This window comes from Marmota monax, unplaced genomic scaffold, assembly GCF_021218885.2.
Source record: "Marmota monax isolate L192 unplaced genomic scaffold, Marmota_monax_Labrador192_F-V1.1 WCK01_AAM20220418_F8-fsc00005, whole genome shotgun sequence".
Classification (NCBI taxonomy): Eukaryota; Metazoa; Chordata; class Mammalia; order Rodentia; family Sciuridae; genus Marmota; species Marmota monax.
In genome coordinates this window covers 32323646-32442693 of record NW_026692254.1, presented here as the reverse complement: position 1 = coordinate 32442693, position 119048 = coordinate 32323646, and the positions used below count along the sequence as shown (strand labels likewise).

The 119048-nt window shown below is 40.6% G+C and overlaps 1 protein-coding gene and 2 non-coding genes across 4 annotated transcripts; 2 read left to right on the top strand and 1 right to left on the bottom strand.

The window, feature by feature from the left end:
- Positions 1-25797: 25797 nt before the first annotated feature.
- LOC124089518 (U6 spliceosomal RNA) lies at positions 25798-25904 on the top strand. The gene has a single exon (XR_006850762.1). It is a non-coding gene; the product is annotated as a U6 spliceosomal RNA (small nuclear RNA).
- An 8516-nt stretch (positions 25905-34420) lies between these two features.
- LOC124089505 (small nucleolar RNA U3) lies at positions 34421-34627 on the bottom strand. The gene has a single exon (XR_006850760.1). It is a non-coding gene; the product is annotated as a small nucleolar RNA U3 (small nucleolar RNA).
- A 27564-nt stretch (positions 34628-62191) lies between these two features.
- Positions 62192-116540, top strand: Abhd17c (abhydrolase domain containing 17C, depalmitoylase). 2 transcript variants are annotated; one of them, XM_046438544.2, is made up of 3 exons: positions 62212-62890; positions 109765-109944; positions 115076-116540. In XM_046438544.2, the coding sequence occupies exons 1-3, from the start codon at positions 62307-62309 to the stop codon at positions 115293-115295; spliced, it is 984 nt and encodes a 327-aa protein (XP_046294500.1). In that variant the 5' UTR covers positions 62212-62306; the 3' UTR covers positions 115296-116540. The 2 variants fall into 2 exon arrangements, with proteins under 2 accessions (XP_046294503.1, XP_046294500.1); XM_046438547.2 differs by lacking the exon at positions 109765-109944 and having other exon boundaries at positions 62192-62890.
- The last annotated feature ends 2508 nt before the right edge of the window (positions 116541-119048 follow it).

The following is a 119048-nucleotide window of genomic DNA, read 5'->3' as shown; positions in this document are numbered from 1 at the left end:
TAACTTTATTGACCTCCCTAAAGACCTCCCTCTAATACAGTCACATGATAGGTTATGCTTCAAATATAAATTTGGGGGGCCAGAACCAGTGATGCATACCTTTAATGCCAGCAACTAGGGAGCTTAGGCAGAAGGGTGGCAAGCTTAAGACCAGGCACAGCAACATAGTGAGACCTTATATAAAAAAAAATAAATAAAAGAACAATCAAACAAATATGAATTTGGGAGTACACAATTCAGTCCATAGCCCTCTCTAAACACTATTCACAGGCCTATGTTTGCACCAGGCTTTCATCTGAGTTGTCCTCTCCTCTCCAGTCCTCAATTTCTAGGTGCCAAAATCCAGGCTAGTTTTTATGTCCCCTGACCTTCCTGCCCCAGGGGCTGTCTCCATTAGTTTATCCTCCATTGCACTGGGAACCTCTCAGAACCTACGTTTCTGCCATTATTACTAGAATTTGTGAACTTAGGTTTGTTCTCTTCCTAGAGTGGGAGCTACCAGGAGGAAAAAAAAAAAAAAAAACACATGTCTTACCACATTTTAAGTATCACAGAAAGTGGTTCAATTAATATTTGCTGAATTTTAAAAAGATGGAGTCCTGCTACCAAGGAATATGAATATCCTACCACCAAGGATATTCATTCAAAGGAATGGAAGTGTGGTTATTCCATTAGACATTTTTAAACAAATCTTTTCAAGATACTTTGAGTCAGTGGATCTCTGTTAGAATGTCTTTGATCCACATATCAGTTTCCTAATGCCAACTATAACATATTGCTACATAATTGCTTACAACAACACATGTTTATTCTTTTCCAGTTCTAGAGGCCCAGTCTCACTGGGGCAAGTTGGGGACAAGTCCCCTGGAAGCTCTGAGGGAGAGAAGCGGTTTCTTATCTTTTTCAGCTTTTGCAGGCCTTCTCCATTCCTTGGTTCATGACCCCTTCCTCAAATAACTTCAACCTCTGTTTCCATTGCAACCTCTTCTACCACCAACTCTACTCCTCTTGCCTTCTTCTAAGGAAGACTATTGCAATTCAACTGGACCCACCCTGATAATCCAGGATAATCTCCTACCTCAAGATCATTAGCTAAATCACATTTGCAAAGTCTCTTTTGCCATTAATATGATATATTCATAGATTCCAGGGGTTAGGATGTGGACATCCTTGGACATCATTGCTCAGTGCCTCATTCTGACGGCACTGCTGTAGTTATCAAAATCTCAGTTACATTATGGTAGGTTCTGTTCTCAGGTATTTCTCACAATAGACTGCTAGAGGACACAGTTCTCAGACTGAGTCAGGAGCTTAAACTTGAGCCTCCAGTGTGTTTTCTGCTACACATTTTTGAACTTCAGTGTTTCCATACATAAATGGTAATAAAATGCTGTTCCAAAGATTCAGGAAACTGATGTCTGTAGGAAATACACCTGAGATTTTGCTTCCTGTCATTCACTTGTCCCCTTCCTTCCATCAATGCTGGTATTTAAATCACATCCTCCTCTCTTTTAACCTACAGCATATACAAGTACAGGATTTGATCATGATTAAGTAGGCTTCATGGTGGAAGCAATTTCTCCTCCCCCGCCAGACTTAAATGAGGATCTCTTGAAATAAAATTGAGTTTGATGTGCAGAGCAATCAAAACATGCCTCATTTTCCTTCAATGTCAAGGTAGGTGGAAACTCCTAGTACCTGTGTATGCACACACACACAAACACACACTCACCTTTATTACCAGTACCACTATAGGATACTGGGGTTAAGCTTCCTGTACAACTTCTTACTAAGTCAGCAAACAGTGGTGACCCCCAATGGGGGCAAGATCCTAGGAAGATACAAAGGGCTGCAGAGGGAGAGAACTGGTTCTTGCTGTACTGATTCCCATCCGGCCTAGTTACTGTGCCTTACAAATTATGTATTTAAAAATGCAAATCAGATTGACCAATATCTTTTAAAATATGGCTCCCCTAGAGCAGAGTCTAGGCTCTTTGGATGGTGCCCCAACTGTCTCTCCAGCTGCTTCCTTCCTTATCCCTGAAGTTCATCCAGCCACTCCCATAGGCTCCACAGCCTCTGGCCTCAACGTGCTTGGAGAATGCAGTAGTTTTGCATCTCCTGCCTACTGTCTTAACTAATGATTCTATAAAAACCAGCTGGGGCACAATACCTCCAAAAACCTCCTCTGACAAATAGCCTGGGTCACATTTCTCCTCCATGCTCCCTAACACCTGGTCCATATATAGTGTAGTTTCTACTTTCCACTGACACAGACATTGAGTATTTCTCACCAAAGGATCCCAGAGTAAAGGTGTCCAGCTTAACCCTGTATGTACAAAGTCTCATACAGCACTTGGCACCCAGTGGGATAATTAGATTAAAGTGAATTGAAAGAATTTTCATTCCCACAGACGCTAAGCCAACCTGCCTTGCACTTGCTTAAAGGTGAACTCTGCTGCTGATATCTGAAAAGCATCTGATAGAACCTGGCTTTAGGACACCTTTACACTGTTGGTGGGACTATAAATTAGTACAACCACTATGGAAATCAGTATGAAGGCTCCTCAAAAGACTAGGCTGGAACCACCATATGACCCAGCTATACCACTCCTCAGTATTTACCCTGAAGAATTAAAGTCATCTTTCTACAGTGAAACATGCATATCTATGTTTATAGCAGCACAATTCACAATAGTCAAACTATGGAATCAACTTAGGTATCCATCAAGGAATGAATGGGTAAAGAAAATGTGGTATATATATACACAATGGAGTTTTATTCAGCCTGTAAATTATTTCCTGTAAACTATGTCATTTACAGGAAAATGGATGGTACTTGAGACTATCATGTTAAGCAAAATAAGTCAAAGTTAGAAGATTAAAGGTCATACTTTTCTCTCACATGTGGGAGCTAGAGAGGAAAAAATCAAAAACAAAGGTGGGGATGGATATTCTAAAAATCAAAGGGAGAGATCAGTAGAAGAAAGGAACCAAGGGTTGGGAGATGGGCAGGGAGAAAGGAAGTGCTGGGAAATGATACTGGTCAAATTATATTGTTATATTGTGTGCATGTACAAATATGTGACAACATTTCCCATCAATATGTGCAACTATAATGCACCAATAAAACAACGTGGGGGGGGGGGGTGAAGAACCTGATATAAAAAATATCCCTTCAGAGCAGCTAAACTGTTAAGCCAGCAAGTTCAGAACTTCAGAAACCACCAGAAAAGGGCAAATGTGACGGAAGCTGGTGCTTGTTACTCACCACCAACATTTGTTTTTCAGCCAAAAGGGTTTCTTGATTAATGATTTTGTAAAACATTTGGGAAAAATATAAAAACAAATTAACGTGACGTTCTCTGATTCACAAATCCCTGCCAGCCATCATCTGAACCATATTGCCATTTTGGCCTCTTTGCCAACCCTCTTGAATTATGGGGAGAAATTTAACAACCCCATGTGAGCAACAGCTCGGATGAAGTACACACTGAGGTCACCGGTTTCAGAATGGCACACACATGGGTCAGTCACCATCTGCTTGAATGTTGGTACATAATATAAGAGACATACCTTATTGTTATTATTATTTTCTTAATTTCCTGTATTCCCTGACTCAAATAGTTTTGAAACTGAGGAAGAAAAAAAGAAAGTTTTCTGATGTTTTGGATTCAATCAATGTACATGGCAATCTGCCACTGAAGATTTCTTGTAATTAAATGTTCAACAGTAATAGCTACCGCTTGCTGGCACTAGCTATTATTTCACCCTTCATTGTATCTTGGAGAGAACTATAGTCCCCATTTATAGATATAGAAGTGGAAGTTTCTCCTAACTAACTTTGCTAAATGGCTGGTAAGTGACAGAGCCATGATTTGAACTTGGCTCAGTTTTTACTTCAAAGCCCATGTTCTTAGTTTGTGCTCCGTGTCTACATCCTGTCACTCCGTCCCTTGATTCATGAGTTTTCTGACCCATACAATCCCAGCACCCTGATGTCCTCTGATATAAACACATTTCCCACTATCCATTGCATTTCTATTTTTTTTTTGAGGGGGGGGTGGGGGACCAGGAATTGGACTCAGGGGTACTCGACCACTGAGCCACATCCCCAGCCTTATTTTTGTATTTTATTTTGAGACAGGGTCTCACTGAGTTGCTTAGTGCCTCACCGTTGCTGAGTCTGGCTTTGAACTCACGATTCTCCTGACTCAAACTTCCAAGCTGCTGGGATTACAGGCGTGCGCCACTGCACCCAGCTCATAGCATTTTTATTAAAGCAGAGTGTTCCTTGCTCCCCAGGGCAATTTGTTCCAGCTCTGCTCAGCCCAAATTGTGGATAAGGTCTTCCTCATGTTAGCTCAAAACTGCTATTGCTCTGCCCTCTGGTACTAGCTCTGGTCCTGGGATCTTACAGAACCATTTTTCCACGGACAAACCTTGCAATGTCTGAAGACACTGTCTCCACCCTTGGGCTGAAGCATTCAGTACTGGGCCTGGGCCTGGAAAAAAATTTATTGCAGAAACTGAATTTAGAGAGGAGGTCTGATTCTGAGTATATTGAGTGTGTTGATGCTTCTCCACAGAAGATCTTTCTTGTATCTAAATCCAAATTCTCCCTCAGTCACGTTTTTCTCAAATGGAGCTGAACTTGGACTTTTTTCTCCTCTTGGGACTAGGGGAGAAAGAGCTACTCTTATTAAAGTGGTCTGGGAATGCACTAGTTGTCAGGAAGTGTCCTAATAGGATGAGAAACTGCAACTCAGGTTCTGTAGGGACAGTGGCTGGCATACCCATCTCAACTGCTTGCACTGAGAGTGTTCATGGGGGAAACACGTGACCAGATCTCATCAGAAATTCCCAGATGATTGGATATGGCCATTCCCAACAGAATTTTTTTAATGGATGTTGCAAATAGAACTTCATATCATTTTAATTTGTCACAAAATAGTGGGGTTTTTTCCAAATATTTAAAATCTATCTTAGCTTCATAGCCATGCAGAAGCAGAGAATGGGTCAGTATGGCCCCAGCCATAATTTTTAGACAGTTGGTATAGAATGCCTACTGATCCCAGGCATTAGCTGGGGTGAGATACTCTGGTCTATACAATCACTCAAGATCTTGATCCAAGTGGCAATTACATCCTTGATGACTCTTCTGGAAATAATGTGCATCCTGGCACTTTCTTCCCCTTTGGCCCATTTCTTTGCTCGTGGCTACGCCAAACCCGGCGTCAATAGCCCCGTCACATCCGTCTGTGTCTTAACTTCAAGATGTCATTCCTTAGAAGGCTTGGGCTGCACAAGAGGAATATTTGACAACTGCCATGAGCTTTGACTCACTACTGCAAAAGGGCAGAGGCCTGAAAATTAATTTACTCAAAAAAGAAATAGAATTGAAAGGAAACCAGAAGGGTTAAGGAAAACAACAACTTAACAGGAAATGAGGCATTGAGGAAACTGGAATGAACAAGAGTTGGGATGGGTCATTGAATTGGACCAGTCAAGGGAATAGTGGTTCTTCCTTGAGGTAAAAACTGGCATTTTCCAATCTTAAACACATTTTTTAACTTCAGTTCCTAAGTACCTTTTTCAGTTCTAAGTGCTATGATGAAAGAGAGAGTCTTAGGGCTACTTTTAACTATTTTGCATTATCTACAGCAAGTTGTTTTCTTAATCTGGAAGTGGGAATTTTGAGTTCTGCTAAATATTGTTTTCTTTTAAATCCTATGTTTATCTTAGGAAAGTCCCAGGGCTCTTGTTCCCGTTTGCACGTTGGCTTATTCACCAGAGCTTCTTGAGTGAACTCCGTTCTTCCTCATTTTATGTGCAGGCTGGGAAAAGAAAGATCACATGGCAGGAGTATACACAGCAGAGACCTGAGTCAGAGGGCCTAATAAGCAGGTCAACAGACTCTCCATCACTGACCCATACCAGTAATGGGCATAAACCTCCTTGGCGTCCACAAAGCTCTGAGTGCTCTGCAGTACACAGGTGGGGTGAAAGGTGAAGAGCAGACCCAAGTGCCAAGTCCTACCGCTAAATGATCCAGGGTCTTATGTCACTCATGTTCTGCGTGGTCTGAAAAAGGAATGAAACAAGTTTCCAAGCTGTCAGCAAAATCATGATCTGAACCACACATTAGCTCCATTGAAAACACGAATTAGTTCACAAATTATGGAAAATGTTGAAGGATTCACAGAATATATATCTGTTTGTTACATAAAAAAAATACTCAAAATTTGGCTTTAAAAATAATATTTTTATGATTACAAAAAATAATATAATATAATATACATAAAATAAATTTAAGAAAAACAAATAGATTATAATGGGTTAAAAATATCATTACTGGGGCTGGGGATGTGGCTCAAGCAGTAGCGCGCTCATCTGGCATGCGTGCGGCCCAGGTTTGATCCTCAGCACCACATACAAACAAAGATGTTGTGTCCGCCAAAAACTAAAAAATAAATATTAAAATTCTCTCTCTCTCTCTCTCTAAAAAAAAAAAATATCCGTTACTGGCATTACTGGGGCTGGGGTTGTGGCTCAGCGTTAGAGCTCTTGTCTCTCACATGTGAGACCCTAGGTTTGATCCTCAGCACCACATAAAAATAAAAAAACAAAATAAAAATATTGTGCCCATGTATAACTAAAAAAATATTTTTAAAAAATCCATTACGAAAAAAATTTAAACACAGAATTGCCATATGATTCAGAAATTCTACTTCTGAGTATTTGCCCCTAAGAATTAAAAGCACAGGCTCAAACAGATATCTATACACCCATTTCATAGCAGCACTATTCTCATTAACAAAATGGTTGAAACAAGCTGTCAACCTAGAATGGATAACAACATATGGTATATAATGTTATTTGGGCTTTAAAAGAAGTGAAACTTTGACACATGCTATAACATCAATGAACCTTGAGGTGTTATGCTAAGTGAAAGAATCCAGACACAAAGAAAAGCACATATTGTGTGATTTCATATTTATGAGGGATCAGAGACAGTGGTATAAGGATGGTGATAGTAGCCAGGGCCTGGGGTTGGGATGGTAGCAAGTTACTGTTTAGTTAGTATGGAGTTTTAGTTAGTATAGTAGTTGGAAAATGAAGACATTCTAGAGATGGGTAGTGGAGATGTTTGCCCAGCCATATCAATGCACTTAATGACATTGAATTGTACACTTAAAATGACAAGTTTCATATTATGTATATTTTACTAAAATAAAACATACCCATTAACAAAAGAAGTAAAAAACATCCTCAAAACTACAAAATATTGTTAAGAGAAATTATAGAATATTAAAAAAAATCAAAAGACCTCCATGTTTATGAATTGGGAGACTTAATCTTGGTAAGATTGCAATTCTCCCCATATTGATCTACAGATTCAAAAAAATTTTCTATCAAAATCCCTTGCAGCTTCTTTTGCAGAAATTGACAAGCAGATTCTAAAATTTGTATGAAAATTCAAGAACTTGAGATAGTCAGAATATCTTTACAAAGGGCAATATTGGAGGGATCATGCTACTACTTAGATAAGCTTCAAAACTACAGTAAGCAAAGTGTGGTTCAGGCATAGGACAGACATACAGATGAATGGAATAGATCTGAGAGACCAGAGATAAACTCTCATGTTTATGATCAATTGGGTTTACCCAATAACATCAAGATAATTCATGAAGGGCTGGGGTTGTGGCTCAGCGGTAGAGTGCTTGCCTGACATGTGTGAGGCACTGGGTTCAATTCTCAGCACCATATAAAAATGAATAAATAAAATAATGGTATTGTGTCCATCAACAACTAAAAAATTTTTCAAAATAAATAAAAAACATAATTCATGGAGAAAAGAACAGTCTTGTCAACAAATGGTAAAAGGATGGCTGCATATCCACATGCAAAAGAAAAAACTGGTCCCCTACTTCACACCATATCCAAAAAAAATGCATCTAAGGCCTAAATGTAAAAAAGCTAAAGCTAAACCCTTATTCACTATTGGTGGAGTTTTAAAATGGTGCAGACACTTAGGAAAACAGTCTGGCAGTTTCTCAAATGATACAGAGATATCACAAGATTCAGAAACTCCATTCCTAGGAATACACATAGAGAAATGCAAATATGTATCCTTACAGAAAAAAAGTGGTAAAAGAATATTCATAGCAGCATTGTTCATGATAAATGGATATCATGAATAGATAAATCAAATGTGATCTATCTATACAATGTAATATTCATTCATAAATAGAATGAAGTACTGATACATACATACATAGTTTATCTTAAAATGATGAAGATTTTCTAGTATTAATTAAGGTAATGAGTTCACAACTCTATGGATGTGCTGAAACTACTGAATTTTATACATAAAATGAGTGAATTTTATGGTATTTGATTTTCATCTCAGAAAAGTTCTTTTTTGGGGAGGAGGGAGCAGTAGTGGGGATTGGACTCAGGGGCACTCAACCACTGAGCCACATCCCCAGTCCTATTTTGTATTTTATTTAGAGACAGGGTCCCTGAGTTGCTTAGTGACTAGCAGTTGCTGAGTCTGGTTTTAAACTTGCAATCCTCCTGACTCAGCCTCCCGAGTGACTGGGATTACAGGCATGCAACACCTTGCCCGGCTCAGAGAAGTTCTTACCAGAAGTTTTATTTGTTCCCACCATTTGGTTATTGTGAATAATGCTATTTTTTTTTATTTTAAACATCAGAAATTTATTGGTTGCTCAAAACATTACATTGATCTTGACATATCATATATCATACATTTGTTTCAAATGGGGTATGAATTCTTATTAGTCCCCCGTGTACAGATTGCAGGATCACATTGATTATACAGCCACGTCTATACATACTGCCAAACAAGTGTCTGTTGTATTCTGCTGTAATGCTGCTATTAACAGGGGTGTACAAATGTATGTTTGAGTCCCTCCTTTTATTTCTTTTGGTATACACTTAGAGGTAAAATTCTGAATCATATAGCAAGTCTATGTTTAATATTTTTTTATTAATGAGCAATTTTAAATTTATTATTTTCTATTTGCTTTTCTGCATCCATATTATTGTCAGTACTTTGGTTTATGTCTTTATAGCCTTTTATGCATTTTTTTAGAGAGAGAGAGAGAATTTAATATTTATTTTTTAGTTTTTGGTGGACACAACAGCTTTATTTTATTTTTATGTGGTGCTGAGGATGGAACCCAGCGCCCTGAGCATGCCAGGTGAGCGCGCTACCGCTTGAGCCACATCCCCAGCCCTGTTTATGCATTTTTAAATAAATTAGGATTTCAGTGTTTCATAGTCTGCATTTTTATTCATTTGTAAATTTTATTCATTTATATATTTCCATGTTATTAGTCTATAGCACTATTTTAAATCATTTTATAGTACTTCACTTTATGAATGAACTGTCATTTATTTAATCCATAGTCTATAGTGGAACTTCTATTTCCAACTACTTTTAAATAACATTATGATGAAATTCCTTTCAGATGAATTTCTTAGCCACCCATAATTATTTCTTGGGACGGATTCTAGAATCAGGTCAAGTTATATGTGTATTTAATGATTTTTTTGAATGTTTTATCAAATTGCTCTTCAAAAAGGTTATGCTTAGCATATGAAAAGAGGACCAACACTATTAGCCATTAGGGAAAAGCAAAAATCATGAGATGCTACTTCATACCCACTAGGTTGGCTATGACCAAAAAGATGGGCAACGACAAATGTTGAAAAGGTGTAGAAATGAAACCATTATACATTGCTGGTGGAGATGTAAAGTGGTACAACCACTTTGGAAAAGTTTGACAGTTCTTCAAAAGTTTGAACACAGAGGTACCATATTACTTGGTAATTCTATCCTTCGGTATATACCCAAGAGAATTAAAAACATAGGTTCACACAAAAACTAGTGTATGAATGTTTGTAGAAGCATTATACATAATAGCCAAAAAGTGGAAACAACCCAGATGTCCATCAACTAATGGATGGATAAACAAAATGTAGTATACACATATAACAGAATATTAATTAGCCATGAAAAAGAATGAAATTCTGATACATACTACAACATGAATGAACCTTGGAAACATTATTCTAAGTGAAAGAAGTTAAATACAAATGATCACATCTTAGATGGTTCCATTTATATACAATGTCCCAAGCAGAAAAATTCATAGATATATAAAGTCTGAAACTATCCCTCTCTATACCCAAAGGACTTACAAACAGCATACTACAGGTACACAGCCACATCAATATTTATAGCAGCACAATTCACAATAGCTAAACTGTGGAACCAACCTAGATGCCCTTCAATAGACGAATGGATTAAAAAAATGTGGCAGTTATATACAATGGAGTATTACTCTGCATTAAAAAATGACAAAATCATAGAATTTGCAGGGAAATGGATGGCATTAGAACAGATTATGCTAAGTGAAGCTAGCCAATCCCTAAAAAACAAATGCCAACTGTTTTCTTTGATATAAGGAGAGTAACTAAGAACAGAGTTGGGAGGAAGAGCATGAGAAGAAGATTAACATTAAACAGGGGTGAGAGGTGGGAGGGAAAAGGAAAGAGAAGGGAAATTGCATGGAAATGGAAGGAGACCCTCATGGTTATACAAAATTACATACAAGAGGAAGTGAGGGGAAAGGGGAAAAAAAAACAAGGGGGAGAAATGAATTACAGTAGATGGGGTAGAGAGAGAAGATGGGAGGGGAGGGGAGGGCGATAGTAGAGGATAGGAAAGGCAGCAGAATACAACAGACACTAGTATAGCTATATGTAAAACAGTGGATGTGTAACCGATGTGATGCTGCAATCTGTATACGGGGTAAAAATGGGAGTTCATAACCCACTTGAATCAAAGTGTGAAATATGATTTGTCAAGAACTATGTAATGTTTTGAACAACCAACAATAAAAATTAAAGAAAAAAAATGTGGCATACATATACAATGGAATATTACTCAACAATAAAAAAGAATTAAATCATGGCATTTGCAGGTAAATGGATGGAGTTAGAGAAGATAATGTTAAGTGAAGTTAGCCAATCCCAAAAAAACAAATGCTGAATGTTTTCTCTGATATAATGAGGCTGATTCTTAGTGGAGTAGGGAGGGGGAGCATGGGAGGAATAGATGAACTCTAGATAGGGCAAAGAGGTGGGAAGGGAAGGGAGAGGGCATGGGGTTAGAAATGATGGTGGAATGTGAAGGACATTATTATCCAAAGTACATGTATGAAGACACGAATTGGTGTGAATTATACTTTGTATATAATCAGAGATATGAAAAATTGTGCTGTACATGTGTAATATGAATTGTAATGCATTCTGCTGTCATATATAAATAAAAAAATAATTTAAAAAATAAAATAAAGTCTGATAGTGGCTTCCAGGGCCTGGGGAGAGGGAGAAATGGGAAGTAACTACTATAAGAGACTGAAGTGTTTTGGTGGGGTTCTTTTTTTTTTTTTTGTCTTTTTTGGAACTGAGGGTCAAACCCAGGGCTGTGCGAATGCAAGACAGATGCTTTGCCACTGAGCTACATCCCAGCCCTAGATTGTAGTGTTTTAGAAGGTGATAAAAACATTTTGGAATAAGATTGTGATGGTAGCTGTACCAGCTTGTGTATATACTACACTATTAAATTATATGCTTTGAAAATATGAATTTTTGTGTGTGTGCTGGGTATTGAACCCAGGGCCTGGTGCATGCAAGGTGAGCACTCTACCAACTGAGCTATATCCCCAGCCCCTGAAAGGATGAAGTTTTTGAAGTGTTAATTTTATCTTAAGGGGAAAAAGTTGTAGTTCTTTTCACTCCCAGCGGCAGAACATGAAGTTGGCTAGCTTCTTCCCTCCTTTTCTTCTAGCCCGTGTATTTTTAATATTTCTTAATTAAAGCAAAAACAAACAAAAAACCCACAACTCTTCCTGATGTTTCAACTTGCATTTCTTTGAAAATCAATAAATTGAACCGCTTTTTATGTTTATTGGCCATTTGTATTTTGTGTTTGTGAATTATCTGTTTACAGCTTTTGCCATTTGTATTTTGAGGATTCATTCTTTCTCTCACTAGTTCATAAACATTTTTTACACATTAAGGATTTCAATCTGTAATCCTTTGTATTAACATTGCAAACATTTTTCCAGTGCTTAGTTTGCCTTTTCATTTTATTTATTCATTCATTCCTTCAACCAGTATTTATTGATACCTCCCTTGTGTCACTATGCGAACCTTTTGACAAAAGTAAATAATACTTAGCCTTTTGACAAAAGTAAATAATACTTAGTAAATAAGAGAGTTCATCAGGTTGAAGATAGGCAAAATGAGGTAGGGTGTAATCTTTAAGGAGCTCTACCCAACTCTGAGATACCACGATGTATCCCATTCACTCAGTGGACAAGAATATATTGCAATTCTGCTCTGGGTAGGCCCTGGATATGGGTCCTGTGGGCAGAGAAGAGTACAAGATCCCTGTCTTCAAGAAGGTCATGTATGATCAGGTCTTTACAGATGACACTCCACATCGTTTTGCCTATTTTTAACATGATAAACTCTCCTATTCCTCTTCTTATCTAGTAGTAAAAATTATGACAAGTCTCCTTGTGCCTCTTAATAGACCAAACACAAAATCCTTCTGTGATGGTTAACTTAGAGTGTCTCTTTGATTGGGCTATAGGATACCCATATAGCTGGTTAGCTATTATTCCTGGCTGACTCTGGTGGGTGGGAGGAATTTACAGAAGAGATTAGCATTTGGATTGGTGGCCTAAGTAAGGCAGATTGCTCTCCCTGGTATGGGTGGGCATCAGCCAATCTGTTGACAGAACAAAAAAGCAGAAGACAATTGGATTTGCTTTCTGCCTAACAGCTTAAGCTGGAGTGTGATCTTCTCTAGCCTTCAGTACTCCTCATTCTCAGGACTGCAGGCTCAGATTGGAATCAATTCCATCAGCTCTCAAACACCACTAGGTTTCCACTATCTCCGGCGTTCATAAAGCAGATTGTAGGAATCCTCAGCCTTCATAATGCAATAATGAGCCAATATCTTACAGTAAATAAGTACATATTTACATATAGGAGATATATCTTCTATTGGTTATGTTTTTCTAGAAAACTCTACCACAGCCTCTGACTTTTGCTGACCTTAGGAAATGAAGGTCTGAAGAAGCTCTCTCCCTTTGTCTACACCCAGTCCTCATTCCTCCAGATTCTTTGGTGTTGTGGTTTAAATAAGAGGTAACCCAGCTGGGCACTGTGACTCACACCTATAATACCAGCGGCTTGGGGGCCGAGACAGGAGGATCCCCAGTTCAAAGCCAGCCTCAGCACCAGCGAGGTGCAAAGCAACTTAGTGAGACTTTGTCTCTAAATAAAATACAAAATAGGGCTGGGGATATGGCTCAGTGGTGAATGTCCCTGAGTTCAATCTCTGGGACCACCCTGGAAAATTCTTGTGTTAGGCAATGCAGGGATATTCAAAGGCAGAATTATTAGTTTTTTTTTTTAGGGGGGGGCGATGTCACCAGGGATTGAACTCAGGGGCACTCCACCACTGAGCCACATCTCCAGCCCTATTTTGAATTTTATTTAGAGACAGGGTCTCACTGAGTTGCTTAGCACCTCCATGTTCCTGAGGCTTGCTTTGAACTCACAATCCTCCTATCTCAGCCTCCCAAACTGCTGGGATTACAAGGTGCGCCACTGCACCTGGATGAAATTATTAGATTTTGAGAGCTATTATATCATCATCAGTGGATTAATTCATTTGATGGACTAGTAGGTGGTGGTAAATGTAGGCAGATGGGACATGTTTGAAGGAGGTAGGTCACAGGGGGAGTCCCCTTGGGTATTATATTTTGTCCCTGGCTCCTCTCCTCATGTACATTTTCTCTCTCTATCTCCCTTCCTGCCTGCCATAAACTAAGCAGCTTTCCTTCTCCATGCTCTTCTGCCATGATGCTCTGCCTAATCTTAGACCCAGAGTAATGAAGATGTCCAACCATAAACTGAACCTCTGAAACCATGAGCCCAAAATAACCTTTTTCTCTTCTAAGGTGTTCTTGTCAGGTATTTTGATCATAGCAATGAAAAGCTGATTAACACACCAGCCCAGCAACAACTGCTCAGTCTCCACGGTGACAGAGGTCAGGCACTTATGCTGCCTCAAGAGAGCTGGTAATGGCCTTCACAGTGAAGCTTTGTTCCTTACTTCCCTCTCCCCAACACCACTTAATTTTTGCACAGGGAGTGGCAGTGGGGGACTGAAAAAGGGAGTTGAGAAGACTCAGACTATTGTAGGGCTTCATTGCATCCTCAAGGTTAGAGTGCAGCACCTAGGCACCTGCCAATCACCATGCCTACTGGCCTCTGGACAGAGATTACTATCTATAAGAATGGGTCAGAGAAGACTGTTTTCAACCATACCTGGCCCATTCTGTAAAAAAAAGCTAACTAGGAACTAGGCTGGCCAATTATTAATATTTTTATAGTGTGGTCCCAGATGAGCAGCCATAGCATCCCCTGGGAACTCACTAAAAGGGTGAGTTCTTGAGCCCTACCCTAAAACCTGCTGAATCAGGAGCAAAGTGGGAGTGGGGACAGAAATGTGCATTTCACCAAGACTTCCAGGTGATCCCATTGCAAGGTTAAGTTTGAGGACCATTGTTGTAAAGCAATAGACCCCCAAATTGTCTGCATTTTGTAATCTACTAGGGATCTTCAAGAAAATATTCAAATACCAGGAGTGAGCTGGAGCCAGCTTATATCTGCTCACCACAGCTGAGTTTTTAAATTCCAGAATTGTGTGAGTCAGGCATTTAACACAGCCATTATTTTAAATTATGTCATATTGAAATTTAAATTAAGTAAATTATATTAAATTAAAGTAGCAAATATTCAAAATGCATCAGCTCCAAACTCTTACTATATTCTCCTATCATCTATGGTAATGAGATTATTTATATATGCTTAATCTGTGGGGTAACACTGGGCATGGCACAGGCCTGTAATCCTAATTGGGAGACTTGGGAGACTGAAGCAGGAGAATCTCAATTTTGAGGCTAGCCTGGGCAACTTAGCAAGACCTTGTCTCAAAATAAAACTAAAATAGAACTAGAGGTATAGCTCAGTGATAGACTCCTTCTGAGTTCAATACCTGGTACTGCCAAAAGAAAAGAAAAAATGTTTATTTTCATGGTGAAAAGACCATATATGACATGGTTTGCTATTGAGCATCTTGAAATCAACCATGATGGGGATATTTATACCACGGAAATCAGCAAATGTTAGAGATCAGGGCTTTTCCTCCCAGAGAGCTTGTTGTTCAGCTTTTATAAGTACACCACTTCTTGTTCTTCCAGTGATTGTTATTTAATGAGTCCAAGTATTAGTCCAAGTATGTCTGGACTTGGGGATTTAAAAAAAAAAAAAAGAAATCCTTAGGTGATTGTAATGTGCAGCCAACTTGGGGAACTTCCATTCTAAAGAAAGCCTATTCATTACCAGGCACCATGAGAGTCGCTTAATGGGACTGTTCCAAAAACCCATGCACTTGACAGGGAGGGCAGTGTTGTGTGAAGATGTGGGAAGGATCTTCTCACGTCTCACAAACTCAATTATTGGTGGTAGGAAGCTACAACAAATAAGTGATAGGAGCAGGGAGGTAACACAGTGGCCAATCAAAGCATTTTCAACCATGGGCCACACCACCACACCCCATAGCCCACTCAGCTCCAGTCAATAATTGCCTTGTGTGGGGTGCAGACCAGGGCTTCCAGAACTCCTGTTTTTTTTGGATAAGTTGAAAATCTGAATTCTTAAATGAAACCTCTTGATTTTTAAGAAACAGCAAAGGCCAAGCAAGTCACATTTGTTGTCCAAGTTTAGCCAGTGAGCTACTAATTTGAAACCCCTTATCTAGCATGAGAGAGCTAGTACAACTAGTCAAAGCTTAGGTCCTGGGGAAGAAGTGGGTGGCATTCCCAGATTTGTCCTTACATGGTACAGTATTCTCCAAATAGAGGAAGAGAGTTATAAGCTCAAAGGACAAAAAAATAACAAATGTTTATCACAAAACCCTATCCCAAATGTTCTGTAAGCTGATGTGTAGTAATTGAACAATGTATGTGGAGATATGCAGCTGTCTCCACTCCCATAAGTAAGTCTGGAGCTCAGAGGAACAGGCCATGTCTCCTCCAGGCAAACATTTGCAAACATTGATCTTAAGTTTTTAATGACATGTATGCACAAGGCCCCGGGTTCAGTCCCTAGAACCACAAAAAAAAAAAAAATCAATGACAATTTTTCAGATCTTAGATGCTTTAGGTATCAGTAAATCTTACCATGTCAAATTGTAGCCATAGAGTAATCAGAACCTTCCTATAGTGCTGGTAGGAATATAAAATGGCATCATTTTGGAAGACAGTCTGGAAAATGTTCAACAGAGTTACAATAGGATCCAGAAAACCCCCTCCTAGATGTATATCCAACAGAACTAAAAGCATGACCACACAAAAACATGGTACCCATGAATGTTCATAGCAGCATTATTCACAAGAGACAAAATGGAAACAACCCATATGTTCATGAGTCCAACAATGGATAGACCAAATGCAGCATATCTGAATAAAGGAAAATTATTCCATCATTAAAGGGAATGAAGCATTGATCAATTTAACCAAATGGAGTTTCCTTGAAAACGCTATTCTAAGTAAAAAAAAAAAAAAAAGAAAAGAAAAAGACACACACAAAATGCCATGTATTGTAAGGTTACACTCATGGGAAACATTAGAATAGACAAATCCATGGAGACAGGAAGTAAGCTAGTCATTGCCAGGGGTTAGGAGAAGGGAGAATGAGGCATGGTTGCTAATGGGTTGGAGTTTCTTTTGGGGGTGATGAAAATGATCTTGAATTAGATAATAGTGATGTTATACAATCTAGTGAATATACAAAAAAAAATCCCCATTAAATTGTTTAAAGTGTACAATTTTTAAAAGTATGGCCACATATCTAAGTGGACAGCTTGTTCCTTGGCAAGAAATATATAAACATCCCCTCTATCTCACTGTGGAGTGAATCAGGACAGGAAGAAGCATAGTGACAGTCCCTCTGATAATAATTGATTTACAGAGGCCAAAGCACAGAATTTCACCCTCATGGCCAAGGAGAAGATGGTCTGAAGATATGTTTGGAATCAAAGTGTCATGCAAATACAGAATGTGGACATACAGAGGAAAATCCCACAGAAAAGGACCCTTATGTTTAGAATCATCCCCCAAAGTGGGGCCTCAGCTGTTAGAGGCCCTCTCCAGGGAACCTGACTGCTCTGCTGAACCACAACCATTTATCACAGGCAGCTGAGCTCTAATGGGGCTATAGTGACATGACCTGAAATTGACAAGTATAATTTTTTTCAATTCATGAGGGATTTATTTATTTTTGGTTTATAGAGATGACCCTACAAAGACACAGCTGATTGCAGTATGAAAATCTAATGGGGCTAACCCCAGTCACTGGCAACCATTCCTTAGTTCTCACCAGAAAGGCAGGAAAAGGAGAACAAACACACCTCAAGAGGAGTCTCCTTTCATTGTGGAATCATTCTTAGAAGCAAACACATTGTGAGAATGAGGTCTAAGTAGGTGTCTAGTGCTGCTATTGATATAGAGGGAAGATGCACAGTCAGCATCTGGTCAGGAGGACAGAAGCTGTGCAGTGGGTTACAAATAAAGGGAATCAATTACAGGGAATTTGTTACTAAAGTGCTGGGAAGGCCAAAGTAGCAGAAAAAGAGAGATAAAGTTAGCTGGAGACCAGAACTACAGAAAGCTAGACACTGCTAGGTAACAGGGAAATGTGTAAGCTGGTGTAGGATCTTGATATTGTGAGAATGTGGCTGCTAGGTCCCTGGTGATGCCTTGTACCCCAGGAAGTTGGAACTCATCCTCCATATGCAGCTGTTGGAGATCACCCCAGCCAGCCCTGACATGTCGGAACTGCCATTCACCATGCACCTTGTTGTTGAGGCCGGGGATGCCCCCACTGTTATGGTCACTTCAACCTGAGCAGAAGCCCAAGAATCCACCCTCCATAATACTGCTGCAGACAGCAAGAAAGACTAGGCAGGGTTCTTCCTCCTTCCTGTCTTCCAGCCTCATGCCAGTGACCCCCAAGGCAGAATCTAACCTGGTGGAGAATTTAAGCACAACACACAGGGTCTCAGCCTCCTGCATGTCAAACAGAGCACAGAGGAGCAGGAATGGGGCTGAGGAACAAAATGACCAGTATGGAGAGAGTGGTGAAGGCTTTCACAACCTGAGGCTAAACAAGAGAAAAAAGTACCTTATTTTCACTTTGGACAAAGTTTAAGCTTGGAGAAAATTGCTTTACCAAATACAGTTTTACTTGTTTACTCTCTTATTCATTCATGCATGTACACATGCATTTGCTGGGTGATTTGCTAATGCAGCAAAGAGTGAATGCCATTAATAATAGCATCTCTCCTTCCTTCTTTTACACCCTACTGTTCTCAAGGGTCTTTCTGGGCTTCTAGAATTCCCTGTAATCATTTTTCCTGCACAAAGATTGGAACCAACATCAAGGGGAAAAGGGTGAGGGGAATGAGATGCTCCCTGGAGACTGTGAGTTCACTACTAGGCTGATACAGGAATTCCTCCAGTTTTATCCTTATTCTTTTGTTCAGTGTGCCTAGAGGAGGGTAAAGGCAGAGTTCACATCATTCTTTTTATTTAAAAGGCAGAAGTATACCTTTTCCTTAAGGAATGGGATTTTCTAAAAGGAATTTGTTGCATGGAACATTCTATGATATGCTCTGGCACTCTATGATACATTGCAGTGATCTCACCTTTATCTTTCCAGACAACCTAGAGTCTACAAGGCCACTTCCAGTACTGGCAACAGAGAAAAGCCAAGGGTCCAACAAAAATCAGGTCTGTTCACTGCCCCGACCAAGGTTTGGGAGTCTGGAAGAAAAATGGATGTTCTGGGTGAGTGGATCTGTGTCATTTAGCCTTAGCTCTTGCTCTATGGGGCCACCTTAAGAGGCTTGTTTTGTCATGGAGGGCAGAGGATGGATGGACCAGGAAAACTGCGGCTCTGAGTTTCTGCAGTTCCCATTGTTTATGCTGAAAGAAGGGAAGACTGATGACCATGGAAAAATGGTCCTTCCCCCTGCCCAAGCAAATCTTTGTACTTCAAAAGCACCCTTCCAGCTCTTGTGGCAAGAACCTTAAACAAAGACAGAAAAAAATCTTTGTGTGACTAGAACAGGGCAAATCTAAGTGAAAGAAGTGAAGGCCCTTGAAGAAGAGGTTGCTCTGGGGCTGGGGTTGTAGCTCAGTGGTTGAGCGTTTGCCTTGCACGAGTGAGGCATTGTGTTTGATCCTCAACACCACATAAAAATAAATAAAATAAAGACATTGTGTCCATCTACAACTTAAAAAAAAAAAAATACAAGAAGAAGGGGTTGCTCTGCAGGTCAGAGTGACTCCAGTGAATGGCATCCTGCAGAGAAAAGGTTCTATTGCACTGGAACTGGTCCTGGTGAGTTAGCTCTGGGCAGGGTAGAACAGAAGCAAGGGAAAAGAGAAGGTCCAAGGTTGGATCTCAAGGGGAAAGCAAAAGGCAGAAATGGGATCGAAGTGAAGAATCAACAATGAAGAGTCAAGCTAGTGTGGTGACACATGCCTGTAATTCTAGCAACTTGGAGACTGAGGCAGGGGAAACTGAGGAGTTGAGACTGAGGATAGTCTCAACAGAGGTCAGTCTCAACAACTTAATGAGGACCTAAGCAACTTAGTGAGGTTCTGTCTCAATATAAAAAATAGAAAGGGCTGGGGATGTAGCTCAGTGGTAAAGGACCTCTGGGTTAAGAAAGCAGGTCCAGAACCAAGAAGAGAGAGAGAAAGAGAGCATAAGCAGAGAGGAAGACACAAGATCACTGGGTTGGTTTTCATACTACCCTTTCCTTTGGTGTGCCTCATGAGTGTGATGGGACAGTTAGTATAGTATGTAATCCTGTGAGAAATTTAAGAAACTAGAGATGGTTCTCATGAGCGCTCATCAAGGTACTTTCCTGGGAAGGTAGGTACTGAGCCAGCCAAGTTCCTCTGAGAAGTACTTGGAGCATATCTAGTTTGTGGATCTCCGGGGAAGGCTGCTGAAACTCAGCAAGGGTCCAGAGCAAGTTATGGCAAAGCTGGGATTCAGGCACATAAGGGATAAGTTAAAATGAGAAGCCACAGGGTGTACGACCGCTCCCTGATGTTGACATGAGCAAACAAAGCACATGCCCTGGAGGACAACCTATGGGCATCTTCCATTCAGATAAACCAAAGGCTAGTCCGCACACTTCTTCTGTTCTTGCAGAAGAGTGACCTGAATTGTGACCATATGACCATGATGAAGAGACTCAACAGAAAGAGAGAAAGCCCTTGCTGCATTCAACATGACATTCTATTTGGAGGAGTTCAATATGTTATTATGTGAGAACTCTCCAAAGTTCACGTTGATAATCTCATGGTGATTCGTGGATATGGCAATGAAAATATTTCAATCTCCTATTTGGCAGATGTCATTTTGTCACCTATTTTGAGATTCCGTCTTAATATAAAAAATAGAAAGGGCTGGAGACGTAGCTCAAGTGGTAAAGTGCATCCTCTCTTCCAATCTCCTATTTGGCATATGTCATTTTATTACCACCAACTTGTGGACCTTGATGAAATTTTCCAAAGCCAGGACTCCAAAAACAAGCTGCCAGAGAGCAAATGAATGGGTAGTTAGCCTCAGGAATAAAGAACACCTCAATAGTCATTATTAAGTGGACCATAAGTATGATGCTAAGAAAAGGGGAACTATTCAAAGATCTTGAGTGAAACAGGAGACAGGAGACCAAATGTAGGCAAGTCATATCCCAAGAATATTATGCCCATTGTATCGAAGCCTTCTGTGTGTTGCTTAATGGAGCTGAACTGAGACACTGAAAACTACCTTTCCCAGGTCCCTTGCCAGATGGCCTCCTTTAGGTTTTGCCAAAAAGAGGCCTTGAGAGACCTGAAAGGAGAGAGGAGAGGAGAAGGGAGTTCTTCCTGTATTTCCCATTCCTGTTCATGCCACTGCAGCAGGAGCAGTTGGCTGTAGCTGCCAGCTTCATCTGCAGAGTGCCAGGTCTGAAGAGCGTGTCAAGATGCTGTCTAAGGATTCTGGAATGCTGTGTTGACTGATTCTCATTGTTGTGAACAAAATACCTCACAAGAACAACTTAAAGGAGAAAAGATTTACTTTGACTCATAGTATCAGAGATCTCAGCCCATGGTTGGCTGACTGTATTGCAGAAACATCATACCAGAAAGGCATGGTGGAGGAAAGCTGTTCAGTTCATGGCAGCCAGGAAGCAGAGAAAGAGAGTACTAGGAGCCAGGGATGAGATATAGTCCTCAAGGACACTCTCTCCCCAGTGACCTACTTCCACTAGCCAGCCCCACTTGCCTACAGTGACCCCAGTAGTGCATTCAAATTACTAACCCATCAACTGGATTAGTTCACTGATGAGGTTGTAGTTCTCAGCATTGCCTAAAAGTCCCACCTGAACCTAGCTGTGTTGGGGATCATGCTTTCAACACAAGAGCTTTTTGGGATCTGTTCCAGATCCAAACCATTGCAAATGCCACCCAAAATGTATTTTCTAGGATCTGAAAGACCAAAGCACCACAAGGCTAAATATCACTATATGGAATAAGGCATGCCCAGAAAGCTACCGTCTCTCTATCATCTTTCTGAATAGGACTCCAAGAGACACCTGAGAGAACAAAACCACAAATTGCCAACAAACCAAAAAACAATGAAAGACACCCATAACACAATCATGCCGATATAAATGTTCAACTTTACCAGGATTTTTTTCAAAAAGAAAGAAAAGAAATAAGATCAATATTAAAATACCATTTTCTGCTGCTTCTCATGTTGACAAAGTTTAATGAGGATGATAAACACTGATTCTCAGGAAATAGTATTGATGAGTACAGAATAAGTTATGTAATGGATTGTTTATTGGAGTGTTATTTATGATGGTGAAAAAGTTGAATCAGCCTATATATCTAACAACAGTATGTTAAATACATTTTTATAAATCTACATTATGAAATATTGTTTAGATTTTTTAAAATACCCCAGAAACAATTGTCTACTGCCATATAAAAATGTTCTATAGAATGATATGACTTAACTAAGTGAAAAAACAAAATTAAAAAAAATAGCATGTGCATTTAGTATGAGCCAATCCTATTAAGTTATATGTACATACACGTGTATACACATGTATATATGGATGAGATATTTTTAAAAGAAGATTTTAAAAGTCTTCATGTCCAAGCTGCATTCCAAACCAATGAAATTACAAAAACATGTTGGGCTGAATCCAGCCTGTTTTTAAACCTCTCAGGTGGTTACAATGTGTAGGCAGGGTTGTAAATCACTGCTCTAAGCATATCCTACTTTATTTTATGTACTCTCTATTTCACTTCCAAAATTAAAGTGCTATTTTTGTGTTTCCCAATTGATTTCTTCTGGTGAGTATTTGGCCCCCCCAAAAAATAAAAGAGTTCCAAGCCCGGCACTGTGGTGCATTCTTGTGACTCTTGTAACTCACAGTATCTGGAAGGTCTCTGGAGCCAGCCTTATTCTGCCTGAATGAATCATCCACAGATATCAAGTAGAACCTTCTGAATATGAGGTTCTACCTTAGCTTCCATCGTGCTTTATTAAAATAAGTAAGAGGTAAGACATTGTATTAGTCAAGGTTCTCCAGAGAAACAGAACCAATAGGACACATAGAGATACAGTGAAGGATCTCTTATCTGTCATGGATAGTGAGAAGTCCTGTGTTCTGCCATCTACAAGCTGGAGAACCAGGAAAAACCACTAGGGGAGTTCTAGTTTGGATCTAAAGGCCTGAGAACCAGGAGTATGGATGTCCATGGCCAGAAGAAGATGATGTCTCAGCTCAAGAAGAGAGAAAATTCACCCTTTCTTTCCTTTTGTTCTATAAGAGCCCTTGACAGATTGGATAATGCCCACACACCTTGGTGAGGGTTGATTTTCCTTACTCAGTTTAATGACTCAAATGCTAACCTCTTTTAGAAATGTCCTTATGGATTCACCTAAAAATAATGTATGACCAACTATCTGGTTATCTGTTAGCTCAGTCAAGATAATATAGCCATCATAGATTATGTACAATGTAGAATGGGAGTCATCTATTTGGATTGTAATAATTTGTGGGAAGAGTGGGTCCAGATGTTTCAAACATCAAAATGGCACTGAGCACCTTTCTTTCTTAAGTTAAGAAAACAATGGAGTGAAACCCTTTCTGAAGTTATGAACCACCTGCTCTCAGCCTCACCCAGCTTGGGTCCCCCTCAGGACTCCCTTCCAGCACCCAGCATCTCTCTGCAATTTCACCTGCTTCCTGGCACAGTTCCTACAGAAGTTTGTGGGATTGTGTTGCTTGATCAGAATCATAGATTTGTGCTGATTGTCATGCCTATTTCTGGGCCTCTGTCTGCTCCAAGATGGCAGATGGAAGACAGGCTGAGTACAGTGTAGAAGGAAAGACCATGGGATAAGGAGTTGCAGGTCTGTGTTCAAACCTCAGGCCCAGTATTCGATATTTTTTCAAAGTTCTCCATATGGTTCTAATACAGCCACTGTTTTTAAATTTCAGGTAGTTTTGAGCAGTATCCTAATGAAGCAACACACACACACACACACACTGCAGAACGAGGCTGAGTCCCCAGTTAACTGGGAAGAAGCTTTGATGTTTATATAATGATTGAACTCATCTTTTTCATTAGTGACCTTTGGGTAGCTTGAATCACTTCCTTTAGAAATTAAAGAAAATGCCTGAATTGTTTTTGACAAATTCTCTTCATCTTTGAAAATATTTTGCAAAACAGCATTTCTCTGATTTGAAAGCCTCAGACTTCCTCTAGATTTCATCTCTACTGACCTAAGCAAGACAACCACATGTAGTTTGGAGAACATTTAATTTAATAGGAAACTTTTTCACATTGAAGTGGAGAGATCTCTTAGATTTTGCCTACTGCCACTCCCTTCTCCAGTTCACAGTTGGAAGGCTGAGGTCCAGAACACATCCAAATGCCTCAGTTGGGGTTAGCTGACCTGGGAGTGGGGCTGACTTTCTGCTGTCTCTGTAGATCTACTTTTTGCCAGATCACACTGTGTGGGCAATAAGCATTTCACTGGAACTTTCTCTAAGTGTCACCAAACTGTCCATGTGATAAAGTTCAAATCCTGATTCAACTAAGAATTAGCTATGAGAATCTTGACAAGTTATTTAATCTCTCTGTGCCTTAGTTTCCTCATCTGTAAAACAGAGACTCAGAGGATTCATGGGAAGATTAAATGGGTGAATTCATGTAAGGCACTTGGAACAGTGCCTGTATTTCTTAGAGACAGTCAGTTTATGTTCCATGAGGTAGTTTATCCCATTGTCACTGCATTTACCTCCATTTCTATCACCTGGGCTTCCATCCCCCTCATTGTGTTCCATTTCCCATACTGTCTTGGGACTCTGTGTCCTGTGCCAGAGGGGCCTGGGCCTCACACCCAGTGGGAAATACTGTTAAGCTCATGGCAGAGTGGGAGGACAGAGGGTGTGGGACATAGAAGCAGAGGGTGAAGGTTCTTAAAAGAGAAAAGAGCATTCTTATTCAAGGATACCTATTATTCATTTAGTCAGCCATCAAACCTTGCCAACTAAGCCACTTGGGGTGATTATCTTGCTTCAGTGAGAATCAGTAGCACTTTTCACAGTTATTGAATCCACCAGCAAACACTTGCTAGGAGTGAGGAGACAATTGAAGTTCAGGCTGTATCCCAAAGCGTTGTGTGACCTCTTTTATCTGTCTTTGTCTATGGTTCTGCTCAGTGAGCCCTAGATGACTTCTAACAATCATAAAATGCCATCACTTATTAGATCCTTACAAAAACTGGTGATGATGGCAGATGTGGTTACCCCATTTTATTAATGAGGAAGTCCCAGGAAGGCTTGCCCAAGACTGTGGATTAGTACCCAGAGTCAAGAAGCTAAAAGGATCATGGAAGTCAGGTGAGGTAAAGAAGCATCCTATGTCCCAAAGCGATTGGAAAATAGCTGATGAGGTGGAACATTTTCTGAGTAATTCAGAATGCCTCATAAGGAACATAAAAAAGATGAAGGCAAAATACTGGTGAATTCTGAGGAAAATATGCGACCCTAGAGGTTCCTGGGGCTACAATTTCTGTCTGGTATTCCACATTCTCCCCTTGACACACTACCATTTTCTTGCATCTGCCACCATGATCTGGCTCCCACTATCCTCATCCTTCCCCTTAACCATCTGTGTTCATCCACTCTCAGCTTCTTTCCTCTGCTCTTTGTTTTCCACAAAAACCTGTTCCTTCTCTCTCCCATCTCCTCCAGGGCCTAGTTTACAGCTAAATCCTTGGTAAAAGTGACTCAGCCTGAGATGGTGAGGACCCAAGAAGGGTTCATGAGTTATTTACCACTTTCAGGAAACTGAGCTGATATTTACTATGTCTTCCTCAGATGAAAATGCTATTGCAGCTGGGCATAATGATGCACACCTGTAATCTCAGTAACTTGAGAGGCTGAGGCAGGAGGATCCCAAGTTCAAGGCCAACCTCAGCAACTTAACAAGACTCTGTCTCAAATTTTTTTTAAAAGTAGCTTAAGGAGTGCTCACTTCGGCAGCACATATACTAAAATTGGAATGATACAGAGAAGATTAGCATGGCCCCTGCGCAAGGATGACACGCAAATTCGTGAAGCGTTCCATATTTTTTTATCACTATTTGCAGATGACATGATTCTATACCTAGCAGACCCAAAAGGGTCTACAAAGAAACTATTAGAGCTAATAAATGAATTCAACAAAGTGGCAGGATATAAAATCAACACGCATAAATCAAAGGCATTCCTGTATATCAGCGACAAATCCTCTGAAATGGAAATGAGGACAACCACTCCATTCACAATATCTTCAAAAAAAATAAAATACTTGGGAATCAACCTAACAAAAGAGGTGAAAGACTTATACAATGAAAACTACAGAACCCTAAAGAGAGAAATAGAAGAAGATCTTAGAAGATGGAAAAATATACCCTGTTCATGGATAGGCAGAACTAACATCATCAAAATGGCGATATTACCAAAAGTTCTCTATAGGTTTAATGCAATGCCAATCAAAATCCCAACGGCATTTCTTGTAGAAATAGAGAAAGCAATCATGAAATTCATATGGAAAAACAAAAGACCCAGAATAGCAAAAACAATGCTAAGCAGGAAGTGTGAATCAGGCAGTATAGCGATACCAGACTTCAAACTATACTACAGAGCAATAGTAACAAAAACAGCATGGTACTGGTACCAAAACAGGCGGGTGGACCAATGGTACAGAATAGAGGACACAGAAACCAATCCACAAAACTACAACTATCTTATATTTGATAAAGGGGCTAAAAGCATGCAATGGAGGAAGGATAGCATCTTCAACAAATGGTGCTGGGAAAACTGGAAATCCATATGCAACAAAATGAAACTGAATCCCTTTCTCTCGCCATGCACAAAAGTTAATTCAAAATGGATCAAGGAGCTTGATATCAAATCAGAGACACGCCGTCTGATAGAAGAAAAAGTTGGCTACGATCTACATACGGTGGGGTCGGGCTCCAAATTCCTCAATAGGACACCCATAGCACAAAAGTTAGTAACTAGAATCAACAAATGGGACTTACTCAAACTAAAAAGTTTTTTCTCAGCAAAAGAAACAATAAGAGAGGTAAATAGGGAGCCTACATCCTGGGAACAAATCTTTACTCCTCACACTTCAGATAGAGCCCTAATATCCAGAGTATACAAAGAACTCAAAAAATTAGACAATAAGAGAACAAACAACCCAATCAACAAATGGGCCAAGGACCTGAACAGACACTTCTCAGAGGAGGACATACAGTCAATCAACAAGTACATGAAAAAATGCTCACCATCTCTAGCAGTCAGAGAAATGCAAATCAAAAACACCCTAAGATACCATCTCACTCCAGTAAGATTGGCAGCCATTATGAAGTCAAACAACAACAAGTGCTGGCGAGGATGTGGGGAAAAGGGTACACTTGTACATTGCTGGTGGGACTGCAAATTGGTGCAGCCAATTTGGAAAGCAGTATGGAGATTTCTTGGAAAGCTGGGAATGGAGCCACCATTTGACCCAGCTATTCCCCTTCTCGGTCTATTCCCTAAAGATCTAAAAAGAGCATGCTACAGGGACACTGCTACATCGATGTTCATAGCAGCACAATTCACAATAGCAAGACTGTGGAACCAACCTAGATGCCCTTCAAAAGACGAATGGATAAAAAAACATGTGGCATTTATACACAATGGAGTATTACTCTGCATTAAAAAATGACAAAATCATAGAATTTGCAGGGAAATGGATGGCATTAGAGCAGATTATGCTAAGTGAAGCTAGCCAATCCCTAAAAAACAAATGCCAAATGTCTTCTTTGATATAAGGAGAGTAACTAAGAACAGAGTAGGGACGAAGAGCAGGAGAAGAAGATTAACATTAAACAGGGATGAGAGGTGGGAGGGAAAGGGAGAGAGAAGGGAAATTGCATGGAAATGGAAGGAGACCCTCAGGGTTATACAAAAGTACATACAAGAGGAAGTGAGGAGAAAGGGAAAAATAATACAAGGGGGAGAAATGAATGACAGTAGAGGTGGGTAGAGAGAGAAGAGGGGAGGGGAAGGGAGGGGAGGGGAGGGTTGATAGTAGAGGATAGGAAAGGCAGCAGAACACAACAGACACTAGTATGGCAATATGTAAATCCATGGATATGTAACTGATGTGATTCTGCAATCTGTATATGGGGTAAAAATGGGAGTTCATAACCCACTTGAATCAAAGTGTGAAATATGATATATCAAGAAACATGTAATGTTTTGAACAACCAACAATAAAAAAGTAAAAAAAAAAAAAGTAGCTTAAGGAATGTAGCTTAGTGGTAAAGAATTCTTGGGTTCAATCCACAGGAAGGAAGGAAGGAAAGAAAGAAAGAAAGAAAGAAAGAAAGAAAGAAAGAAAGAAAGAAAGAAAGAAAGAAAGAAAGAAAGAAAGAAAGAAAGAAAGAAAGAAAGAAAGAAAGAGAAAACTATCTCAAAGAGAATGACTCATGGATGATAGAAATCACCAGTTCTGTTGCCGGTAAAGCTGAAGACATGAAAGGGACACAGTTCTGAGCAAGCTCTGCCACATCTTGGGCTCATCACTCCTTTCACTGAACACCATTTCTCCATCCACACAATGAAGGATCAAACTGGATGCTGTCTGAGGAGACCTCCAACTCATGCTCCATCTTCTCTAAAGTCTCAGTACACACAGCTGTGGGTCTATGGATCTTCCTCAATATTCACCAGTGTTTTGCTTTCATCTTTCTTTATGATGAGTTCCAAATTACCTAGAAAATAACCACCTCCAGGTTGAGCTGGTTACTCTATCTTAATACAATAGGTTCAGCAATATTTCTATTTTCCAATAGCTTTGAGACATAGAAGTCTTCACCTCTTTCTGACTTTTGTTTTCCCATTACCTCTTGCAGACAGAGAAACTTGAAAGAGGAAGTCAACAAAGCATTGATTCAGCTGAAACCACTTTGGTAACAACCATCTGTCAGGCATGTGAGTGAACAGAAAGGGAATAGGTCATGCTTTTTGCTCTCAGGATCCCCAACTACAGTCCAGTCTGAGGCAGAGTCGGGTACAGGCATCAGGAAAGAGATGAAGCAAGAACTTAGGGGATTTGGAAGCAGGATAGTTGTTCAACCTGGAGTTACCCAGCAAATTAAGAGAGGTAGGGCAGGACTGAGTTGCCGGCCACTAATGACAGAAAAGTGGGTCAATTGGGGTGTTGTCCTCTCTTTTGCAGTTATTACAAAATCGAATTACACAGTAACAATGGAAAGGGGGGGTGGAGGAAATCACCATAGTTCTTCCCCTTAACACATCAGATGTTTTTATTTTTCCAAGTCCTTTGCCAGGCCCTGGTGACATTTATGCAAAAATGTTATGTTGTGGTAAACACAGCCAGGACCCAACTTCAAATTCAGCCATTCTCCCTTAGCCTCACACACTGAGTATGTTTGCACATTGTTCCACAAACCTCCTTTGATTAACAGATGCATCTCATCAGGGGTGTTCACAAATGCTATTGACAAAGGATGAGCATACTGGTTTCCTGAAACTTGTGTGCTGATTATTGTTGTTATTGCTACTTGAAATGTTTATTCATCTGTTCAACATGAACCTAATTTTTTTTTGTTTGTTCTTTGTTTTTTACATTTCCTTGATAAGTGGGAAGGTTGAACAGCATCATTTTTTATTGCTAATTTTAGCTCTTCTTGATTGATTTATTGGCTTGGATTTTCAGTTTCTCTGGACCTAGAATTGTGTACATGATCTTTACACAGATGAGCACAGATTTGCCCAGGACTGAGGGAGCTCTCAGGATGCAGGACTCTCAGTGTGAAATCCAGGTTGAGCTGGTTACTCTATCTTAATACAATAGGTTCAGCAATTGCCCAATTAGTGCTTCATTAATTCCTTCCAGCTCTCCCAACTGAGCCTTTCTTTCTTTTTGTTCTATAATAGTAGCAATAAGGTCATTTTAAGAAACAAATGACCCACAATAAAAAATTAAAAAACTCAAAAAAAAAAAAAAAAAAAAAAAAAAAAAAAAAAGAAACAAATGAATTAGGGGCTGGGGTTGTGGCTCAGTGGTAGAGTGCTCACCTAGCACGGGCGAGGCCCTGCCTGGGTTCGATCCCCAGCACCACATAAAAATAAATTAATTAAAAATTAAAGATATTGTGTCCAGCTTTTAACATAGTTTAAGCATTTGGAACAGTGACTGGGAAATAGTGCTTTATACATCTGCGGGGAAAGGACATAACCTATTAAGACTAAGTAGCCTTGAAGCTTAACCCAATCTTGCTTGGGTTCAGATTCTATTTGGTTTCCTCCTTTGCAAAGCTGAGATAATGCCAGGCCTTGTAGCACACGCCTGTAATCCCAGTAATTTAGGAGTCTGAGGCAGAAAGATCACAAGTTCAAAGCCAGCCTCACCAATTTAGTGAGGCCCTAAGCAGATTATTGAGACCCTGTCTCAAAACAAAAAATAAAAAGGTCTGGAGATGGGGCTTAGTGGTTAAGTGCCCCTGGGTTTAATCCCTAATACCGCCCCCCCGCCCCCACAAAAAAAAAAGCTGAGATAATAATTACATGACTTAGATGAGCCAATCCATACAAATTATATGAAATAGGGCCCAGGAAAAAGAAAGCCCCCATGTATTAGCTTTTATTGGGGTAGTAGAAGTAGCAATACTATGGGCCAATAAGTGCTGGTTCTGCCAAGGTGACCAGCCATCTGGTTTGCCTGGATTTGTCATGGGTTTAGCACTGAAGGACTATGTCCTGGGAATCCCTGAGTCCCAGGAAAACCAGGAAGACTGGACAACAAGGCACAGTGAGAATTTTAAGAGCTCTTATTTCATCATTCCAATAGCTCTGTGCTTTACACATACAGAAATAGGAACTCCAGGTAGGTTAATGATTTGCCCAGGCGACAAAGGTATGAGGAAAGAGCCAGGTGGCCCCAGAACCAAAGGTTCCCCCCACTTTATATACTATGTACCTTTGCTGAGAAGGAACTGTGTTGTGTAGAGGCTGGTTCACGAAAACCTGAGATCATCTTCTTTTTGAAAAAATTGCCAGAAAATGTGCCCAACATAAAATTTTGCACCTTAACTAATTTTAAATGTACAATTCAGTGGCATTAAGCACATTTTCCAATATTGTGCAACCATCACCACCAGCCATCTTCTGAGATCATAAGATTATCTTTTCACAATGCAGAGATGTCATCAGCTAACCATCACACAAGCGTCAATAATGCTGTTGGTGTTTTGGGTTTTTGTTTTTTTTTTAATACTAGGGGTTGAACACAGGGGTGCTTAACCACTGAGACATATCCACATCCCAGGCCCCTTTTAATTTTTGTTTTGAGACAGTCTCACTAAGTTGCTAAAGTGGGCCTCAAAGTTGCAATTTTCCTGCCTCAGCCTTCCTAGTACCTGGTATTACAGGCATATGCCATAGGACCCTATTGCAAGCGTCAGTAATGTCGAATGAGTGACTGCAGCCACATACACATCACCTCACTTCTCTTCCCCTGAGTATGTCAACAGAGTCACCACAAAGGACCCGCAAGCTGAGGTCACAAGTGAAGAGGTCAGATTGCTTTTTAGAGTGTTTTAAAGAGAGACAGCCTACACTGCATCCTAGCAGACACTTTTATTCGGGGAGGTGGAGCCTCCTGTCGGTCTGTCCAAGAGCCCTCAGGGCCCTGCACTGGGAAATTTTGCATTATTAGAGCCAAAACTGAAGCATGTAAGTTTGTCACTGGCTCAAACAGAGATCTCCGAGCACACAGCACATCAGTGCCTACACAACAAAGCTACTGGGGGGCCAGGAGGCAACTTCTAGGCTCCCAGAAATAGTGAGGCAGAGAGAGATGTACCATCAATGAAATTTGGCCAGGAACAAGGGCTATCTTCCTTCCCCAGGATTCAACTACCCACCTTTCTTCGAACTCTCTTCATATCCTTAGCTCATTCCCTCTGTTCTCAAACCCTCTATAGAGTCTCCTGTAGTTTTGTAGAAGGTAGAGCCACTGTTTCCCTGTGCCTGTGGTTGGCCATGCAGGTGCTCAGTCACCTGTATTAAGCAGGTACAATACGGATTCAGTCCTATGCAATCTATGATAAAGGAATGCACTTTGCAAAGATGAAAAAATAATTATAATTAGTTATATATTGTATGGTACTTACATAGCACTTTCTGTGTAATAAGCACTGCACTAAGCTTATTACATTGAATTGTCTCCACAACCTAATGACTAGGTTTCTGTATGAGACAGAGCAGGATTGTCCTCTCTTCTTATGTGTTCTATAAAGCAGCTAATACAAACTAAAATCACATTCCCATTTTTTAGCCATTGAAAAGCAGGAATGAGTTCAGAGGAGAGTGAGTGGACTGGAAAAAGAGCAGAAGATATGTGGGTGGAGTTCCTGGAAGACAGGAGAGGCCTCTGAGAGCAGGATGCCCACCCATCTGTGCTCTGCAAGGATGCAGCTGGAAAGTCTCCAGGGCCCTGCAGAGGTGAGTGCAGAATGACAAGAGGCCCACAGAGAGCAGCAGTACTGACAAAGGCTGTAGAGCACAGGAACAGGGTGCCAGACACTCGATTAGATTAAGAACACATGCTGGCAAGTTTGCACCCTCTGGGGAGAGCAATGGATGGGAGACTGAACTGGACCTCCTGGGATGCTCCTCTGCTCTATGATTCTGGGCTTGGATGAGGATGTGGTCAGAGAACAATATCACCCAGTGAGAGCTCAGAGGATAGACAAGGGAGATCAGCTTCTGGAAGAACATTTCCTCTGTTTATTCATTATCGCGTAAGCAAAAGGTGACCAGCATAGTGATTTTGCCTGGAATCACTTGTAATCAACACAGTTTCTACAGACTTCCCTGGGTTTTCCCTCAATGAACTAGTTTAATAGTGATGAGTAATTTTATCTGACTTCACTATGACATCAACTGGCGCATCTCCTGAAGCAGCCTTTGTCTGTGGACTGCCCTTCAGGGGGCATATTTATATTTATGTCTCGTTTATTTTCCTCCTCTGAGGATTGTGGTTTTCTGGGACAGAAGTAAATTCTGCTGTAAGAGAAAATGGAAACCCCACTTGTTCAATAGATGATAAGTCCCATTTCCTCTCTCCTTTTTTCAAAATCACATGTCCAGAGTGATCATCATGCTTGAATTACTGGATTTGCCATACCCATATTTCATGAGTATCTGTGGCATTTTTGCCTGTCATTTGGCCTGGGGTTTTTGTTGTTGTTGTTGTTGTTTATGGTATTAATTTTCTATGATATTCATTTCACCAGAGAGTGGATATAATGTACATTCATGGATATTCACTGATCACTCAGTTTTTGCAAACAGACCTATCATTCACTGGTCACTTTCCACTTACACAAGAGCATCTGCCATTCTAATACTGGACAGCCTAGAATGTGTGTGGAGGGGCAAAAAAATAAGACTAGGAAAAATAAAAGATTTTTTTTTAAATTTTTATTTGTTGGTGGTACTAATGATTGAACTGGGGGCACCCTACCTCTGAGCTACATCTCCAATCCTTTTTACTTTTTTATTTTGAGATGCACTTTATAAATTGCTTAGGGCCTCACTAAGTTACTCAGGCTGGCCTTGAAATTACAATAACTACCTCAGCATCCTGAATCTCCATAATTTCAGGTGTGTGTTCCCTGCTCTGGCTAAGAATTTCCTTTTGACTACAGGCCTATGTAGTTCAAAAGTGGGGAGCTGGGGTTGTGGCTCAGTGGTAGAGTGCTTGCCTAGCATGTGTGAGACACTGGGATCCATTCTCAGCACTGCATATAAATAAATGAGTAAAATAAAGGTTCATCAACATCTAAAAAAAGTTTTTTTTAAAGTGGGGAATGAGGAATATCCCAACCTTGAACAAAATATAAAGTTTTAATCATTAATAAGATCTTAATTACTGAGCTGGGACTATTTAGAAGAATGCAGTGACAGGAGGTATTTGTCCACAGTTTTAATTTCTCTGTGCTTCAGTTTTAACTTCCTTTTAAGTATCTTCAAATATACTAATCCTATTCTAAAATGTTTACTTTGTTATTTAAAAATATATTTCAGTTCTCTATTGAAGTATCTATTCTTAGGCTGGAGATGTAGTTCAGTGATACAGTGCTTTAGGGTTCAATCCCCAGTACTGAAAAAAATAAATAATAGAGAAATATCCATTCTTTTCACCCATTTTTCATCACCTTTTCTTCTATTTTCCAAGAAATATTCATCAAAAGAAGACCCCTTCTGCTGACTCCAACTTCAGTGTCATCTCTACACTTGTTTCTATTGACTGTTTCATTTCTTGGTAATTGGTTTCTTTTTCTCCTGCCCTTTTGTATGTCTAATGATTTTAATGCATGACAAATATTGTAGATGGTACATTGCAAAGGCTCTGGATTATGTAATATTCCTTTACAGAGCATGAGCTTTTGTTCTTGCACACAGTTAAATTACCAAGGGATCACCTTGATTATGTTAAGACTTGAGTAAGGCAAATACTTTATAGTTTCACCCTAGAATCCATAGTATAGTTCTTTAAAAAAAAAAAAAAAAAAAATGGAGACCACTCAGACTGTGTTCCCTTCCTCTTGCTCTCCAAAGAGGAGAGAAGAACAATCATTAATTGCAATAGGCAGTTGCAGCAAAGCAACACCAAAAACGCTCAGAAGGGAACAGTATGCCTCCTCCTCATGGTTTCTGGTACTCTACACAATCAGAGAAACTTCTCTAGTAATGAACTACAGAAATGATCCCTGAAACTATAGTATTTACAGTATAGTTCTTACTTCTAATATTCTGGTCCTTATTCTGAGTATATAGTCTTTCTGGAATTTCAATTGGAAGCTCAGGTCTCAACCAAAGATGTCTACTCTGGCTGTTTCCAAACTTCAGTATCTCCCCAGCATTGTCCTATACTGAAGTTTTTACTCAGATCCTCATCATCTTGTCACCTGGTGTCTTATCCTACCTATTCATAGCTTAGAATTCAGCTAGTAATACTATGGGATTTTTTTGGTGGGGGAGGGGCGGCATGACGGAATTTTTCCTACACATTTTCTGAGATTTTTGTTTGTTTGTTTGTTTGTTTGTTTGTACATACCAGGGGCACTTAATCACTGAGCCACATCCCCAGCCCTTTTTATATTTTATTTTGAGACAGGCTCTTGCTAAGTTACTTAGGACCTTGCTAAATTGCTGAAGCTGGCTTTGAACTTGTGATCCTCCTGCCTTAGCCTCCTAAGTCTCTCTCTGGCATTACAGGCATGCACTCCACTCAGCCTGAGGATCTTTTCTTAGAGGTCCCTGACTCAAACCCCAGTGGTCTTAGTAACTCTGAACTCCAGTTTCTGTTCCTTCTATGAAACTAGTCTCCTACTCTCAGTTTGGGCTCTCTTCCCTCCACCATGATTTGGAGATAACTTCAGAGCTTCTGCCCATCTCCATACAGAGACCACAGACAGGAGAGAGAGGTTATTGAGGAGGGGAGTTACATCCTGGGATAATCAGAGAGAAAAGCACCAGGAATCATACCTAGTGAGCATAATATTCATCTATTATGGCAAAGTAAGATGTTGAAAGATTTCGACTTCAGTGTAGAGAACATGATAAAGTCAGACAAGAGCAAAGACAAGCCGGGCGCTGTGGTGAACGCCTGTAATCCCGAGATGGAGGCAAGAGGATAACAAGTTCAAAGTCAGCCTCAGCAATTTAGGGAGGTGCTAAGCAACTTTGTGAGACCCTGTCTCTAATAAAATACAAAACAGGGCTAGTGATGTGGCTCAGTGGTCTAGTGCCCCTGAGTTCAATCCCTGGTACACTCCCCACCCCACCCCCCCAAAAAAGAGCACAGAAATATATTCCAGTTGAGTACTTCCTTGAATTTTCAAATTAAGACAGAAATTGTGCATTTAGAGCTTTCTTTCCAGTTTGAATCTGAGAGAGTAAAGATTCTAGCACCCAACAAACACAGAGAAAATTTAAGTATCTATCTACCTGCTCCACTTCCTGAATCTGGGGAGGCAAAGACTCCACTAGGGCTGGGATAACACTTGGACTTAGCTAAGATTCACAGCCAACTCAGGAAAACAAGGACCAAAATAACAACAGAAAGCATGGGAAATGGCTAGAAGATGTTTGTTGGTAAAGATGGTGCCCGGAGTGCTTCTCTTCCGGGAGCTCAAGAGTGTTGGTAAAGATGATGTCCAGACTGCTTCTCTTCCGGGAGCTTAGGCCCATGACGCACTGAATGGCGCTTGAACCGTCACCTCCAATCCCTGTGAATGCGAACTTTGAATGGCGCAAACTTTGAATGGCGCACCTCCAATCCCTGAAGTGGTGCAAACTCTCAGCCAATGAAGAAGTAACAGCCCACTCGCCTTGCTCCTCCTCATCCTGTGCTAAGCCCATAAATATCAATACCCTGTTAGTGTTCATTCTCTTACTCTTTCTTACTCTCTCCCCCCTCCTCTCTCTCTGCCCCTCCTCTCTCCCCCCTCCTCTCTCCCCCCTCCCCTCTCTCCTCCCTCTCCTCTCTCTCTCCCCCTTTCTCTCTCTCTCTCCTCCCTTCTCTTCTGCGACTGGCCGATATGGTCCTGCTAATAAAATCTCAGACAGGTAAATGGTTGTTTTGAGTTTACGGAGCTTTTCCATCGTCCTTTACAATGTTCATTAAAAACATTGCAGTAATTTTTCATTTTTAAGATTATGAAGATAAATTTTGAACATTTCCCAATAGAAACATGGGCAGAAGGAATGAACTGGACCTTTAATTTTAATAAGAAATACAAATGATCAAAATCATGGGGAAAAAATTTCAATGAAGGCAGGATGAAACAACTTGTTACTTTTTAAAAAGCCTATGAGCACAGCATAGAAATTAAGCAGGAAATAATTGAAATAAGAGCAACTCAAACAATACAAATAGATGCTTAAGTAAATTATGATGTGTTAAAGAGCTGCATAGTAGGATCCTATTTTGGACAAAATAAAATTATTTACATATAAATAAGTTTATTTACATACACATACAACATGTCTTGGTGATAGTTAACCTCATAAAGCAGAATTATTAGTTTTCTTTGTGTTCTTCTGTTTGCCTGTATTTACATGTTATAATGAATATTTAATGCTTTTGTAATGAGAACTTCTCCCCCATAAGCACCACAAAGATTTAGAACTTTTTTATGTGTGAAAATTCCCCAAACTTGATTGCACATTCAAATCACTTGGGAATCATTTAAACTTTGCAAAACCAAACCTCATCCCAGATAATTCAATCACAATTTCTGGGATGGGACACAGGCATTTGCAGGTTTTGAAGCTTCCTGATAGTTTTGATGGACAGCCACATTTGAGAACCACTGCTACACATTCTTGCTACTCACTGTGGCTCATGAACTTGTGGCATCAACATATCCCAGAATCTTGCCTTGTGGGAAATCCTGACTCACCCCAGGCCCCCTGAGTGACAATCCGTCTTTTAGCAGGGTCCCTGGGTGTTTCCAGCTTGTGATAAAAGTTTGAGAAGCTCTGATATAAAACAGTATTCTGCTCTTAGGGAAAGAAAATATGATGTAGTATATCTTCATTATGGGAGATCATTGAAAAGTACAGTAACCAGGTCTTAATGTTGGTGGCCTTTATGTTTTTATTAAATTAATGTTATATAATAATAATAATGCTTTCTTGATTTTATTATGACTGTATTTCCCAAAGATGATTCTCTATCCCTTTCTATTGTATAGAATTGACTTCGAAAGACTCCAGAGAAACCATCCTACTCTTTCTAATCAATTTTCTAAACTTTTAGATGGCACTACATCTTTATTAACAAGAGTTAAGCCCTTTTTATTTTTCCTCATTCAATCAGCAGACTTACCAGTATTTTATACTGTATGCAGTGTTGGGAGGTGAGACAGGGAATTAAAAAAAAAACAAAACAAGAAACCCTACTGACAGAGTCTCCACTCTCAGAAGGCTTACATTTTCAGGGGAAGTTTGTTTGTCCCCCAAACCGCTCTAGAACAAAAAAGAATGTAAGAGTGTGAGGCACACCCCATGAGGGTGCTTAGATAAGAGCCTGGTGATTCAAATGGGCAAGGTTACTTCCTGCTACTAAGAAGGATTAGGGAAGTTGTCATTAGGAGGTGGCCTTTGTACTAAAGCATTTGGGCATTCTGGGTGGAGGGAAGCTGTTCTTAAGGGAGAAAACATGCTCTCCAGGGTGCCTTCAATCATTAAATGAATGCTACTTAGCCAGAACACCTGTGAGGGACAAAAATCCAATTCAACCCCATTAAGGCAGAGGAAAGTTTCAGCTCAAATAAAGAATCAACAGGTCGAACAACCAAACTATGAAGAAGCCTCAGGAACATTAGGAATCTCAAATGCAAAAGCCAGCAAGAAGATCCTTCCCCGTGTCCTCTCTCACTTTGGCTTCCTCAGCATGACAGGAATACCACTGAAAACAACTCCTGTCATTTATTTATATCCTATGCTTTTCAAAACCAGATAGTGAAACCCAGAGGACAGACAGACATGAGTGTGGGAACATGAGGTTAAGGGCATAATTCTATAAAATGGACCCCCCATATGCTTTCTTTCCCAAGAAGTAATTTGCCTGTGACGCTGACTGGCTTAAGTCCATAGGACAAGTTACATTCCTCAGCAAACTACCTGTTATCTACAGGAGAAAAGCAGGTCTGAAATGCTGAAATGCCAATGATAAGAACACAAGTTACCCTGAAGCAAGGATAGGGAAGGGAAATTTTGTGACTCTTACATAGACTAGATCCCCAACTCAGGGAGATAAGGATAATGCCCACAAACCATAAAAACTATAAGAACAGGTTCCAAATAGAACCAGTCAGCAATGGTCCAAAATGACCTAGAGTTGTCATGGCAGTGGGCACTTGAAAGTCTGAGGTCATCCTGCTATCAGTTAAAAGTCAAGAGGTAGATCTGGGCAGCACTCTCTAGAAACTTTCCTGGGCCCCCTAATAAAACCAGAGGGCAGGAGAGGTGCACTGTCATTCTCTCTGGGAGGACCCACTGTTTCCCTTGAGAGGGTCCCTTTCCTCCTTTCCCATTTCTTCTAATAAACTCATGCCTGTTACTCTGAGCAACATGTCTGAAATCTTCCTAACTTGATTGCAGGAATTGGGGTTTAAGCTAGGTCTGGTGGTGTACACCTGTAACCCTAGACACTTAGGAGGCTGAGGTGGGAGGATTGCAAGTTCAAAGCCAGCCTCAGCAACTAAGCAAGGTCCTAAGCAATTTGGAGAGATGCTGTCTCCAAAAAACAACAAACAAACAAACAAAAAGACTGGGGGTATGGCTTCACTAAGCACACCTGGGTTCAATCCCCAGTATTCAAAAAAAGAATTAGGGCTTGAAGGGGGACCTCAGCACTGCCTCAGTTTCCTGGAAGGCCCTAGCCCTATAATAGTATTTTTTCCCTATAATATTATTTACTTTAATTTCCCTAATATTATTTACTTTAAAATAATATGGGAGGGGGAAAAAGAAGATGGTGGGATAGTTGAACCCATGAATTGATTACTAATGAAGCTTGATATTAAATACTTGGGGGTTCATTAGGTAGTTCTATATTTTTTTGTATATGTTGGAAATTGCTAGTCTGTCTTGAGGCAGGCACTTGCTTCTGTATCAAGAAACACTGGCCAGGTATGTGGTCACAGAAGACTTTGGCACTCTAGTAAGAACCTCAGAACTGAGATAATGGGGTAGGAAATGAAGTGCTCTTTCCAGATAAGGGAAAAGGAAAGGAAGAATCCTAGATAGAGATAATCCACCTTGACATTTAATAACTGGCTTTCAGGTCTCTCCTGGGTCCATGTTTCTGGTAATCATCAGACTTTATCAATTATATATTCCATGCATATTTCTAAGTCAATATGATCCAAGCCAAATTCTTGATCATCTCCTGTTCCTGTAATGTTTTCATCACTCTGTCACTCCAAGTAGGTACTTATTGAGTCATATTCAATTTCTCAATTCTAGCTCTGAAATAATTATCTACTCCACCCCTTTCTCCTTATTCCCAGCTCTATGTCAACAAGTCAGATGTCTCCTAGCCTCATGGGGTCCAAAGTCCACACTACCTCATACAACACCTGACAACTTTCTCGGATACCAGTGTTAGCTTCTCATTCCTGTGCCTCCAGTCTTCAGTGGTTCCTCATGGTTTCATAACAGACACAAGTGTGACAACCTTAAGTTCTTACAAAGCTTCTTGCCATTTATTCACATGGACATTTATTCTTCTGTACTTTACATATGTTATTTCTTCTATGGGAATACATTGGCCTAATTCTACAAAACTGGGCTTAAAACATACCTCCTTTATAGACCTTTATAGAACACCTTTCTCCTCCTCCTCCTCCTCCTCCTCCTCCTCCTCTTCTTCTTCTTCTTCTTCTTCTTCTTCTTCTTCTTCTTCTTCTTCTTCTTTTAGGGATATTGAACACCTTTCTGACTTCTCCAGAAGTGGTCACTCCCTTTTTTGTGCTCAGACATCCTTTTAATATGGCATTTCTGCTGTCATACAGTAATTATCTTTTTTTATATTTGTTTCCTATTTCACAGCAAAAACCCAATGTTCATCATAATGAATATATTTCCTGCAGACAAGGCAATGAGAAAATATTTTTAAAATACAAATGTGAAAGTCTCTTTGGATTTCTGGGGATCCCCAAATTCTGATTGTCACCTTTTGAAGATTACACTTTGACCCTGTGACAGGGAACTCTCTCGAGACAGTCCATTCTATCTTTTTCAAGTCATAAAAGGTTCCTCCTTATCCTGGCCCTGGACTCCTTCTCTCTGCAGTTCTTGCCAGTTGGTTCAACTTTTATTTGTAGGAAGCTCCTGAAGGACCACCCAGACTTCTGAAATCTGCTCTCCAATTCTTCAGATACACTAAGCATTCTTTCAAGAACTCCTCATAGGGTGTGACTTTGCATCTCAGGCCTCTGTATATGCTCCAGCTTGTCTCAGCCTTTTTGGCTCTGTGGCTGTCGAGCTGTGAACAGTAGCAGGTGTGGTCTGGTTGGGAACAGGTCATCCTCCAGGTATGAGGAAGAAGACACATGAGCAGGATCGAGGGCGGAGCTGGCATGACATAACATCGTATAGTTTTTATAGCACAGCTCACCCATTGCTGAAGAACAAAGGAGACTGGAGTTTGTGCTTATCTGGCAAGGTAAAAGTAGTGAAGGATCACAGAGAAGGAAACCTGTCTTGAAATCCATGCATCCAATACCATCTTCCTCATAACATCATCTTTAGAACAGTATCCCCTTCTTTGAAGACTTTGACATCAAAGTGGATTTGTTCGGACTTTCTATGGCCTTAGAATTTATTGATTTTTAAATCATAATCTCTCTTTATTTGAGGCATTATTTTCCTAATAATATGCAACTTAAAATTTGATAAACTATTGATTCCTTTAATGGAGATTACACAAAAGAATAAGATTAACCTTATCTCATTAATTTAGACTTTCAAAAATAAAATGGAGGAGATATCAGTGGAGTAGAGGAAGGGGATTAAGGAGGGGAAAAGGGATGAGAAAGGGAGAAAGAAATTGACCAAATTATGCTGTGCATGTATATGAATATACCACAGTGAATGCCACTTTATGTCGATCTATAAAACACCAATTAAAAAAACAATAAATAAACAGAAGGAAGACCAGGAGAGTAGAGACAGGGAGCAGAACAAGAAAGTAGGGCATTGTAATGGAGTAAATTATATTCCATGAATACCCTACTATTATGTACTACTATGAGGCACTAATAAAAACATTTTAAAAATTAGTAATATAATGAAATTTCTAAGTCCCCGTGTTTGGCATTCTTCACTCAAGCTCTAAGGCAGGTGCCATGAAGGGAACAGATCTCATAGACCTCTGCTATTTTACCTAGAAGAGTATGTATGAGATGGGAGTAGACATTAGGGAGATATGTGAAACACTTCCTTCCTATAATGCTCAAGTCAAAGGAGAACAAGGGCAAAATCAAAGCAGAAGCAATTTGCTAGTCATAAAGAGGAAACTTCTAACTTGAGTGTCAATTAATATTGGAACTCTGCAACAAAGCAAAACATCAACATTCTATGAAACATTCTGTGAAAAGCAAGCTTGCTCTTGCCTAGGGAAAGAATGCCCTTCAAGAGGGCTGGGATGAATATCTAAGTCCTGGAAAAACCAGAAAGGATTTTGACTGTAATTGTAAGAGGTCGAAGACCAATAATATCTAGATAGACTCGTGAAACTAGTCAGTATGGAAGAGTAACTAGTGATTCATATGAGCAAGCTGCTTTGCTTGGTAAATGATGAACACAACCTCTGCTACCTACATAATCACATTTCACTCATAATAATGTGGGTTTAAGATCATGATATGGTGTGATACATACAATTTTGAAGGATAGGGTTACTTGGTGTGATGGGAACTCAAGATGGGAACATGGGAATTAAAATACATTTTTAAAACCAACCAGTTAGAAGGAAAACTTGAACAGAGCTACAGATCCATAGACCATGACCATATTTTGCATTGGGCCCTAGGATTATAATGATAATCGAGAAAAACATTATTCCTCAAACTCTAATGGACATAGGGAGTAGAGAGTGTAATCTGTTTAAGGAATTGAGAGAGGATTCTTGTGAGGTGGGAAGTGACTAGAGATGAAGTTAGAAAAGAAAGGACTTCAAGGCCACATGAAAAAATTTATACTTTGAGTTTAGACTTTATCAAGGGAAGGACTTTAAGCAGGATCTTTTAAGAAGGATTTTGAATCTAACATTTTAAATGTATATTAATGAGGAACAACAATTGAGAGAGAGGGGCTGGGGATATAGTTCAGTTGGTAGAGTGTTTGCCTTACATATACAAGACCCTGGGTTCAATCCCCTGGGTTCAATCCCCGGCACCACAAACAAACAAACAACAACAATAAAAAACAATAGTTGAGGGAGAGATTAGAAGTTAAAACAGCAAGGATTATACTTGGATTGTGACAGGGAAGTGTTCAGTGACAGTTTAGAGTTGGAATTGGAAAGAACTAGATCATTTGGAATTAGGGGGTTACGAAGAAAAAGGAATCAAGGATAATGATAATGACAAGATATCTGTTTTTAGCTTTTGGGCAGTGCCGTTCACTGAGTTGGGAACCAGGATGGGGGGGCGGGAGGGGTGTCTAACCATGTGGGATGGAGTTGAGCTCATTTGTGGGCATGTCAATTAGAAGGGGCCTGTGGATCCTTCAAGTAAAGAGGTCAGGAGGCAGTTAGAGCAGCAGTTTGGAGGTGTAGGGAGAGAGGTGGGCTGGCGTTCAAGATTTAGAAGTTGAGAATTGTACAGGGAAAGCCCTCAGCATAAAATTACACATCTGCACATAAATCTGTGAAACAGAGTGTGGAAGCAAACTGCAGAGTATGCACATATGTATATACCAATCCCTTTCATACTCATTTCACAACAACCTTTTTAAAATAAATAAATCTTGCTGGGTGTGGTGGCACATGCCTATAATTGCAGTGACTCAGGAGGCTGAGACAGGGGGATCACAACTTTGAGACCAGCCTGGACAACTTAGTGAGACCCTGTCTCAAAATAAAAAACAAAAAGGGTTGGGGATATGATTCAGTGGTAGAGTACCCTCAGGTTCAATCCCCAATATGTATGTATGTATATATATATGCACATACATACAAACAAACAAATTCTAAGATTTCAGTAATCTGGAGGTTTTATTCTGACAAATTGAAAATATACTTGTCTACTTTAGGGACATGGCAAACATCATGATCAAATGGGAGACTGGGTATATCTACTGACATTTCAATGAAAGGTAGTGTCATTATTAAAAACATTGGCATCCCAGTGATTGATTTAGAAATTGTTTACCTTAAAATTGTACATCCCTCATTCCTGATTTTTCACATTTCTTTCTTTTCTATTTAGGTCAGGGAAAAACTTTGCCAGGTACTTCATACTGGGATGGATTTGCCAAGAGCCTGAGTGTGACGAAGAATTCAGTATGTCTTAGGACTGCCTATTAGTGAAAAAAGTACACACACCCTCAGACAGACAGACAGGCAGGCTGGCAGACAGATGGTACCCAAGGCAAGAATTTTTTTTTTAGTTATCAAAACTCTGAAGAAGGCGTATGTATCATCATTTCCTAGGTTTAAGCTGCATCTCAGAAGTTAGTGGGATGCAAATTATTTGACCTGTCTCCACATCAAAGGTCCTTGCTGTGCTTTAGGGCATAGCAGACACAATCATTCCATAATCACAGGATAGCTCTGGGGACTGGCTTCAATTAACCAGACTACTTCTCAGTTATCATTACATTATCCATATTTATAGCATTTGACATTTTCACAGTGCTCTCTAATCATATTGTATGTGGGTTGACAATCTAAATCTCTAAACATACTTGGGATGCCAGATGTTCCTGTTCTCTGGACTTTCCAGACGAGCAAGAAGATATGCATCAGTTGTACAATGACAGCACTGAGAGTTCCTTGGCACTTGGAACTTGGTGGTTGAGCATCTGCATAAAAACAGGGGTCTGCATGAAGAGGTTGGATATGTCAATGTGCCACTGTGACACTGGATTAAAGACTAACAGATATCATCATTATCTTGAGTCTAGGGCTCTGAGGGCTGGACTTGCCTGGCTAGTTCAATGGCACCTCTGGAGACTAGTCTTGGCACCCACTGGCTATCAAGGCAAGAGCTGTTGGCTTCTGTTACCTATTAAGCTGAGCCAACTTCTCTCGTGAGCATAAAGTTTTCCAGTCTCTCCTCGTCTCTTGACTGGATAACCGAGATCAGGAGGGGGAAGGGAGTCTCGTCTGAACTTTAAATACTGAATATAAGACCCGACCACCTTATGCCTGCTGATTTACCCCCAAGGCATGAGCGAGCACCCTGATTGTAAAGATTTTGACAATATCTGCTTATTAATGAATGATGCCATTTTGATTTATAGCAATCCTAAGGAAAAACTGACACAAATAATAACAGTCATCTCTTAGTCACATCCAACTTGATGTGCAGATACATGAATTTCTTTGTCTAGTAAACCCCAAATCTGTGGTAGAATCCATATGGAAATGATATTTCTCTGTCATTCCATAACTGTCACAGAGATTGACCCCTTCCAGCCCTCCAAGAATTCTTTCATTATGAATCACAGAACTCATCCCCAAGTTTGTAGATCTGGAAATTATTTGAACATAGGACTGGATTTGTTAGAAATGATTTTTGCGGTAAATATGAAACCGGATAAATGCTAAAGTGTGTGGTGTTTTGTGTTTGTTTGTTTTTAGGTTTTTTTGGTTTTTTTTTTCCTTCTGACTTAATAGTGAATATTATGCTTAGGTCTGACTTTCTTAATTAGATGAGTAGTTTTGACATATAAATAAACAGCTCTGGGATTCCCTCCCAGAGATCAGTGTTTGATCAAGCATGACTGGCTGGTTAGGCAAAGGTCATTACTCAGCAAAGTTCTTTTATAACAAACAGTTTTCTGGTATCCTTGCTGCTATTGAACATATGGTCAAACATTGTCACTTACCACAGGGACATGTGATGCCTAAGCTTTCCTTTGTGAACCCATCCAATCATCTCTTCCTTTACTGTTCTCTGTAGATAACCACCACAAGGGTCTGACCTGTGAGAAACTACAACTTCTCTACTGTGACATCACTCTCTGCTGTAATGTGGATGTTGAATGTATCCCAAAGGTCAAGTGTTAAAGGCTTGGTCCCCAAGGTAGCACTTTTGGGAGGTGGCAGGACCTTTAAGGGGTGGGGCCTAGTGAAGGATCAGTCAGTAGGCATGTGCTCTTGAAGAGGACAGTGGGATCTTGGACCCTTCTACTTCCCCTCTTTTGTTCCTTGACAATGGAGTGAGCAGTTGTGCTCTGCCATTCATTCCTGCACTGAAGTACTGCTCAACACACACCCAAAAGCAATGGAGTCACTTGATCACAAACTAGAAACTCCAAAACTGTAAGCCAAAACAAATCTTTTCTCTTTAGAAGCTTAATGCTTTGGGTATTGATACGGTAACGGAAGCTGACTAATGCACTATGTCTTTACCTTTCTCCTTCGATTTATACCTGACATTGTAGGTAAACTGTTGTCTTTGGCCAAGCTGTTCCTCTGCTTGTGCCCTGGAATTTTTACTGCCCTCCTTTTCTTCTTGCTCTAGGTGGCATCCCTTTCTGAATCTTCAACTTCTTCTTCCTGTATCCTTCCCTCTGCCTGCAAAAATCCAAATCTCCTTTACCATAGAAAGAAATGCCCTTCCCTCAAAACACAAATGGAATCATATTTCTGTTCTATTTTTCACTGTCAAACTTCTCTAAACTATGTGATATATCTATGTAGTGGGTTGAATAGTGTCCCATCAAAACTGATGTCCACCTGGAACTTCAGAAGATAATATTATTTAGAAATACAGTCTTTTCAGATTAATTAGTTAAGAATACCTACATAAAAGTATCATGAGTTTATGGTGGGCCATAAATCCAGTGACTGGTGTCTATGGACTCAAATTTACATGACTGCAGTTATAACTGCCATGATTGCCCCGAGTGAACCTTATTGTTTTGTCTTGCATAGTTTCTAAGGAAACTATAAATATACCATTTGAACAGTATGTGAAGCTTTATAACCAATCTGGGGCACTAAGAAAGTTCTTGACTTAGCCTAACAATAAATCAGCTACAGTCAGGTGCACAATCGCACCTACCTATGATTCCAGTGACTCAGGAAGCTGAGGTAGGATGATTTTAAGTTCAAGACCCGCCTTGGCAATTTAGCAAAATGTTTTCTCAAAATAATAGTTAAAAAGGACTGGGTGTTCACGATAAGGCATTATTGTGAAGGGAAGAACAGCTAAGGAAGAACAGCATTAACTTAGATTAGGTAGAGGGAAGTGATGGGAGGGGAGGGGAGGGGATGTGGGGATAGGAAAGATAGTAGAATGAAAGACATTATTACTGTATGCATATACGTGACTACATGACCAATATGATTGAGCTTCATTTACACTCAGAAAAATGAGAAATTATATCCCATCTATGTATCATATATTAAAGTACATAAATGCATTCTACTGTCATGTAAAACTAATTAAAACAAATTAAAAACTTAAAAAAAGAAAAAGGACTGGGGGTATAACTCAGTGGGAGAATGCCCTGGGTTCAAGTTCAATCTCCACTACTAAAAAAAAAAAAAAAAAAAAATCAGGTACATACCAGCTTAGGTGAAGTCACTTTTGTCCTAACCAGTATATATGCCCCTCCTTTTCACCCAAATTTCAAGAATCCATTTGGTCCTGCTGTCACCCGGGACCATAAATTCCCCAATAAATTGAACTCTGTGCAGTCCTGGATCTGTCTGTCCTTCTCTTCAGTCTCATGGCACATTGGGACTGGTTCTCATAAGCTAGGGCCAGGTTGTTCTGGAACACTGTGTCTTTCTAAAAGCAAAGGGTACACAGGGAGTCACAGAGAAGAAGTCCACATAAACACAGAGGCAGAGATTGGAATGTTTCTACAATAAGCTAAGGAATGTCTGGGGCCCCCATAAGCTTGCAGGGGCAAGAAAAGATCCTTCCTTGGAGACTTGTAGGAAGCATGACCTTGACTGCAGAATCCTAGATCCCCAAAGTGTGAGACCCTATGTTTCTGACATTTAATCGCCCAGTTTGTGGTAATTTGTTATGGTTGATCTAGAAAACTAATGGAATTCTGTGAGCTTCAAAATGTCCTCTTCTTTGCCAGATGCTTGATCAGGAATAGTAATCAAAATTTTATGGAGCGATTAATATAGCCGTACTTCTTCCTCCTTGCACCTGATCTTATCTTTATTTTCTTAGAAGTAGACTCCATTATCATCCAAATGTGGATGTAGTAACTAAATTAAGAGTGCTGGGCTGGGGATGTGGCTCAAGCGGTAGCGCACTTGCCTGGCGTGCGTGCGGCCCGGGTTCGATCCTCAGCACCACATACAAACAGGGATGTTGTGTCCGCCGAAAACTAAAAAATAAATATTAAAATTCTCTCCCTCTCTCTCTCTCTTTTAAAAAAAAAAAAGAGTGCTTACTGAAGATTACACAGCTAGTAAATGGTCGAGTTGGGATTCAGGCCCAAGTCTTTTGGATTCCATAGTCTAAATGCTCCATCATGATAACTGATCACAGAGTAATTTTCAATTCCTCACAATTTGGCTCCCATTCAATTGAACATGTTCTCTTGAAGATGGCAATGGTTCCCTCATAAGCACATGGATTATCTTTATGTTCCACCCTACATCTGATCTAATGGGCTTGAGAAGCTTTCCTTTCCTCACCTTTACCCTTCACTGATGTCCTTGCTGGCTTTTCTTCCTTTATCTCTAACTGTAGGCATTTCCATGTGGCAGCTGCTTAACTTTCTTTGGCCTCTACACTCAAGACCCAGAGACCCCTGGGTTTTATTATCACTTCTACTTTGATAGCTTCCCCTAATATCTCACGAATGTTGCCTTCTTTGAGGGACTTCGGATCAGCATTGCCACCTTCTTATCTCCTCCCACGTGTCCTTCAGTGACTCACTGATATCGTCTTCCTTTCAAATGTGCTTCTTTCTCTAGGTTTCCTCTGTTTATGGGACCATTTCTTCCCATAAACAAATGTCATCAAGGGTCATAGTTCCATTTAGCCTTCCTCGCCTGCTCCACCAGGAAAGTTTATGCAATGTATTTTTTTCTTTCTTAACCTCTTGCAAAACTCTCCTCTTCTTTCCGTCCTATTTTCGACCACCAGGTCAGACTCCATCTCTCTTTGATTTGTCACACTTGCCTCCTACCTGTCATTGTCCCCATCTCCAAGCCATCATGCGCACTGTGGCTCCTACTTTATTTCCAGAACACATTACTTCCCTGACTGAAAATCCAAGATGTGCTGGGGATATAGCTCAGTTAGTAGATTGCTTGTCTCCCAAGCCCAAGGCCCTGGGTTCAATCCCCAACACACACACACAAAAAAAAAAAAAAAAAGGAAAAGAAAATCCAGATGTTTCCCCATTGCCTGGAGGTACTGACCCTGGCATTTCCTAATTCATCCACAATCGAGTCTCAAAGTGCAAAACCCAGTTTTACATTATACCTCTTAGCCCCATCTTAAGCAGTTTCTCAATTTTTGGCCATTATTGTTCTTCCTTCTATCCTTTTAAGACATTTTCCCCTTAATCACTCCTCCCTATGAAATTGTAATATATGTTACATACTGTAAATGTGTTTATGTTTTGTGGCACTTCAGAAAGCCACAAACCCTGTACTACCTAAGATTACTTTGTTCCCAAGGGTCAGTTTCCACTCTGAGAGGCCGTATCACTCCGCCCACACACTCTATCATTGAGAATGCACACCCCAGAATGATTGTCAACCTGAGATCAGAAACAGATTCCAATTTCTGCTCTGAGATACATAAACTGTGTGACTATGAGGAATATATTCAACCTCCCTGATCTTCAAAGTTCCCAATTAAAAAACCCGAAAACTTTGTTGAAACCATATCGTACTCCAACTCTCCTTCAACCCAAGCCTGTTTCCCTCCCTTTCCTGTCACAAATGCTAGTGACAAGAGCACTCCTTAGAAACTTCCCATATGTTGAGTTCTATCTCAAAGTGTGCTTTCTGGGAAGCAAAGTACGGCTGCTCTCTGTGTACTACTGGCACAGAGGCAGACTCCAGGAATGTGAAACCTCTCCCTTCCTATTCTGATCTGCCTCCTGGGCTGCTGCTTGCCCTGCAAATTGCTACACATTTTGGATACTTTCCTCTGTTCCCAAGTGTCCTTCTTCTTGAAGCCTTTGCTGAGAGCCTGCTTTTCCATGGGTGGAGGGTAACTGTCTCCTTGATGTTCCAAAGCATTTTCTATTTACCTCTTTTGGCACTTACCTTGCCCTACTGGCACAGAGTAGGCAGGGATGGTTGCTAAATGATTAGCCAGTTGTCCCTGTCTAGCAGGACATCTTCTGTTGTCAAAAGCTGTGTCCACCCTCTGGAGCCCATCCCAGTTCAGAGAAGATGTGTCATTTCCAGATCACAGCTTCTGCCCCCACTTTGTTTATTATGTTTCAATAAAATCACTTAATCTAAATAGCACAACATTTTACTTTTGTTAAAGGCCATGTCACAGAAGGCATTGAATGATAAGAGTTTGGGCTTAGTTGGTGGCCAGGCCAACTGATTTGGAAAAAGGGAACAGGAGAGCTGGGCATGGTGGCACAGGCTTGTGATCCCAGGTACTCGGGAGACTGAGGCAGGAACATCACAGGTTCGAGGCCAGCCTGGGCAACTTCATGAAAACCTGTCTTAAAATAAAAATCAAAAAGGGTTGGGGATGTAGGTTAGTAGTGCATAGTATTTGACTTAGCTTTTAGAAAGTAATTGGTGTCCTTCCAAGGACAAGCCTACAGGAGTTAGAGTGGTGATTCCCAAACTGGTCTGCACAATGGAACCACCTGGACAGCTTCAAATACTGATGCCTGTTTCCCCTGACCAGAGACTGGTTTTGAATGTTTTAAAAGGTGCTTAGATAATTTTAGATGTGCAGACAAGTTTGGGAATTCCTGGGTCATAGGATTCTTGGATATCAAGACAGTAGAGACTGTGTAGATCATCCTCCAAAATCTGGCAGTAAAGTGACAAGGGCACAAAGAAACTTGACTAGAAAGATTCCAGGAAGGTGAGGGTTGACTTAGAGCCTTGTTAGTTGAAGGGAAGATTCGGGAGGCAGTGGAGATTGAAGCTCACAGACACAGTGGAAAGTTTCTACAGTCTTCCCTCGAGTGATGGATCAGTAGCACTAGTGTAGGGTTTTATTTTAGGAGGAAAAATGGAAAGACTCTAATACAGGAAGCATTTTGACATGGACCAGAACCACATTATGCCTTTCATGGACTCTGAACATTTTTGCCTTGTGGACCTTTCTGCCATTAAAAAAAATATATGAAAAACTACATTTTATAACCATATTGATGTGAAGACAAATACTATATTTTAAAATATTTTCTTTGAAGAGTTCTATTTTTTGTTATTTTAAATAATTATGCTATTTTATTTAAAAATAAAAGACATGTAAGAAATACAGAAAAAGCAAATATGTTCAGCAAAGAGCCGATATCACTTAATTCTCTAGAAGTTTTCCATTGCACCAAGATGTACTTTACGCTTTTTAATGCCTACGCATCTCCATGTTGATATCAAAATTTTGTTTGGCTGTTAATGGTGCATTATAGTTATACATAATAGTTAGATTTATTTGGACATATTCATACATGCATGGAATTTACTTTATGGAAAGTTCTAATTTTAAAAGATATCAAAACATTTTTGTGGGTCTCTAAAAAGTTCTAATTTAAAAAAAAATCAAAACATTTTTGTGGGCCCTAGTCACTCTGCCAGCCACTGCCTAATAGATAAGACAGCCCATATCACAGAAAGAAGTTGAGAGAAGATCCATGGTGTAATCTCAGTTTTAATAAAGTCTGACATGCCATCACCTACAGAGAAGGAGCAAGGCAGAGCTGGACAAGAAGAGGGGGCAGATTTGGAAGAGCTATTGGCAAAGGAGAAAGGATACCAATAAGAGGGTTGCCAAGCAACAGCAGACAGAGGGAAGCAGGGAGGCTGCCAAATTGGACCTCATGGTGGAACTGATCCATCCTGTTTGTAACGTTATTCAGCAGTTCTTGGTACTCCTGGAAGAACTGAGCTAGCAGATGCTTTTTCACCTCCACAAGGCCCTGGGGCATCCCTCCCAAATCAGATAGGATTATTTCTTTTCTAAATATCCCAATGTCTCTCTGTTGCCTATGAAATAAACTAAAAACCCTTTAGTATGGCACCAAAGGCACTAACAATAAAGTTTATTCTTATTTTCTAACATTCTGAAAGCAATAATGTTCGTTAGAGAAAACATGGAAACCACAAGGGAATAAAAATTTAAAAATAAACATTATCCATGGTCTTCTAGCCAAAGACAACTGCTGCTAATAGTTGGGGATTGTTCCAATGGTTTTTTTTTTTTCTACTGTACATCTTTTGTTTATTGTGTGGCACAGCTGAGAGCGTGCTATACACTTGATATTAAGGAATGAGTGTAATTTTAGTCAGCAGCCACAGAAACTGTGTGCAGAATAAAGAATGTAATGATTCCCCTTTGCTGTGCTTTAGTAGGGCTCCCTGGGGAGTGTGAAGTTTGAGGCTGAGTTCCCTTTTTAAGAGGTGGACCAATGAAGTGGATCACATTAGAGGCAGGAAAAGAGCAATGTAAGACTTTTCAATTTAGCTCTGGCCTCTGATTTTAATTTTGTCTCCCACCATGTCTGGCCTTACCTCACCTTGTGCAAGCCACATTACATTCCCCCAAATCCAAGCATTTAAGTTTCTCTGAATTCTTTTTGCTTAGAATGGTTCCTTCTTCCCTCAAAGCTCAACTGTTCGAGAATCTCAACCAGCACCCCACAGAAGAATGAATCATTGTGTATTCTCTGAGCACTTCCAGGATTCTCCTATCACTGCTACCTGGCAAGTGATATAAAAGTTATTTTTGCATGGCTTTCTCCCTGAGGGCAAGAGCATGGCTTATTCAATTTTATGACTCTTTTGTAAACCTTCTGAGGTTCCTGGAAAATATCATACCTCTATATATTCAGTACAGGGGATTGAACCAGGGGTGCTTTACCACTAAGCTACATCCCCAACCCTTTTTTTAATTTTAATTTTTAAAATTTGAAACATGGGTCTTGCTAAGTTGTGTTAGGGCCTCGCTAAGTTACTGAGGCTGGCCTTGAACTATTGATCCTCTTGTCTCAGCCTCCAGTCATTGGGATTATAGGCTTGTGCCACCCAACTTGATTTATATTTATTTTTATTCATTATACCTATCTTGTTCCAGAAATGATTTAAAAAGGTAAAAGATTACCAGGATACCTAAAATAAGTCCAAAAACTATAAGAAGGGTTTATTTATTTTTATTTCTATTTATTTCTTTTTTCTTTTTTTTTTTCTTCCCCCCACCCCCAGTATCAGGGATCGAACCTAAGGGCTTTCTACTACCAAGCTACATCTCCAGTCCTTTTTATTTTTTTGTTTTGAGACAGGGTTTTGCTAAGTCAATGAGGATCTTGCTAAGTTACTAAGTCTGGCCTTGATCTTGCAATCCTCCTGCCTCCACCTCCAAAGTTGCTGAGATTTCTGGGTATGCATCACTTCACCCGGCACAAGTAAGGGTTTTAAGAGGAAGGCAAAAGAACAGAATGGCAACAAAATAAAAATAGAAGATAAGTTATAATTGTAAGTGATCACTGTCTCACTGGCTTTTAGAAGGCAGCAGTTAGCTGTAAGCTTTTTTATGAGCCAGAGTGAAAGGGTTATAATGGAAGAAAATAAATAGTATGTACATTATAAAGATTGTTGTGAGAATAAGCTGAGTCAATATATGTAAAGTCATATATCAATATGTTAAAACATGAGCACAGTAATTACTCAAGTGTTAGTTTTCATAATTATCATTAGTATCCTTATTATTACACATCAAGCACTATGCTTTGCAGAGCACAACAAGTAGAAAGGAATTTTCTACAAAACAGGCAAAAATACTACCGTCTGTCTGCTGCATGCCTCAGAATTACAAAAGGAGAATAGTAGCCAATATGTAGCAAGCTATTTTCATACGTCATGTGCTGAATATCATGCCTACATTATCTCCTCTAATCTTAACAAAGCCCTAAAAAACCAAGACATACGCAGGTTGACCATGTACCCAAGTTTATCCACCTGTCACTGGCAGAGTGGAATTTGAACCCAGGTTTTCAGTCACTGCTTGGTCTATCCAAGGGGTAGGAGAGATTCTTTTTTTTTTAATATTTATTTTTTAGTTGGACACAATATCTTTATTTTTTTAAATTTATTTTTATGTGGTGCTAAGGATCGAACCCAGGGCCTCACACAGGCTAGGTGAACACTCTCCTGCTGAGCCACAACCCCAGCCCAGAGAGATTCTTTATGAAACTTTTATTAGAGAACAGAATTTAGTCATATGCTGCTAAAATGTTTGCAACAATAATCCTTTGAGGTCTTGACAGTTCACAGATATTTTCTCCCAAAAGGTGTTGTTATCCCCTTTTACATTTGGGTAAACTGCAGTTCAGAGAAGTTTTCTTTTTTTTTTTTTTTTTTTACCCATGACAAAATTGGATTCAAATCCATATTTAACCCCTTTCTACAGCCTAGGCTCCTCCACTGACGAAAGTCTAGTAATAGAAAAGGGGTTGTAAAAGATAAAAAGATCTGGCTATCCCATCTTTTTACTGATCTGTATGGCACAGAGCAGAAGTCCAATAATATTTTGTTATATATGTGATCTAAGCAGGGAAGATTGGCAAAGTGGACACAGCCAAAGATGGGGGGAGGGGTGGAGGAAGGATGCCTATTAAGGTGCAAATGAGAACATTCCTGACACAATTCCCCAGGAAACCAAAGTCTGGAAGAACATTCTGTGTTAACAGATCAAGGAAGGACTAGGTGACAGACTCTGGAAGAGGGTCAATAAGAGGAAGGAGAGTGGTAGAAGAACAGGATGCTGTTTTTAGGGAAGGGTCTTCCATCTCTGAGGAATGACAGTGCCACATGAACACAAAGTGCAGGGGCTTACAATGTTTGTGGATAGTCCAGTAGAGAAGAAGTGGAAAGGCACGGAGAGGCATGGCAATGCAGAAGTCAGGCTTCATGGGTACAGCCTGGCTGTGAGGACTACTGTCACCATTAAGGAAGAAGGCAGAAAAGGGAGGAGAGGAAGAGAGTAAGCCTGCTGCAGAAATCATCATGGAAGACAAAAGCATACCCTGGTTGTGCAGGTGCATCCGTCATGTTGTTCAGAGAAACAGAACCAACGGAACATGCATAGGGAAGTACAACATAGGAAGGAGACTTATGGGGACTGCCTCACAGTGAGACATCTCATCATCTGCTGTCTGCAGGCCCATCATGCAGTTTAGTCCAAAGGCCTAAGAACTAGCAGAGCCAGCCAATGGTGACTCCCAGTCTGAAGCCAAAGTCTGGCAACCAGGAGGGTAGGGAGGAAGGAGGGAGGAGTTGTCAGTGGAACAGAACTCACACTTCTTCCATCTTTTTGTTCTACCCAGACCCTCAACAGATCAGATGATCCTGCCCACATCTTTACTCAATCTACTGATTCAAATGCTAATTATTTGCACTTGACATCCACACACACACACACACACACACACTCACACTCACCCCCCCCCCCCCCCCCACACACACAGAGCTATCTAAGCCTCCCTTAGCTGGGTCAAGTTAACACACAAAATTAAACATCACAGTAGGTACCAACATTGACACCATATTACATGGACTCCACAAGGAAAAGATGTATGAGGGCAGGGATGGGGGTGTGGAAGGTCACTGAGGATGGGCCATGGTCATCTTGTTCATTTTTATATTTTATGCAGAAATCATTTCTGGCTCCTAGTAGTTCTTGGGAGAGCTTTGCTTAATTCAATTGTAATAACATTATTTTGTTCTTATGTTAATAGAAAAGTATCTTTAGGATGTTAATTTCTTAAGTGTCTTAAAATAACTAGAACATCTTTATTATTCTAAAGTACCTTCTTTTCTCCATTTGAAATGACATTTATTATTCACTTTAAATTGTAAGACTAACATATGCTTAGAATTTACAGAATATCTGCATGTACTAGAAACAACCAACCAAGAAAACCATAATAAATCTCCTACAACCTCATTGTCCTACAACACTTTTTTTTCTGGACTTTTAAAGTACACTTACCTTTTGCAGATTGTTTTTATGTTATTTTCACTCAAAATGCTCTGGATATTTTCCTATATAAATACAGTTCTTCCATTTCCATTTTAGTGGCACATATTATCTATTGTCTGAAGATACTATTATTTACTTCTTTACTCTTTGATGAAATCATTTTCCTTTGCTATAATAAACTATACTGTCATAAACATCCTAGTATTTAAAATCTATGTGAAAAATGAGTAATTTCCTTTTACTAAATCCCAATCTGAATTACTGGAATAAAATTTGTTATATTTTTAAGCCTTTTTATATATATTGTCAAGTTCCCTTCCAGAAAGTGAAACCAATTAACACTTCTGCCAGAAAATTGTACATGAGAAAGCCTACACTCTCACAGTGTTCAACAGAGTGCTCTTTTGTCTTGTTCTTAAATATTTGAGTCAATCCATGGACAAAAATACATTTTTAAAATTTGCTTTGTTTTTAAAATTAATGACTCTAAGCTTTTTAAAAAATATATGCTTATTAGTCATTTGAACTATATATATTTTTCATTTTTTGTGGTACTAGGGACTGAACCCAGGAGCAAATCACCATTGAGCTACATAGGTTCCGCTTTTAATTTTTAATTTTGAGGTAGGGTCTTGCAAAACAGCAGAAGCTGACTTCAAACTTGCAATCCTCCTGCCCCGGCCTCCTGAGTTGCTGTGATCACAGACATGTGCCACCATGCCTGATAAGCCCCTTCTCATAAAATGCTTGTTTGTGGATCCATTCTATGGTTTTGTTATGCTCGAATTCGGGACCCCCCAAAAGACTACCAGAGACCCAAAATTGATGTAAGCAGCAAAGAGGTGTTTATTGCAAGCTAGCTCAGTCCTCCACGCGCACACACAGCAACTGGTGATGCTGAGAGGCCCCGAGCCCAGGGTTTGCAGCAGTTTTATACATTCTTTGGAGAAGGCAGGGACCCCCACATACATCATAGCATCTCTTAGCAAATCATCACACATGGCGGGAAAATCAAATAATAACTCTAAAACATGATTAGCACATTCACTGGCGGGAACAAGTTGGGTAGGGGTGATTGGTTACTACAAGAGAGGGATTCATTTGAACTGATTGGTTTAAGCCAAGAGGGGTGTTCATGCTGAATTACATGGTTTCCCAACACATTATCAACCACCATAAACTACTGGGAGGGTCATCTGGCATCCCAGGTATTTCCCTGTCTCATGCTGATTGGTGGCTGCTAGGGGGTTGCTATGGATCGCCACCTAGTCTGACTGAGTCAGGGACATCTGGTGCAGCAGATCTCTCTGCTATTTGTAGATAAACCACTTAGCAGGGTGAGAATGTGCCTAGGAGCGCTCTGTGGGTCTTTTCAAGGACAAAGGTCATGTCCCTTCCTTGGACAGGCTTTGCTCTGAGATAGAGGCTGGTTTTTCAGTTTCACATTAGGGTGTTTGACTTTTAAAAAATAAGACCATAGCTAATATTTTTGTCTAATTTCTTTGTCAAAATCCTGAAGATTAAAAAAGTGATTTTTTCCCCAACATATAGAACAGTAGAGGGAATAGTATATCAAACCCCAATGCACTCATCAACCCATAACCTGGATTCAGCAATTATTCACTCATGGCTAATTAGTCTTGCTTCATGCCTGCCTCCCTTCCTCACCCTGTCCCTATATGCCTTTGTTGTTAGTAAATCTTCAACATCATATCATTTCATCTGTAAATATTTCAGTATAGAGACAACTGAAAATATAGGTAGTCAAATCACCCATCTTTCCCCTTGTGGCTTCTACCTTTGGTATTATGCTCAAAAAATCGTCTATTTTTCCAGTTGTCTTTAGTTTCATTAAAAAAACAAATAAACAAAAAAACTTTGACCTTTTGGATCCATCAGAACTGAAACTTTTTCAAATATTTAAGCCACTAAGTAAGTTAGAATATCCTTACTATCTTGAAACATTTCATATGTGAAATACTTTTGCACAGGTCATTTTGCCTTCTCTGTCCAGTCTTATGCTGTGATGATTATTTGTGGGAGTATAGATTTAATATTTATTATTGTAAATTCCCTGGAAAACACTACAAATTGATTATCACTTACATTGTTTTAATGTGCAACCATCTAAAATTCTGAAAAAACAAAACAAAACCCTTAGTATTGCAGCCATGATATTGCTCATTAGTCCCTTAAAATTTGATTTTGCAAGCTCAGCATATAAAAGGCTCTCCATTTTCCATTTTAAAAATTATTTATTAAGGGAGTGGGGATGTGGCTCAGTGGTAGAGCACTTTCCCCAGCATTGGGAAAAAAAAAAAGAAAAAGACTTATGAAGTAAAATTTTCGTTGTTACTTAATTATATCCAATCTAATAATTAATAATTACATCTTTGCACATTAAACAAAAGTGATTAGAAATTACCAGAAATATAATTTCAATCAATTGACTAAAACGTTTTGAGTTCTCATGATGTGCTAGGTATAAAATAATGTTTGGTGATGACAAAAGAACAAACAAGATGGACACAGTCCTATCTTCAAGTAACTTACAACTCCAAATGCTGTGATCAATTTCAGCGACTCCAGGTCTGCTGTGAAGAATCCATGAATAGGTATTAGGACAGCTCAGTCAGAAATGCAGGTTTGAGGACATAATCATCCATGGAAAGACCTAGTTATAGGATCTGTGAAAACGTATTTCAATGGGTACTTGGTGTTTTATTTCTTTCATTCCTTATCTCTGCAGTGCTTTCTCAGCATTTTGTGGATCTCAGAGCTCCAGCTAGGTTTCAGTGACCTCATTCACAGCACTTTGGATAAGAGCCTGAGGCTGAGAAAGGTTCTGAGAAAAGATATTTTGCCGTCAAAAGCTTTCAGTTGAATGATGGATCTCTCACTCTAATTAATGCCATCATAGATCCCCTGGAATGGCCTCAAAGTATTATTTATCCTATTTTTATAATTGAAAATTATAAACTTTTCATTTCTTTACATTTCATATGTGTTCATTTAATAGATAACTCCTCAACAATTGGTTCCATCTTTAGTGATACTTAAATATTTTTCTATGTGGAAATAAGCAGGGTTTATGTATAACTACTCTGTTTTATTTTTTGTTTGTTTGTTTGTTTGTCTGTCTGTTTTGGTACCAGGGATTAAACTCAGGGTTACTTAACCACTGAGTCACATCTCCAACCCTATTTTGTATTTTATTTAGAGACAGAGTCTTACTGAGTTGTTTAGTGCCTCAAAGTTGCTGAGGCTGGCTGTGAACTTGAGATTCTCCTGTCTCAGCCTCCCAGGTTGCTGGGATTACAGGCTTGCACCACTATGCCTGGCACTACTGCACTGTTGATCAACAAAATACTCTCTCTGTTTCTATTGGGAAAGAGGTTAAGAATAATGTAAACTCTTTTGCTTCTGATTCTTCAATCAGTTAATGTTTCACTAGGCTATAGGTAATGAAAGAAAGACACTATCAGGCCATAAAGAAATTTGTTTGTTTGTTTGTTTTTTCACATAACAATAAGTCTAGATAAAGACAGGCCGGAGCTGGGCAGCTATTTAACAGTGTCATAAATAATCTAGGGCTGGGGTTGGACTCAGTGGCAGAGTACTTGCCTCACACATGTGAGGCACTGGGTTCGATCCTTAGCACCACATAAAAATAAATAAACAAAATAAAGATATTGCATCCATCTATAACTAAAAAATATTTTTAAATAAATAAATAATCTAGATTCTATCTTTCTGTACCACCAACTTCAACTGTGAAATTCAACCTCATGGTTGCAAGATGGCTGCTATAATTCTAACAGCAAACCCACCCGAGCAGGAACAAAGGGAAAGTACAAGGGGCAAAATCACAGCTGAGTCTGGCTCTATTAAAAGTCTGACTAGGGTTGAGGGTATAGCTCAGTGATACAGAGTTTGCCCAGCAGATGTGAGGCTCTGGTTCTATTCCCAGCATCACAAAGAAAAAAAAATATATAGTCTTTCCAGAAGATTCCCCCAGGGCTCTCTACTTAGAGCCTATTGGATAGAATTGTGTCATATGCTCTCAGCAGGAGAGATGGGGAGATTGTGTGTCTTAATTGAGAGTACTATTATTCAGGACAAAAATTTGGGCTCTGTTGGTAAGAAAGATGGGAAGAATGTCACAATTCCCACTCACTAAGGGTGACGTTGGCATAAGCTTTGGAGCACTTTCATCTTCTTCAAAACTCAATAATACTGCCTACGCCAGAAGGCACCAGAATTGCTACATTCAATAAATCACTCACTCATTCTTTATCAATTCAGTTAATATTCACCAAGCATCTTCTCTACACTAGTCATGGCAGAAACAATGATGAACAAAAAGTAAAATAGGGCAATGTCTCAGATTTCATCCAGACAATAAGATTCAGTTTTTAAGCATCAGTATCTTTCTCTTATGGTCCATAACAAATGGATAATTCTCAACACCCAGAACACTAACATAGAAGACAGTCAAACATGTAATAAAGGGCCAATATTAATATCAGAGACCAAAATATTCAGCCACATAGCATACTGTGTAGTTCATCAATCTTGGCTGGTTTAAGAGGATACAGAGTTACTCCAGGCAGATTATACCATGAACTTGTACCTTTACATTCCAGGGGTTAACTCAGTGACCGATTCATGGTAAATACCCAGTAAATACATTTGCTGACCTGAATGCAAACTAAGATCTCACCCTAACAGAATGATAAGAATTACAGAGAAATTCTTTAAGGTCAAAGAGGATAGCTGGTAATCCCTGACCTTCACATTTTGTAGGGCAAACTTGCTATCTGTGCTGTATTACATTCAAGTTTCCCAGTGGAAATGTCAGGGCACACTGACATATTTGTAGTGGAGATGTTACAGAGATACTGAAATACTGAATCTTTTAGTCCCTGGGTAGCACATCTCATCTGAGTGGGTCACACAAACTTCACTACTGGCTATATTTGGCATGAAGTGGGAAAGGCTTGCTAGTTCTGCTCTATGGCCCAGAACTTTGGGGTTTTAATTTAATACAATAATCAGAACAGTCATACCTCCTGGGGAATATGTGTTATTTCAGCCCACCTCTGCAAAGATTCCTAGCAGGATGAGAATAAAAGCCAGTCTTTTATTTATGTGCTTATTTATTGATTGATATTATACTGAATCGCACCTCACAAGTCTTTTGTGGAAAGAGATAGGGTCTAAACAAACAAATGTCTGTCTCTTTAATTTTCCACCAAGCCATATTGAATATGAAGGCGCTCTCTCTCTCTTTAGGACTAGGAATTGAACCTAGTATGTTGAGCTGCATCCCCAACCCTTTTCACTTTTTATTTTGTGTTAAGTTGCTGAAACTGGCCTCAAATTTGCAACCCTCTGGCTTCAGTCTCCCAAGTGGCTGGGATGCAGGTGTGTGCCCCTAGCTAGGCACGGCATGAAGGTTGTCTTTTCCATCGCAGCACAAAGATATGGACTTGAGATCTCATCACAATCCCCTTTCATGACCCATGTGATGTTCAAACCTTGTCAAGAGACAGGTGAGAGGAGTGGTGTTTGAAAAAGATTGGCCAAGGGATGTGGTAGACACTCTTTCATCTCAGTTCTCAAAATTCTTGTCCTGCATTAGATTAGAAAGTAATGCACTTGGCTGTCACCTTTGCTCCCCTCAGAAACATGTGCCTTACACATGTGAGACAAACGCTCTACCACTGAGCCACGATCCCAGCCCAATAGCTGACTTTTATAGATACAGGGATGTACTAAAAGTGAAGTCATGTCCCTAGAAAGTTAACAATGTTGCTACATATGCAGAAACATCTGCATGGAACTGGGAAATACATCCATGATTGTCCCATCCCACATCTCTAGTACCCCTTATGGTGTGGAGACAAGTCAGAAAGTAGCACAGACAACAAGAGCCAAACACTGAAGGTTCATTTTAATTCCTTTCCAGTCGTTAATTTTCTTTTCAATAGATTCCCAAAAACCACCATCCGACACAAAAACTTGGATTTGGGTAAGGAAATACCAAGGGGAGGGGAGTGAGGGGAACACTCACTCAAGAGTGACGCCTGTGTCCCCCTCCCAGTCCGTTCCCAGTATCAGCCCAGCTGCCCAGCTCCCCGGAGTAGCGCTCCAGCACGAGGCACGAGGACGCGCTCTCCAGGCCCGGGAAGGCAGGAGCCCGCGCCCAGCACCGCGGCCCAAGGCGGGCAGCGGGGAGCCCCGCCCCAGAAGCCGCCTCGCGCGTCCCGTGGGGGCGCCGCGGCGCGGTAACCCGGAAGCGGCGGCGGGCGTGCGGGAGCGCGGGCGGCGCGCACAGCCGGCCCTGGCCGCCGCCGGCTTTGTGTGCCGCGCGCGGGCCCCGGCCGCCCGCGCGTCGCCCGGGCCGCGGGGCAGCCGCTGACCCGCCCTCCCGCTCCTCCCTCCCGCCGCGGGCGGGCCGCAGCCGCCCTCCTTGTCGCGCCCGCGCGCTCCCTCCTCCCCGTCAGCCACCAGCCAGCCGGGTCGCCGGCGGGCGCCAGGCCGCCCGGATGCCTGAGCCAGGCCCCAGGATGAACGGCTTCTCGCTGGGAGAGCTGTGCTGGCTCTTCTGCTGCCCGCCCTGCCCGAGCCGCATCGCCGCCAAGCTGGCCTTCCTGCCGCCCGAGCCCACCTACACTGTCCTGGCGCCCGAGCAGCGCGGCCCCGGCGCGCCCTCCACGGCCCCCGCTCCGGCCCCGGCAGCTGCGGCCCAGCCGGCGCCGCAGCAGCCTGAGGAGGGCGCGGGCGCGGGGCCCGGCGCGTGCAGCCTGCACCTGAGCGAGCGCGCCGACTGGCAGTACTCGCAGCGCGAGCTGGACGCCGTCGAGGTCTTCTTCTCGCGTACCGCCCGGGACAACCGGCTCGGCTGCATGTTCGTGCGCTGCGCGCCCTCCAGCCGCTACACGCTGCTCTTCTCTCACGGCAACGCCGTGGACCTGGGCCAGATGTGCAGCTTCTACATCGGCCTCGGCTCGCGCATCAACTGTAACATTTTCTCCTACGACTACTCGGGCTACGGCGTCAGCTCAGGCAAACCCTCCGAGAAGAACCTCTACGCCGACATCGATGCCGCGTGGCAGGCGCTGCGCACCCGGTGAGCCTGGCGGGGGTCACCAGGCCTGGCTTGCAGCTGTAGACAGGCGGGTGGGGGTCTCCTCGGCGGTCTTCAGGGAGAGGGGCCTCTCCTCTCCGACTGGAGCGAGTAGAGAGCCCCAGATTGCTGAGGATTCGCATTTCGTCCCCACTCCTGTCCTGTTTTCACCCTCTTTCAAACCTGCCAGCCCTCGGGTTGCTGGAGAGCTTAGATCCCGGCGCTGGGCCGCTTTAGCACGCCCAGGTGCCGCAGGCCTTGGGGCTGGGTCTTTTGTGGCTCTGGCCACTGCAAGTGGCGGCGTGGGGATGTGTAAGTACTGGGCAAAGAGAACCAACTTGTTTCCTGCTTAGTTTGTATGAGCTGGCCATCAAGACTGAAGGTCCTTAGGCAGAAGTGACCTTGGGCAAGACATAAGTCTCTAGACTCTGTTTCGGCCACGTGAAACAGGAGGCCAGATGGGATGGCCTCGGAAGACTTTCTGATTGTGAAGTGCCCTTGGAGCAAAGCCTTTGCAGACAGTTGGAGGGTCGGATGGTATGAAGAGTTTGCCTCCCAGTGGAGCAGAGTAGCTGGCACTGTTTGGACAGGAAGTTAGCTGGTGACCTGGCACCTTTCATAGAGCCTCAGTAAACAGCCCAGGATGAGTTTGAATCATACAGGGATGGGGAATGTCTTGACCTTGAATTAGTACTCATGGAAGGATTGGAAAGTATTTATTGAGTGCCTTTTTATGTACCAGGCACAATCTGGGTACATGATTTAGGGGCTAGACCTGGTAACACAAGCAAAAACCTGAGTTTTGTGGCCAAGTCAGGTCACCTGCTTGTGCTCCAGTTTAGATGTCAGCTACCTTTCTCACCTACCTCATAGCAGTAATTGGTGAAGATACTTGAGGTCATGTCTATACAGAGGTTGGTTTTCTTCAGAGGAAAGAGTCCTCAGAATAAGCACAATAAGCACTGTGTTGCTGTAGACCTTTTTATAGTTCTTATCTTAAGCTTGTTTGTTCAACTCATAAGCATGGCCAGTGTTAATGATTTTGTTTCCATTTGTGTTTATGCGTAGGTTCATAACTTACCCATTGCCTTTCTGGGAAATGGCTTGTCCAACAGAGAAGTACTGGCTTGTTCATGTTCTGAAGTCCTGATGGGATGTCCTCATTTAGAGTATATAGCTTTTGGAAAATGGTTTAGGCAAATGAGAATGTATCATATGCTCATGTATTGAGTCAGAATCCACAAGTAGTTAAAAGCCACCTGTTCAGGAAAGGGTTTCAAAAGTATGTGCAGATTGCTAGAATTTGCCATTGGAATAGGTATTAAAATGTAAGGTTGGTTGGCATTAGATTTTTTTTAAGTGAAACATAAAAATTCTACTTTGAGTATGTTATTCAGAAGTTTCTGTAGAATTTTGTTGCTTACATGTACATCAGCATTAAAATGAAAGAACCCTTTGCCCTGAGCAAGTAGGTGTGTCTGAGTTGCCTCATATGTAAGGCATAGTTACTTCCTGAAGTCTTCTGTCATCTTTAGTTTTGGATTTGAATTATCTGATGGTATTCCCAAACTTTGCTCTCTGATATTTCCAAATTTTGCTTGTGATTCTCAACTAAAATAGGTTAGAATTTAGTGGCTATAAGTGAGAATCTTAGAATTTGAAGAAAACTTACAAGTTCTCTGGTCTAGTTCTTTTCAGACTTTGTGATCCTACAGTAAAAAAACTTGTTTTACATCTTGATCAAGCACTGTGCTACATATTTAAAGTGAATGTTTCACAAAACAGTGTTTTTCCTTATGAGTGATTCACATAGCAGAATATGTTGTGTTCTGTTTTATTTCACTTAAGAAAGTAAAGAAAATGAATGCTGGTTGTAAGCTGTTAGATGGATTTCCCAGCTCATGCATGGATCCTGCTCTTGTCCACCCACTTCATTTGAAAGAATGACAATCTTACCAGCCATAGGTCTCTTGGCTACTAGTTTAGAATTCTTTACACTGTACCTTGTAGTAATATATTTCACATATACATATATGTGACTGAGTTGTTCTATGAAGCTTAGGTATCCCAAGCTGCCTTCCTAAGTCTTTCCTTTCTTTTTGTTTCCTATGATTTTTCTTCTGTAATCTGACCATTGCTGTCCTTTTACAGCTCTGTTCAGGTATTGCCATGGCAAGAATACCTTCCACACCATGTGTCCATGGTAAGAACCCCGCCTCCCACTTGAACCCCCTTTTTTTCTGTGGAGCTCTGATCTCCTGGTTCTGGTATTGTTCAGAACACTGATTGGAGAGCTTGCCTTATCCTGAGTCATCTTTGTCCTTAGATTATATCCCCAGCAGGACTGTGCTGTGCAGCCCCCATAGAATTAGGCTGAGTCCCTTGCCTCATTTCTCATGCTTATACCTAGCCTTTAGAATATGACCTAGTATGCTGAGACTACTGCACCCTGACTGGACCCTAAATGTATTCCCTGTGCGCCTGCACTTACAACAGTGTTGTTACTTCTGTTACTTAATTGAATCCTCACTCAATTCAGAGTTCTTAAGGAAAGGGATTCTATCTTGTCTTCTGTGTTTCCAGCAACTGGCAAAAGTGCTTTTAAATAAAAGGCATTCATTAAATATTTGTTCAATGATTGCGTATGATGGTTACCCTATCAACAAATGGGAAACATTTAATTTTTCTTAAATGTTTAACGTTTTTTAAATTGCAAAGAGTTGAATCCTATTTTACTTCTAGAGTTTAATATCCGTATGTACAACCATAGACAAAAAGGGGTTCAAATGTATTAGCCTGAGGTATGATCTACTTTGTGTCCATTATCTTGGTGTTCATGTAACACTGAAGTGTCAGCATTGAAGCACAGAGCAGCAGGTGCCTTGCTATCGCAGTAGGTAAGCCATCAGTCTCATAATCTGAAGAAAGAGAGCAGCAGGTACCCTTCACTTATCTTGCTCCTCATCTTCTATCCACTACCTGTCTGTGAGATCTCCTCTCATGCTTAGTGAGTTGCGCAGCCCTCAGTGAAGAACTTGAAACATGAATGCTTTTCAGTGTGCAGTCCCCACGTGGATGCACAAAGCAATGAATGAGTCCCCTCAGAAGAAGGTTAAGATTAAGGTGTGCAAGTAATTTACAATAAGGGTTTCATGAGGCAAGAAAGATGATTTGCTCCTTGACCAATAGATGGTTATTTTAAGGATTCGTACCATTACTGAGAAGGGCGTAGAAAGAGAGGCGGGGGGTTGAAAGAGGCAGGAGAAGTGTGGACTCAGTATAGAAGAAGGGAAAGTTGGTGTGGAACAGGAAGGAGGGACAACTAAACCTAAGCATGATGGAAAGTGTCAAGATTAGGACATATTTTACATTTGTGTAATATTGATGGACTTTGTAAGTATGTTGTGAATGGCAAACAATTGAGGGCATGAATTAAAATCACTTACAGGTGTTTGTGGAAAGGGCACTGTGAAATTCAGGACTTCCTTACTGGAACCTGTGAGTCAGGGAAGTAAAGTGATTAATCTGTGTAGGTCAATGGAAGAACACCTGGGTTCAGCTCCCTGGATGCACAACCTTTGAGGATATCTTCCTGGACCTCAGCAGTTGTAGACTGTGCAGAAGTGGGACTGTGATTCAAGTGGGAAGGAATAAAGCTGGTTTGAAAGTATAAACCCAAACAAGCAAATAATCCAAAGAATGAGGTGTAAAGCAGGCAGAGAGGGTTTGAGCTGAGACATTTTAATCTGGAGAAACAGAAGAGTGGGGCATTTGTGATTTAGTTTGTTATTGGTGTTTACCAATACCCCAGAAGTCTTCTTTGAAACTTCTATTTGATACAGTTGCCAAAGACTGTGAAGGCAGAGAGAAAACAAATGCCGAGAGAGGAAGATAAATAACAGACTTTGTGCCTAGGTGCAAAAAGCAAATTACAAAAGAGTTAATATTTCATTATTTTATTCATTTGACCAATGGACCATTAACCATTAAATACACATTTAATAATAGTACTGTGCTTATTTCAGACACTGGAGGTTCTCTTTGAGTATCATTAATCCCCAACTCTTTCTTTCCCCTCCCTCCCTCCTTTCCTTCTTTCCTTCCCTCCTTTCATGAGAGGACAGATTAGAAGCATTTTGAACACATACATGGTTAGCTTTATAACTTTGATGTCTGTGATTCACAGGGTCTGTGACTGGGGAATCCATGTCCCCAGAAGACTGTAGTGACCTGGGGTGTTGGGGTCCTTGGAAGCACCTCTGTTGATTGTGAATGGTGTTTATAGTTGCCACTTTCAGGGTGGAATTGCCCTGAGAGTAGCAAAACTTGCCTTTCCTTGACATAATGGCATAGCTTCTTTGTTCTCAATTTTCTCAGAGGGAATACTCTGGGGCCATTAAAGGAAGAGAGCCTAGGATTTCTACTTGACTTAGACTGATCAGAGCCAAGAAAAACAGAACATGTTATAAGTACTGTTTGATACAAGATGAAAGCACAATGATATCTGTAAAAAAGGAAATATATTCCTTAGTATCCACAGAAAGTTATTTCCAGGACCCTTTGTGTATATCAAAATCCATAGATGCTCAAGTCCCTAGTATTAAATAGTACAGTGTTTGCATATAATCTGTGGGCATCCTTACACATACTTTGAATCACCTCTAGATGACTCATAACACCTAATGCAGTGTAAAGGCTACATAAATAGTTGTTGTACTATATTGTTTAGGGAATGATGACAAAAAAAAGTATATGTGTGTTCAGTACATATACAGTTTTTGTTTTTCAAATCTTTTTGATCCTTGGCTGGTTGAATCTGCAGATACAGAACTTGAAGATATGGAGGAGTGACTGGCAGAATGTTGGTTTGCATTTCTAGGCAGTCAATATGAGAATATCCTATTAGGAAGAAGATGATTTTTTCCTAAGAACAGACCTGATGACGTGTAACTAGGGCTGGGCACAGTGGTGCACACCTGTAATCCCAGTGACTCAGAAGGCTGAGGCAGGAGAATCACAAGTTCAAAGCTAGCCTTGGCACTTAGTGAGACCCTGTCACAAAATAAAAAATAAAAAGTGTGTATATAGCTCAGTGGTAGAGTGCTTCTGGGTTAAATCCCCTATACCAAAACAAAACAAAAGTAGGCCATGTGTGTTTGGGGGTCAGCTCAGAGCCCTTCTCTTGGGCCTTTCTTCTCTTCCTTCCTGGCTCTTCAGGCTCCCCTTACTCTGCCATCATGCAGATTTTGTTCCTATTTGCAGTACCAGAATCTGAGCTTCTGCCTCCACCCCACCAAAACTCACTCATGGTTCTATTTTGAGGGACTGTACATTTAGCCAATAATCCAGTTGAGAAAGATCTGAAAAACACTTCCATTTTCTGTGTTAATGGGCAATAACTCTTTGATGTGTTCACTTTTAAGCACATTTGCTTTTATTTAGGGAACTCTTGGAGACTGTTTCCACTAAAACTTACTCTTAAATCTCTAATTGGTGGAAAAAAGCATTTCTTTTTCTTTGCAGAAGTAAATTACATCATACTGTCCTCTGATTACTTAGACCTTACCTTTAAGGTCATTCACTCCCTTCTGCTGCTTTCCCTCCTCACCCTCCAAATTGAGTAACTTCTTAGCTCTGGCCAGCATTGATAATCCCATTTAAGACTTCAAAGCCCGACTTGAGGGATTGCGTGGTTCCCTTTGGTAGTAACTTTACGCTGTGCAGACTTTTGCTTAGGCTCATATTGAAATTACAAATCTGTTCCCCTTTAAGAATCCTGTTGTATAGGAATCCAAAATCTCAACACAGAAAAATATAGGAGATTGTTATTTGGATAACAGGGTGTTTTGTTTATAGGAGGTTTAGTCAGCTTTTGTGTCACTGTAACCAAAATACTCAATATGAACCATTTAGAGGAGGAAAAGTTTATTTGAAGCTCACTCACTGTTTCAGAGGTTTAATCTTTTTTGGCTGACTCCATCGCTCTAGGTCCACGGTGAGGCAGAGCACTGCTCCCTTCGTAATGGTGTCAGAAGCAGAGAGGGGAAGGGACTGCAGGAAAGAGTCACCCATCCATACAAAGAGGGGGCCAGACTTGCCCTTAAATAGCGAACCCACTGTGCAATGAGACATAGTCTATTTGTGATGGTGGAGCTGTTGTGACCTAATCCCCTCTTCATGGTCAAACTTTTTACCCCTGTAAAAACAGGAATTATATTTCAGTATGAGTTTGGGAGGAACAGACATTCAGATCATTTTCAATGAAACATTTGACACTTTTGGTGTCCACATTCCATTATATATATATATATATTTTTTTTTTTTGGAGGGGGTTGCAGATACCAAGGATTGAACCTAGCCCCTTTTTTTTTTTTTAATATTTATCTTTTAGTTGTAGTAGGATACAATACCTTTATTTTATTTATTTATTTTTTTTATGTGGTGCTGAGGATCGAACCCAGGGCCTCGCACGTGCTAGGTGCGGTTCTACCGCTGAGCCACAACCCCAGCCCCAAACCTAGCCCTTTTTATTTTTTATTTTGAGATAGGGTCTCGCGGAGTTGCTTTGAGCTTCAGTAAGTTGTTGAGGCTGACTTTGAAATTGCAGTCCTCCTGCCTCAACCTCTCAAGCCGATGCTATGCCTGACTATTCCATTGTTTTAAAACATGAAACAATGAAATGTAACCCAACTGCAGGAATTTTGAGGTGCCTTCTGTAGGTTTATATTTTGTAACTTTCAAGAGATGCTCTTAGTGCTTTTGAATTTGCTTGTGTATCTGTTGAGCGGTTTACTGGTATGGAACCCAGGGGCACTCTGCCACTCAGCTACATCCCTATCCCTTAGTATTTTGAGGCAGGGTCTCACTGCGTTGCCCAGGAAGCCTTTGAAACTGCAATCCTTCTGCCTCATCCTCCATAGTAGCCGGAACTACTGGTATGCATCATTGTGCATGGCTGAATTTGCTTTTCTTGACCACACTGGGAAACTTGATAGATTTCATATGGTTCAGTGGATCTCGTCCCTGGCTTTTCTTTACAATTTTCCAGGTTAATTTTTTTAAAAATGTATGTTTTAGTTGTAGGTAAACACAATACCTTTACTTTATTTTTATGTGGTGCTGAGGATTGAACTCAGTGCCTCACGTGTGCTAAGCAAGCACTCTACCACTGAGCCACAATCCCAGCACCCCCGGGTTATTTTTTTTAAAGTTTGTGATGTGTGTGTGTGTGTGTATAGCCAGAATTGAAATACACAAATTTAGAAACATCCAAATGCTGGTGTATAAAGATTAGCCCCCATTATAACTGGTTAAGAGTAGAAGAAAAGAGGCTGTTAAAGATCTTTGGTGGACAGGATCACTCTAGAATAAACCATATGAGGAGGCAGTAGTTGAAAAGAAATATATGTTTGTATTTGTGAGAGTCCCCAGAGACTCAAGGCAGTGCAGCTGGGATCCTGTCCCCAGAGACTCACAAGGCAGTGCAGCTGGGAAGCCCTTCACCTCTCCAGCTTCCTCTGCCTGCACTGGCTTGGTGTTTCTCAAGTCCTTTTCTCTGCCTGCCTGTCCCCTTGCTCTTTCCACAGACAAGCCTCTATATTGCTGAGCCCCGCCATCTGACTTCCCTCTGACTTGGTGGCCGCAGAGCTGGCTTCCTTTGTGCTTGGTACCCTTCCTTGGTTCACCCCTTTGTACCTCCAGGTTAGTGATAGCTGGTGCTAGAGCAGTCTACAGAAGCATGGCAAGTTGGTCAGGAGCCAGGGGCAGGTGAGAATGTCCAGATGTCTCTGCTACTCTGGCCTTTCTGTGAGTCACATTACTTCCTCTGAGTGGGTAGTGGGCTGTAGGAATTGGCTCTGCTTGCCATTCAGCTCCTATAATGTGACACAAAGTTCCTTCTGAAAGGAGAGCTTCAACCTTGAAGAATAGACCACAATTAATTCTTTAGGTCAGTAGAACAGTGACGTCATTGCCCTTTTGTGACCACGTGTAGGCACGCATTGGAAAACTGGGAGCCAAGGCTGTAGCAAAATAGTCTCTTGCCTTTTGGTGCCTCTTCTCCTATCCTACCACACATGCACTGTCCACCATGGACTGCCAAAAATGACCTGTGGTGTGGACACAATTCTGAACAGCCTGTGGGGCAGGGAGGACAGGTCAGGCATTGGATAAAGAATGCAAGCAAGAAAGGGGCTGAGGCAGTAGTTCATTGGCAGAACACTTGCCTAGCATTGGGTTCCATCCTCAACATCACATAAAAAAATAAATAAAATAAAGACATGCTGTCCATCTACAACCATTAAAAAAAAAAATGCAAGAGAGGGCCAAAGGCTGAAACTGCACAGTGCAAATGGATCTCTGTGTGACTCAGCTTAAAGATCCAGGGTGTGATATGACTTAATGATTTATTTCTTCATTTAGATGATTTACAGCTGGAACTGGTTTCCGACTATAACTGGTAACTCAGGCAAGGTCATTTCAAGGGTAACCCGGGGAGGAACATTCCCTGCAGTTCTTACTCTCTGTGATGTATTTTGTAGTGAAGGGCAAAGGATTTAGATAGACAAACTTGGGTTTAGGTCCTGCCCGTGCCGCTTTATTAGTTGCTTGTCTCATCAGTCAAGTCTCCTAACCTTTTCAGACCTTAGTTAAGATAATAAAAATAATGATAAAGCAATAATAATCTTGGTGCAGACATTTCATGTCAGGTGCTTAACAACGTTGCCTTCCACACAGTAAGGGCTCATTGAATGGCTTGTTGTGTTAGAATTGTTGCTCACACTGTTGGAGCAGTAATAACCAGATGCTCAGATCAAGCTGAAAACCAGACGCTAGGTTATAAGGAGAGAGCCAAGCTGTAGACTTTGCTTCTTTCCCTATTGTTTGTAGGTAGAAACACCTAGGTCAAGGCTGGCTGAATGGGTGTGCACATAGAGGAACAGTAAAGATGTTTTGGTTTCATTTACAGCTAAGGAGAAAGAAGTTCTTTGAATTCAGTTGCTTGTGTCCTCGAAAGCTTTGGGGATTGATTACATTAGTATTTTAAATCTGATAGCACTTCATCTCCCAAGGTGTTTATATCCCCAAAGGAGATCTTTAAAGGAGAGGAAACCCTACCTGTAATCCAACACTTGCCATTACTTTGCAAACCATTCTGCACCTGCTCCCTCCCCTTTGTGTCCAGGCTTAGCTATGGGATTGGAACAGGAACCAGAGGCTTCTTCATCATGGGGTCAGGAATGGCAAGGACTGGAAGTGAAACTCTGTCTCCTCTGCACCAGAACATTCTGGTTGCTCTTTACTAATGGGGCAGCCTTAATCAGATAGAGCTGTCCTCTTTTCCCAAAGAGGGCCAGCAGACCTGCTTTTAAAATATGAATGCTCCCATAATACCTTACACCTTAGATTCAAGTGGAGTTTTCAAGACTCTGTAATGGAGCTCATTGATAACTTCCACATTATTGATTCACTTTAAAGTGTTAAAGGACCATGGCACCATGGTGAAATTGGAAACCTCTGTTTCCAGGAAGTCTAGGTCATTCAGATCCAGTGCTCAGTCTAGTAGTTAACTGTTAGGTATCATTTACTTGCTGAATCACTGAGAAAAGCCCGTTCCCCAAAACTTCTTGTTGTCAGAATACTGTGCACATTTTCAAAGAAAAAAGGAACACAAAGAACCCCCAATATGGATTATTCATTTGTTTTCTTCATTTAAAATTTTTAAATGGTTTTAACAAAATCTGGGCAGTTATTCAGTGTGTGGGGTGTGTGTATGAAGTAAGCTCATTCAGAATATATCCACAGAGAGTGAACTTCTAGACATTAAATATAACTCTGCTAGCTAGAACCTCATCATTATGGTCGGTAATCAAGACAGTCCAGCTTATCCAGAGCTGTCTTTAGTGATTGTCATGGACATAACAACCTGTGCAATAGTAATTATGTTGACTGCAAAGGTCTGTGGTGCCAGAACAAGCTTTTTGTGTGCTGGTTGACCTTAAATATTTGATTTGTTTTTTTTTTTTTTTTTAAGAGAGAGAATTTTTTAATATTTATTTTTCAGTTTTTGACGGACACAACATCTTTGTTTGTATGTGGTGCTGAGGATCGAACCAGGGCCGCACACATGCCAGGCGAGTGCGATACCGCTTGAACCACATCCCCAGCCCAATTTGTTTGTATTATCATAAATTACTCAGGGATATTTCAGACTCAGTGGATTACCATGATGCTGAACTATAACTATTGTCCTTAAAACTTTGTAAAACTTGTTCTATTTTAGTTTTAACATATCTGTTAGGAAAGGACTATTCACAGGCTAATCACTTCTAAGCACATTTTATATTATATAAATAGGCTGGGTGAAATAAATAAGTTAAAAAAGTAATATGTGCTGTCATATAGTTAATTGGAATAAAATAGTTTTTCCTACTAAAAAGTCAGTAAAATCCTATAAATATAGATTAGGAACGTATTAAGCTAGAAATAAAATTACAGGGAGGGATAAAATAGTTTGGGCTGTCATCATCTGTATTCAGGGGACTTCTCTGTCCCTGAAGCTCAGTGGTAGCTTGTAGTCTGAAGAGTCTGTCCATCTCTGGACCATGTCCACTGGGCAGTCCTGCCACACTGTGGGTTCAGTGTACTGTCAACACAGCTTTCACTGTTTTGACCATTAGTGTGCTCACTTCCATTTATTCAGGCTCCAAGTTAGAGGGCTCCTGGTACCTTCCCTCCTTCATTCACACACCTGAATAGCCCCAAGTTTCTATGGTTTTTCCTTTGAATGTTTTCTTTTTTTCCCCCTACCTTCTTCCTTTGATCTAGGCCTTCCCAATTTTCCCCATTCTTCTCCAAGTGGGCCCCCAGCCCTGGGGGCAGGCTTAGGTCTCTTGACTGCCATTGCTCTCTGCTTCTTCTCAGCTCCTGAAAGTATAAAGCCTGGCACAACATGAGCACTCCTTGAAAACTTGATGAGTAAACAAATGAATAAGTTGATAGCCACAGAGCTCAGGAACTTCAGGGTTGGAATTACCTGGGGTGGGGGATACTTGTTAAAATAGATGCTGCGTGAGGCCCTAAGCCACTTGGCAAGATCCTGTCTCAGAATGAAAAAGGGTTGGGGATGTGGCTTAGTGATTGAGTGCACCTGAGTTCAATTCCCAGTACAAAAAAACCCCCCAAAACTAGGCTCCATCCATAAAGGCTACTAGAGAATGGGTGAAGCAGGCCCAGAGTAAACCATTTTAAACCAGCAGGCCCCGTGTAAAGGTCAGTTCCTCTGCATTTTAGGAGCACTGGGACATGTAAGCTCTTGAGGGAGGCAGTTAGAATACCTCATATGGTGACTCAGGGTTGTATATTACCCCCTCTCTGAAATTTGCTGTAATTCTCCTTCCCTGAAGTAATAGCACGCATTGTAAAACTGGTAGTCCATAATTCAGGGCTTTTTAAATTTTATTTTGAAGTAAATATCTGCTTTTATAAACATATATGGATATTATAAATATATAGTTTCTTTAAAAGCTATTTGTAGCTCTTGTTCTCTAGGATATGGTTGCATATTCCTCAAAGATTTGTACAATTAGATCACAGTTTTCTTTGTCACTTCACCTTCTGCTGTTATCCTGTGCAATTTAAGTATTCTGAGATATAGAGATGCTATTCAGCAACTCTGCCTTGCTGTCTTTGCCGTCTCCCTCATTATTTTCCTCCTTCACTCTGCACCACTCCATAGTCCATACCTGTGGCCACCCTTTGTGATTACCTGGAACGCTCTACTTCCAGGATTTTGAATTCCCAAAACCTCTGACTCACCTCATCTGTTGGTTCTCCTTATTAACAAATGTATCAGTTGCCCTCTGTAGGCCAGCTGTCTTCCAAAATAAAACAGACAAACAAACAATTACTGCTCTTGCAAAGTTTCCATTCACAGATGCTGATGACAGATGAATCATTAATAATTTTTATGTAAATGATAGTTTCTTAGAACATGGTAAGTGATGCAGAAAAACAGAACAGGGCAAGGTGAGAGGGGGCACTGGAGAGGGGTTTAGCCTGTGCACTGTAGTTTAAAAGGATGGTCAAGATTTGCTTCTTCAAGAGAAGGATACTTATTTCAAAGCAATGAGAGCCTAGCTATGTGTAGGAAAGGGCTGAGAGACAAAGGTCCTGGGGTGGAGTATGGTTTACAGTTTCAAAGAACATAATGAAACCAGGGTGGCCAGAGCAGGGCAAGTAAGGGGTGCAGAGGTTAGGAAAATAACAGAAGAGGACTGAGAGTAACTGAGGGGGGTTGCTACCTACAATCTTACCCATTGTTGCAAAGACTTTGTCTCTTACAAAAGGAAATGGGTGCCCTGGGAGGGCATTGGGAAGTGGAAAGACATGATTTGACTTAGGTTTCAAAAGGATCACTCCGTATTGTGTAAATGATAAATTAGAAGGGCTGGTGTGCCTCTGGAGGAAGAAAGGAGACCAATTAGAATTGACTGCAGTATGTTAGGTGAGAGATAATGGTGGCGGACCAGGGGTGGGTAGCAACAGTGGTGAAAAATACTTTAGCTGTGGGTGCATTTTAAAGGGAGAACAAACAATACTGCTGATGCAAAATGGGAAAAGAAGACATCAAGGATGACTGCAAAGATGTTGTCTTGAGCCGTAGAAAAGATGGCTTACTATTCATTGAGTGCTGTAAGTGGCTCTGGTTGTGAGTTGCAGGGCATAGTTCAGGAGTAGGGCTTCGGATCTGTGGAGTTTGAGATGCCCATCTCCACGTTTAAGTGGATATGTAGAAGAAGTTATAAAATTTAAGTCTATAATAGTTCAGGATTGAGGTCTGAGCTAGAGATAAATTTGGCAATTGTCCCTTCAAAGAAGGAAAGCTATGAAACCAAAAACAAACTTGAAATGATTGGCAGTTTTGCCTGGGATAGACCTGCTTCTGCCATTGTCCTTGCCAAAGTCAACCTGTAGATGCTTAATGGAATTCATTCATCTGGTACCCTGGCATCTGTGATCAGTATTTCCATTTGACTTCCAGGAGCCCAGTGTTTGGAGGGTCAGGTGCTCCTGTGAATGATTGAATGACAGGTTTCTTTCGTATTAGGAGGGAACTCCTTGGTATCAGTGGGCCCAAAGTGGTGGCTCTTTGGTCAGTCTCTGTGCCTAGAGAGCGATGGCAGATTTCCCTGTGATCTCAAGCACCCAGGAGAGTGTCAGGATTACACAGCCCAAGTGTGATTTTTCAATAGAAGGTGACCAGCAGTCTTTTAGAGATCTCTTCCTTACTGCATGCTTTCTGGTTTCTACTGTATTATTTTTTGAAAAATCCTTGTGTAAGATTACAGTTTAAAAAAAATTTTTTTTTTTTTTTAGTTGTAGATGAACACACGGTATCTTTATTTATTTTTATGTGGTGCTGAGGATTGAGCCCAGTGCCTCACACATCTGAAGTAAGTGCTTTACCACTGAGCTATAGCCCCAGCCTAAGATTACAATTTTAATTTGCATAAAGCCTCCTGCCTGTCTGTTTCCCTGTTTCCCTCTCTGAACTGAAAATGGGACAAGAGTTTCTTGGGGACTTTTTTTTTTGCAAGCATCTGGATCTTCTGTAATCCATTCTTTTCTTATTTTGAGTTATCCTTTTGGCTTCACATTTACTAAAGAACTGCAGAGTTAATTAATGAGCACCCCAAACAATAGGCGTCTAAATCTCTTAGGAGTTGTCCATTCCATCGCAACTCTTTTCTCAAAAGTGCTACTTAGAATGAAAAACTGATGCCCATATATTTCTGAAAGAAAAAAAAAATTATACCTTGGCTGGTCTGAGCTCTTTACCTGGAGTGCCTTCTCTGGCCATCGTGTGCTGGCTGGAGATTCTCTGTACCATTCACATGTCTACCATGCAGACAGAGCCTTGTCAGCAAGGTAGGCTTCCCTTCCTCTGTTGCCGTAGCTCTGGTTATACTTCTGTTCTAGTTCTTGTCACCTGGTCCTTTGGTTAGTTTTAACTATATCTGATTCATCTTTAAGAATGTAATCTCCTTGAGGGCAGAGCTGATCCTCAACTTACCCAGAGCCAAGTACATTTCTCCTTGCAGAAAAGGCCCTCTTGTATTAGTTGAAGGACTGGGTGGAGTCATTGAAAGGTCTTATTTGTATTCAGAGCTCTTTCTTTTTTTAGATTCAAGGATTCTGAGTCTTAACCTCTTTGATTTTTGGCTGGGTAGGCATCACTGTGTCACTCAGGTAGCTGTTACAGACTCAGCTTCCTGCTAAGATTTCTTTTCAGGGTTGAACATGAATGTGTAACCTACCCATGTGATAAGGACTAGGGAACTGAGAGACCTTTGCCACATCCTGCCATTCAATCCCTCAAATGCCTGCTTTCCTCCTGGAAAATAAAGCTTGCTTTCTTAAGAAAAGCCTTACCTGTCCATGGGAGCATTCAGGAAGGGTGACCAGAGTACTTAGAGGAGAGGAGGACATCAGTCTTCCTTGTGAGAGGAGAGTGTGCAGGTTCACCTGCTACCAGGGCATCAGGAGGTATCCTTGACTGTCACATTCAATAATGTTTTTTTGTTGTTGTTTAATTATTTGGAAAAAGTAGTTGTGGTTGATATTATTGAGGGTATATTTAAAGTCAGTTAACAATGAAGAAATTTTATAAGAGGGTTTCTAGTTGGGTGCAGTGGTGAGCACCTGTAATCCCAGTCACTAGGGAGATTGAGGTGGGAGAATGGCAAGTTTGAGGCCAGCCTTGGCAACTTTGTGAGACCCTGTCTTAAATAAAAAGGGCTGGGGATGTTGCTCTCTGTTAGAGCGCCCCTGGGTTCAGTCCCCAGTACTGGGGGGGAAAAAAGAAAAGAAGAGGGAGGGGAAAGGGGATGGTCATGAACTGAAATCGATTTCCATGTGTGTATGTGAGTTTGTCTACTATAACCCTAAAGCTTTAATTAAAAAAAGAAAGAAAAGAATTTTCTGTTTGTAGTTTCTCTGACTGCCAGCATATGACCTAATCTCCTAAAATCTGAGATCCACAAACTCCTTTTTACCTTGCCGTGTTGCTTGTTAAAAACAAAACTTTATTATGGAAAAATCCAAGTTATATGCAAAGTAAAGACAATATGAAAATAAACCCCACGATATCAGTGCCCATCTTCAGTTTTTTTAAAAAATTTTTGTAGTTATACATGGACAGCATGCCTTTATTTTATATGCTTATTTTTGTATGTGGTGCTAAGGATCGAACCCAGTGCCTCACCCATGCTAGGCAAGCACTGTGCCACTGAGCCCTAGCCCCTTCAGCAGTTTTTTAAACATTTTGCCATTCTCATAGCATGACGAGCTCCACTCATACTTCATCCTATCTATTATTACTTTGTGTGGGTCTATTTTTGTTTTGTTTGGTTTTGATACTGGGGATTGAACCCAGGGGTGCTCTACCACTGAGCTGCATCCCAGAACCTTTTTATTTTTTATTTTAAATCAGGGTCTTGCTAAGTTGTCAAGTCTGGCCTTGAACTTGTGATCCCCCTGCTTGAGCCTCTTGAATAACTGAGGTTGCAGGCATGGGACACTACTGACCTGTGTGTGTGTGTGTGTGTGTGTGTGTATGTCTAAAATGCAGAAATTGTGGCTAATTTCCAGCAATTCCTTTTTGCTACCTATGCCTAAACCCAGACTGGTGCTAAGTCAGCACAGGGGCAAGCCTTCTTTCTCGAGTGGTGGGAACAGTGTTATACCATGATTGGGGCATGGATTGCAATAGGAAAAGACTGAAGGGAGTACTAAATAGATTTAATACCATATATCAAAGACTGTGCACTGGGTGCAGAAAGAAAATATCAGAACTTATATTTATGCTTTTTTTTTTTTTGTTTTCCAGTCTGTCTTCAGTGTTTATGGGTTTTGTGGAGTGTTTTAAAAACCACGCATGTGGGTGTGCACACACACTAGAGCATGCACTCATTTTTAAGAAGAAGAATTCATGATTAAATGTTTAGACACCAGGGCTGTTAATAAATATTGTTACTTAATCTATTTTTGGATTTCTTTTTCCAGAATTGTAGGATCTGAGCCTGATAATAAAATCCTTAGAAATTTTAGTCTTTCAACAAATTGGGTGCTCAGCATATGTCAGGTGCAGGGCTAAATACTGGGTACAGTCTTCAGCATGCACACAGGCACATACACAAACACATTTAATTTGCATTTTAAAAAGATGACTTTGAATATCCTTGGAGAGACCTTCGCCCACAGAGTTCTGTACAGTTGTCTAACTGTATTCTGACAAAATGTCTCCTGTATCTTTGAAAATCAATTGAAAGGAAGAAAAGAAATATGGCTTTTCTGGTGAAATAGTCACTAGGATTCCTTTTAACACGTGAATTGAGTGGCTCTGACTGCTCTACTGTTGTGCAAGTGTGTTTGACAGCTGGAGGTAGCTAAGGACTGGTGATCAGAATCTTGATGACTGTAGGTGGCCAAGTGCAGAGGTTAAGAGCAAGGGCAACAGAGCAGACTACCTGGGTTTGAATTCTACTCATGCTTCATTTTCTATTGTGAAATGGGGAAATTATAGTGTGTATATAATACGGTTTATTTAAATAAGTGAGTATTTGTAAAGTGCTTATATAAGTTTGATAAGAACAATTTTTTAAAAATCTGAAAAGAGCTGTGGTGCATGCCTGTAATCCCAGTGGCTCAGGAGGCTGAGGCAGGGGGATTGTGAGTTCAAAGCCAGCCTCAGCAAAAGCAAGGGGCCAGGCAACTCAGAGAGACCCGTCTCTAAATAAAATACAAAACAGGGCCAGGAATGTGGCTCAGTGGTTGAGTGCCCCTGAGTTCAATCCCTGGTATTAAAAAAAAATCTGAAAGGAAGGAGGGAAAGAGTTTACAGTAGTAGACAGCCCTCAAAAAATTTGAAAAATGACGAGCCATTGTGTTTCTAAATGGGTTTGTAATCTTCAAAGCACTTCCATATGCGCTCTGTCATTGTTCCGAAGAACAGTTCTGTGGGAAAGTTTGGTGAGATGGTATTATTTTCATTTCATAAATCTGTCTACAGCAGTTTAGGGAGAGTAAGTGGTTGATTCAGCCTAGGTGTCTAACTGTGAATATAAGGATTCAGTGTATTTCATTGGATTTTTAAACATTTCCAGTGTGTAAGCTACTTCAGTCAATTTGTTGCCATTGGTGGTCACTTGTGTATGGGGTGCGAGGGAGGCTCTGGGGATTGAATATGGGGTGTTCTACAACTGAGCTAACATCCCCAGCCCTTTTTTTATTATTTGTTTTGAGACAGGATCTCTTCAATTTGCTGAGACTGGCCTTGAACTTGTTAGCCTCATACTCCTGAGCCCCTAGGATTACAGGCGTGCACCACCACACCTGGCTGGTAGTCACTCTTATAGTTTGCTTTCTGTTGCTTTGTCAGCCTGTAAACAAAGCAGTTGCACCCAAATGGACCAGCTGTGTAATCTTTGCTGTGTGATCTTTTTGCGTTTTAATTCTCTCCTTTGCTTATTGACATTCCTGTTTAGAGAGTCAGGTAACCTCTTTTAAGTAATCCAGAGCACAGTTTTATTCCTGATCATTTAAGCAAGGACTGAATTGCATCTTTTTCTTTGGGGGGAGTTAAAATCTTTAAAACCTTTTTTTTTTAATGGAGCCCCTACAGTGTACTTAACTTGGAGGGATAACTAAAAAGAGGGGTTCATCATCTCCTAGAGCTTGATTTAACATTGCAGGCAGCTTCCTGGAGTCACACACACAGTCACTCCAACTGTGCGGAAGTCTGGTGCATGGCTTTTTTCAGTGAGGGTCTATTAACCTGATCCAAGTTTGCAATCCTGACCTACTCTGTCCCAAGACCACTCAGACAGCAAGTGAGCTAAATCCCTGTGACTTTGTTGGAAGCTTCTTTTTTTCGTGATTTCTTAGCAGTCTATATATCTCTCATATTTTCTAAGAAATGATGAAAAGGGCCTTTTAAATACCCTAAAATGAGAGAACTCTGGCAGCAGAGGCACAATAGTCCTGTCTAGAACATCAGTGTCTTGGCAGGATGGACCTTTCAGGACTCAGACACCATCAGTAAAGGAAATTATGAAATCCTTCCCCTCTGCCCACCAAAGTCTCATCTTGAGTTGTAGCCAGAGATATTAAAAGGCATGGTTAAATGTGCTGTGTCTTATAGTCCTGTGAAGTCCATTGTTTATCAATGGACTTTAAGGGTTTTGCTCTTGCACTGGGAATCCATTTTGACAGTGTAGTCAGATGGCCCTCAGAAGGGACCTAAGCGTTGACCCATTGGATCCCTAATGCCAGTCTTTAGTACAGGAAGATATTTTTTGCTCATCTACAGCAAAATAGGAAAAGCAAAGACAATAATAGTTTCCTGACGCCAGATGTATGCAGTAGCTCCAGTATACTGAGATTTAAAAAAAAATCTCTTTTGTTCCTTGTCGTTAAAATAGTCTTTATAAATATTTTACTTTGCATTTGCTTGTTTTATTGAGGGGAGGGAAAGGCAGTTTGTCAAGTGTATGAAATCCAGAAGTCTAGGATTTGCTCATTTGGTCTAAGTCAGATTTGACTCAGGAATTCCTTGAACTTTTTTTTAGAAAGAATTCAAGTGTAAAATTTGATCATAATCCTAGGTTCTTTATACATTTCGTGGCCCTCTATCAGTTTATGTGTGTTTGGCTTTTATGTTTGTTTTGTTGATGTATTGGCTATCTCAGATCCTTTATTCTGGATAAAAACTAGGGAAATGACCAAATTATATTGTTCTATTGTGTGCATATATGAATATGTAACAATGAATTTCACTATTACGTATAAAACACCAATAAAAATATGCAACAACAACAAAATGCTAGGGAAATGAAATAATTTGTCCTCATTATATGGTTCCTGTCCTATTGCTTGCTCTTCCCACCTCCAGCCCCTCTGCCTCTTTCCATTCCCAGGTAGTTAACCACCTAACCCTGAATTTATCTTTGCCAGCAATTTCTTTATTGTTGATTGTCATTTAGGCTCAATAAATATTGTTTAAAATGAATAGCTGAATTAATGTCAACAACAGTTCTAAGTATAGTTTTTCTTCTGTTAAGCTCATTTCTGTCTTTTAATTTTTTTCTCCGTGGTCCCAACTCTTGGTTGCCATTTCATTTAACTGCTGTGAGGTGTGGAAACTGCTGTCCTGTAAGCTATACTAGGGCAAAGGTGGCATCTTGCTGATACTGGAACTCTCCACAGGACCTAGCATAAAGCAGAACCTCATTGAATGTTGGCCGAATTAGATTAAATTCTTCTCTTAATCATCTCTTTTACAGGTTGAAAATCCCTGTTTCTTTTGACCATTCTTTGAGGTATTTTCAGAACCTTTACCATTTGATGGTCTCCTCTGAACTCAATCTTGTTTAGTGCATTACTGAGACAGGCCTATGAAAACAGGAATACTTTAGGCATGGTTTGGTCAGGGGAAGTACGGTAGAACTGTTCCTCCCATGGCCTCCACTCACCAGCTAATGAGGCCTAAGGAGAGCAGGCAGCCTGTTACTGTCACAACATGCATTTCTGAAAATATTGGATCAAGCTATAGACTTCTATGTTCTAGGGAAGATTTCATTCACCAACAAGCCAAATTGAAAAAAAAAATTGTCTCTAATTATATCTTGATGTTTAAATTGTTTTTAAGATGACATTTATTCCTGGTTTTTCCTATGTGTTCTTTAAAAGTTCTTTTTTTTTTTTTTTCCCCAATTGGACTTACACTATCAGACAGAGGCCAGTGAGCATATTAATAGAGGGGGAAAAACACAACTCAGTATATCAAATACTTTTCATATTTGCCTCATATAAATATGTGAGTCCTGAGGTTGTTATTAATTTTAGCACTTTCATTATTCCATTTTCCACTCATTTGATAAAATTAGAACAAAAGGCACTGAAACACTGGTTCTAAAATCATTATTTGGCAGCTGAATCCTTTTTCTTCAAGCAGTAGGGTTGTACCACATAGGAAGCCTAGAGTGTTCCCTTCACTTGGGTTTCCCAGAGCTCAGGTGCTCCACACAGTTCTGAGATGGTTCTAACAAAAAAGTGAAATGGTTTCGCAAGCACTGCTAAGTTAGGGTGCCACTGCTGACCCAGCTACATCATTGTCTGGGAGCATTGTCATCAAATAATGCAGAAGTCCACTGGTGTGGTCAGGAAGGTGAGGGTAGGGAAGCAGGGTTGCTCTAGAGCATCATTTATGATAGCCTTGGAAACAGCTCCATCAGACTTATTTTTTGCAGTGCTGAGGGTTGAACTCAAGGCCTTGCTCATGCTACATAAGTGCTCTACCTATGAGCTACATCCCTAGTTCTCCATCAACTTCTGATCAGTGATAAAACCTCCCCCAACTTGTTCTTCCTGACATGAACTATTGCCAAATCAGGTTTCTAGCTCAGGGTTTAATTTTTTAAGCCAGATCTAAAGATTTGAAAAATATTTATCTATATTAAAAGTCTTCTCGTAATTTGAAGCCCCATGCTTTGCCTATCAATATCTCCTTGCCACCAACCTTGTTAATATTCCGTCTTGATTTTTAGTTGAGAGTCTTAAATGTAATTACTGAAATTAGCATCTGGTGACTTGGAGGGCGATGGCATCCTTTCAATAAGTGGCGTCATTTTCCTAGAGCTGAAGAGACATAGTTGATTTGTAAAGGGCAGAATAGAAGAGAGAAACAATAATTTTGTCAATCAGTTTGAATAATGCCTGCATTTCATTTCTTCTTTAGTTATGACTGGTGGAGTATGGGGTCGTAACAACTGCCTTTGTTTTATTTTTAAAGAGTGTCATTATGGTGTCCTTCATGGACACCATAGTAAGATATGTCAGTAGGCACCAGGATAGGCCAGAGTGCCAGTAGCAAGTGGCAGGAGAGGTGAGTAGCATTTTAATGAAAGAATTTGATTTTTACTAAAATGATATTATGTAAAATAACAAGTCAAATAAAAGATTAGGATGAAAGCAGATGCAACCCTGTACCTCCTTATTTTAGTACTTAGCAGCACCTCGAGGCAATTGTTTATTGACTTTATGTGAAGGAACATGAGGATTTTTTAATTTTCCAGTCCTGCCAGCTTATTTTAAGTACTTAGTAGGCTGTGTTTATGATTTTAAGTAATATACTTTTTTTTTGGAGGGGGTACTGGGATTGAACCCATGGGCATTAACCACTGAGCCACATCCTCAGCCTTTTTTTGTATTTTATTTAAAGACAGGGTTTCATGGAGCCTCTCTAAATTGCTGAGGCTGACTTTGAATTCAGACTCCCTCAGTCTAAGCTTCCCAAGCTGCTGGGATTACAGATTTTCACCACCGTGCCTGGCCAGTAATATACTTTATTTCTAGCTAAATCTGCTTTCATGTGTGCCTCAGCTCATTTCAGTTTCTCTACCCTCAGCTCCTGCCTGGTGTGAGTCCTGCCTTTGCCACTACAACTTCAGGGTTATTGATGTTCACATTCTTTCTAGTAATCACCTGTGACATTCCACTGGGTTTCTATCATTTGAATCTGTAAGTTTAAAAAGACTGAATACCATTACTGTTGGTGCACGTGATTCAGTAGAAGAATGTTCTCATCTCTACAGACATGATTTCAGGGCTTGTGGACCACTCAGGTCAAAGATCACTATTCCTAGATCTTTCTTGATTAGTGCAAATGTGTGCTCCAACAGTGGCTTAAAACCACTACCATATATTTAGTTTCATAATTGAATTCTGATTTCTGTGCACTATGTTTTGCTTTTCCTGAACTTCATGATAACCTTTTTTTGGTTTGAAAAAAATAATAATCTTTCATCATAGGCCCAGATGTTTCTTTTTCTTTTTCCTGGTTGTACCATGTTTTGCATCACACGCCCCCTTGCCCTCTGGAGTCCCTATACCCTCTCCCATTTTATTTATTTATTTTGATTGGGGTCTTGTTATGTTGTAGGCTGGCCTCCAACTCTGGGCTCAAGCACCCTCCTTCCTCGGCCTCTGGAGTAGCTGGGACTGCAGGTATAGGCCACTGTGCCCAGCTTCTCCCATTTTAGGTTGTTGTTTCCCTGCTGTGACTCAGTGCTCATCTTGGGGCTTTTTTTCATTGCCCACCTTGGTTGGACCTACCATTTCTGGATTCTATGTGTTCTTTCTTGGATTCTATGTGTTCTTTCTAGTTTTGCTAGAGTACATTCCTCAAAGGAAGCATTTAATGGGTTCTTGTCTGGGTTGAAGATAGTTAACCTGAGAGTGTAGAGGGCTAATAGACTTCGAAATTCCCAGCACCTTGAATGTATAGCCTGGTGCTGGATTGATTCTTGTTCCTTTGTAAAGGGCTGTTCTGTTCTTCCAAGGAAATTATGAGGACCTTTTTCTTTTTAATATTCTGAAATTATATAAAAATATTTCAAAGGAGAGATTTTTAAAATTGTTACTAATTAACTATTCTGGACACTTAATGAGATCTTTTACCAACTCTTAATCTGACAGATTTTCTTTAGTAGTTTTTTGAAATTTTCTTCTTCCGTTTTCATAGATACCCCTTATCATAACATCTATTACCCTGACCACCTGGATTTTCCTCTGTCATTCATGTTCTCCATATCTTTGTCAAGTTTGTTTGACATTCTGGGAGATCTCTCCAAAATTATTTTCTGGCCCTTGAGTTAAAGTTTGTATTTTAGCTCTCAATTTTCATGTCTTTTTCCTCTTGACTTCCCTTTTTCATAGCATCTTGTTCCTTTTTTCGGAGTTGTATTTTCTCAGATATATGAATAGACATCTTTTCTAAGGCCTGGATATTGGTCCCTTACTTGTCTGTGTTCTCTGAAGCTGCATTTGGGTCTTTCTTGCTGCTGACTTTCCTCATATGCTGATAGTTTAGCTTAGTGATGAAGAGCTCGGTCACTGGCTCAGACTGGGATTGAACCCTAACTTTGTTGTCTTCTTACGCAATACTTTATAATATATCTACATGCTGGGGTGTTTAGTGTTAAATGAATAAATATAAAGCTTTTACAATTGTGCCAGATAAATGATAGGTGCTCAGTGAAAACTAACTAGCTATTGTCATCACTGCTGACCCCTCAGTCTGTATGAGTGGCATCTCCAGCATCTCCTTGAAACCAGGTACATGATTGCTGGTGAACTTCCTGTTGGATGAGACCCTCTAATTTTGTTCACAATGACAGTCAGTTGGGGTCTAATAGTGAAGGAACGGACTAGATCATGTTGTTAGGGGCAGTGTTTGCTTATCCTGTGGACCTACCACAGTCCATAGGGAATATACTAGGTGTGGCATCGGGAATATCAAAATGCTGCCTTATCAGCATTCCAAAGTTAGTCAGACACTGCCATGCACACTAATGAGAGGCTTTAATGTTTACAACATGAAATATTTAGGTTAAGCAGATACCTGCATTATTGTAAACAGGTTTGTGTATAGACGAAATTCAGTGAAAGCCAAGTTACCAAAAATTTCCTGGGACAAATGGAATCAGAACACTTGACAGCATACAGTGGCACTGATCCCCACGTCTGAGGTAACCTGGGTATTTGCTATTACATGGTAACGTGCCTTGAGAATTCATTTTTAAAGTTTATTTATTTGCAGTACTGGGGATTGGACCCCAGAGTCTTGCACATGCTAGATAAGCACTTTACCACTGAGCTATAACTCCAACCTAGAATTAATTTTAAATGATTTTCAAAATAAAATGTTAGAAAGCATTCTATGTGCTAAATTCTAACTATATCTAAATAACAAAAGGCAGCAGAGAACCGTTTATCCTGTGGCTTTTCTCTTTATTATTTGTGGTATTGGGTATTGAACCCAGGGGTTCTCTACCTCTGAGCTACATCCCCAGCCCTTTTTATTTTTTATTTGGAGACAGAGTGTCACCAAGTTGTCTAGGCTGGCCTAGAACTTGTAATCCTTCTGCCTTAGTCTCCCAAGTAGCTGGGATTTCAAGTATGTACCACCATACCCAGCTTCATGGTGTCTTTGAAGACCCAGAAAAGGAACAGGAAAGGATAGGGATATAAAGAGAGGCAGCATTTGTAGAGCACTTACTATGAGCCAGGGATGTTGAGAGGCACTGTATTTCCTTTCAATCAGTCTCCAAAACAACAACTCTTTTTTTTTTTTTAAAGGAGAAAGTTGTAGAAAGTTTCCCTGAATTAAAGTATGTTCTTAGAATTTTTTAATATTTATTTTTTAGTTATCGGCAGACACAACATCTTTGTTTGTATGTGGTGCTGAGGATCGAACCCGGGCCGTATGCATGCCAGGCGAGTGCGCTACCGCTTGAGCCACATCCCCAGCCCCAACAACAACTCTTTGAAGTAGGTCCTGGGAGCTCCCTTATATACAGGGGAAAAGAGGCCAAATGGCTTCATCATCCCTAGCACAGAGATCTTCTCAGTCCCCCTGGCTAGTAGGTCTTAACTTTCTCCTTTAGGGTGGCAGATGTTTGAAAAAGATGCTTTTGGAGAAGGCAGGTGTAAGAGCCAGAAATGGGTTTGTTTCCCAGTGTGAACCTTTGGGAACTGTGGTGAGTTGGGTCCCAGCACTGTGTGGGTCACCTGTTCTCTACCATGGGCTCCAGGAACAGAAGTGCCTTGTCCTGGCTGATGAGAGAAGCCAGCAGCAGGCAGGAAAGATGGACGATGAACTTGATTCAGATGGAGTTTTTATTTTTAGTTGTCAATGGACCTTTATTTTATTTATTTTTATGCAGTACTGATAATTGAGCCCAGTGCCTCACACATGCCAGGCAAGCACTCTACTACTGAACTACAACCCCAGCTCTGATTCAGATGGAGTTTAAAGGCAGGGGATGTATTGGGCCAAATTATATTATTATATTGTGTGCAAGTATGAATATGTAACAACAAACTGCACCATTATGTATAACTATAATGCACCAATTAAAAAAATATATGGGGAAGAAAGACAGAGGAGGGCAGTAAAACCTTCACCTGCAGGCCTCAGAGTCTCCAAGTTGGCTGTTGCCAGCACAGTTACAGAATGGAGTTTCCCCAGCCACATGGACATTTTGAGTAAATTTGACTTTTTTACTGAGCCAAGTGATAATATTTGCGGGAGGTTCAAGTTTAATCTCTGGGATTCCTGGGGGTTCCATTTACTTGGAAGGCATTTGAAATACTGTGCTGAGGGTCAGACACTCAAAAATGAGAGATGTGTCCATGTGAATTCCAGAGTAGTACTGTATATATCCTTTTAAGACCAAAGTTTACAACAGTTTGTGATAGAATAGGTCTAAAATATCTTATGTACTTCCTAAGCAGAAAATAAGCTGTTTAATCATTTATTAATGATGACTCTGGTCATCATTATGGAAATTGAGTGTTGTACTATTCAATTTGTGATTGATGACTGATTTCTGTCTTGTCTAGGATGAGGTATAACTTATTCTTTAGGTTACAACCAAGAAAACATAAAATCAAGACTGAAAATGAAGCGTAGCCACATGGGGGGTTTAAAGATGCCTCTCATTGTGACCCACTGCCTTCTTTAACATATATATTGGGTAGCTTTGCCAAGCTCTGGGGGCCGGAGGGTCTGGGAAGTAGTGGATGCCCCCACCCCAATACCCTGGAAAATTTTTTTCTTTACCTCCTCTCTCTCTACTGCTCCTCTTCTTTTTCCTAGTGTTATCAAAGATGAAGCTTTTTGCTCCTGGGCTCTTCTTGGAATCTTGATTTGTGGTGAGTTTCAGTGTGGTGGTGGTGGTTGTGGGTAGAGTAACATTCCTGTACTTTGCTAATCTCTAATACCATTTCTATCATTGATCTTTTAAATCCTGCACAAAGTCATTATCTTAGTTATATAACGACTGTGGTTGTGTTCTCACATTCTGTCAAACCATCAAAGAATTGTGGGGTGGGAGGGAGGGGAGGAACATAGGGGGCCTACGGGATAGTTTCATTCAGAGGTTCAAGTGTCTGTGGGTATCAGATTTCCAGTCTGTTAGAGGGACAAAAATGAATGAAACCAAACACATTGAAACTTGCCCAAAACTACCCATAAATACACCTCATTTCCTCTGCAATTTCTAAGAGGTAACAGCCCCAGGGAATAGAGATTCTCTAAAAGTCTCTTCTGGCATCCTCTAAGGATGCTGTTTGTCTGCTCCACACACTTTCCAGGTGTGGATATCTGTATATCTGTTACCGGTGAATTTCATATTCTAGTTTAGTGTTGATTGCTTTGGTTATTTTGGTGGTCAGGGTGATGATTATTATATTATATTGTCTCTCAATACCTGGAGTTCTCTCTCTCTCTCTCTCTTTTTTTTTTGGTGGTGTGGGACATGATTTCCAGGGCCTCACACACACCAGGGAAACACTCACACCCAGCCACACCAGAGTCCCACATCATTAGTTTTATTCGTTTTTCCATAGGCTATCATTACCATTTTGATTTCTCCATTCAAGATTTGCTTAGAAAAGTAGTTGTTTGGTGTTTTTTTGTTTTTCTTTTGTTCTTCTGAGGATTGAACTCAAAGGTGTTTTAGCTGCACTAGCGGTGCTTTTTATTTTTTATTTTGAGATAGGATCTCACCAAGTTGCTGAGGCTGGCCACCAACACGATCCTCTTGCCTCAGCCTCCCAAGTAGCTGGGATTACAGGTGTATGCCACCATGCCTGGAAGATTTTTCTTGTATTTATTGTCCTAAAATGTCAAGGATTTCCTCTTCTTAGTTAATTGGTTCTTTTTATTTTGTTATTATTTGCATCATGGTCAAAAAACTGTCATCACTTTCATTTACTTTGATTTTTTTCCCCCTAGTACTGGGAATTAAACCCAGGATCTCCCACGTGCTAGACAAACACTCTACCACTGACCTACACCCCCGTCCCTACTTTGATTCTTAAGATTGGTTCCTTTTTAAAACTTTGTAGAATCTTTTCACATGTCTAGGAACTTTCCTACTATTCTCTGTTCTTTGAGTGTATCTGTAGTTGCCTATTATTAGGAATTGAAACAGGTCAGTCAGATGTCATGTGTAGCCCTGTTCCAATCTTGTAGAGGAGGCAAGAAAGAAATGTTTAACTAAGTGCAGAAATGAAAAATGTGACTAACTTGTTTCAAAATAATTTCTAATGGGTATGCTGAATTCTGAAGGAGACCTGGCCTTGATGCCTTTTCCAAGTCCTTGAAAACTGTAAACTTTAAACTTTTTAGGTCTTTTTTTCCCACATGGTAAGAGATCTGAGTCACTTAGTGTGGCTCAGCAGTTCAGGGCGCTTAGGAAAAGATGTGGGGCAACTAGCCAGTGGAGAGTGTGTTACAGGATCTGGTTACTTGAGAAATTTAAGGTGAGAAATTTAAACTATCTGGTTGTTTGGCAGGTGGCACCTCATAGCTCTGTGCACTTTTGATAAAGGACATTCTGACTGCCATAGTCGGGCTTTCCATCCTTCAGGGCATGAATGCTCCAGATTCCTTTGAGCCACTGTTGATTCTCTGACTAGCAATCAATGTCATAGCATAGCATTCTTTTTAAATTAGAGTATAACCAGTCTCCAAAAATAAGAATAGTTTCCTTGAGATAACTGGGAAAGTATTAGAGAAAGGAGGAAGGGAACTGAAGAGTGTGAGAATGCTGTTCCAAAGTGTGCTGTTCTCAGGGCCGCACACAGAGTGTCTATGCTTGTTCCACGTGCCAGTGACCAGTCTGGTAATAGGTATTCTGTTCATTGGCTCTCATTGCTGTTGCACTATGAATTCTGGGTCTTCCTAGCAAGATTCAGGTGCTTCAATGTTGAAAAAATTTGAGTGTGGTGTTACAGGCCCAGGTGGCATCCTTAGGTCCATCTCTGAAGAGATTGCCCACCGTCCTGAGTTCCTGACCTTCTTCGCACCCTGCCCTAGCTGCCCTTGTTGTTGACTCTGTAGAGAGGGCTTAACTTTGAAGGCAGACATCTGACCTGATTCAGAGCCAGGCTTTGCCACCCACTAGCTTCATGGCCTTGGGCAGGGACCTTAGTTTTCTGATCTGTGTAATGGAGCTTGCAGGTAGTTGTTAGGATTAGAGATGGGGTAGGTAAGGCTTATTCTGCTGTGTGCCAGGTACTATCTAATGCAAACCAGAGCAAGACCTGCTGTTAAGGAGCTTCATAATCATTAGCACACACATGTCCACACCCACCTGCAAATCACAGGGTTCTTGGTGTATAGGGAGCCCTTCAAGGGTCAGGGCCATATTCACAAGCAGATGAGGGACTCAGTCTTTACTGAGTAGTACCCATGGTCTGTTTTGCTTCAGCATGGTTTCTAACCTTGTAGGACTGAAACTGTAGGGAACGGTGACAGTGAGTAGCTGAGAAGGGAGAGGGGCTGAAGCAGCAGATCTAGGCCTAAGCCATTCCCCTTGATTTACAGATAAGAACTCTTAAGACAGGTAAATCACCTCCGTGCTAATGTTCCCACAAGGTCAATGCCCAGGCATTTTCATGGGGCATTAGAGTCAGGATTAGAGATTTGTTGGCTCAAGGTCCTTGACCTCTCTGTAGTACATCCAAGTCCGTGAAACCAGGTAAACAATGAAATTTTCAGGACCTTAGTGTCTGAACAAAACTGATAAGTGTTTAGAAGAGCAAATGGCACCCTTCCCAGATAACCAAAGGAGTCATCAACAAGCACAGGTCTTCCAAAGGTGGTACACATCTAAGAGTTAATGAGGCTTGCAAGTGTCAGCTGAACGAAGCAAATGGGCAAGACTTTAAAGCCAGTGCATTCATACTCAGATCATGAGACTAGAAGCCCCAGGAAGGCAAAACCTAAATCTTCCTTGCTCGTTATCACATCCTCAGCCTGTGGCATCAAAGGCATACAAAGGGGCTTAGTGACTACTCAAGGAATCAGTTCTTCCTTTCTCTGTCTTTGGTGTTGAGGAGGCCTGACAGAGAGACCCCAGGCAGCATGTATGTAAGTAACCAGGGAGGGAAGAAGCTCAGCAGGGGTGTTTTTTAAGCCATACTTGATTCACATATGAAATCTTAATAAAATTTTGAATATTTTCATACATACTTTGGCTATATAGTCCCACATTTTCTTCAACCTGAGAAATTCTAATACACTATAGCAATAGGTACAAATGTGACCCTTTCAAGACAAAACTACATACAAATAGATCTCTGTAATGGAAATCATTTGTTTGTACTTTGTGGAACATTTTATATCCATCTGATTTCTTTCAAGTTCTGGGTGAAAAAACATGTCTTGACTGCCTTTAAAATTACATAGTAAAAATTCTTTCTGATTTGCTTTGCTCTGATGGAAACTTGAATGCCATGATAAATTGTCAACAGGGAGTCAGATGTATTGGAAGAATAATGAGGGCCAGGCATGATGGTACACACCTGTAATACCAGCTACTTGGGAGACTGAGGGAGGAAAGTCTCAAATATAAGGCTGGCCTGGACAACCTTAGGGAGAACCTGTCTCAAATAAATAAATAAGGCCTGGGGACATGGCTCAGTAGTAAAGCACCCCTGAGTTCAATCCCCAATACCAAAATAAACAAAAAGAAATAATGTGGGACCATTCCAGGAATGAGGAAACGAATTTGTAAGTTTAACATATTAAAATACCCATTGACATTTTGGATAGAATTTTAGAGAAACCAGGAGGGTTTGAGGTCCACTGAGTTTAGAAAGAGGTAGCTAATGGGAAATGGAGTAACTGCTAGAATTGTATTAAAGACTGACACCATAAAACAACAACAACAACAACAACAAAGTGAGCACCTAGAATGGACATGTGGGGATTATACATAAGCAGGGGAGTGGAATAAATTTCATATACTCAGAACAGAGGAAACTAGATCTGACAACATTGCCTCAACTAGAGGTACCCCTAATCATATCTGACCTCACCACACTACTTCCATCCCTTGCCTGTTTTAGCCTGTTAACCCCAGCATCTGAGGATAGCCCTTGGGTCCTAATGTTCACTCTCCCCAAAGCCCATGATATCTACTGATGATATGGCCTCTTTGAGTTCCTCTGGATGTGGAGGGAAATCCTCTCTATCAGGCCCCTTTGTGTGATAAAGGCACCTAGATATTGCTGTGATCTGAAGTTTTTACAAAGACAAGACAATTTCTCTTCAGAATGGAAAACCAGGTCTGCGCCTGTAGCTGTCCCAGTCATCACTGGCACACAACTTATAGGCGGTTTCTCTGTGTGTGAAACAACCTGAAATGTTTAGGCACAGAGGTGAGTGTGGGATGAAACATGAACTTGCAGGGTAAAAGCTTGAGCATTTCTTACTTCTGGGCTTATGTATGATTTTGCACACTTGTGTTGTCTGCAAGAGTAACTGAATCTGCCCTTTATGCTGCCAAGTCTTTGGTCATTGTGTTTTCTCCAAAGACTGCATTATAAGAATGTGGTAACTCGTCACAGTGAAGTGTAGGGAGTGGAATGTGGTTAGCTGAACATTTTGAATTATTAATGTCGTGGTGCACAGTGTTCTTAGTGCCCTGTAACAGCTTCCTGTTTACGATAAAGAAGGATGTAGGGTTTGCATCGTTAAGTTTATACACTACCTAGTATTTTAATTCAAATTTAACATTGAAGTCACCTTGAAGTCTAATTTTAGGTCAATACAGTAAAAGGAAACAGCATGTTCTATGGGTTAGGCTTCTGAGTCACAAAGTCCCTGTCCTCTGTTTGGAGGCCATGGAGATTGGATCTGGCAAGGATAATCCCCAATCCCGTGCCCTTGACAGACGGGTTGGGGAGATTTGTTAGAATGCAGCCGCTCTCTTTACCAGCTGCCCTTGAGTGTTCAAATATAGAAATGGGAGTCTCATTACTGTTTTATTTAAATGAAAGATACCGCTGAAAGAAATACTTGCAAGAAATACTTGCGTCTGCGTTTCCACTCAGTATGTGTGTGGGGGGGGGCTGCCTTTTGTGATGGTCCTGTGGGAGCCCTTTCATCTCCAAGAGGGGAGGGTGGAGGAATTACTGTGCCTTCCCAAGGAGTGGTTTTCCTTTGTTGTGCTTTTTAAAACCCAGGCGAGGAGGATAAGTAATGGAAGGGTCTTCATGGCAGGGAAGTCAATGTTGTGTTTAAATAAAATAGAGTTATTTTAAGATCTCAGCTTGGTTATCATCACTTCCCTGAACCCGCTGACTGCCCTCTGAGATATACCCTGAGTAGAGTATTCTACCAGATTGGTCAGAAGAAAACAGTATTTAGTGACACACACATTTTTATAAGCTTTATAAACATGTTACTGGTAAATTTTAATGTTCTTGGATCGATTGATCTATCTTTCTTTCTTTCTGATTTGATACTGGGGATTGAACCCAGGGGTGCTTAACCACTGAGTTACACTCCCAGCCCTTTTTATTTTTTATTTTGAGGCTGGTCTCACTAAGTTGCTGAGGGCCTTGCTAAATTACTGAGGATGGCCTTGAATTTGTGATCCTCTTGCCTCAGCCTGCAGAGTAGCTGGGATTACAGGGGTACCCTTGAATTTTAGAGATTTTACAGTAAAAGGTAAGATTTTACTGTTTATTCCTGTTTTACCATTTATTGTTTTTACTTAGTATAGTATGGTTGTAATATAATCTCATTTGGCATTCAGGAGAGGTTGGATTTTCTTTCTACCATCTAATCAAGAAATGATTCACGTAAATCAGATTGAAGAGAAATGTCACTTTTTTTCCTTTTTAAAATTGTGGTAAAACATATATGGCAAGTTTTTGCCACTATAACCCTTTTTAAATATGCCATCCTGTGGCATGAGGACCTTGGCACCATCACTACTGTTTATCCTCTGGACTTAATTTTTTTCCTCAACTCAGATTCCATGCCCATGGATGGGATATTCGTTTCTAAAACAGCATTGCAGTGCTGCAGCTGATGCTGGGTACATGTGTGGTCTGGGCTGCTCCTCTGGCCAGAGGGGGTGTGTGAGAGAACTCAGTGTTGAGCGCCACTTGTCATGGAAGAGCCTTTTTCACACACAGGTAACCGAGCCCAGAACGGGGCTGGAGCTTGGCAGCCACAGCAGGAATTCACACAGGGTTTGCCTGTCGGAAGCCATGAGCTGCTTCAGTCCGGTGAAGCTTGATTTGTAATTCATAGGCTTTATAGTTCTTTGCCAAGTCTGTTTAGTCCGTAAGTCTGGCTCTGATATACTTTTCAAAGCTGTCTTAGTAATTAGGCTGTGAGTTAAGTCAATAACTGTGCTCAAAGCTTGAGTTTCCTTATCTATAAAATAAATTGGTGCATCTGTATGATCTCTAAGGACCTCTCCCTGCCTGTCCTGTGGTTTGAGATATTTCCATAATGGATGCTGTGAAGTTTTAAATTATTTATCTATTTATTTATGTACTTTTTTTATTGGTACTAGGAATGGGGTGCTTAACCACTGTGCCACATCACCAGCTCTTTTTAGTTTTTATTTTGAGACAGGACCTCCATAAGTTGCTGAGACTGGCCTTGAACCGATCTTCCTGCCTGATCTTCCTGAGTCACTGGAATTATAGGCATGTGCCACCACACCCTGTACTTTTAAGAAGGATGAAAAGAGAAATGGAAGGTTCTAGAAGCAGAACGAAGAGTAGGGAACACAAGGAGAAAAGGACCATGGCAAGCACACTGGCAAGATTAGGCCTGGAACAGATCTGAAGATGTCATTGGGCAGGGCAGGGTGGAGTAGGGGGCAGTGAGCTTCTTCATGAAGTCTGCCCATTGGAGCCTGTTGGACATTGGACACACTTTCACTGTGAATTTTGCAGGAGGTGTTTGAAGGACTATCAGGTGAAGCAGGACCATTCCAAGCCTCAGTTGAGGGGAGAGAGCCAGGTGTTGTCTCTGGTGTTGGGGGCCATCTGGAATCCCCCCCAAGCCACATTCTGCAGTGGAAAATAGGTGAGCAGCCCTAGAGAGAGTGAAGAGGGGAAGAAAATCATGAAAGAGAAAGAACTTAGCACACCTCTTATTGTTTCAAAGTTAGTCTAAGCATGGAGACTGTCCTGCCTGTACCTAGCAGTTTCTTTAACTCTTTCATATAACTGTCACTGCAGTCGCTGGAGGCCAGAGTTATTAGATCCCTTTATGGCCAAGGCAGTGGTACTGGAGAGCATTCAGATGCAGGGTGGAGCCAGATGCAGATGTTGAAGCCAAAGCCTTCTCCAGCTGTGCCCTATTCCTCAGTTCTCTACCCTCCTTTCCTTGTCTCAGACCTCCATGTGGTTGTGACCTCATACTCCCAGGGCTTACAAATGTCCAGTGTTTGTCCTACTTCAAGAGAGAGAGACATTCACACTCTACCCAAATTGAAGCACAAGACTGGATGCGGGGCCTCCAGTGCATCTGGATGTAGGCTCTCACTCTCCTCAGCTTTGCTCTCTGTAGTTATTCCCAAGGAGGCCCTTTCTGTGTGGACGACAAAGGCATCCTGCCCTATGCCCAATAGAAGTGGGTGCAGACATCTTGGGGGTGATTGACTAGTCCTTCTGGCTGGAGATCCAGGTGCCATTGGCCAGTTCAGAGGTGTGTGCACACCTGGAGTTCCAGGGCTGGGAGGTAGGTAGGTGCTCCACAAAGATGGAGTGGTACTCTCTGCTTGCACTGTGTTGCCATCTAAGAGCGTGCCAGTGGATAGCTTGGCAGTGTTGGTGCAAGAACTACTGTGGTCTGTAGTACTGCAGTCTCAGGTCCACAGTTCTTGTGACTCAGTTCAAGGTTCCTAGCCATCTCAAGTCATGTCTGCCATATTCCTTTGAGAAGTCATCTTACAGCAAGATAAAGCAATTAGGCATTGTATGTTCAGGTTTCTAGTTCTAAGGAAGAACTTTCAGCCTTGGCCATGAGGTGGATCATTAAATTGGATTTTTAAAGTTTATTTTCCCATCCAAGAGATTCTTTTGAAATCGGTACCTTACTTTTCAGTTCAGTTTCTTGGAAGTAGAATCATGGGTCTTTCAGAGCTTCACTTTAGCAAGCTTCTGTCTTTGTGTTGGAATGGGTGGAAGCAACATTTATTGAGGATTTTTTTTTTTTTGTCAGATGCTTTTGTTGGGATTTGATATAAACCTGCACCTATAATCCTCTGAGTAACCCTATAGGGTAGGTGGTATTCTAGCTAGTAATAAGTATTTGTGCAGCAATAGTCAGGAGTGAGCATTTTCTGAATTTTCCCACTATGTTAGATAATTACAGAATTCTAAGAGTCTCAATTATCATTAGAACAATTTCAGCACAATTATGTTCAGATAAGTTAAAGCAAATTATTTTATTTTAATTGTTAACAGCTCCAGAGAAAGCTGTTAATTTTATATTCTTTAAAGCTGTAACTTTTCCTCTGAAAGGTTGACTTTTAAACTATTAAGCAATTCCATCAGGTCTTGTTTACTTGTGCTTTGACAAGGAGAGAGTTATAGGACTAAAAAAGGAAATAGCCTTCAGTGTCAGAAAGAATTGAGTTGTTTTGAAGGTGGACTTTGACCTGACACAGAAAGCCCTCCCTGAACCAACATTTAGAAGAAAATTGGAAGCATCTAAGATAGAATGAAGCATCATCATAAACAAGGGTGCTTTACAAATATTGGATGATACATGTAGAGCTACGCTTTGAAATAAATGTGTTTAAGAAGGGCTTCACTGAGCCTTTTTGTAAGTGATGTTTCCCCATAGTGCTTTTATTCTCTGCATTGTATCACCGCCATCTCGCATGGGGATTGTGCCCCTTGATTCCTCCAGAGCCTCTGCCATTAGCTACACAGTGAGTGTTTTATATCTCAGGGTACCACATCCATGGGTTCCACCAACTGCAGATGAGAAATGTTTGGAAACAATAACTCCAACACGTTTCTGAAAGCAAAACTTGAATTTCTTCCCTGAGTACTATGCAGAATCCATTTGTGGTATACAACACATAGCTTCTGCCTTTAGCATCTCAGCCCCTCTCCAGCAGTCGTCTGAGCCTAGTTTGCCTTGTCTTTCTTGTTTGCCAGCTGTGTAATGCGGCCTACTGTGGTCACATCTTTACTGAGCATGTGCAGACTTCTCTTCTCGTACCAAGGATTGAACTCAGGGGCTCTCAACCATTGAGCCACATCTCAGCCCTATTTTGTATTTTATTTAGAGAAAGGGTCTCACTGAGTTACTTAGTGCCTCCCTATTCCTGAGGCTGGCACAGGCTGGCACTCATAATCCTGAGGCTGGCTTTGAACTCACAATCCTCCTGCCTCAGCCTCCGGAGCAGCTGGGATTGTAGGCAAGTGCCACCAGGCCTGGTTCAGACTCTTTTCTCTTGCTACTGTTCCCTGAATCATACAGTGTAACAGTTACTTACATTAGCACTTCCATTGTATTATGGATTATAAGGAACCTGGAGATTATTTAAAGTATATGGAGATTATATGCAAATATTATACCATTTTATATAAGGGACTTGAGCATCCCCACAAGGGTCCTGGAATCAAATCCCCCGGATGCTGGGGGACAAAAGACTTGTTTTCAGGCTGTTGCTTCTTCTGGACACTCGTCCTCCTCTGTAGTCCAGTAGGAGGTAGAATGAGGTGAACTCAAGGGTCCAGCTTTGTAACAAAGATGTCAAACAACTCTAGGAAGATTTTTATTTTTAATTAACCCTGAGAGGTTGACTTTTATATGCCCTGCTTAGAATATTCCACAATTGCTTGATACTCACTATGTTCCCAAACTGAACTTAATCCCTACTGAAACAGAATTTAATTCCCCCCATAATCTCTTTCCCAAGATTTCCATTTTGAGCCTGTTTTCTCAACACTTACCTTAGGGTTGTCTTTGAATGTCTCCCTTAGTCCTTTCTGCCACATACTTTTCTGAAATGAGTAACTCTTTCACAGAACACTTCTTCCCCACCATGGTCTTCTTGCTTTTTTTTTTTTTAATATTTTTATTTATAGATGGACACAATAACTTTATTTTATTTATTTATTTTTATGTGGTGCTGAGGATCAAACCCAGTGCCTCACACATGCCAGGCAAGCACTTGCCACTGAGCCACAATCCCAGCCTTGTCTTCTTGCCTCTTGCCACAGCTTGCAGCCAGTCTCCATATTCTTGGATCTGGGCACAATCCCCAAGCCCTTCCATATCTAGCTCCACCTTCTTTCTACATTCTGCCGCTTATCAGCATAAACTCCTCACTGATCCCAGCCCAGCCGGACTCCAGGCCCAAGGTGTGGGTGCTCTGCCTCCCCTGCTTCCCTTGCCTTTCTTTTGACATTTTTTAGACTTTCCTCCCTTGACCTTGGCTTCAAGCTCTGCTTTCTGCCTGAAGCTGTTCCCCACTTCCCAGTCCCTGCCCTGATCCTTCTCTTAGCTGAACTCTCTGTAAGCTTCCTGGCCATACTATTCCTTTTATCAGTACCTGTTTTTGGTGTTATTTATTGCTTCGAATCTCATTTTCTTCTTTTTTGTACTGGGTATTGAACCCAGTAGTGCTCTAACACTGAACTACACCCCCAGCCCTTTTTATTTCTTATTTTGCATTAGGGTCACACTAAGTTGCCAAGGCTGACTTGTGATTCTCCCAAGTCACTAGTATTACAGGTGTGCACCACTGTGTCCAGCATAACCCTGTTAGAGTCTAAGTTTCTGAGGCTGGAGCCGAGTGTGGTGGTGTGTGCCTATAATCCCAGAAATTTGGGAGGCCTGAGGCAGGAGGCAGGAGAATCACCAAGTTTGAGGCCAGTCTTGGCAATTTAGCAAGATTCTCATTCACTTAGTGAGACCTTATCTGAAAACCCAAAAAGATTTAGGGATGTAACTCAATGGTAAAGAACCCTGGGTTCAATCCCCAGTATCCAAAAAAAAAAAAAACAGAAAAAAAGTTTCCAAGACTGGCCTCAAACTTGCAGTCCTCCTGCTTCAGACTCCTGAGTTCCTGGGATTACAAGGATGTGCTGCCATGTCCAACTCAAAAGGTGTGTTGTAAGAAAGAAAATAATGCTTTAGGTGATTGATATTTTCCCCCGTCTTCTTCATGTAGGGCACATGTTTATTAAGCATTGTCCCCAGAGAGTACAAGATTGGTTTGCCATTTTAATGTCTGAAAGCAAAGGGATCCCACATGGCCATCTGTGCTTTTGGCAGGTCCTTCATGTATACACCTGCTTCCTTTGCACAGTTGGTCTTTTGCTCTGAGGCTTTGGTCCAAAGTTTATGAGGGTTTCTCCATATCCTCCGACATCATCCTTCAATTAACATTTATGTTATTTGTGTATTTATCTTTGTCCTATGTCTTAAGATATTTCCCCTAGGAATTCTGGCTCTGAAATATTTAAAATGTTGACTTCAAAAGTCAGCGGAACTGTGCCAAATGTGCTGCTTCTGAAGATAAATGGGAAGGCTCTTGACAAAAAGGACAAAGTCAAGGCCTATTATCTTAAACAGGATGCAGTATGTCTCAGGCTGGTTCATGGCTATAGAAAGAGAAGAAAGCCTTACATTGAAACAAAAACAAACCTATTTTCACCTTATAAATGGCCATTCCCATGGAACACCATCTCAGCCCTCTTAGCCTCTGTTTGTGGGTGTTCCTGCCCCAGCCCTCTCTCTTGCTGCTGAGAGTGTCACAGAGCCCTTGGCTCCAGGGTGAGTCATGTCCTGTGTAGAAACTGAAAACTTCATTCCAGTGATCCACCTGTGCTCCTCATAGCTTGTGATTGCAAAGTCAGTGGGCATTTGGAGACGTTGACAGCAAAACTTGTGGCCTTCCAAGGGAATTTACAAGTAACACTGCTAGTTAGGGTAGTTATTCAGTATCTTGTCTTTCCCTCCTTTGATTCCTTGTGCTGTTTTTTTTTTTTTTTTTTTTTTTTGGTACCGGGGATTGAACTCAGGGGCACTCAACCACTGAGCCATATCCCCAGCCCTATTTTGTATTTTATTTAGAGACAAGGTCTCACTGAGTTGTTTAGTGCCTTGCAGCTGCTGAGGCTGGCTTTGAACTTGTGATCCTCCTGTCTCAGCCTCCCAATCTGCTGGGATTACAGGTATGCGCCACCGTGCCCAGCTCCTTGTGCTGTGTTTTAAGAAAATCTCATATCATGCCTAAAAGCACGCATGTTTACAAGCTCACTAAGAATTAATGTGGTCTTCATTCTTACTACTTTGCAAACAAGAGATTCTGCTCCTATCCAGATCCCTAAGAGGATGTTAAACTTTGAACAGCTTTTTATATCTATTGGAATAACTCTACTTGAAATTTAGTTTTAATTTGTTCAGAAATAGCCTTTGGCTAGAATCACTTTCTGTTCAAAGTAAGAGGTGCCTCTAAGCTCACTGATCTCTGGGCTTGGGTGTTAACTTCACCAAAGAGGAAAACAGTTTTACCTAACCTTGTGGAGCTTACAGCCTCATTGGCAGTATAGGGTTCTCACAAAGTGGCTTATTACTTACACTTTCACATATGTAAGCACCTTAGTGAATGGCTCAGGGAAGAAAATACTGTTGATGGGTTGGAGGCATTAGGATTACTATGCAAAAGAGATAGGCCTGGAAGGGACCTGCATGACCCAGGGTTTTCTAATGATGGATAGTAGCAGTGGTTTTTATGAGCCAGTTAAGAGGAGCCCAGCCTTCAGGAGCAGGAGCTTAAGTAACTTGGACAGAAAAGAAAAAGAGGAGTAATTTGTCAGGGCCAGATGTAGATTAATTGAGCCCATGGACTTTTATCCTTAGTGATTTGCTGAAGGGTTTCATTAGCAAAGTAACATAACAAAAGTTGTTTTGTTTCCAAGGAACACTTGTAACGAGGATGCACAGGATGGATTGGAGTGGGGAGTGTGGCAGTTCTTATAGATAGAAAGTGGAAGGAAGGTAGTTTTGGAAGAGAAAAGTAGAGGTCAGGCATGGATATTGATTAGGCCTGGGGGATTCCAAGGTTTTGTCCTGGGAAAAGGAAAGAGGCCAGAATGAATGCTGGCAGGCTGTCAGAATGCAGCCATTAACATGAGTCACAGCAAGACAGGGATTAAAACCAGGTCAGCAGTCAAGAACTAGGACACCTGCTTCCTCATCGGCCATATGATGACACACAGAAACCAAAAGGACAGAACAGGATAGATTGGTAGCTTGAGCAGCGAAGGACCCACTGGAGCAGTGTAAGCATCAAGGAGATGGACATAGAGGCAGCAGTAGTAAGGGTTTCAAAAAGACCTCTGGGGGCCAGGCAGTGGGTACCTGTAGTAAAGAAACTTGTCATTGGGCAAACTGCCCATTTATATACTGATCCACAGGCAGACCCTGATTGATTGACCACAGGTTGCTGCCATGTGTAGCTGCTAGCCACAAAGCAACAAGCTGGTGTCAAAAGGTGGTCAGTCTAAAAAACATCTCAAAGATAGACATGGAAGGACTTAGTGACTAAGAGTATGTGAGGGAGAAGGGAGAGAGAAGGGTGAGATTTATCCTAATTCTCCGTCCATGAGGTGAAGTGTATGGTGAACTGGTATAAATGAAAAGATGGAAAATGAAGAGTCAGTTTTTGAGAAGTGTTGAGTGTGAAGTGATGGGATATTCACGAGGAAATAGCAATAGAAAGCAAAGAACTGGGAGACTAGAGCCAAGATGAGGCACCTACAGTGAAGAACAGATTTCAGAAACTGAACCATCCATTTATTCATTAACAAATATTTATTGCAAAACTATCATATATCTGCTAGATATGATAGATGCTGGCACTGAAGAATTCTGCATAAATATGAAGAGGAAAAAAGTCCAGAAAAGGGTTAAAAATGCGGCCAAATGTGAGAGAAAGAAAAAGAATGAGCAAAGGAAATAGAAGAAGAGTGCTCAGAGAAGAAATCTGGCTACTGTAATATTAGGGGAAGTAGAGAACACTTTCAGAATGATGTGGTAGTTAATAGCAAGCACAGTTTGCGTAACTTCCCCTAGTGCAGAATTTTTTACCCCTTCCTTCAGAAGTGGGGAAACCTTCCTAGACCACTGAACCCTCAAGCCATGGGTCAGCTCCCAGGCCCCCACATAACGTTAGCATGTCTTAGTGATGGCCCTGCATCTGAGTTTTCTGTTATGTGTTTATTGGCACCCACCCTATTTTCACCTCTTGACTCTGTGTCATCCAGGCATTTCTGTGAACTTATAGGTGATCCTCTGCCTGGGTTCTTTTGCCCTAACTCTCTTCCTTTTTAGGTAGTTCCTTCTTCCTTTTCAAATTGTTGGTGCTGGGTACCTATTGTGCAGATGCTTTGTGCCTTCTGACCTTTCTCCTAGTTCCCCTGTCTGGCTTCCTCATCCCTGCCACCAAGTCTGTGCCTAGGTTTGTTTTCACATGTTTTGTTTTCTGGCTTTACTCTTCCCACACGTTCAGACCTCCTGATGCCCCCGCCTAGCCAGCAGCTCTAATCTTGCCACCCACTCAGACCAGTAGTTTACCCTGACCTTGTTACGTGCCTGTGCAAGTCTTCTCCCTGCTGGCCCTCCACATTGCTGCCATGTTGGTATCCTTTCCCCTAAGCTATGTCTTTGAGTTCTTGGAAGAAACGCACGTCCTAAGACTGACTGGGTTTTGAGCCCTTCTTGTAGACTCCTATCAGAAACACCATAAGTTCCATTTTCCAGTTAGAATAAAATATGAAAAAAGAAAAATCATTCTGTTTTACCATGGAAGAAAATCATCATTAAAGTCATTTTCACATGTTGCTTTCAAGTTCCTTTTCCCTTGTGTAGTTTTTTTTTTTTTTTAGGAACCTAATTGCAACCCCATTCTTGTAGGTTGCTTTTTTGGGAACATTCTAACATGAGTTTTTCCTTACTAACTAACTATGAAACATGATTTTTAATGGCCTCCTAATTCCTTAGGAAGTTTCTTTTTTTAGCACAAAATCTGCATGAATTCTAACAGTGTTGGGAGAGCTGTGTCCATAGCTAAAGGATCAGGATTTTTTTTTTTTTTTTTTTTTTTGGACTAGGGATTAACCAGGGCCTCAGATGCTCTACCACTTTCCCAAAGCTACACCCTCACCTCTTTTCATTTTATTTTGAGACAGGGCCTTGTTTAGTTGCTTAGGCTGGCCTCAAACTTGGCAATCCTTCTGCCTTAGCCTCCCATGGTTAATGTTGTTCTTGGCACATGCTTTTAAAATTGGATTTGAATTGGTATTGGAATTGAATTGGTATTGTTCTAAAAATTATTGCTGTGGTTTCAATATTTGTTACCGTCAAAACTCAAGATGAAATTTAGTTGAAATATATTGGAAGGTGGGCCTTTAACAGGTGATTAGGACATAAGGATTTTACTCTTGTGAGTTGGTTTAATGCCTTTTCCCAGGCTGGCCTGGGACTTGAGATCTTCCTGCCCTCATCTCCTGGATTGCTGGGATTACAGGCATGTGGCTATGTGCCCTGCGTGTCTGGTATACTTTAAAAAAATTTTTTTTTGTTATTGTTATGACATTGTAAGTTCATAAAATGCAAATGTCCAGCTTAATGACTTATGACAGGAGTACCTATGACAAGGCAGAGACCATAACCATTCTTCATCCCCCAAGTGACAGGCTCCTTTCCAGATGTAGCCCTGCCCCTTACCCTGTCTGTAAACAGTGTCCTGACTCCTGGGGATTCACTTCCTTATTTTTCTCTATAGTTGAACAACCTGATTAAATATTCCCAAACAATAAAGTTTAATTGGGGTGAGTTTAGATTTTTTGCAAACAGTATCATATAGCTGCATTCCAGTTGTTTCTGCCCTTCTTAATAGTTGGTCTTCAGGACTTGCTGTTGGCCAGGTGTGGTGATGTACATGTAGAATCTCAGTGACTGTGAGGCTGAGGCAGGAAGATTGCTAGTTCAAAGCCAGTGTGGACAACTTAGGGAAACCCTGTCTCAAAATAAAAAAATAAGAAAGACTGGGAATATAACCCCATGGTAGAGCACCCTGGGTATTTTTTGGTGGATATTTCTGTAGTGAATATGTCTTGGAATAGGTCCCTGAGTTTGTGTTAATTTATCTTCAGTTTTACTTAATATTGAGAAACTGTTTCTGAGTGCTTCTCTCAGACTGCATCCCCATCAGCAGGGAATGAGTGTTCCTGTTGCTGACATCCTTGCCAGCACCTGCCATTGTCAAACTCTTAGGTATTTCTCAATCTGGTGAGTATCTGGAATATCACATTATGACTTTAGTTTGTATTTCTTTTTCTTTTTTTTCTTTTCTTTTTAACTAATGAAGTTGAATCTGTCTGTCTGTCTCTCTTGACCCTCTGGATTTCTTTTATGAAATGTTCATTTTGTAAAATTCCATTCCATTTTTGGTTGTTTTTCTTGTTGATTAGTAGTTCTTAAGTCCTCTGTTGGTTATGTATGTGGCAAATGCCCTTTCCCACTTGTACTTTTTTAATGATGTCATACAATGACCAGAAGTTCTTGATTTTAATGTAATACATTTTCTCTCTCTCCTCCCTCCACCACCTCCTCTTTTTTTCCTTAATGGCTTGGTGTTCTGTGTTTTGCCTGGTAAAATTATAGTAAAGTCTTTGACTCATGGATCATTGACTGTCATGAAGGATATGCATCTGATGGAACTCAAAATAGAATTTGTAAAGATGGCGCTTCCTGGGGCTCATAAACAGAAGTTTTAGAGCTGTGAGTCCTTAGGTGATATAGTTCCAACTTTTCCATTAGACACCGGAAAGCGATAAGGGCTGAGCGTGATAGTGCATACCTGTCATCCCAGAGACTCTGGAAGCTGAGGCAGGAGGATTGCAAGTTTGAGGCCAGCCTGGGCAACTTAGTGAGACCTTGTTCAAAATAAAAAGGCTGGGGATGTAGTTCAGTGTTAGTGTATACTGAGTTAAATTCCTAGTGCCACCACCATCACACACACACACAAAAAGGAGATTGAAATCTCTGAGGATGGATGGTTTGTGACACTCAGAAGAGAAAAAGCTGCCTGGCAGGTAACCACAACATTCATCTCTGCCCCACGTGGCAAGCTTGCATCTTTCATCCTTGTTCACTTCTCCCTGAGCTTATTAGTTCACTGTAACCCCTGAGCTCATAAAGTCCCATGACATAGAGTGTAGAAGAGCCAGGATTTTGAAAGAACACATTTAACTTAATAAAAAGTGGAATGAACATTTTCTCATCACTGTCATAAAACCATGATTGCCTACAACCCTCATAATTCCTCAGATTTGATCAGTAAAGGTTAGTCTGATGCCATCTTGGCAGTCATTTACTTTATTCTTGATTTTTTTATATAATTTTTTTTTTAGTTTTAGGTGAACACAATATCTTTATTTTACATTTATGTGATGCTGAGGATCGAACCCAATGCCTTGTGCATGCTAGGCCAGCACTTTACCACTGAGCCACAATCTCAGTCCCCTATTCTTGATTTTTAATATTAACCATCTCCTTTTTAATATTTATTTTTTAGTTTTCGGCAGATACAACATCTTCATTTTATTTTTATTCATGCCAGGCGAGTGTGCTACCGCTTTAGCCACATCCCCAGCCCCCTCTTTAATTTTTTGTTTCTTCATTCATTAACTGCCTTCAGTTGTCATTTCCCCCTTTCTTTTCTTTCCCCCTTCATTTTATTTAATTTATGATTGATTTTCTACAGCTGATAGTAAAATATCCTATAATAGGAGTGGCAGTTATGGAATGAGTCCTCACCCCAGATGTGGAAACGGGGGGCTCTTTTTTCTGCAGGCACTTGATTATCCTCCATCAGTATCCAGTGGCCCTTATGCTTTAGGTAGACGTAGGCTACTCCGAAAATCTGAAGACTGAGGGGAAAGGGAAACTCCAAATATTTATGCTCTCCCCAAGAGGTCCCTAAACTCCAGGTTAAAATTAGAAATTAAAGAACGGATTTGGTGGCAGTTGCACTGGGGGAGGCTCCTGGAATAATTTCCATTTAGCCAAAAGCTAAATAATTTCCTGAGCATGGCTGTGCTTTTAAAATCTTGGTCTCTAACATAGATTTTGGGCACAGGATGCTGCTGCTATCAATTCCCCACTCCTCACCATCAAGACTCCTGTGACCATTTAATAAACTTGTTCTTCACTGGGAAGGGAGAAGAGTGGGCGAGACCTGCTTCCAGCATACTTCTGCTTGGGCAGTTGTATTAGAAGGTGTCAAGTTCCAGGGATCTGGGCCACACAGACACTTCACTTTAGAAAATAGAGGGTATAGTCTATTTTTAAAAAAATTCTAAAAATCTTTTGTGTCCTCCTCCCTGTAGGATCCCTCACAGTCCCTTAATTGATCTCCTTGTTTCCTTTTCATGCCTCTGTCATCTCTCTTCTTGACTTGGGAAAGAGGATCCTCCCAAAGCACAGGTTTGTTCTTGTCACCTCGCCCTTTGATACTCCAGTGGCCCTCACCTTTAGGACAGGTTCCAGCCTTTAACTTCCCTTTAAGTTCCTCCCAACCATGTACCCCCTACCCCATCCCCCAGGCTTTTGTATTTCCTTGTGTTTCAGTCCTGCCCTGGCATAGCCCAGATGTTAATTCTCTGTAAAATGCATCCCAAGACTTGCCAAGCCAGAAGTAGCTGCTCCCTCCCCAGATTCTTTTTAGGCCCCTTATTTTCCTGTGGTGTTTTCCTAGAGCTTGAGGTGGAAAAAGTGGGGTTAGAATCCTGTCATCCTCTTCAGCTGTGGATTGATAGTTCTTCTCACTGAAGTCTCTTATCAGAAAGCATTTCATATCACCTTAGAAACTGTAGTTGGTATTTATTCTGAAAAGTGGGATTGTTGGATTCCACTTTGGGCTGCTGGGAATCTACTGTGGATTGCTTCAACTTTACCAAATAATATCAAATTGTTTTCCCAAGTGCTTATACCAATTTACACCCAGCAAGGAGTTCCACTGTTCCGTGAACTTGTCATCCCTTGATGTTTTCATTTTTATCTATCTCTTGGGTGTAAAATAATCACTCCTGCCTTTAATTTGCATCTTCACGGTCTGACACAATGAAGCCATCACGTCTTTGTGTGTGTGTCAGGCGTGTGTTTCCTCCTATGTCCCACATCTTCATTCCTTTTGCCACTTTTGTCTTTTTCATGTGTAGCACTTTTTTATAGATTGTGGCTATCCTTTGTAGGTTAGTTAAAGGGCACACATTTTCCTGGACTTCTTCAGTTTTGTTGCACCACCATACCTAGGGTGTTGCTTTCTTCTCCATCTTTACTATGACATCTGCTTCTCATGCACAGGAAGGGAAAGGAAATGGGAAGCACACTTTTCCCTCTAAGCTATGACCTGAAGGTTGCTCACCTCACTTCTGTCCACATCCTATTGTCCTATTGGTCTCTGGCCAAACCAAGCTGCAAAGATGGCTGGGAGCTGTAGTCTGTATTCTACACAGGCCTTTACCCAACTGAAAATTGAAGAGAATGAATTCAGGGACCGCTGATGGGTTGAAAGACTTGGAAAGGTTTAGCTATTGAGAAGAGAATAAAGAAATACAGTTGTCTTCAAATTAATTTTGTCTCAATAAACCTTTTTCTGATACTCAGACCCTTCATATCATTAAAACTTCACCTGCAGAGCTCTTAATATAATTTGCAAGCCTATTTTCATTTTTACTTCAGAAATGCGTTTATTGCCGGGTGTGGTGGAACACATCTGTAATCCCAGTGGCTCAAAAGGCTGAGACAGGAGAATCTTGAGTTCAGAGCCAGCCTCAGCAAAAGCGAGGTGTTAAGCAACTCTCAGTGAGACCCTGACTCTCAATAAAATACAAAAATAGGGCTGGGGATGTGGCTCTGAGTTCAATCCCCAGTACCAAACAACAACAACAAAGTGTGTTTATAATTATCAAAGGAAATATAAAGAAGGAATATTAGGAAATAAGCCGGGCATGGTGGTACACACCTGTAATCCCGGAGTCTCAGGAGGCTGAGGCAGGAGGACCTTATGTTTCAGGGCAGCTCAGAGATTTAGTGAGGGCTTAAAAAACTTAGTGAGACCCTGTCTCAAGAAAAAAAATAAAAAGAGCTGGGAATGTGGCTCAGTGGTTAAGTGCCCCTGAGTTCAATCCCTGGTATCAAAAAAAAAAAAAAAGGAAATAGGATGACTATGTAGAAGCTGAAATTTCTGATGCATTAATTTAGTTAATGTGCCAGGGGATAAAAGTTACATTAAAAAAAAAATCTATCTTTATTTTCCATTAGTTCAAATGTTTAAGGGGTACAGCATCACATGAATTCTGTGTCCAATGGCCTTAGCAGGAAGGTTGCTTCAGAATTTGGCCCGAACCATGCCACTGTTTCCGTGGGCACAAGTTACCTTTCCCCAGATTACTCTGGTTTTGTTTGGTTTGCCACCAGAAGTCACTGTGTTATTTTTTGCTTTGTACACGTAAGCACATCTTTTGCCCAAGCAGAACTTGGCTTCATCTCTGCTATAAACAAGTTATGTTTGTTATTTTTGCAAACTATTGCAGAAGACAGAATCTTAGTCGCTCAGTACTGGAAAAAAAAAAGCCTCCAACTTTTCTTTTTTAATCAAGTTCATGTTTTTTTGTTTTTTTTTTTAAGTTGGACAGCATGCCTTTATTTTGTTGGTTTATTTTTATGTGGTGCTGAGGATCAAACCCTGTGCCTCACACGTGCAAGGCAAGCGCTCTGCCATTGAGTTGCAGCCTCAGCTCAAAGTTCATGTTCATTTTAATCTAAAGCATATAAGTTAGATGATATGATTTTAAGCTGGTAGCTGTGGAAGTTTTACGGGTTTAAGATTTCTGTCTCACTATCTCCTCTCTCTCTTCCTGCATTAGCTAATGGCATGCACCTCTGATTTCCCCAGGTATGGCGTAAGTCCAGAGAACATTATCCTCTATGGTCAGAGCATTGGGACTGTCCCCACTGTAGACTTGGCCTCACGGTATGAGTGTGCTGCTGTCATTCTCCACTCCCCTCTGATGTCTGGTCTGCGTGTGGCTTTTCCGGATACCAGGAAAACCTACTGCTTTGATGCGTTCCCCAGGTGAGCTCACTTTAGTACAAGCGTGAACTTGGCCAACAACCCAAGCTCACATTGATATTGCCATTAACAGTGCAACTTCCAGGTATTTACTAAATATATCCACACATTGGGCCCTGTGCTGGAGATATGAGGCAACTATGACACATATACCATAGAGACTTTATCCTCTAGGGCCTACCTAATTTATGAAAATTTCCCAGAGGATGTATAAGGACCTTGAATATGCTGATACCTAGGATTAATAGATAAAGCTGTAACACATAAAATAAAAATAGCACCCACATATCCCCAAAGGAACTTATAGTTCAGCATTTGTTCATCTGGAGGAAGCCACATGCAGAAAGAATGAAGAAACAATTAGCAGTTGTTTGGATGGGCACTCAAATAAAATGACAAGTAAACTCAAGTTTGAAATTTCTCTTGCTTTTCCAGTTACATAGTACAGGTAAAGGAAAGGTGACATGCTTGGTTAATCTTTGTAAATAGAATTAAAAGTTTGGGTTAGGAGCAGTGGTACATGCCTATAATCCCAGGAAGTTAAGGCAGGAAGATCAGGCCAGCCTCAGCAATTTAGCAAGACCCTTTCTCAAAATAAAATTAAAAGTGTTGGGGGATATAGCTTGGTGGTAGAACCCTTGCCTAATATGCACGAGAACCTGAGTTCAATCCTTAATTCCAAAATAAAGATAAAATGGATTACTTGCAAGCCATGTTTTGATTTGTGGTAACTGTCCTCAGGAACAGTAAAAGTGAACAAACCACCTACCACTTTTTCCTCTGCTCTCTCATTTTTAGCAGGAGGCATTGTCCTGCAGAGGTGCACCTACCAGGGGAAGTATAAGAACAAGAGCTGTGGGCTCCCCTGCCAGTCTTTTAGAGGTGGCAGAGCACTGCTAACCTAACTCCTGCTATTTTCTAGTTCCTACTGATAGAAGGAGGAAAAATATACTGCAAACACAAAAGCAATGAGCACATTGGTTCTTGAATACCTCTGTTTGAAAATTTCTATTTTTGTTTGTTTGTTTGTTTGTTTGTTTTTGGTGGTGCTGGGGATTGAACCCAGGATTGAATCTAGTAGGCAAGCACTCTACCAACTGAGCTATATCCCCAGACCTCTGTTTCTGTTTTTTAATAGAACATATTTGCCCCCTAAACTTGTTTCACAGTATGTTGTTAAATCATCCTGAGATTGTTACAGCAAGCTGGCTAACACATACTACCATTTTATAGGAACAGTCTCCGAAGAAGTAATACAGTTTTAGAACTTTGATTGACCTATTAATTGCTGTCATTCTGCTATTACTGGGTGTAGGTGGGCATTATTTGGCTGCATGAACATGTGCTGCACAGACTGGTCTCACAGGAGCAACCCACTGTTCACACCTTGTGTGAACTTCAGTTCTATGCAGTTTACCCCAGGACTCAGTGAAACTCAGCTTCATGGGAAAGTGGATTTCTAATAGTGTGGCCAGGAATGCTAAATAGGGCTAATATATGTCTCAAATGTGTCCTTATTTGTGCTAAATCAGTAATGAGAGACCAGTTTGTTAAAAGACACATATTTCCGCATGTTTATAGAAAGCAGTGCCAGGAGTTACCCTGGCAACATAATGAATAGTTTTTTTTCCTGGCTTCTAAATTAGCCTATACCTTAAAGAGCAGCCAGGACTAATTGCAACTTATTGATTAATAACAAATCAACAAATTAGACTGAGTTTTTCTGTTTTACCAGTCATTGGGCTGTGAGTTTTAAGTTCATTTTTCCCTTCAATCATCATGGCAGCCTTAAGAAGTTGATCCAGTTACTGTACTCATTTTGCAGATCAAGAAATTGAAGTTTAGAGTTTAAGTAATTTGCTTACTTAAGTTTGGTGATTGGAGACAACAAAATGAATCATTTTTTTTTATACTCAGTGCCATAAATTATTAATATGATAAATTTCAAACCACTAATGGTTGCATGAACTTTAATCATTAATTGAATTTGGTAAACATTTTCTTCCAGTGTCCACTGCTATCCAGTGGCAGAATTATTTCTGTTTATGTTCCACTCCTCAAAAGATGATACTCTCATATTTCCTTTTTGGTATTAAAAAAAAAAATACTAGGGCTGGGGTTGTGGCTCAACGGTTAGAGCGCTCGCCTCTCATGTGCGAGGCACTGGGTTTGATCCTCAGCACCACATATAAATGAATAAATAAATAAATAGATAAATAAATAAATAAAATAAAGGTATTGTGTCCAACTGTGTGTGTGTGTGTGTGTGTGTGTGTTTATTTAACTAAAAAAACAAAATACGCAGATATGGTGTCACACATTTGTAATCCAGCTACTCAAGAGGCTGAGGCAAGAGAATCCTTGCAATCACAAGTTTGTTTCTTTCTCTCTCTCTCTCTCTCTCTCTTGTATTGGGGCTTGAACTCAGGGGCACTCGATCACTGAGTCACATCTCCAGCCCTATTTTGTATTTTATTTTGAGACAGGGTCTCACTGAGTTGGTTGCTTAGCACCTCATTTTTTCTGAGGCTGGCTTTGAACTTGCCATCCTCCTGCCTTAGCCCCCTAAACTGCTGGGATTACAGGCATGCACCACCACACCTGGCTTTGTATTTTTTTTTTCCTTTCATCTCTTTTACATTTAGGCTAAGAGCATGGCATTAAACTTCAGTACATTCTTCAGACTGAAGAGATTCCCCTAAGGAGTGCAGCATGGGGCATAGTCCTAGGCCCATCGTAACCACTGAAACCATTGAGTGAATGTCTTTTTAATTGAATATAGTTAAACTCTCTTAAAGGAGGTCACTTTTAAATTTCATAAAGGGGGAAAGTAGGTTTCCAAATAAGATTCCTAATAATACAATTAAATACTGCCACTGAGGTTTTGATCTTTGCAAATTACATAGCTGATGAGCTTTTGCAATATTTCTGGGGTACCTTGAAGTGGTTGGCAGCTTCATGAGTTGTTAATAATAAAGACTGTGACAATTCTTTATAGACCTTTGTAATGTGTACTTGATGTTCGAACTTTTAATTATCTCCACAGCTTCATGCCTGTTATTTAATAAGCTCTCTGAGCCTCAGTTCCCTCCTTGATAAATTGGAGCTGGTCACTCCTCTTTCATCATGTTTCACTGACGATTAAATGAGATTGTGTATAAAGCACAAAACGCTCTGTTATAGTAAATGTTTAATAAGTGTTAGCTGTTACTTTTAACAAAACTTCCATGGGATCTCATGAAAATAGAAAGGAGATGATTAGAGACGAGGTAGGGGATCAAAAAGAAGAAAACAGAAGAAATTGAGGAATGAAATTGATCCAATTATGTAATATGCATGTATGAATATATCACATCCCATCTTTATGTATAATGATGATACAGCCATTATCATAAATATAATTTAATATAGATAGCCAGGCACTATGGCACATGCCTGTAATACCAGAGACTCAAGAGGCTGAGGCAGGATGATCACAAGTTTAAGGTCAGAATGGGCAACTAAGTGAGACCCTTTTTCAAAAAATAAAAAGGGCTGGGGATGTAGCTCAGTGGTAATGCACCCTTTAGGTTCAATCTCCAGTGCAAAAAATATATATGTACATTTATATTTACATAAATAGAAGAAAAACTAGTAGAGGAAGGGCATCAGTGGAAGGGATGGGAGAGAAGGGGAGGTACTGGGGAATGGATTGGGGCAACTTATATGCATATATAAATATGTCACAGGGAACTATACTATTATATATAATTATAATGCACAAATAAAAATATTTTAAAAAAAGATTCCCACAAATAGTACCGATTCTTTTTTTTTCTTAATATATATATTTTTTATGAATACAATATCTTTATTTATTTATTTTTTATGTGGTGCTGAGGAACAAACCCAGTGCCTCACACGTGCTAGGCAGGTGTTGTACCACTGAGCCACAACCCCAGCCCCAAATAATACCAATTTTTATCCTTATATAACTTTGATTAGGCTCAGACATGGAAAGAGAATAAAAATAAGAGGGTCTTTGGTGGGAGAACAAACTGGAGAAAGATTCATTGCTCTTGATTCATTTGTAGGTTAAATGAATGTTACCCGCATTAGAGAAGCCCCCCAGACTCCTAGCCAAACAAACACTGTTAGTCCTTCGTGTCCCTCCTTGAGATATGCTTTAGAGCCCGAAGCACATTCCTTTGAAGATCCTTAAATATTCATTCTTTGAGAATACATTTGATTTGTATAAACATTCAGAAGTTATTTGAAATCGAATCTAAATCATGTTAAGCTTTCAATCTGAATAGTATAATTTTTATCGAAAACTGATACCTTAGCTTTTATGAAATGCAGTTCTGCATCTTGTTAATCAGTTTTCTTAAAAAATTGTTTCTGAGAACTTGAGAGGCAGTGGATCAAGATATGTCAAGGGCTGGCCTGTTTATTTTTATTTTTTAAAATTCTTTCTGAAAACATGAATATATCAAAAATATTAGTTACTGGTTTGTTGGTCTGATGCTTTTAGGAGTTCTGTTTTTAATAAAATACTTTAACAAAAACACAATAGCTAAATGCAATGTGGTATTCTTGATTGGATCCTGGAACAGAAAAGAGACATTAGTAGAAAAACTAGAGAAATTCACATGAAGTCTGAAGTTTTTAGTTAATGCTAATGTATCCAAATTAGTTTCTTAGTTTTGACAAATGTACCATGGCAATGTATGTCTTTAACCTTATGGGAAGTGGATTAAGAACATGTAGAAACCCTGTATTACCTTTACACCTTTCCTGTATATCCAAAATGAAGTTATATTAAAAAAAGAAAAAAATAAATACTAGAAAAATGGCAGAGGAAGCCAAATCATCATGGTGTATCCATGTAGGTTCATTAACTGTAAGAGTTGGATTACTCTGGTAGGGTTGTTGATAATGGAGAAGGCCATGCATGTCTAGGGCCAGAGGGTACACGGGAATATTTATAACTTCCTCTCATTTTTGCTGTGAACCTAAGACTGCGCTTGAAAAAAAACCAAGTCTTTAATTGAAAAAAAAAAAACACAAAAAAACCCATTATTAACTTCCTCATCTTTGGTGACGTGAGCATAACTAAAAGGAGTCCATTTATCCCTTTCCCTCTGTTTTGCAGCATTGACAAGATATCTAAAGTCACATCTCCTGTGTTGGTCATTCATGGTACAGAAGATGAGGTCATCGACTTCTCCCACGGCCTGGCGATGTATGAGCGCTGCCCCCGAGCCGTGGAGCCTCTCTGGGTAGAGGGAGCTGGGCATAATGACATAGAGCTTTATGCACAATACCTGGAAAGACTAAAACAGTTTATATCTCACGAACTTCCTAATTCCTGAAGACAACAACGCGATCTTACCTCATTTACTGTGAACAGAAGAGTCCTCTGTTTTGCACATGCTTTAACTGGATAGCTAACTGGCCCATAACCACAAAGAAGTGCCCACCTTTAGGGTACTCTGATCAAAGAGGTGAACAGACCTCAGTCTTTTATATTAAGAGGTTGTTCTACTCAATTCCCACAACACGTTAAACTGCGCAGCTGTGATTCCCAGCTTCGTTACCTACAGGAATGGGAATGAGAGCTGAGTGTGGGGAACCTTTTCTAGTGCTGTATAAAGTGTGCTCTCATCTGTTTCATGCCCTTGCCCATCATTTCTCATTCATTGATGCAGGACTTGGCCCTCTCTTCCCCAATGTGCTCAACATTTGATATGTGGATCTTTCTCAGCCACTGGATTTACCCATTTGTGAAGCTGTGATGGTGTAACTGGAAAACCACTGTGGTGGCAATCCTTTTATTAATTTTTGTTAATGTGCTGATCTTTTCCCAAACACATGAGTTGAAGGGTGATTTACTGGAACTATCACGGGCAGCTTCATCAACTGTAACAATATAAATATAACTGGAAAATTCTTAAGCAAAAGGAAACTGGGGGTTTTTTTAAGTGTAAATTTATTACTAGCCAACAGAGTTTTAATATTTTGATTGTCTGGTTGGTCTATCAAAGAGCCTAGCTGACTTTCCTTCTGTAAAGTCCTCCTAATAGGCTTTTTTAAAGTACTGTACATATTTGCAATTACATTGTGCATAGATTCTTAATGGGTAGTTTTCTTTTGTCAGGCTACAACAACAAACTGCAAATTCCTTGTTTGTAATGTAAATGATTGAATACATTTTGTTAGTATGTTTTTATTCCTATGTTTTGCTATTAAAAATTTTTATAACATTTCCAAGACAAAAATTCCAAGTTTATGCTTTGAAGAATTTATGTAATTAAAATTTCACTAAACTAATAATCTTTTTAGTTTAGGAGTTATTTGGGTTTTGACACTGGATTTGCGCCAAATGAGCATCAGAAATAGAAGATGCTTAAAATTGCTACACTACTTGTATTGGTTGGGGGTTTGGGTTTGGGGGTCCTTTGTTTTATTTTTATTTTCTTTTCAAATTTAAAAGCCTTAAATGTACTGTAAGCCTCAGATTGTTGTACAACTGGATTGCGGTTGATTGCCAGTTTGTGTACTGTTGCTTGGATGCAGCACAGTGGTTGGTAATGGAATAAAGGATGCATGGATCAGAATGCGTAGGCTTGTGCAGTTTTTTCCTTTCTCTCTTCATTAAAGAAAATAGTAAGAAAGCATTTTGTCTTCGTTTGAGAAGAAATTGATGGGCTACATCACTGTCTTTCTCAAGCTATATGCTTTTTCCTCTATAAAACGCCTTAGATGCCCAGGCATAGTGGCACTTGCTGGTAATTCCAGCAACTCAGGGAGCTGAGACAAGAGGATCTTGAGTTCAAGGGCCAGCCGTAGCAACTTAACAAGTCCCTATCTTAACAAAACAGTGGGAAGAAGATGGTGCTGGGGATGTGGCTCAGTGGCAGAATGCCTCTGGGTTCAATCCATACTACTGCAAGTAATAATTACAAATAAAGAAATAAAAAGACCTTATAAAGCCAAGCCCTTGTCCTGGAGCTTTGGAATGGCAGCCCATGCAGGCAGCAAGCACAGGCCGCAGCCTTTTTCAAAATTAGCATAAATTCGGACCAACAGTGTTCACCTAAGTGCTGTTTAAACCCCTAGACTAGCACACTCCAGCAGCAATTCCTCTTGGATTCTCTCTTGCCCTATCGAAGTTCTGTTTCTATTTACATTTGAATAAATTATGTTCTTACACCTACTCATCCTGGTCTGTGGATTTGATTCTTTGAATTTGGGAGTCAAAAACTCAGAAAGAAGAAATTTGCAGTGGGCTTCTGGGGTCTGCTGCAATACTAGAGGGGAAAGGTCACCATTAAGTGCTGCAGCATGTTTCTCGATTTAGAAGCCTGCAGCTTATGCAGAGCCCACCCTCCAGTGGAAGCAAGAAACTCTAGCTCCACTTTTTGGAAGCGACCAAGATTATAAAACAGGTAAAGTGCAGACAAGTAGAATATGCAGTGGATTTGATCTACAAAACAGGAAAAGAGTCTCACTATGACCCAGCTAGGTGGGAGCAAAGTGCTGGTTTCTTTGGAAAGTCTGAGACAGGGCTATTCCACAGGTTCTTTTCAGCCCTGTGACCACGTGACCAGGAAAAGAACCACTGAGGGATGCTAGTTTCAACTCTTAGAACACCCTTCCCTGAGTGTGAATTAAGAAGAAATGACTGTAATCCCAGCTACTGTGGAGGAGGCAGGAGGACCAAAAGTTCAAGGTCAACCTGAGCAACTTAGTGAGACCCTGTCTCAAAAAAGTAATAAGGGCCGAAGATGTAACTCAGTGGTAAAGCATACCTAGGTTCAATCCCCAATACCAAAAAAGGAAATAGTGTATAGAAGAAGGTGCGAGAATAGGAGGGTGCACATCTGAATATGTGTACACGTGTGGAGGCTGCTTCCTGGTCCAAAATTGGTACCTGTGAGGTGGAGCCTTAGAAGGATGGGAACAGCTTTCCTTCCCGGAGAGGGAATCATCAAAGCTCCAGAGGTGATGCTTGTCTCAGAAGTCTGAGACTTCTAGTCAGGAAAAAAGCCTCTTTGGGGCAAGAGAGCAACTAACCCAGGATTTCAAAGCCCTGATTCTGATCCTGTTTGTGAGTTAGTGCTTTGATTCTTCTGTAACCGTTTTTTTTTTTTCATTTCAAAAATGATAATGAGAAACTATACAGTTGACAACGAAAGAAAGGGTGGCAGAGGCTTTTCACTTCATTGCATGGTTACATCCATTTGAACCAGCTCATGCTTTCCCAGAACTCAGGGTTGTGACACAGGAATGGCTTTCCTCCAAGGAGGCCTGTGTGGTAACTGGAACCTAGGAAAAGAGCCTTAGAGGACTCCAAAGAAGAAGCCTCTCGGAACAGCAGGCTCCTTCCAGAGCTGTGTTCTCTCTAGACCTAGAATAGATTCATACTTGGTTTTTAGGAAGTGAGGAACTTTCTTCCTCTTAGAATTTCTTTCTGTTTAGTCAAAAAGGAGAAAACAATGGCAGCATGAAATCCTCTTTGAGTATAGAGAAGGTATATTATTTCTAATATGAAATCATGTTCTATACTTGTAAAAAATACTTTCATAAATACTTTTTTTTTTTTTTGATACTGGGGATTGAATTCAGGAGCACTTAACACTGAGCCACATCCCCAGCCCTTTTTTTTGCATTTTATTTAGAGAGAGAGTCTCACTGAGTAGCTTATCGCCTCGCTAAGTTGCTGAGGCTGGCTTTGAACTCAATCCTCCTGCCTCAGCCTCCCTAGCCGCTGGGATTACAGGTGTGAGCTACCATACCATAAATACTTTTAGAAGGCCTAGAAATAATGTTTGAGCAGGATATTGTGACCATATTATCTTCATTCTCCTGATCATTACTCTGTGATTAAGCAAAATAATACAAATATGGATCAGTCATTAATCAAAAAAAATTTCAAATCCAGGCTAGTAGTGTGTAGCTCAGTGGGAGAGCACGTGTCTAGCATGTACAAGGCTTTGGGTTCAATCCCTAGCACCACCAACCAAAAAAAAAAAAAATTTAAATAATTATAATAAAGAGAATGTACCATTTACAATAGCCTTTATTTTTTTTTCCCAGTACATGTCTTGTGCATGATGTGTTAG

Bases quoted from the DNA above. Each gene is read 5' to 3' on its own strand.
- Abhd17c (XM_046438544.2), top strand. From the start codon at position 62,307: ATGCCTGAGCCAGGCCCCAGGATGAACGGCTTCTCGCTGGGAGAGCTG. The intron at 62,891-109,764 runs GTGAGCCTGGCG...TGATTTCCCCAG, and splicing joins TGGCAGGCGCTGCGCACCCG to GTATGGCGTAAGTCCAGAGA. The intron at 109,945-115,075 runs GTGAGCTCACTT...TCTGTTTTGCAG, and splicing joins TGCTTTGATGCGTTCCCCAG to CATTGACAAGATATCTAAAG.